General features: G+C 34.7%; 5 protein-coding genes, 1 long non-coding RNA gene and 2 pseudogenes across 6 annotated transcripts; 3 read left to right on the top strand and 5 right to left on the bottom strand.

Moving 5' to 3' along the window:
* Nucleotides 1-35,717: 35,717 nt before the first annotated feature.
* Nucleotides 35,718-38,438, top strand: LOC148205045 (uncharacterized). Its single transcript, XM_088100560.1, has one exon. It carries the CDS (start codon nt 35,718-35,720, stop codon nt 38,436-38,438), a length of 2,721 nt encoding a protein of 906 aa, XP_087956686.1.
* Nucleotides 38,439-41,739: 3,301 nt separating this feature from the next.
* LOC124838108 (uncharacterized) lies at nt 41,740-45,174 on the bottom strand. Its single transcript, XM_047313625.2, has 3 exons — nt 44,735-45,174; nt 43,475-43,566; nt 41,740-42,366 (listed from the first exon to the last, which is right to left on the bottom strand). The coding sequence occupies exons 1-3, from the start codon at nt 44,885-44,887 to the stop codon at nt 41,979-41,981; spliced, it is 633 nt and encodes a 210-aa protein (XP_047169581.1). The 5' UTR covers nt 44,888-45,174; the 3' UTR covers nt 41,740-41,978.
* A 981-nt stretch (nt 45,175-46,155) lies between these two features.
* Nucleotides 46,156-48,315, bottom strand: LOC148205044 (uncharacterized; annotated as a pseudogene).
* A 10,043-nt stretch (nt 48,316-58,358) lies between these two features.
* On the top strand, nt 58,359-62,147 carry LOC148205043 (rhomboid-like protein 11, chloroplastic). The gene is made up of 7 exons (XM_088102352.1): nt 58,359-58,645; nt 58,764-58,888; nt 59,861-59,946; nt 60,475-60,515; nt 60,610-60,776; nt 60,858-60,920; nt 61,806-62,147. The coding sequence occupies exons 1-7, from the start codon at nt 58,441-58,443 to the stop codon at nt 61,965-61,967; spliced, it is 849 nt and encodes a 282-aa protein (XP_087958478.1). The 5' UTR covers nt 58,359-58,440; the 3' UTR covers nt 61,968-62,147.
* Nucleotides 62,148-65,745: 3,598 nt separating this feature from the next.
* Nucleotides 65,746-68,950, top strand: LOC148205042 (uncharacterized). Its single transcript, XR_015784987.1, has 2 exons — nt 65,746-66,483; nt 68,466-68,950. It is a non-coding gene; the product is annotated as an uncharacterized LOC148205042 (long non-coding RNA).
* Nucleotides 68,951-74,070: 5,120 nt separating this feature from the next.
* Nucleotides 74,071-75,112, bottom strand: LOC148205041 (uncharacterized). Its single transcript, XM_088100370.1, has 3 exons — nt 74,928-75,112; nt 74,759-74,810; nt 74,071-74,619 (listed from the first exon to the last, which is right to left on the bottom strand). Exons 1-3 carry the CDS (start codon nt 75,110-75,112, stop codon nt 74,071-74,073), a joined length of 786 nt encoding a protein of 261 aa, XP_087956496.1.
* Nucleotides 75,113-82,977: 7,865 nt separating this feature from the next.
* On the bottom strand, nt 82,978-84,021 carry LOC148205040 (uncharacterized; annotated as a pseudogene).
* Nucleotides 84,022-86,277: 2,256 nt separating this feature from the next.
* Nucleotides 86,278-99,119, bottom strand: LOC124849012 (sulfite exporter TauE/SafE family protein 3-like). Its single transcript, XM_088102345.1, has 13 exons — nt 98,958-99,119; nt 98,578-98,830; nt 97,573-97,732; nt 93,505-93,705; nt 93,366-93,430; nt 92,230-92,257; nt 92,049-92,128; nt 91,882-91,968; nt 91,745-91,795; nt 91,119-91,340; nt 87,652-87,745; nt 87,385-87,525; nt 86,278-86,597 (listed from the first exon to the last, which is right to left on the bottom strand). The coding sequence occupies exons 2-13, from the start codon at nt 98,764-98,766 to the stop codon at nt 86,512-86,514; spliced, it is 1,404 nt and encodes a 467-aa protein (XP_087958471.1). The 5' UTR covers nt 98,767-98,830; nt 98,958-99,119; the 3' UTR covers nt 86,278-86,511.
* Nucleotides 99,120-144,179: the final 45,060 nt, after the last annotated feature.

Below are 144,179 nucleotides of genomic sequence, written 5' to 3'. Positions count from 1 at the left end.
TGATTCAAATAAATTTTAAAATAAAATTAAAAAGTATAACCTTTTTTTATATATTTATATTATAAATAACACATATGTCTATTAAACTGATGCTAACTACAACTTAATCAACATTAAGCCGATATTAACTTTTTGTTAGCATTGAATTAGTGCCTCTTTAACTAACACTAATACAATTCACTTAATTTTGGACATTACTAAAGTCGATTAAGTCAAAGTCAATTCTAAGTCAACAACAACTATTTTTAACTAGTAAAAGTATTTGTTTTAGTGTAAGATAACACTAGTGCATTAAGAGGATATGACACCGGTTGCTTTTGGTTATAGGCACCGGTTCTACAACCGAAGTATATACCAACGAGGTAAAAAAGGGTAAGTTTTATGCTTCGGTTGTGAACCGGGTTAAAAAAGATGGAATTTATGCCTCGGTTGTTGAATAACCGAGGCAGTACCGTGTTAGTTTTCTGATTCTACGGCCTCGGTCAGAACCTAAACCGAGGTAGTAGGATTTTTTTTTCAGTTCAAACTCCACAACCCCAAACCTAAAAACTGTTAAAAATGAAACAGAAAGCCAGAGATGAAACAGCAAATTATGAAACAGCAAATTATGAAACAGCAAATTACATACTCAGATTCAGATGAAACAGCAAATTACATACTCAGATGAAACAACAATGTTACATACTCAGATGAAACATCAATATTACAAGACAATTTCTCTCTACAGAAGCAACAAAATTACATACTCAGAAGCAATATTACAACAACAGAAGAAACTCAGAGATGAAACAGGAAAAAATTTGCTCCTCCAATCCCCAACCACCGCAGGCCCCCCATCCCTCCACCTCTGCAAACGGCTTCTGTCCCGCATGCCTCTGCAAACGCCTCGTCCTCCTCGACCCCAACAACAACAACAGCCTCGCCACTGCTCGCAAACCTCCATCCACTGCCGCCGTCGCCGCCTTTAATCGGTGGAATTGAAGGGAAATGGTGAAAAGGAGAAGAAACCCTAAAGGAGGATAGAAGAAATGGAGATGAAGGATAGATCTGTGAGTGAGAAGGCTTACCGTGACGATGAAAGGCTTGCAATGAGGAGATCCCTCTCTCGAGCACCGTGGAACGGCAGCGGCCGACGGCGTGGTTGAACGGCGGCTTGCGTCAAGGGATGAACGCGGCTTGCGACAAGGGTTGAACGGAGGCTTGCGGCGTGCCCTGATGTTGGAGGCGAGAGGGCGAGAGGGCGAGAAGGCAGAGGACGAGAGGGCAGAGGGCGAGAGGGCGAGAGGCGAGAGGGCAGAGGGCGAGAGGCGAGAGGGCGAGAGGGCGAGAGGGCGAGAGGGTGATAGGCGAGAGGCGAGAGGCGAGAGGCGAGAGGCGAGAGGCGAGAGGGCAGAGGGCGAGAGGGCAGAGGGCGAGAGGCGAGAAGCGAGAAGCCAGAGGGCGAGAGGGCGAGAGGCGAGAGGCGAGAGGCGAGAGGCGAGAGGCGAGAGGCGAGAGGCGAGAGGCGAGAGGCGAGAGGCGAGAGGCGAGAGGCGAGAGGCGAGAGGCGAGAGGCGAGAGGGCAGAGGGCAGAGGGCGAGAGGCGAGAGGCGAGAGGGCGAGAGGCGAGAGGCGAGAGGCGAGAGGCGAGAGGGCAGAGGGCGAGAGGCGAGAGGGCAGAGGGCCAGAGGGCGAGAGGGCAGAGGGCAGAGTGCGAGATGGCAGAGGGCGAGAGTAGAGGGTTTACCTATTTTGTGGTAGAGGTGGCAGTGTGTATATGCTTCGGTTCTGAGAGAGACCGAAGCAGTATACCTATTTCGTAGGGTTTATGCTTCGGTTTTTGGAGTAACCGAAACAGTAGACGTGGTTTTAGACACCGGTTTTGAGAGCAGCGAGGTGATATCACCATTATGCTTCGGGTGATCATGAAACCGAGGCATATAAATTGAACTTATTTTCAATTTTGCCATCGCGTTTTATTAGGCACCGGTTTGTTATAAACCGAAGTATAAAGTGTGATTTTAAAAGCAAATATTCTACTAGTGTAACTTTGAGCTCAGTAAATATTAACTAATTGAATATTAAAAAGAAATAAATTTTTATTATATTTTATATTTATATTTATTTAAGTTAATATTAACTAGGTTTACATTTATTTTATTATTTATTTAAATTAGTGTCGATTTGGCCACTAATATAATATATATTTAAGTTAGTATTGATTAGGCATACTAATAAATGTATATTTTATATTTATTTATGTTAGAGCATGTCAACATTAATATAATATATATTTAATATTTATTTAAGTTAGTGTAAGTTAAAGACGATGCTAATTTATAAGTTATGAATATATCTATTTTAAGAGAATAAATAGAAGTTATATATTATTTTTATCAAAAACCTGAAATTAAAGTTGACAAATTTTTTTACTCATAATTTTTGTTTTTCATTCTTCAATAAACTCCTTACACTCATTTCCTCACCCATAATTATCTTCTTCATCCATAGCCACCTCATTCATCCACACTCATCTCCTTCATCCATACTCATCATTTTTATTCACATTCATCTCTTATATTTACTGATGGAATCCTACTTGGCTTAGTCTTCCTTTTGTATTTTTACTTTTCCTAGCTTAGCTCTTAAGGAGTATGGGTTACTATAAATACCCAACTCTTCTCTTGTATTGGGACTTTTGGAGCTGAATGAGAATTATATTTCTGAAATCAGAATAATTCTCTCTTGAAAGTCATAGGCTAGAGAGTCCAAAGACTCCCTCTAGCCACCTTCCAAGCACACTCTCATTCTTCCATTTTCTCCAAAATTCCACGGTGCTTTCTCGCTCTCCTCCACGTTACATCCTTCGCTGCCACCTCTCCTCGGGCTTTTCATCTCACGCACATGCCACTTCATTTCTCATTTTCCCACTCGCGCATCCTCATACTCACATTTCCACTTCGAACGCTAGGGTTTCTCCCTTTCAAACGCATCATTATCACAGTAACCCTCTACTCCATTTCTCTCTTCACAGATTCATCTCTTCATCATCTATAAGCCTCATTCTCTTCACAGATTCCACATCATTTTCACCATTTTCTTCATTTTCTCTGAGTTTTGACCTATTAAACACCTCTCCAACCTTCGTTCTTCTCCTTTCCACCGTTTAAAACACCATTTCCACCGATTAATCGGTCAATTTAGTGATTCCTCACCGTTCTAGGGTTTCCTTCGTGTTTATAAGGATTTCCATCGATTAAATCTCGGTCTAGGGTTTTGTTGTGTTCGCTCTCGGTTTTCCTTAGATTTCGTTCGAGTCATTCTTCGATTTAGAGCTTCCTCTACTTTCCGCTGCGTCTTCACTCGTCGGAGAAGCTTCGAGGAGTCCGCGTCGCGCCTTTGGTCACTTCTCGGAGTCATTCGTCCATCAAGTGGTATTCAGAGCAAGGTCGAACACGCTTCGAAGGTAAGTATCTCTGTTTCGATTCTTGTTTCAGTTTGATTCACGTCTCTGTCTTTCTTCTAGTTTTGTGTTTTGATTCTGTCTTGATTCTGAGTTTATTCTTCCATTTTCGCGTTCTTAGTTAATTTCTTTACTGTCTTGTGTTTAACTTTTGTTCGTCATGGAATTCTCAAAGTGTTTTGCCTTGATTCAGTTTCAGAATGTGTTGTTTTTTTTCTGTATGAGATTCAAATATGTTTGTTCGTTCTTGGATCTCAATTTCTACGTTTAGGTTTTCAAGTTGAGTGTTACTTATTTGTTTAAGCTTTCTTGTTCTGTGCCTTTGAGTCATTATATTGAGTATTATTTCATTTTATTTCGGTGCAAGTCTTTGTTTGAGTATTTTAATTTCTAAATCCATTTCTGTTTTGTCTATGTCATGTTACTTTGTTTTAATTGTCAATTAAATCTGAGTTTAACTGTGATTCAATTGAGTTTTTTTTGCTTTGAGTAAGATCTGTTCATCATCATAAGCAGTGACATTCAATTGAATGAGCTTGATGCAGACTTCAACAGCAGTTTTAATGTCATTTCATTTATCTGAAGCTGTCTTGAGTTTTTGATGCTGACCATTACATGTAATTTGTATTGCACTTTTGAAATTCTGTGAGCTGAAAGTTGAATCTGCTTGTGGATAGCAAATGCACACCAATTAAGCTATGAAATGTTGCATTGAGCTTGGGTGCAAGATGCTTACAGCAACATCAGTCTTTCATTTGGCTAGCTACACCGAACTGGTTTTTCTTTGAAGTCTGTGTTAATGTTTTGAGTGTGTGTTTGTTCTACTTAGTATTAGATCATTACTAAGTTCTAACATCAGTACATCCTAGAGTCATTGTGTCTGAGTGCTTTAATTTCTTTTCTGCAGAATTAAATTTGATTTGACTTGTGTTACTGCACCTTTGTGTCAAAGTTGTTCTGGCTTAAAATTTGTAAGTGGTTGATGATTAAGTCCACAAAAATCTGCATCAAATCAGCAGTACTTGTAATCTTGTACAAAACAACCACTAAATCTGTGATTTGAATTTGAACCTAGCAGTAACACTTGTAATTGGAGTTGATTCTACTGATTTCATTGTAAAACAGTGCATAAGGCTGAAATTAAAAATGTTAAATGCTGCACTACAATTCTGAAATAAAGTGAATCAGTTTGAACATTTGTTTACAAAAATTCTGCAATTTGTTCTTGATCTTTTATTGCTTTTGAAATCTACTCTAGAACTGATCTTAGGATCCTGTTTGAGTGCTTACTGTGATCAAAAGCTTTGTTTCTTGCTTGTCATTGTTGAATGTCTTAGTTTTGTCTATATTACATGTAAAATCTGTTCAGCTGTTCTAATTTGAGCTTTGTTGTTTTCATAATCTGATCTAGAGTTGATCTTGAGTCAGTTTCATTATCTGCTGTGTTGTCATTGTCTTGTGGCTGTCCTGCTCTGATTTCTGATCTTTGACCTTAGCCTAGCCATTTCTTTATTACTTGAGAAGCTTTTTCACTCTGGATTTCTGGAATTTGAAAGGAGGTTTGTGTGCTTGGTAGCATTTTAGGTGGTGGTGGTCTGGAATACTCTCCAGCTGTGTACTGCCAAGGGAGAATCTCCCTTCCAAACCTTTCCATTTTGAGTGCTTTAAGTTTTCAAAGTGAAGCCTGAGTGTAGTGAGTTTCGTGAGGCTAATTTGGCCTAATTCCTTGGCACTTTGAAATAGAGAATTCATTGTTAATCTAACTGTTTGTAATTGTTCATTATGCAGGAAAAGAAATTGGAGTAATTAGATTGGAGCAGTTGTGATTTGTTGCAACTGCAACTGCAATCACTGTTGTTCTAATTGATTATTGATTTCCTGGAAATGCTATTTGTGCTTGTGAATCTTTAAACTGTCATTGCATTCATTTTAGTTAAAACATTGCTTGTTGAATTCATTGATGTAATCACTGTTTTGAAAATGAATTGTTGATTTCATGGTTTAATTGGGAATGTGAATGCTGATTTTGATTGGATAAGACCTATGGGAAATTGATAGATGCATCAGGAATTGCAAATGCTGCTCTGAATTAGTTTTGAGCTTCTTCATTTCTGCATCAACACTGTTTTAACTCCTAATTTCTGCATTGCATTGGATTGGTCAGGTTTGATTAGTTTCGAACATTGTTGTCACCAGTTTGGTCCATTGATTCTGACCAGTTTAACTCGTTGATTTGCTATACAGGTTATACTGGTCATTTAATTGTGAATCAACTTATTCTTCATTTTCCCTGCATTGTATCATGTGGTATATCTACTGTTTTTGGTGTAACTGTGCATATCTGATTTAATTGGTGTCATATAGCTAGTGCATCAGTTACAAGAATGCAGTGTAGGATGTCTACAAGTGAAGAATGAATCTGCTGATTAGTTGAGCACGAGGAAGAACCTAAAATCAACAACTAGAAATAGCATTAATCAGGGAAGTTGCTTAGCTATATTGTTTTTGTTTGTTTAAACTATTTGTGTTATAGCTTGCAATTTGTTGGATGTTGTGATTTGCTGAATTGGGTGTGATTTTCTTGCAGTTTATTCCTAGAGAGCAAAAGACAATTTCTTTGTAACTGCATCAAGGGCACAAGACCGAGAAAAGGGAAGTGCTTACTGCCATACACATCACCTTGTGTAATCTGTTTTGGATAAGCAAATTTTGATTGAAGATCCGTGCATTTACTTTGTAGGAAACTGATCAGGAAAGACCAAGAGAATTGATAGCCGAATCACAAAGTGGAACAACAAAGTTGAGCATGAAGTGATTAACGTTTTCACTACAAAACAGTTTCACAGATTACAATGGAGTGAAAGAATAGAATGATAAAACCTTCCTTCGACGAACGAACCGGAAGGGTGCTTCCTTCGACCAACGAACCAGAAGCATGAATCTACACTTTCCTTCAACCAACGAACCGGAACAGTGCAAATAAAATCTTCCTTCGACAAACGAACCGGAAGATGACATCCTTGCCAACTCGAAGAGAACCGCTCCGATCTTTGACCCACAAAGCGCGAGCTTCTCCTATTCACGAGACCAGGCAAAACACTTGAACTAGCTTTTTGGAACTTCCTCAGACAAACTGTATTCTCAAAAAGCTCAGAGTTGACCCTCTAAGGGTTTTGGAATAACTATATATAGGCAACTGGTCTGAGTTAGAAAAGACAGATTACAACTGCCACTGATAATCGATTATTGTTAGTGATAATCGACTATTTAAGTCCGTTACAGGGTTTTTCAATAAGTGATAATCGGTTATCCTGAGGAACAATCGATTATTCCAGAGACTTGTGCAGTTCTCATCAGGACCAGTTGATAATCGATTATTTGTAGGAATAATCGATTATTCCAGAGCGAAATGCTTTTTTCAAGAGTACTCATGATAATGGATTATAGCTTCTCATAATCGATTAAATGCGTAACTTAACTAAAGATACGAGATTTTCTAAGTATTACATATTCAAAGACTTTCCTAATACATTTATATTCTACAAAGTGCTTTTAAAACAATCTTAACAACTTCTTCAAGTCTATCTTCTTGCAGCATCATCAAAATAATTTATCTTCAAATTTGCCAATGCTCCTCATTGGTAACATGATTGAGTAATTCACTATGAAAGAATTATTTATGTTAGAGGATTAGGAATCCTATTATTGTTACTTCTATGTATGGGGTGTTTGATTATGATTGATATAATCAGAAGGTATGTATCTTATTGTGTATATGATTATGGGTGATATAATCAGAAGGTATGTATCTTGTTGCGAGTTTGATTATGGTTAATATAATCAGTATATAAGTATCTTGTTGTTATGATTATTTTATCGATAGCTTACCCCATAAATGTTTGTTGTTAGAATGGATGGACATTGTTTCTCAACACCAAGAGAGGGGGTGAATTGGTGTTTTATAAAAACTTTGATTTTTTAAATCTTTCTCGTAAACAATGATGTTCTTGAAACCTTTCTTGCGCAACAATCAAACGTGTGCAGTAAAATAATATGCGAAAATGTGAAATCAAATGCAGATGTAAAGAAATAGGGAGAAGAAAAACAAACTTAGTTTTTATACTGGTTCGACCTCAATGCTTACATCCAGTCACCCTCCCAATCAACCTTAGATTAGAGAGTAATTCACTATAATGATTAGAGTATTACAACTAAGGCTTTACAGAGCAACTCTCAAATGTAAACACCTCAAACTCTCAATCAAATATAGAACAACAAAACTTGCCAACACAGAACAACCCGTCCCTGTTGTAGCAAACCCTTTGAGATATCCCCTCTCAAAGTCAAGAGTACACCACTCTTCTTCCTGACGTCACACGTACAGGGAAACAACAAATCCAAGATTTCCCCTGAGCTCCCAAAATGCACCTCCATTTGTGCGAAAATGATCAGTCTTTGTAGTCATGTAATTTGCTTCAAGAATTCGTCAAGATTTGTCAATACTCTCACGCTCTTGATTCTTGGATCTTTTTATCAATCTGTAAAATCTCTCAAAATGAATTCAATCAGATATGAAAATGTGAGTATGATCAATCGTTACATATTTTCAAAAAATGCGTCAATATACCTGACTCAAACTAATCGATTAACTCACGTATGTAATCGATTGCGTTAGACATATGTAACAAAAATATAACCAATTCAGCTCCTAATTGAATACACAATTAATGCAATCGATTCTCATTAAATGCTGGTCAAACATATTTAAAAATATGATCGTTATTACAATTATGATAAGCATAAGTCAGTTTTCAAACATAACATTCTTAATTGAATACACAAAGCATGTAATCGATTAAGTTTTAACACTTAGAATATTTTTGAAAACTTTTCTTTCTAAAAACACATTACAGCACATTTGAAAAAGATATGTGCAAATGTTAACTCATTGGCAAGTGTACCAAATCGTATCAAGCAATATAAAATGGTAAGACTAAGTATCGTTTCCCAAGAGACTCATGACACCAAACAATCGTATAATACCTTAACTAATTAAGACTAAAGAATGATTCCATTGAATGAAATTTGAATGAAATTTGAATGCAATAAAAGTAAACATAATAACTTGAATGTAAAAATTGATCTTTTGAAGCTAAGATAAGAATGAATGAATGATATTGAGATGATATGACATGATGATGTTGTTGGGGTTAGATTTCACCTACTTCACTTTCATGCATATTAGAATTGATCTTCTTCATTAGAATGCTAATGTCACTTTCAAAACCACTTAGAACCCAATCCCTAGGCGTAAAAAGCCTAGCTTTGATTATTAGACAACAATCCCTTGAAAACCATAATAACTAATTTTGCATTAAGAAAAGAACCTTAAGACAACTAAACGTCCTACTTCTATCTCTAGATAATATTTCCTTTATGTGAAATCCTCTAGATCATGGTTCCTAAGTATTTCCCAATAACAAAGAAATCCAATCATCAAGCTATGAATGGCCAAAACATAACAAGCATTAAGAATAGGAGAAAATCACTAGCATTCAATGAAAGAAGCATAAAATATTCAAAACATGTTCAACTACGTGAAGTTCAGAGGTTACATCTTTCCCCAACAACAAATGAATTTAGCTCTCCATTGTCATGGAGAATCTTGGCTTACAATGGAAGAATGTAAATGAGATGGAAACCTAAGAAAGAGAAAAGGAAAGCTCCCGCATGCCCAATCTTCCTCCAAAGGGTCGAAAAAAAGTGTTTATGTGCTTCAACCATCAAAAGATACGAACCCTAATGAATAAAGGCCTTTAAATAGATCCAAAATTCCACCAGCGCTCAACGCCCTAACGAAGGGCAAGTCGGCGAAACTGCGCGAAGAGTGGCACTCAACGCCCTGGTTAAGGGCAACCAGGCGTCCTACGGTGTAGCTGACTGGTGCTCAGCACCCTTGAAAGGGCGCCCAGGCGTGCTTGCGAGATCCTTGGCCCTTAGCACCCCTGAAGAGGACGCCTAGGCATCCATGCGTGACAACCAGTGTTGAGGGCCCAAAAAGAAGAGGGACATTTAAAACATAAAAAAAGAAGCATAGGAGGCTACACAGGGCGCTTGGGCGCCCCATTCTAGGCGCCTAAGCGCCAGTTTGTGTAGTGTAGGGCGCCTGGGCACCCCAAGAGGGCGCTTGACCGCCAGCTTTGTACTGAAAGGCGCCTGGGCGCCCCAGAAGGGCGCTTGAGAGCTAGCTTTGACCTGTACCTCGCTTGGGCGCCCTAAGTGGGGTGCTGAGCGCCAGTTTCGTGGGCTTGGACCTGTTTTCTGTTATTTTTATGTTCTATTTAAGGACTTGGACATCCTAGGGATTTTATCTTTTGATGGCTTGATTACATAAACACACTTTTCACCCCTTGGGGGTAGATTTGGGGATGTGACAGCTCTCCTCTTCTCTTTCTAGGATTCTTCTATCTCTTTCATTCTTTCATTCCATTGTTCATCTAGTTTCACCATGTTAATGGGGAACTAAATTCTATTTGTTGTTGGGGAATGATGTAAAACTTTGTAAACTCTCATGTATTGAATTGATTCTTATTTAATTATGCTTCTTTCATTAATTGTTAGGGTAATTCTTCTTCACTCAATGATTGCTTTGTTTAACTCATTCATTAGCTTGATGTATGATTTGCATGAGTAACGGAAGGTATCTTACAATTCAGGTTCTGGAGAATTATTCCCTGAAGCAGTATTGCTCAGGAATAGGGGTATGAGTTCTGGTTGTCTTAAGCTTTTGTTCGTAAGAATTAATTATTAGGGATGATGAAAGACATTATGATCTATAATTAAGAATAGGCTTTCTTCACCGAGGAATCGAGTTTTAAGTACTTTAGATAATGACATTGACATTAATGAAGAAGACGAATTCATACATGCATGAGAGGAAACTTGGTGAAATCTAAACTCCAACAACATATTCATATCCTATTATCAACTTCATCCATCCATTCTAGTGTTTAGCCTCAATTGATCAATATGCATTCATGTTTATTTTTATTGCATATGCATTCAAAACCCCAAAAATTGTTCTTAAGTCTTAATTAGTTTAGCAATTACACAACTGTTTAGTGCCATGAGTCCTTTGGGATACGATACTTGGTCTTACCATTTTATATTACTTGATACGATTTGGTACACTTGTCGGAGTCTTAACAGCAATCATACGTGGTTGCGTGACAACCAGTGCCCAGGCCCCTAAAAAGGGCAACTAGGCGTCCTTGAGCCTTCTACAGCCTTCTATTCTGGTGCTTTTGCTGTCCTTCCTGGGTTCCAACTCTTTGATACTTTACTCCTCTTCCAAAACATACCAATAACCTACAAAATTGAGGGAATCAGTGATAAAAATCATTAAGTATAACCTCTATTCACTTATTCACCAAATTCAACTAAAACAAGAGTTTAAGCAAGTTTCAAAGTCAAAGAGAGTTGATTTAGTATCAAAATTGCATCACAGATAACGGTAAAATGAACTGTTATCAGCAAACACACAAGTTTTAATCGATTCACCAACTAATGTAATCGATTCAAAACTAGGTCTTTTGCCTCAGTTCAAAACTCAAGTTGTCTAATGACTTTAATTGATTATCACAACACTGTAATCGATTAAGTCATTCAGATATGCTTTTGTGCATGTGGTTTTCATATCACAAAAACATACATTGTGCATACACAAATATAATCACTTCACAAACACAATAGTATGCATCAATCAACACAGTATGTCCAACAAATGTGATAAACACAGTATGTGCAAATTACACAGTAAGCATGTATGCATTCAACATATAACCTAATTATAGAAACATTCTGTTGTGACATGACAACATTCATGTGTTGTTATTATTAATGTGTTATCATCATCAAAAACCAACATATAGGGATTGGGTTCAGCTAACACAGTGCTCCCCCTATCAACAATCTCCCCCTTTTTTGATGATGCACAACCATGATTAATAAAACAACCATGATGTACAATGCACAATCAAAAAATTATTTCACAGACACAGTTTCAACCATACTCAATTATCTCAATCAATGTTCAATTATTTCTCCTCCTTTGGGCATTAGCAAAAAAGGATATATAGCAAAATGTAATTGAAACATAGATATTGAATCATATAGAGATGCATGAAACATGTTATCATAAAAATAATGATGCTCCCCCTGTCAGCAATATTCACATGATTTTAATATTTTCTCCCCTTTTTAACATATGAACGAGCATATAATAACATACAATACTGCCCCTATCAATATGCATATTACATTTCAGTATTAAAATTGCATGATAGAAATATGATAGAGTATGTATCATTCAAATATGTTCAAGCAATGTACCAAAAGATATTACAAATATGGTATCAAAGCAAATTTGATACAACTTGAAGCAGACAAACTAGTTTAATCATCTATAAATCCATACCAAATTCACAGCGGATTGAACACAATAAGATTTATGATGAATAAGCATATACCAAGTCATATGGCATGGTTTAAAGTAAGATAATCAGAAGTTTAGAAACTTCAAACCAGTTGACAGATTTCAATCGATTATATCTCTCCTGTAATCGATCCAATGCATCAAAGTATTGTTGAATTTTCTTTTCAATTCAGTGTACAATTAATAGTCTAATATCACCTGCATAATTTCTTCATCTCAACTAGATCAAGCATTAGTTCACAAGCAGTTTAACTGAGAAGTAATATCATAGTATAAGTATGAATATGCAATGTGATGATGTAACATTTAAATGTTCAAATGCAATCATACAAGTGACAAAATTAGATTATAAACCAAATGATCAATTTCCATTCACAATGCATAGAGATTGATTAAATCAAAAGCATAATTTCATTTCATAATGATCAACCATTAAAACCCAAACAATAAGATATGGCTTAATAGCCACTGATTACAAAAACAGAAGAAATCAAAACACTCAATAAAAAAAACATATAATGCTTAAGACCCTAAGACTCCTATTCCAAATATGATTTAACCATTATCAATGCCTACGATCTTTTCTTATTTTTATTTTTCTTCATATCACAAATCAGCAATCCATCATCATCATCCCCACTTTCATCTTCCTCACTCTCCTCTTCACTCTCTTCATCTTCTTCATTCTCGTCATCAGGTTTATCCATTTGTAACTTTTCTTTGATAACATTTACATCTTGACTGATGGTTTGATAAAGAATGGTTAAAGAGTGCATCTGCCTCACCATATACTTCTCGAATTCAGAGCGAGGCCGGTAGGGTGTTGACGATGAGCCTACAACTTCTTCTTCTTCCTCAGCATATTCATCTTTAAACATCCAACCCTCTAGACCATGCTGGAGTCCTATGTGATGTAGTGCAGATTTATCAATCAAGTTACTTTTCCCATAGGATTCACTGGACTCATTTACACACTCTACACCAAAATGAATTAGTAGTTTAGAAATGAATACACAGTAGGGTACACTAGCAGATTCAAGCCTAATGACTTTCAACATGTTTTCAGATATAGCAACTGCCCAATCAACTTGGATATTCTCCTTGAGAGATTTCAGAAGGCACAAGTCCTCAGTTGTTGCCTGTGCATGATTGCTTCCTCTTGGCATCAGAATCCAAGATATAATGAAGGCACACAGACAGTCATCTTGCTTCATTCCTCCCATTTTGTATGGGAGTAGTCCCTCACTTCATCTGGATTTCTTAAACAATCTTGATATACAATGAACTTGTTCCATGCCCAGATGGCATTACTCACTGATAAAAGTTGATTTCATCGTTATTTGAGATTAAATTTGGATAATAAATTATCCCTTTTTGACTTAGAAGCTTGCTTGTTCTCTTATTTTTAGCTTATTTTGGTGAATAAGAGAGTTAAGGTTATACTTGAAGATTTTATCACTAAATTCCCTTGATTTTGTAGGAAACTGGGATGAATTGGAAGAGTAGTTAAATGTCATGAAGTTGGAACTCAAAACGGACAAAAAGAGCACTAGAAGAGAAGGCTACTGAAGGTCACAAGACGCTTGGGCGCCCTTTTTTGGGGCCTTCAGCGTAGGATGCCTCGCATTAACGCTTGAGCGCCCTTTCAGGGACACTAAGAGCCAATCTTAGAGTAACATTTCACACTTGGGAGCCCTTCCTAGGGCGCTGAGCGTCACTCCTCTCGCAAGCTCGCCTAGGCGCCCTAAGTTGGGGCACTGAGCGGTGTCAACATTGGCCCATGATCCAATTCAGCTGTATATAAGGACTTGGACGTCCTAGAGGGAGTATCTTTTGACAGAATTGACACAAATTCAGATTTTCCCAACTCTCTGGAGGCAGAAGTGGATGCGGAAGCTCTCCTCTTCAGTTTTTAGGGTTTATCTTTCATTCTCATTCCATTGTTCATCTAGTTTCTCCATGACAAAGGGAAACTAAATTCAATTTGTTGTTAGGGGATGATGTAACCTCGTGAACTCTCATGTATTTGAATTGATTCCAATTTATTTATGCTTCTTTCATCAATTGTTAGGGTTATTCTTCTTTGCTCTATGCTTGTTATGTTTAACTCATTCATGACATGATTATTGGTTTTCGTGATATGGACACATACGGGAAACCTAGATCTGGAGAATTTCTCCCAAAAGCAATATTGCCCAAGGATGGGGATAGGAGGTTTGGTCGTCTTAAGCTTCTAATCATAATGCAGAATTAATTATTAGGGATGCACGGGATTGTGGTCTAGTAATTAAGGATAGGCTTTCTTCGTCGAGGGATCGAGTTTTAAGTACTTTAGAAAGTGACGTTAACAATTGAATGAAGAAGATGAATTCTTATATGCATGAGAGTAAACTAGGTGACATATAAACCCCAACAACATACTCATCTCATAATTACAATATCATTCATTCACCTTTGTGTTTTTCTTCAATTGATCAAAAGTGCATTTATATTTACTTTCTTGTTTTTGCATTCAAAACTATAAATTGTTCTTAAAAGTCTTAATAAGTTAAGAAATCACATGACTTTTTAGTGTCGTGAGTCTTTTGGGAAATGATACTTGATCTCACCAATTATTATTAATACGATTTGGTACACTTGCCGAGGTCTTAACAAGTTTTTGGCGCCGTTGCCGGGGACTCGTGGTTTAAACTATACTTTTTGTGTGATTCTTAACGGATTAGACTTTATCTTTAATTTTATCTTTTTATCTTTTATTTTTATCTTTTTTATCTTTAATTTTTTTTTATCTTTAACTTTATCTTTTTTATCTATTAATTCTAATTGGGTGCTCTACTGTTTTGTTCTCTAGTGTATGCAGGATACAATTCGGACTAGAAGCACAAAAGTCTCTAAACCTCTTCTTGCAGGTGTGGACAACAATAGAAGAAAAAGGAGGAATAGAACGTCCAAAGAACTTTTCCCTTCTCTTGATACTCTTTTATAGCCTTCACCTCAAAGATTTGACCAGGGAATAAAAAATATGGCTGAAGAGCAGAATGGCAGACGTACCCTGGTAGATTATGCAACAATTATTAGCCCTCATCATTTTAATAGCATTGTAAGCCCGATGGTTAATGCTACAAATATGGAGATGAAGCCTGCTTTGGTTCAATTGGTGAAGAGAAACCAATTCAATGGATTATCACATGAAAATCCATATGAGCATCTGACCACATTCAATGAGATATGCAATACTATGAAGATCAATGGAGTGCTAGATGAAGCTATTAGATTGAGCTTGTTTCCTTTCTCTTTAGGAGGCAATGCTAAAATGTGGTTGAACTCTTTTCCAGAAAACAACTTTACAGAGTGGGAAGCAGTGATTGCAAAGTTTCTAAACAAATACTTCCCCCAACCAAAGGTGAACAAAGGAAAGCAGGAAATTTCTTCTTTCAGGCAACACATGGATGAGACATTAGGTCAAGCACTGGACCGATTTAAAGGCTTGTTGAGAAAGATGCCCACTCATGGTTTTGATGAACCTATAGTAGTCATTCTATTCCTTGGAGGTCTAAGCTCACAAACTAAATTAATGCTAGATGCCTCAGCTAGAGGTAATATCAAGTGCAAGACTCCAGAGGAAGCTTATGGTTTGATTGAAAATATGGCTACAAATGATAATGAGATGCATAGTGAAACAACTCAACTTCAACAAAAAGGAGTTCTACAACTACAATCTCAAGATGCTCTACTGGCACAAAAGAAGATTATGACTCAATAACTGGAAACTCTAATGAAGAAAATCTCTCAATTGCCAAGGGAGTTGCAGAACGTTTCTCAAGTTCAACAACAACTTTGTGAGTTGTGTGGTGGAGATCATATTAATGGTCAAACATAAGTGCTTGTGGTTTTTCATTTCCGAAACCTCATGTTATGCATACACAGATAAAGTCACATATTAAACACAGTGGTATGCTTTAATCAACAAAATATGTTCACAAACATGCTTTACAAATGCAACACATTAAGCATATAAGCATGTAACATGTAACATAGTACAACCACATGAGTTTTTATTAACTATTAGTTTTCATCATCAAAAACACAGATATCACTAAGATTGTCGGTTCAGCTAAACCTGTGCTCCCCCTATCAATAATCTCAACAGTTACAGATTTTCAAACAATGCGTCAATATATAGTTTATATTAATCCTGACGCAAACTAATTGATTAACTCACTTATGTAATCGGTTTCATTAGACAGATGTAACAAAAATACAACCAATTCAGCTCCTATTGAATACACCATTAATGCAATCGATTCTCATTAAATGTTGGTCAAACATATTTAAAATTACGACTGTTATTACAATTATGACAAGCATAAGTCAATTTTCAAACATAACAGACTTAATTGAATACACAAAGCATGTAATCGATTAAGTTTTAACACTTAGAATATTTTTGAAAACTTTTCTTTCTAAAAACACATCACAGCACATTTGAAAAAGATATGTGCAAACATACGAGTTTTAATCGATTCACCAACTAATGTAATCGATTCAAAACTAGTTGTTTTGCCTTAGTTCAAAACTCAAGTTGTCTAATGACTTTAATTGATTATCACAACACTGTAATCGATTAAATCATTCAAATATGTTTTTGTGCATGTGGTTTTCATATCATAAAAACATACATTGTGCATACACATATATAATCACTTCACAAACACAATAGTATGCATCAATCAACACAATATGTCCAACAAATGTGATAAACACAGTATGTGCATATTACATAGTAAGCATGTACACATTCAACATATAACCCAATTACAGAAACATTTTGTTGTGACATGACAACATTCATGTGTTGTTATTATCAATGTGTTGTCATCATCAAAAACCAACATATAGGGATTGGGTTCAGCTAACACAGGGCTCCCACTATCAACATTTATATTTGTGTGTTTGTGAATGAAATTATCGAAGATGATCGTATAATGTGTTATATGTGAGCAGATGATATTGCACATGTTCCAAAGGCATGATAGATTTGTGAGATGACGGGGGAAAATTTGGGTTTCTTTAAAAATTTCTTTTGGCATAGACTTTTGAAATAAAGTAATAGTAGTTGTTTATTTCCTTAGTCATTGTAATTACTTTTGGAATAATGTAATTGGTCAAGGCATTTAGAACTATTATGTTTTGAATAAATTGTGCATGTTGAAAGGTTAAGGCTTTTGAAAAATATGTTTTCGTGCTATGATAAAGTTTTAACATTTATCGATTTTTGGAAACCTGTGACATCCCAAAATTTGGTGCGTTACATACCGACCTGGTGAGCTCATTAAGAGAGTGGTGGGAGGTGACACTTAAACTTATGGGTGTATGCGAGTAATCTAGTAGTGATTCAATATATATAATGAATGATGTCAGAAAAATTGGGTTTGAGTTTGTGAATGATTGAGTGAGTTTGGGTGTGACTTGGTTACTTTGACGAAATAGTTATACGATTATATGTTGGTGACTTTGATTGTTGATGTTGTGGTTGTCAATGATTTGTTTTGAGGGGATGTATGTGATGTCATGTGAAGATATGTGTAGGTGTATGAAGATATGTATTGTTCGGAAATCTAATTCCAAGTAGATGTTTAATACATATGTATGTTTACATGACTTGTTTCTGTTAGCTCACCCTTGCATATTGTGGTTGTGGTTTCCACCTACGATGATCGTTTTTATACGGGAGCAAATGATCATGCAATTAGTTCAGATGTTGTATAGCTCGACGAGTGGATTGAGAAAGTTGCAAAGTTTTTTATTATTTGAATAAACTATTTTATTTAAAGTTTTATTTTGTGATTAAATTGGAATTTTTGTTTAAAAATTTTAAATTTCCACTCATAATCGTAACATCCCCAAATTGGGGTGTTACAAGGCACACATTCCAATATCTTAATTGATATAGAATTAACCCTTTTGCTAAGTGAAGGAAGGCTTGCGCCCAACAACCAGGAAGCTGCCTTATCCATTCAGCAACTTTCCAATATGCATCCAGTAACTTTAAGAGCTTTTCCATGTGTCTGCAATGCTTCCGGTGTAACTACCAGCTCTTATAGTTGAACAATTGAAGTTTCACGAGCAAGGAAAACTATATATACCTTGGTTCATCTTTGTATGAAACACCTTTGAGATAAATGAAGATAAACTATGTTGAATTTTCCAGAGCAATCTATCCTTCTTGAAGGTCATCGTGAGACAACTTTAAAGTTTCCTCTAGCCTCTCTCCCTAGCTAGGCATCCATTCCTAGCATCATCTTCACCATATGCTTCACAATTATTTTCAATCTTCCTTGCCTCCACTACAACTCTCAACCACCAAACACCGCTTAAGAGCTTCTTCTATTTGTCTTAGTTTCTTTCGGTTTCCATCATCAATATTCATTTCATTCCACTGCATCCAAAGTTCGTTCATCCTCTATTCCAATTTCAAATATAAAAGCAAACATTGTTGTTGTCTTGTCTAGAGAAGAAGTTTCGGTTGAATTTTTCATCCAGTAGAATAAGCCAAAACTACTACCATTAGATAGGAAGGAGGGAATCCGCCATCGATGACGAGCAAAGCACGACCAACGCCACCAAAGCACGAGATCCACCACTGACAAGCCACTAGCGACGATTGACCAGTAATGACTAAACATTCAATAGGAGCAACGAGCAGCGATGACGGGAGTAGTATGGTTGGGGAGCAACAACGACGACGAGAAGGCTTAGGAAGTAAGGAATACTGTATAGAAGGCTTGAAGAATAAGTGAACTAACCGATATAGAAAAGCTTCTTCAATATTACACTACAAAAAAGAAGGGCATTACCGAAGGCCAGAAGCCCTCGGAAACAGCCAAAAGCCGTCGGTAAAAGGCAATTACCGAAGGCTTATCGACGGCCAAAGCGCCCTCAGTAAATCTCTTGTCGCTAACATTTACCGAGGGCTTTTGGCCCTCGGTAATTACCGAAGGGCAAAAGCCCTCGGTAATTACCGAAGGCCAAAAGCCCTCGGTAATTACCGAAGGCCAAAAGCCTTCGGTAATTACCGAAGGCCAAAAGCCCTCGGTAATTACCGAAGGCTTTTGGCCTTCAGTAATTACCGAAGAGCAAAAAAAAAATATAACTACAGTACATAAGTGTGGGAGTGGATGACAGAGTAATTTGACAAAGATGGAGGCCAGAATTACATAACATAGCTTGATGCAAGCAAAGTCCAAACTAAAAATTGAATGGGAGAAGTGATAGGGGGCACACCCATCAACTGTTTCACAAATTCACTCACAGAAGAAATATAGACACATCCAAAATAGATCCCTCTGTCAACCATGATGCTTCTCTACATCACGTAAGGCTATATATGCATCAAACAGTCACTTCAAAGTTGTTATATACGCAGAAAGCTACACCAAGGTCACATATGACTCTTAGTTACATTGTTCACTGGGACTTCATTACTAAATAGAGTAGATCTTAAGTTCAACATTTGCAGTTTGAAATAAACAAATACATATATAAGAGGGCTATAATAATTCATATCATGTTAGTATTTAATGTTATGAATACACCTGCAGGATGATTCATACAGAAAAGAGAAACTTTCTATATATGCATAGATTCTTCATCCGAGAATAATAATATACACCTTAGAATGTGTGAACTCGTGATACTAAACCACACTGCACATAACAGTATATACAACCATATGTATCTTATAGGTATGCCTGAAATTTACTAGCTCACAGATTAAAGTCATTGATCTTGGTTTCAAGAAGTGTGTGGAGTCAGAAGTGAGGAAAAAGAACTTTTATTCACAAATGTTAAGTAAAGTTTGGCAGCTTATTCCTATATCACAAGATCAAGCACAATCCCCAAAGTGCTTAATTATGTCCTGTCTTTGTCTAAGTTAACAAAGTTGTTGGAAGTTAGATGAATATAGAAAACTGTCTGAGGCAGTGTAATATGACAGTTTAGGTTTGTGGTGTTTGCTTCAAGTCTTGGACCAATGGACTCACACAGAGTTTTGATTCATAATACACCTAATGTTTCTATTCAAATGGAAGAACTTGATTTTTATTATAGTTAATATGAAAGTTAACAAGAGTGTACAGTTTTCTTTTTTCCCTTTTCAATTTAGCAAATAGAGTACTAATCATTTCGTTGGACTTGACGCAACCTCATATAACATTGGATGTACAGACAACATTAATTATTCGTATTGCATGTGTCTACATCAGTTATTAAAGGCTAGAACATGATTAAAACAAAGTTTAAAACAGTGAAGAGGAAATTAAAAGTTGTACGTTTGGTTGCATGGGAGCACAGTTGGTTCCACTGTTATGTCTATGATGAGTGATATGGAAGGTATAAGAGAGATGAAAAAATGAATTAAAAGAGCTGCAAAGTGAAAAAGAGGAATGGAAATTTACGGTGTGAAGGTGGATACTAGTAGATGCACTAGTTAGAGGTAGGTGTCAATGTGCTCATCCCCATATAGGCATAGGTAGGAGCTAAAAATGAGATGGAATTAGACCTAAACCTATAATCTGTTAACTAACTACATGTCAAGAAAGTTGCTTTCCATTAAACATTAGTAGCAGTTGTGGGGCGTGTTAAAAGTTCATTCTCTCCCCCAATATCATGTTATCTTATTATTTTATTATTCATGTCCAACATAGATATGTATCTTTCAAAGGCTACCCCATTAAACCCTATATCCAGCCATTGGCATCAACCTCATTTGTTTACGTACTTACTAGGCCTTTTATTAATTACATTAAATCTATATCATCATAAGTACACAAAGGGTCCCACCCCTTATTAATTCCAATGTACCAAAATCCCTCCCCTGTCAATGTCCTATTAATCCCACCATATGGCCCACATCATCTAGGCTAATTCAAATTTTTTTTAACACCAACGACTTACTACTTTTCAAACATACCTCTAAACCTAGTATCTACCATTCAACAACTGGAATAATTTTCAATAGGTTATTAATCTTGCCCAAATTCATTTCCACTTCCAAATGAAATAACCTTCAAATTCCATGGTCAACATTATCCTATTCAGCAACAGAGTTCATGCAGTCACAATAACTGATGTGTAGCATCTAATATGAAATCCAAAGATTAACCATTCATGTCATATTATAGTACTCACAACATTTATGATTGCACCGATCACACACAACCAAAGCATCCATAGCCAACTTATATTAACTATACATATAAAGAGACACAGTACATCGATCATGCAACTTTATTCAAACTTACCTATAACTCAGTTTTATTTACCTATACTACAACATTTATCATTTGATTATCATCCATCAATTGATTTAATGCATTTAAAAGTGACAGGACAACATTCCAATAACGCAATATTGCTCACAGCACCATGCTCTCTTCACTTTCAAGCACATTATTACAATACACATGGATTAAATCTTGGCATTTATCACTTCCACATTTAAAACATCTATTTCATGACTCCAGCAACAATTTTACACGATTTAACCCAATCATTCCACATTCTATCATCATTGTACATGTAGAACATAGTACACATATTCACTTTTATATTTCTTATCTCTAAGAAACAGGAAATAAAAAACATCAGTCACCAATCAAAATTGTATCAGTCTCCAAATAAACTGCCCAAGATAGCATCTAGTTAATTTCAGTCAACTTTAATCCATAAATACATTAACTATTAACCCATAAATAACCACTAGAATAGACAGGAAGGATGCACAACAGAGACACCCTTAATAGGTTAATGAGGCACCACGACAGGTACAAAGGCACTTTGTAATATCACATACAGGCAACACTCATCAAATAACATTTACTCACTACTAAAGCATTCACACCCAAGATGAAGTATGCACCAGCCAACATCCTCACATACAACCCAAATCTAATATACAATCTACCACAAGCAATTATGCACTCAACACAGGATACAACAACATTACATTAGTACAACTAGTCAGTAAGTTGAAGACTAATCTCACATCATACAAAAACACGACCTTTTCTTGTGGCAATTGAGCACGACGAGCAGTGGCGGAATAGAGAGTAGGGAATGAAAGAGCGCCACCTACCAACGAACCTCCATCAACATCCACACCACCAAACGTGCACCGTGAAACCGCAATGTTGAATCGACTGACCGCCACCACCCCTGACGTAAACACCAACTTCCACGAGTCACCACCCTACCGCAAGCGCCACGAACCCTAGCCACCAACGAACCCACCTCCGCGTTAGGAACACAACAATGGCTTACGGTGACCAACCTCAACTTAGGGCAAAGACAGGGAAGAGGAGAGAGGGATCTCTAAAATTGGGGAGACGAGAGAAGGGGAGAGGGGGAATTCTGAAATTTGAGAATTTGGGGCAAAAAAACCCAAATTTCTGATTTAACCTATCACTGACATTACCGAAGGCCTACATGCCTTCGGTATATTATGTCCACAAAATTTTTCCGAAGGTCTAAAGGCCCTCGGTAAATAACCGTCGATAATAACGCTTTTTCCTGTAGTGTTATAAAAATGTCAATACATCACTTTCTGTACACATTCTAGGCCTGATCGATATAAAAAGTATTATATTTTACTACCATTTTACCATTGTCCAAATTTTCTATACCGGTTGGAGCTAGAACTAGTATAAAGTCTTATACTATTTATCGTTATGTAATCGTATCACTTTTTTATACCAAGTGGATTATAATCTGTATAAAAATTTGTTTTCGCATTAATGTAATTAGAAAATAAAAACTTGAAAAATATTCGTTAGAAAAATAAATATTTACATAAGTAAATATTTAGTTGTGTTGAATTAAAAAAATGTAATATTAATAGGTATTTGTTTATAAATAAAATAGAGAAATTATTTTTTAAAATTTGCATCTTTTTTCGATCACACATTGATACTAGGAGGAAGAATTAAGGTTTAGATATTATTTCTAGTGAAGTGGCGCTAGGATCCAATCCTCGTCTACCAAACACTAGTAAAAAAAAGCTTTTTAACGCGCTATATACATCTCGGTTTTACTGAAACCGAAGCATATAAAAGCGAGGTGGCATTTCCATAAATATTGAGTGGTTATATGCCTCGGTTCTACATGAACTGATGCCTATAGACATTACTGCCTCGGTTAGAAGGCCAACCAAAGCATAAAATTCTGCGTCACCTCACCAGGTTCCCAAATCCAATGGATATTGCACCGGTTGTTTGTAACTCGAGACATATAATATAAATTTTAAATTTTTTAAAATGGTTTGCTGCGTAACCGAAGCAGTTAGTTGGTTTAGGCACCAGTTTTGCGTATAACCGAGGTAGTAGCCCTTAGGTTAAAGTAGTTACTATTCCTCTTTCAATCTCGCACTCTCGCGATTTCTCTCATTTGTACCTCCCTCTGCCTCGCGATTTTTCTCCTCTATGCCTCGCGATTTCTGCAATTTCTCTTCACCGCAGACGACCCAACGTTGGAGTAGGGATGATTTGCGTCTTGAGCGGAGGCAACGACCTCACGACCACGGTGAGCAGATGGCGCAACATGCAGCGTTTGTGGTGGCTCGCAGTGACGCTCGTGGTGGCGCGATTGGTCATTCTTCTTTTTCTCTCTTCTCTTTCTGGTTTTATTTTGGTTGCAGGGAGGATAATGCGAAATCGACGGCTAAGATGCAACGTTCATTATTCGCGGCTAGTAGGCGTCTCAGTGGCGGAGGCGACGAGAGCACAACGAAAGTGAGGCGAAGGCGCGGCGGGACACGGCGATGGCGTAAGGATTGAAACGCGTTTTGGAGTTTTGTTGGGATTGAGAAAGTTAGGGTTTGAGTTTAGGGAATTTCTTTTTGAAGATCCGTTCGTCCTGTTCTGGTCCGTGAGGGTTGTTGATGGTTGCGCCGGTAGAGTAGCCATGGGGGTTTCGGTGGCTAGCATCGGAGTCCTTCGTAGGCTGCATGGGATGGATTGACAGAGGCGAGAAGAATTTGGGCCAGTTGGACACACACCCTTAGTCGGTAGTGAGGTTCCACTCTATGGGGTGGCATCAGCGTATGAGACGGTGGCGTGGTAGAGCTTTCTCGGGTCGCAGGAAACAGGTATGGGGAAATCTCGGGTCCGGGTGGTGCAAACGTTTGAGGTGCAGGGTGTAGGGGTGTAGGAGGAAGGGAGTTGTGGGTTGAAGATAGAGTTAATGTTTTGGTTTTTCTTGCAGTAAAGCCAAGAGATCAGTGGAAGGATTGGCTATCAAGTTGGCAGAATGAAGGGAACCGCTTGGAAAGAGAAGCTGAGCTGATTGTGCAAATCATAAATGTAATGGCTGGCTATTGGTCAGAAGAACTACGGCTCAATCCACAGTACCAGAGGTTGCTCCAAACCACTAATAGAGTCTGCCATGGCCTCCGTAATTATCAAATCAGCAAGGTCAGTAACAAAAGTTGGAAATCATTTTGTATATATTTGAATAATCTTATGCCTATATTAGGTTCCAGACCCTGAATTTTCTTCCATCTGTAATCATTGTCAGGCACATGATAGTGGGAGCGACAAGAGGATAACCTGTAATCATTATATTAGTACAAGTTCTTGCTTTTAACTATCACAAATTGATTTATTAATGTTGTGTATATCTTTTTGTAAGTGTAATTGAAACTACAAGTTGTAATCTATAGGCATACCTCTCTATGCCAGAGGGCACGAAATCTTGTGAGAAAAAAGGGCAATCACTTGGAGCAAAGAGAGAAGTTAGGATTGACTTCTGCCACTAAAGGTCAATTGAAGTTACGAGCAGCACCTTCTGAGTCAACAAATGCGCTTGAAAAAGTTGAAGTCATTTGAAGTGTTGAGCATGACAAAGCTTCAGTTTCGTAGTGCTTTGAAATGTGATTAATATCTGAATATGTGTTCTTGTACTATTGTTCTGCTTCTGCTTGTCCTTAATATTTGAAGCCAACCATTTTATTTAAAAAACATGACAGTTTTGCAACTATTTCAGCACATAAACCATCTTATTCTATAGTCAATATTAGTTCCAATATTTTTATAAGGTGGCATGTTACTAGCAACTTTGTAGCATGATATCTGAACAAAGAAAAAACTCTTCTACTACCTCGGTTCTACTCCAAACCGAGGCATAAGACCCCCTCTACTACCTCGGTTCACGAGCAATCGAGGCCAAAAGTTTGGCGAAACAAAAAAGTAAAAAAAGGAACACCCTCTACTCCCTCAGTTTCCCTTGAACCGAGGTAAAAGCATACACCGTTTTGCTTCGGTTATGAACCGAGGCAAAAAGTGGTAGACTTTTTGTCTCGCTTGTATATACCTCGGTTGCAGAACCGGTACGGATAAACAAAAATAATCGTTGTCGTTTTCCTTCACTGCATTGGTGAAAACTTCCACCTTGTTCTCTTGCTCCACTTGAGATACCAAAGCAACAATTGTTTCGTCGACGATCTGATCCTAACGTCATTGTTTCTCTTACCTAAGATTTGATATAGAGATGAGATGACAACATTTTTCATAATACAAAAAAGTAGTAACTATTATTAAATTTGACTTTACATATACACAAAACTATTGTTTTGAAATTTATTTTTAAACTGCATTTTTTTAAGAGGGTAGATTAACATTCTAATATTTTTATGTTATACTAATTTTATGATTGCTATTCTGATAAAAAAATATTGTCTTTCATTTTTTTCATTTGTTTTGAAACTTACACTTAGAGCTAATTTAAAATGTATATACATCATAAACTTATATAAATTTATGTATAAAATGGGTAGGAATGACCAGTTACGTGCCTATATCACCACTTCTGTCTTCCATAATTAAGTAATTGGAAAGGTATCATTCACGCACTTACATGCATTGAGTATATGTGCTCATGTTCCAGAAGACATAACCCGTCCACTTCTTATCCCAAATCTTACCTTTATTTCTCTTCCCCACCATGAACATGAGTTTTATGACAAAGGGTCATGCAATTTGGTACTGATGGGATCTTCATCTGCCAATTATATATTTACTTAAATATATTGAATTTTTTTATTATTCTTATATCTGTGTTTGACGTCACAAGGTTGGGAGATCCAAATGTTGTGGATTTTAAACATATTGCTTATTCATGCCTTTTGTATCTACAAAAAGTTAACATTAATTATTTTTGTTGGATAAGTAATTTTATCACTATGACTAGCCACTTCTAAAATGGTGAGCAATAAGGCCTTTAAGTATGATTGTCATCTTCTTAATTATATAATATATATCAATATATATCTATCTATCTATATATATATATATATATATATATATATATATATATATATATATATATATATATATATATATATATATATATATATATATATATATATATATATATATATGCATTCTTCTTAGGTCATCACAAAATGCATATCTAGGCTACGGAACCCACATGAAATCTAATGATGGTCATACAATATAATGACTTGGAAGCTTCATAAACATCCTGATTATTCAATCTAAATTGGTAATTGACATCTTCAAAGTGTCCTTGGTTAGCACTAACTTTTTCCTATTTAGTTTTGTCTTTAGTCACTTTTTCTCCTATGATATAAGTCAAAATATTATTACTTTGATAATTCCTTAGTTGAATGATGCTAATCTGACTAATAGGGCCCTTAAAGATAGTAGTGATTTAAGCACATGTAACCCTCATTATAAGCATAAGCAATAATATACAAATTACAGTCAGTTGTAACTAGCCCATGTATATAATAATTTCCATGGTAAGATCACTAATTATAAGGATTTTTCAAAGATACTCTTATACCCCACCAAAGGCAAACAATTAAACAAAAATGGCAGCCCCACCCACAAATCCTTCACTTTTCCTATCGTATGCAACTCTTAATATTATACATTATAATAAGATCATCATCATTCTTACTTGGTCATGCACGCAAATTACTTGAAAAAATATTTTGTACGAATTAGGGAATATGGAGTAGTTTCAAGCCTAATTGGTCAATTCATTTGAAAGCCTAATATCATTTTCTTTACACATTTTCAATCATATAGTTCAGGTTAGAATTGAAATCAAAGGACAATGAACAAAGCAGTACTGTGATTACACTAGCAAACCTATATATATATATATATATATATATATATATATATATATATATATATATATATATATATATATATATATATATATATATATATATATATATATATATATATATATATATATATATATATATATATATATATGAAAGAGCATGTATATATGCGTAGTCAAGTGGCGAAACTTGGACCTCAAGGGAAAGAAAGAAAAACACTTAAGTGCCTATTTAAGTGGTGAAAACATGTAATTATGTCCATAATTGTATGAATAGAAAACTGAGACTCGCGTGCGCATACCTACATTAAGATGGTTGTAAGCAATTATAAAGTGGTGTTGGGTTTGACATTCTTAAGCATTTTCTTTTATCACTTTAATTAATTAAAAGCATAAGGAAATCATCCTATAACGTTAAATCCTTAATATCTTAATAGTTTTTTCTGTACTGAGAGCATGATAGCAAAATCATTCCAATCATCATAGAATTTAAGTGGGGAACTTGAGAAAAGGGAGAGACAAAAAACAAAGGGACAAAAATATATATTAGGAACAAGTTTAAGCGCTTGGATTGTTTATTAAACGAACACAAAAATATATATTAGGAACAAGATGGTGTTTTGTGTGACAGTAAGGAAAGTAAAAATTACGAATTTCATTCAAGTATTGAAAATGTCGTGTGGTGGCGCCCACGAAAAATTGCATTCAGAACTTATATTCTCAATGTACCCACGAAGGTAGGAGCTCTGTAGCTATCAGCACTCATACTTGTTTCAAGAATACTTTAATATATATATATATATATATATATATATATATATATATATATATATATATATATGTGTGTGTGTGTGTGTGTGTAATATATTAAAAAAAAACTTTGTTTACCACAATAATTAATCCCTTTGACTCTAAATATTAAGATATCATAAAAATAAAAATGGAATTAATGTTTACTTTTGGGCTTAAAACTTGTTACTCCTTGAATGTGTTTTGTCGGAATTTAACTAAAGTCTTCCCTCACAAACTCAGAGTATGTTAACAAAGACTCAATCATATTTAACTGTTACCGTAATTCAATGATTAAATTGTTCGACACTACTCTCTTTCATTCCTAATATATAAGAAACTAAAGTATTGAAGATTATATTAATATAACTTTAAACTAATAGAATTTTATCTAATTTGATTATAAAAATAGTATTTTGACACTTAATTTTTTCCTTTATAAATACAAAAGTTTATTTATTTTTATCACCATTTATCTTTAGATAAGTGCCAAATTGTCAAATGGTATCAAATAACTTTTTTTTCTAAAAATATATCTTTAATTCGCTGAGTTTTTATTTTCCAGTGTTTTCTTTTATTCTTATGTCAAATTTTAAGAACAAATTATTTTATATGAAGTGTATATAATTAAATGACACCGACGAATTTTGATTATTAGCTTAAGTTAGTATTTTTTTTTTTATATATATTCAAGATTTAATTAGTTTTACGAAAAGAAATCCAATATATTCAATCTTCTTTATTATTACATTGGTTGATGGAAGTATCTTCAATCGAGGAAGACTTAGAAAGTTATTAATTCAGATGATTTTGCACCACACTCTACAATTCTTGAGTGGTTTTTTAATTGTTCTGCGCTCCAATTTCTACTCTTCCGTCAATTTACATTCATTTCTTTGTGTTTACTGATTCAGAGAGCTAAATCTTTGTTTTATTTTTTATGAACTGAATTCTTAAGTTTTGCATAATGTGGTTTCTGATTAGGAACCAGGGATTTCAAAGTGAGCCCTTTTTGCATGATGTTTTCTTGAGCAAAAGTAAAGCTTGATCCATTTCATAATTCCTTTACGTTACATCTATTGCTTTTATTTTTACCAATTTCTATTTTCTTTAATCCTTTGATTTGTTGTGCATTTTTTCTAATCTTTTCCAGTTTATTATGAGTTTTAGCTTAGGACTAGCATTCTTTTACTTTGTTTGAACGTTGGATTCTGATACTGCCCATGCTGTAGTTTCCTTTTGGAAACCATTTGATTGCACAGTAGGCATATATTCTGAAGATGTCTTCTTGAGTGTAGTGGAGTTTAATGTGTAATCTGCGTTACTCTGTACATGTATTGATTCTATTTTTGTTTGTTCTTTGCATTCTTTTATTGCAATTATATTTCTGCAATTTCAATTTTGCAGTTTTGAATTATATATTCTGTTATATGTTAGTTTAGATCCTTTAATTGAATCTTAGCTGATAGATTTTAATTCTACATAACACTTTTAAAATTTTTGTTAAGCATAAATCAGATTTGTGATTCCCCTTTTGCATTTAAAATAAACAAGGATAAACTATCCAAACCCCACTTAACACGTATCATTTCTTTGGTTAAATCTAGTGTGACCTGGGTTTACAGTGTGAAAATATGGCACATTAATTCATTTGTTGATCCTCTTCATAAGCTTCTGTAATGATAAAAGGTTCTTGTACCTATGTTGGGCCTCATCAAGGTGGTGCACATTAGGCTGTATAGATAATGGCCTCAAAAAAGAACCTGAAACAGCCAGATGTAATATAAGAACAAAATGCTTAAGCAAAGTATTGGGCCATGGTTGTAACATCTTGGAAGTAGATGTCATTGTATGTATGGGAATATTGTCTGTTTAAAAAATGAGATATATTTTATACAAGTACCATGTGATTTAATTGGTGAGAGCATGTTCTGGTTGATTAAAGGTCTGGTGTATAAATCTAGGGCTGGGCAAAAAAAACTAATTTGTACTGAACTATAGTTAACTGTACTTTATAATTCTAAAAAAACCTAATCCATTTTTACTAAAAAGTTAAATATACTGTTTTATAGTTTAGTTTTTAAAACTGAACTTATCACATTTTTAGTTCAGTTAACTGTAGGAGAACTGTACTGTGCTTTTCTATCCCTCTCTCATTTCCAACTATTTCTGAAATGTGACCCTCCCTTAGCTGATGCGGCGTTGCCCACCATAATTGTAACTCCAACTAGTTCATCAAGTATAGAGTCTTCTTCTCAAGAAAATAATTGTAACTCCAACAACCATGTAACTCTTACGGATATCCAAGGGAGATAACAATATAGAATCATTTTCACTGTGAAAATTGCTGCCATTCTATATGTTGATGTTTATTGAGTTATGTTTATCCACTGCCAGTCTTATTTTCTAGATAATCAAACATTCAATATAACAGTAATCCTTTAATGATGGCCTTTAATAAACTATCTGGCAGTAGTGCTTAATTATGGATAAAAGCGGATGATGAAAATTCTAGAATAAAAATCACTGTACAATAGAAGCCTTTGGAAAGAGAAAATGACAATGGATCAGATGTCAAATTGTAGAAAATAAAGTAAGTAGTCAATATTGGCGGTTCAATATAAGATGAACAGTCAGAAGCCAAAACTGCTAAACCTGTAACATATTTCCAACCTTGATTGAAATCACTGATTGATGAAAAAGGGACTGATTTGAAATATTGTAACAGTTTACTGTACTATAACTGAACTAACTGAACTAAAAATTAGTTCAGTGCAGTTTGTCCGAACTGTTTTTTGGTTCAGTTCAGTTCAGGCGAACCATTTTATAGTTAACTACAAATCTTTATAATACAATGCAGTTCAGTATACTTTTCCCACCCCTATATAAATCCTGTGAGGTGTAAAATATTGATTTGTTTGTTATATAAAAGTGATTTATTTAATATGGCAAAAAAGAAATAATTTAAATCATTATAAATTAGCAATATAAACAAAAGAAGTGAAGCCGCGTAGTAGTGAGGATATGTGTATGCTATGTGTGGTGTGTATGGTACTGGATTCGAAACTAGGGGAGACTTGAAACGTTTTTATTTCTTTTTTTGGGTTTTCGTTTTTTTTGGCCAAAAAATAAAGAGAAGTAAGAAACCTTAAGTCTCTTTCTCATTCTATATACTTTTGCGAACCTGCATTTCATCTTTCCCTTTTCTTCTAATTTTTTTATTCACTCGAACAAACCCTAGGACAAGAGGGGAGGGAGAGTTTTTACATGTGTTTCCAGAGGAGGTTTGTCACCCACTCAAGTTATTGATTTCGTTATGGACTTAGTACCAGGACTTAGTCCGATGTCTATGGCTTCATATAGAATGGCTTTCACTAAGCTAGTAGAGTTAAAGAAGCAAATCAAAGATCTCTGGAGAGAAAGTTTATTTGTTCGAGCGTATCACTATGGGAAGTTTCTATTTTCTTAGTGAAAAAGAAGGACGGAAGCTTGGGGGTCTGTGTGGATTATCGGCAATTGAACAAGGTCACGATCAAACACAAGTATATGTTGCCAAGGATAAATGACATGTTGAATCATTTGAGGGGAGCTAGAGTGTTCTTGAATATTGATTTGAGATCTGGCTATCATCAGATTCTTGTTAAGTTGGAAGATGTGCAGAAGACGACTTTTAGATCATGCTACAAACATTTTAAGTATGTAGTAATGTCGTTTGGTGTGACGAATGCTCCGACAATCTTTATGGACTATATGGTTCAAATTTTTCGATGGTTTTTAGATAAGTTTGTGGTGGCATTCATCATCGACATCCTTATCTACTCTAAGGTTCGGGAGGACCATGTAAACCACTTGAGAATGGTGTTGGGAATTCTAAGAGAATAACAACTGTATGGGAAGTTGTTGAAGTGTGAGTTTTGGACGGAGGAAGTGCAATTCCTGAGTCATGTGATTTCTACTCAAGAAATCTCAGGAGATCTAGCAAAGGTTAAAGTAGTGTTGAAGTGGTAGCAACCAACGATAATAATAAAATTGAGAAGTTTTTTAGGGCTAGTTGGTTATTACAAGAGGTTTGTTTAAGGGTTCTCCAAGACTGCGGATCCTCTGACTCAGTTCACTCGCAAGGATAAACCGTTCGTATGGATCGACAAGTGTTAAGCCATTTTCAAAGAGATGAAAAGTCGATTAACATCAGCACCAGTTTTGATCATTCCTGATACCAACAAATCTTTTGAGGTGTATTGTGATGCATCATATCAAGGGCTGGGATGCATTATGATGCAAGAGAGGATATTGATGGCTTATGCATCAAGGTAGTTAAAGGTGCATGAGAAGAACTACACAACGCATGATAGAAAGCTTGCGAAAGTCGTGTTTGCACTAAAGATCTAGAGACATTACCTCTATAGGAACATTTCCATGTTTTTAGTGACCATAAGAGTCTAAAGTACCTGTTTGACCAGAAAGAGTTGAACATGTGTCAACGAAGGTGGATGGAGTAGTTGAAGGACTATGACTTTGAGGTGTTATACAACTTGGGAAAGGCTAACATAGAGGTGGAAGTGTTGAGCATGAAGCCACTTCAAATATGATCATTAATGGTGAAAGAGTTAAAGTTGATAGAAAATTTGTGATATATGAACTTGGGTTCGCAGTTGAGCCAAGATCATATGTGGTGTAACCATCTGACGATCATTAGTGACTTCTTGGAACAAGTAAAGGTTGAGCAATTGGTGGATCAAACTTGTATTATCACACTTAAGTGAAATATGATCTAAATAAATGTCAAAATCTTCTAATTGTTGTTTCATCCACAAGATTTATGCACAACAACTTCCAGTAGCAATATATCTAGCCTCAATGGTTGAAAAGGGCACACATGCTTGTTTCTTAGAGTGTCAGGAAACTAAGGAACTTCCTAAAAGATGACATGTTCCACTAGTGCTTTTTCTAGCTATCTTACAACCTCCATAATCAACATCTAAAAAAACTACAACACTGATACCATAATCCAAAAGACACAGTTTCTTTAAGATATTTCAGTAGATGTTTAACTACGATAAGATGTGATTCTTTAGGACTAGATTGGTACTTAGCACATACAAATATAGTTTGCATGATATCAAGTATACTAGTAGTAAGATAAAATAAGGATCCTATCATGCATCTATACTTAGTTTGGTTTACTTCCTTACTAGATTCATCCTTGTTTAGATAGCAAGAAGTTTTCATTGGAATGGTTGCTTTTTTAGCTTTATCCATTTCAAACTTCTTAAGGATTTCTGTACAATATTTGGTTTGAGAAATGAAAGTTCCAACTTCCATTTGTTTGAATTGAAAACCAAGAAAGAATGTTAATTCTCCCATCATTAACATTTCAAATTCACCTTGCCTAGTTCTAGCAAATTCTTCACAAAGAGATTTATTAGTTGATCCAAAAATAATGTCATCAACATATACTTAATTACCAAGATATGTTTTCCTACTATCTTAATGAATAAGGTTGAATCAACATTTCATCTATTAAAATTATTTTCTAGAAAAAAAAAATTGCTAAGCCTTTCATATTAAGATTTAAGTGTTTATTTTAGACTAAAAGTGTTTTCTTCAACTTATAGATGTGATTAGGAAACTTAAAATCTTCAAATACCGGAGGTTATTCCACATACACATCTTCTTTAATGGATCCATTTAGAAACACACTTTTAACACCCCATTTAATATAATTTAAATTTTATAATAGATGCATAAGTAAGAAGTATGCATGGATATCAATTATTCAAGAATATGCATAAAATACACATCATATATTTTAATCTTCAAACCATATTGATTAATTCCTTAACCTGATTATATTTGCTAGATATTTTGCCGTAGTCATCTAACGAAACTTATCAAAACCTTATTGGTTGCTGGGACTCATCTAATTCAATAAAAGAAACCAAAGGAAGGACAAAACCTAGTGTAGGTTGTGAAGGAGACTAAGGGAACAAAGGAAGTTGCTACCAGTCGATAATGTGACAGAGAGTATGACTCAACAACTCGAGAATCTGAAGTAGCATGTTGAGTGGGATACTTAGCAAAAGTAGAAATGATTCTTGGAGGTAGAATGCGAGAAGATGAAGATGACAATATAGGTGTTTGAGTTTGAGTGGTGAAGGGAAAAATGTTTTCTTCAAACACATCCTTAGAAATAAATATTTTGCCATTGGAATCAAGCCACTTGTACCCTTTTACACGAGGAATATCCTAAAAAGGTGTAGGCAGTGGACCTAATTTACAATTTATTGGTGTCAGTGTGAGGATAATAAGCACAGCCAAAAATTTTGAAAAATTTGTAATTGATTTCTTTATTAAATAGAGTACAATAAGGAATGGGATGAGAAAGAACAGATGCAAGAAGCCTGTTCATATTATATATTATAGTGTGAAAGCATGGTCCCAAAATGTTATAGGCAAAGATGCTTGAGAAAGAAGAGTAAGGCCCATTTCAACATTATGCCTATGTTTGAGTTCAACAAAACCATTTTGATGATGAGTATAAGGACAGATTAAACGGTTATAAATGCCCAATGAGTTAAGATATTGAATGAAAGGTTCAAATTCACCACTTAAATCACTTTGAATTTTCTTAATCCTATGATTTAGTTGAGGTTCAGCAAAGGATTTAATTTGTTTAAAGGAATTTAAGGTGCAGATTTTTGTTTTAGAAAATAAATCCAAGTATATATCTACTATAGGAATCAATAATGATAACCCTTAGAAGATTTTTACATGGGAAGGACGACCTAAAGACCGCAAAACACAAGTTGTAAAGGTGCAATATAAGAGCTTAAGGATGTGTGAGAAGGTAATTTATGAGAATTTGCCATACAACATGCTACACAATAACAGCGTTTGAGAACATTATGGAACACAATAACTGAAGGATGACCTAGTCTATTATGCTAAAGGGAAAACATAGTAAAATTGTGTGTGGGTACGGTGGAAACAACGGGGGGTTTGTGAACAACAGACATAGTGGAAACTGGTGGAGACGCATTCTGGGAATGCAGTGGAAGGAGAGGAAATTGGGAGAGACCATCCGGGCCAAGATAGCCACACAGCAAGACAGAGTTATCAACCTGAGACTTAACAAAACAAACAGTGGAATGAAATTTAAAATATACATTATTATCTCTAGCAAACCTACTCACACTAACAAAATTTTCATTAACAGAAGGAACGTGCATGAGGTTTTTAAGGTGTAGAACCAGAATACTGAACAGACAAACCTTGTCCATTTCTAAGGAAGACACAAACATCTCTTGGAGTAGGTGTTGGATTTTCAAGATTGGTAGAATCAGTGATTTTGTGATGAGATGCACTAGAGTCAATATACCAATTCTGATATTTTTGAGCAAGCGGATAGACTGGTGTGGACTTAGCAACATAAACATGGTGATAGCAATATAGGCTCTGGCCCAAATTCTGATGTGTTGAATGGGCCTAGCAATGACAACAGAGGAAATATGAGAGAGAGGCCTAGTAGGGAGCACAATATGCCAAATTATCTCCATGACTACATCACCAAGTAGAAATGTTTCTAAGATTTCTAGTATTTTCTATTTTGTCAGTATTCACTATATTTGCTGAGTTGTACTTTCTGTTATTGATGCTTTCTGTTTCCACAATTCACGGGTAGCCAATCATTGGTAACGTGAACATTGTTAAATACCCAAACTTGAAATGAATAGAAAGAAGAATTTTCATTATCTTTCTCTGTTAATTCTAGGAGGCTCCTTGATCCTCGAAATCAAGACAACTTATACCTATCAATTTGGTGCTTTCATTGCTCCTCTTCCCATGGCTGAACACAACACACGCTCTAAAACCATTGACGATGCAATTCTCCGCCTCACCCAAAATCAGTCCGTCCTCACCACCTCCCAAAATGAACTCAACACCAAGCTCGACTCCATCATTGCTCACCTCTCCCAAACCGACATCATCAACCCTCAAACCCAATCCCCATCCTCACCATCTTCAACTTCCTTCAAACCTCACATGAAGCTCGAGGTTCCCCGGTTTGATGGTCATGATGCTACCGGTTGGATCTTCAAGATCACCCAATTCTTTGAGTATCACTCTACGCCCGAAGAGGATCGACTCAAAGTGGCTTCCTTCTACATGGACGGCGCCGCCCTCAGCTGGTTCCAGTGGGTTCATAAAAATGGCCTGATTTCGTCTTGGCATAATTTCCTTCAAGCCCTGGAAACTCGTTTTGCTCCTTCTTACTATGAGGATCCTCGTGGCCTTCTGTTCAAGCTCACACAAAGCGGTACGGTTAATGATTACCTTACTGAATTTGAACGATTGGCTAGTAGAGTTGTGGGTCTTCCCCCTTCATTTTTGTTAAGCTGTTTTATTTCGGGTCTTTCTCCTGAGATCAAACGGGAGGTTTTGGCTTTGCAACCACTAACCTTTACACATGCTGCTGCATTGGCTAAGTTGCAAGAAGATAAATTTCATGACCTGAGAAAAGGTCCCCGGAATCGCTTTTCGTTTCAGCCCTCTCCGATTTCCACTTCTTTGCCACCGCCTCAGGGGTGCTCTTCCTCCCCTCTGCTACCCACTCCTTCCAAGACCAACTACAAAAAGCTCTCTCATGAGGAAATGTTAGCTCGTCGTGAGAAAGGCTTGTGTTACAACTGCGACGAAAAGTTCCACCCTGGCCACAAATGCAAGGCACGTTTCTTTCTTTTGGTTGCAGAGGAAACAGAGGTTGATAACACTACCCTTTCTGATTCTTTGGCAGCTCCTGACCCGGATCCTCTCCTTGCCCAAGATATACACAATGAGCTCTCTTCAGCCCAAATTAGCTTCAATGCACTTTCAGGTTTAACGGCACCAGAAGCCCTTCGTCTTTTGGGCCTCATTTCAAAGAAGCAAGTAACTATTCTTGTGGATGGCGACAGCACTCACAACTTCATCCAAGACCGTGTAGCTAAGTTCCTTAACTTACCACTGCAACCCACCCCCACACTAAAGGTGATGGTTGGCAATGGTAGTGTTATTGAATGCCACCAATTTTGTTCGGCTGTTCCAATTTCCATACAGGGCCATATTTTCACTGTTGATCTTCATGTTTTACCCATCAGCGGTGCGGATGTAGTATTGGGCATCCAATGGCTTAAAACCTTGGGCCCAATAGTGACTGACTATTCTCAGTTGACCATGCGTTTCGACAGAGAAGGCCGTACAGTTGAATTAAGTGCAACCTCACCTTCTGGACCTCAACACATTTCCGCCCCTCAACTCAAACGTATTTTCGAGACCAACTCTGCAGCAGCTTATTTCCATATCCAGCTTTCACCCACATATTTTCCATCTCAACCATCTACAGTTACCCTTCCTACTCACACACATCCCCACCTCTCCTCTATACTCCATAAATACCAATCACTCTTCATTTCCCCCACCTCTTTACCCCCAACACGCCCAACCGACCATCATATACATCTTTTGCCCCACTCTTCTCCTGTCACGGTGCGCCCTTACCGCTACCCTCATTTTCAAAAGTGTGAGATTGAGAAACAAATTGAGGAACTCCTACACACAGGGCTAATACAGCCAAGTCACAGCCCTTTTTCCTCTCCGGTCTTACTTGTTAAAAAAAAGGATGGTAGTTGGAGATTTTGTGTGGACTTTCGAGCCCTAAATTCCATCTCTGTGAAGGATAAATTTCCTTTACCTACTATTGATGAACTTTTGGATGAATTAGGTGGTGCGAAGTGGTTCTCCAAGTTGGATCTTCGCCAGGGATTCCATCAAATCCGAATGCACGAGGCTGATATTCATAAAACTGCTTTTCGCACTCACATGGGCCATTACGAGTTTCGGGTCATGCCTTTCGGCCTTTGCAACGCCCCCTCTACTTTTCAAGCAACTATGAACGAATTGTTAAAGCCATTTCTTCGCAAATTCGTCATCGTTTTCTTCGATGATATCTTGGTTTATAGCACCACCTGGGAGGCCCACTTAGACCATCTGGAGCGCACGTTTCAAACCTTACTTCAGGGTCAATTTTTCCTCAAAGGTTCCAAGTGCCTTTTGGCTCAGCAGCAACTTGAATATTTGGGCCACATTGTATCGGCACAAGGGGTGGCCGCTGATCCTTCAAAAATTCAAGCCATGGTACAATGGCCCTCCCCAACAACCTTAAAGGCTTTACGTGGCTTTCTTGGTTTGACAGGATTTTATCGTCGCTTCATCAAGGGATACGCTTCTATCGCTGCTCCATTGACAACTTTATTAAAAAAAGATAGCTTCAACTGGTGCTCTGCTGCCCAATCCGCTTTTGATCAGCTCAAGAAGACAATGACCGAAGCCCCGATTCTGGCCCTTCCGAATTTCAAGCTTCCTTTTCAACTTGAGACCGATGCATCGGGTTCTGCTATGGGTGTCGTCCTGATGCAACATGATCATCCTATTGCATTCTTCAGCAAGCCCTTCTGCCCTAGACTACTTCGTTCTTCCACTTATGTCCGTGAATTACATTCCATCACCTCCGCTGTGAAGAAATGATGCCAATACTTATTAGGCCATCCCTTTGTTATTCTCATGGACCACCGTAGTCTTAAGGAGCTAATGTCTCAATTGATTCAGACTCCTAAGCAGCAAGTTTATCTTTCCAAGTTGTTGGGTTACGACTATACCATACAGTATAGAGCAGGAAAACATAATGTGGTTGCGGATGCCCTTTCTCGCCCCACTGATACTGTCCAGAGTCACTTTTTCATCCTTTCTATGCCTCGCTTCATTTTCTTGGATAGATTACGCCAATCTCTTCAAGACAGCCCTAACTTTGTTTCACTGTTGGCTAAGGTGCGACGCGACCCTGCTTCTTTCCCTCTTTACAGTATTCATAATGATCTTCTCTTGTATGATGGCAAGATATGGTTAAATCACGACAATCCTTTTATCCCTCTTCTTTTGGAAGAATACCACACTACACCCTTGGGGGGTCATATGGGCTTATCCAAAACTATGGCACGTATTCAGGGCAACTTCTTTTGGAAAGGTATGCGTTCAATTGTTCATACTTTCGTCTCTCAGTGTTCCACCTGTCAGCAGACCAAATATGAAACTCAGAAACCAGCTGGTTTATTACAGCCCCTACCACTTCCACATGACACTTGGGAGGATCTTTCTTTAGATTTCATCACTGGATTACCTCCTTCCTTGGGCCATTCTGTAATTCTTGTGCTTGTTGATCGGTTCTCTAAAGGTGCTCATTTTGGTACTCTCCCCACTCATTTCACTGCATTTAAAGTTGCCCAACTCTTCATGGACATGGTTTGCAAGCACCATGGCATCCCACGCAGTCTGGTTTCGGACCGTGATCCGATTTTTATTAGCAGATTCTGGCGTGAATTGTTTCGTTTATGTGGTACAAAGTTGCGTATGAGTACATCGTACCATCCCGAAACTGATGGGCAGACTGAAGTTCTCAATCGCATTTTGGAACAATATCTCCGCTCTTTTGTGCACGACCATCCTTCCCACAGGGGCAAATACATTTCCCTTGCTGAATGGTCTTATAATACTTCAATCCACTCTGCTACTGGGACCTCTCCTTTCCATATTACCTTTTGCAAACCTCCTCCCTCTATTCCTTTTTATTTAACAAGATCCTCTTCGGTGGAGGCAGTTGATTCCTTACTTACATCTCGCCAAGTTCTTCTTGATCAATTGCGTGCGAAGCTCGAGAAAGCACAACTGACCATGAAAGCAATAGTAGATCGTCAACGCAGAGATATCTCTTTCCAAGTCGACGATTGGGTTTATGTTCGTTTACGACCATATCGTCAACGATCTCTTCATTCCCCTACAACCCCGAAGTTAACCAAGCGCTACTACGGTCCCTTCCGCATCACTGCTCGCATCGGCCGTGTCGCCTATCAACTCGATCTTCCTCCGAGTTCAAAAATTCACCCTGTGTTTCACTGCTCTCTTTTAAAGCTGAACAAGGGCCCCCTTCCAACTACCCCTACCAGTTTGCCTCCTCTGGCACTAGATAACAAGCCTATTATCGAGCCACTTGCAATTATGGACACCAAAATGGACTCTTCTACCTCACCACCTACTAAGCTTGTTTTAGTCCAATGGAAGGGACTTGCACCTGAGGATACAACTTGGGAGCCTTGGACGGATCTCATTTCTGATTATCACCTTGAGGACAAGGTGCCTTTTGCAGTGGTGGGTATTGATAGCAATATAGGCTCTGGCCCAAATTCTGATGTGTTGAATGGGCCTAGCAATGACAACAGAGGAAATATGAGAGAGAGGCCTAGTAGGGAGCACAATATGCCAAATTATCTCCATGACTACATCACCAAGTAGAAATGTTTCTAAGATTTCTAGTATTTTCTATTTTGTCAGTATTCACTATATTTGTTGAGTTGTACTTTCTGTTATTGATGCTTTCTGTTTCCACAATTCACAGGTAGCCAATCATTGGTAACGTGAACATTGTTAAATACCCAAACTTGAAATGAATAGAAAGAAGAATTTTCATTATCTTTCTCTGTTAATTCTAGGAGGCTCCTTGATCCTCGAAATCAAGGCAACTTATACCTATCACATGGGGTCGTGAAGTCGATACTATGGAATTGTAATGGGCCTGAGAGGGAGGCAAAACAGGTGGTGAAGGCAAGAGAGGGCATGGCTGAGTGGATGATGGAAGTTGATTGTGGAAAATAAGTAGATGCAGCTGGAGGTGGGATGCCTACAAACGATGGCTGATATAAAGGAGAAATATTGTCCAGTATCATGCCAAAACTTTGCAATCCATGTTTCTTGAGCAACAAGCAAAGATTAAACTTCTTCTAACGAGAACAAATTTGGTTTACTACTGATGAGAGAAAGGAAGGACTCATACTCAATCAGAAGTCCTTCAAGGATAATATCGAGTCGTTCGCCTTCAGATACAGGATCATCGAATGAAGAAAATGCACAGAAGGAACTCATTGATTACTCGTTCACCTGTCTTCATTGTGCGGTGCGTAGCTGACGAGCCCGAGCTTCGCTCTGAGAAGCAAAATGAGCATGTATCTTCTCCCAAACTTGAAATAAGTGTTGGCATCCATTGATTCGAGCTAAGAAGGAAGTCGATTCTCAATCCGTAAAGCACGGTCCGAGAGAGAAAGAAATTGGGATGGATAATACTAACAAACTAATAGAATATCAAACAGAAAATAAATCAAAAAAATAATCTAACATTCTAACAGAATTCTATGTATACTAACACTTATTTAAACATATAACCGCTTTTTCAATTTCTTTTTTATGAATAACTTCTCTCTTAACATTTCTATAATTTATGAAAAAACTTGTCTTACTAGTCTATTTTCCAATATATTTCAATCCATTTAAGTTTCGATTATCCAAGATTTTTCGTCTAACAGTGCTCATTATTAATATTTTGAGGACAACTTTTAGTCATTATTATTTGCCAATACGGAAAACATGAAAACACTCCACTAATACATGTTTTCCTTACCCTATTATTCACTACTCTCTTTTCTGTGTCATTTTCATGGTCCATGTTAACCTTTACAATTTTCATTAAAGATATTATTGAGATAAAACATCAATTCTAAGCAGAAGATATCATAAAAGAAACACTTAAAAGAGCTAAATCTAAATTTTGTCAAAATAAAAAGACAACGATGTGAAAGTAGTCCCGATTTATGTTGTGTGCCCAGGGATTATTCTCCACCTGACAATATGAAGTGAAAGATAAGCACAGCTAATAATAGATACTGGTTGTTGAGAACATCATTGGTAAAACTAGAATATAGACGACCGAACAAAGACTAGAAAGTGATAAGCCAACATAGCTTTCAATTTATTCAATGGAAAAAAATGTGTCAACTTGTATTCAAGATGAAAATCATTAATCATGTAAATCATGTGAAAGCAATTTCATCAATTTCAGAAATTCAATTCTGAAAGTCTGGAGGGTGTTTACAAGCAATATGAATTAGTCACTTGTTTTCCAACATGAACTTCCAACATCTGGCAACTCCGAGAATAAATTGAGAGTTCTGAAAGCAAACGCTATTACTTCAAAGGTAGAAGTGATTTCAACCATTGTTTCCAAGGTGCATCTTGCTGTTGCTCAACCCAAGACAAGAAACAGCTATCCAATAGACAGAAGAAGTTGACATAAAGGAGTTGATACCTCACAGGTATAAACCGAAAATTTGCAACCTGAACAATTGGCCATATGCCCCCTTCTAAAACAAAGGCTGGGAGGAAATCTCTTTTAACATCTTCTTTTATTTGAGGAACACTCTTTCCAGAAGAAAAACCCATGTATGTAAAAAACACAAGTAAATCCAATGGTCCAAAGATAAACCCATCAACAGCAACTTTTGTGGCAACAAAACGGAAGGAATTCGGTTTAAGCATGAGTTTCAATCTTATATACCGATCCAAACCTTCGTACCTACAATGTTAATGCAAAAGAACAAGGAAAATTGATAAGTTTCTTAGAAAATAGATATCGTTTGCCAGTGCCCCTCTTCCCCATCAGAACAAACATAACACTAACAGATATACGACAGCTCACTTCTAGAAGTCTTTTCTTTTCTGATTTAACATTTTTAAGGGACCATTTGGCTTGAGTTTATTGCTTTCATTTTGTATCTGTTCTTTGTATTACAAATTATGGCATGGTTCTCATTTAGTATCCTGTTTTCAGATGTTCTGTTCGACTTTTAGTTACAAAAATGACAAGTTATTTTTACTTTGTTTCCTGCACATACTTTTAAAAGCAAAAAAGTGTGGAAACAAGGTAACATTTTCATCAGTACAAACGAAAACATAAAACGTTTTCTCACATCAAACAATATTGGATGTTCCCCATCAGCTATAAATATGATCGAAGTAGCTTTTTGCAAGACTTGGGAATGGTCCCCCTTAAGATCAAAGCCGCCTAAGCTGAGGAGGAGGTCATACCACAACAAAGTGCTACCAATAAGACAAAATGCTATTCAATAAATAGTTTGAAATCCTTCCTTTTTTTAGTCAGTAGGATAAACCATGCATCCAAAATTCAAAACAGAGCTCTTGGCCCTGTGAAGTTGAGAGGGCAATACCACTTTAATCTTAATTTATCAGGAAGTTACTATAGACCAATCAATACATCAATAACCAAATTGTCATCTACATAATTAGAATATATATGATAAAAGAAAAATGATTGCAAGGCAATAAGAATCAGTCCTTTAAATTGATTTGCAACAATAGTAACCATCATCAGCTGACATGTCAGTCAGCCACAACTGTAGCATCCAAATGCTGTCTCGTGCGAACTACATAACTTCTACTAAGAGCGAGCAAAAGCATAATAATGACTTTTTTGGACAAAATTGTGTTTAATATTAAAAGGAAAAAAATTGACATCTGTATTTTTTAAGGACGAAGAACTTTCAAATCTGTCCAGTAAACTAAGCTGATTTGAGATCTGAGAATCAGCAAACAAACCCTTGAATAATAAACAGTGTCCATAAGCAACTGGGGAATAAAATTTATAAAAAGGTCACGCTTTTTACCAGTAGTGGCCAACAGGACCAACAAATCCTAACCCAAACAAGCTGGTTGTAGACACCCGTTTCCAGTTGATCTTTAACTCTTTATTGTCATCCTGTGAAAAATTGCCAGTAAACAAGAGATATGAGCTAATTAGATGGTTACATTTACAAAGAATAAAGTGCACATCATACATACACTATGTGAACTAGACAGTTTAATAATACAACAGTAAGAAAGAAAGGGCCAAGTTACACATGGTTTATCCACAATGCTGCCCGTATAAAACCCAAAATGCATCATTTTCAGATTCACTTTATCCAGAAAACAGTGAACATGACAAGTAATTTCCCGTTTCACTATTTTAGCCAAATGAACTGAAAATTCCCATCTATAGTTACCAAACAAACCAGATGTTTCCATGTGATTTAAAATTGAAAAAATTACAACTAGCATTAACATAGTTTCCTTTTCGCTACCTCCTGCGGTTGAAGTGCAAAACTAAAGGTATGGTTTTGAATTGATGGATGGAAAATGGAAACAACGGAAAGAACAAAATGTGGGTTTGGGGGAGTTTTCCAAAAGGAATGGAATGCCACCTATCCCTGCCATTTTGCAGCCCAAATTTTGTCCATTCAACTTAGAGAGTCAAGGAAAATATTCCACGTTTTTCCGCGACAGTTCCCTCCTTACCTTCATCAAACAACCAAACCAAAAATTCAGACGTTCCATTCCATTATTATTCATTCCCGAGAGCTTCTAACTGCGCTCGCATCCACGCCACAATTTTCCATAATATCTGTAATCACAACACAACCTCAACCACAGCCACGATTTAAACCAATCTCTCAACTATTTTCGCAAAAACACCCAACCTAGGCATGATGAAATTTACAGTCATTTTGTATGCCCCCAAAACCTCATTCCAAAAAGCAACCAAAACCCAGCATCCCAACAAGACAATAACCACCAATACAAAAGCCACAAAATAAAAGCACCCATTTGCTTTAACTAGAGACCAAGATCACATGCTACACGGAAAATCCTTCCAAAAAACAACCACAAATCCCTTCCTTTCCGCATTCACCCATGCATTCCACACTTTCCATTGCCAAAAGCAAGCTCAGACAATCGCAAATCCTTATAATTATTTTGATTACAAGGCCACACTCCAAGCATGACCATTTCCCAAAAACCAAGAAAAACACACACAAACACACATGCATTTTCCCCAAAACACAAAATCGTAGAAGGAAACAATATATATTCCAATAACAAAATACCTCATCCATTGTGGCATGGGCCTTGGCAGTACAGTGCGTAACTGCCTGAGCAGCTATGTCACCAGCACCCCAAATCAAGCCAGAGCTGATGACCTGCGTCTTAACAGGGTGAACCGCCAAGCAATTCTGGTACCATTTCCACAACTTGAGCATATCCAAACAATAACGCTTCCCGACAACGATCGCTATTTATTGATCATGAAAATGATCGCAGCCCCCCTTTTTCTTTATTTGGGGATTTATCTAGATGGGTCCAGCATTTAGCGAAAAAAAAATATATTTTTGGCCGGTGGAAGAAGAGTGGCACTTCTTTGGCTTCTATGGATTTCTTTTTTTTCTCTCGAATACCCAGGACAACGGTTTTTTGAGGAATGAGAGGCACAAAGAGAAAGGAATGAACTCTGGTCTGTGATGAAGATGTAAGAATTAATTTGGAGGTTGGGTTTGACATTTCTGCATTTGTCTGTAATAAGAATTCGGTCGAAAGAAAAAGGGTAAAACTGTACTTTACTATTACTCTTTATGGGACTAGCGGGTCTGTTCTTTAAATTTCAGAACACATTTTTTTAATTGTGTTAGTAAAGGAAATATATTTCATTATATACTCTTTAAAAAAAATTAAAACCCTTAATTATTCATTAAATATATTTTACATCATAATGATGCATTGTTCACCTACGTATGTTCATTTACTTTTCTTCTAGTACTTTTATATTTTTTATCTTTTAAAGAAAATAATATTTTATCGACGTAGTATAGAAAGAGTTCACATTAGTCGTGATAATAGTGATAGCAGATATAGTGAAAATAGCCGTAACGGATCCTATTAAGGTTACCGAAGGCAATGAGTGAAAAGGAAAAGAATTGTTGATCTTCACTCTTTAAATGTCACGATATTATTATATGTGTGACAGTATCATTTAAACAAACCTTGTTTAAAAGTTTAAGAGAACTAAATAAAATAGCACCTAATCACTTGAATCATCTAGGATAAAAAGCGTTAAACGTTATAACTTAAATATCTTAAATGCTATAAGGAATTCTAATAGAGCATCTAATTTAAATAACTTCCAACAACAAAAGAATGCACTATCTCGGATAAAAGCAAAGAGCGTTAAATGCTATATATCAAAATAATCCAAAACGATGTAAATTACTTAAACAGACAGCTCCTAAACGCTTAGGATCGTCTAACATCTTAAAGCATGTACATCTAGTCAAGGTTGTCAAACTCGAGAGTTTACGTAAACTCGTGAAAGTTCAGTAAACTCGACTCGTAAACTCGTAAGAGTTTACTTTGCATGAAAAAAAAATATAAAAAACATCTTAATTCAAATAAAATAACAAAATTATATAAATTCAAAAACATAAGTTCATAGAAATATTGTAAAACATAAATTGAAATGTCAAAGTCTCTATGTCTAATCTTCTAATCCTCTAATAATGGCATCATCATCTCCATCATCATCCTCATCTAACTCTTCCCCTGATGAATGTTGTGCATCCTCATTGTCCCCAAATGTTATGTTATCAAGATCAAGAGAATGTAAAGCCGGATCTGTTGTTGTTCCATCTAACTGAACATTTTCACCATCATTTTGACCTTCAACTTGCTCAATCTCAAATACATCATTTGCCTCTTCAGTTATCCATTCACCATCTGATTCAATGTCATCAATTTGTCTACTTTTCAACTTGGAGTTATACATCACATAAACTAAATCATTCATCCTTTTTTTATGCAAACGATTCCTTTTCTTTATATGAACCTAAAATGAAATATGATATTTTTAGTGAGGATATAAACATAAGAAAGAAATTTATAAACTAAAAATAATTTAAATTACCATTTCAAATGAGCTCCAATTACGCTCACATCTAGAAGAACTACAAGTCAAGCTTAGAATTCGAATAGCAAATCTCTTCAACTCTGGAGTTCCATCACCAAACATTTCCCACCATTCCCCATGATTTAACTCTTTCCTACACTCCTGTGCATCTTCCATTCCAAAAAGTCCTCTAGCATAATGAAATTCAACAATTTGTAAATTAATTTTTTTTCTTTCTGTCATATCTGGTATCAATCTTCTCATGCAAATATACAATCCTTCTTTCACCTCTCTACCATCTTCACATCTAAAGTTAGGTTCATAGTGGAAATGGGGGTTCAGATAATAGGCAGGTGCATGCAAAGGCCTATAAAGTTGATTATCCCATCGAGCATCAATTATTCAACATATCTGAGTCCACTAATCTTAAGACAACCATAAGAGGGGCAACAACTTTCAAGCATGTGGAGACATTCTTCCAAAATCGGCTATCTAATACCACATGTTCTACTTTTCTCCCCTCTTGTGAAGTTCCAACCTTGCTTGTTTTCCATTCCTCAAAGCTAAACATGGTCAACAATGATGCCTTCAATTCATGAAGACAAGCAAGAGTTAAATAAGCTGTGGCAAATCTAGTCACACCTGGTCTTATCAAGTCTCTACCTTTAGTGAACTTTTTCAACAAGGAAATCAACATTGATCTCCCATAAATGTAAGTTGTAATCTTTCTTCCCTTCTTTATGGTCAATTCATGGACCTTCAAATTCTTTTCAAAATCTTCAAATATCAAATCAATGCAATGTGCTGCACATGGAGTCCAATACAATTTTTCCCTTTTTTGCATCAACAACTCTCTAGTTGCCTTGAAATTTGCAGCATTATCAGTGACAACTTGAACAACATTTTCTTGTCCAACAAACTCGACAACATCATCCAACATTTTGAAAACTTTATCAGCTGTTTTTGAAATGTCTGAAGTGTCAAGTGAATAAAGAAAAATCGTCCCTTTAGGACTATTCACTAAGAAGTTACAAATAGAACGTCTTTTTCTATCCGACCAACCATCAGACATAGTTGTACATCCAGTTCTCTTCCACTCCTCCTTATATTCCTTAAGATTTGCATATGTTTTCTTCACAGCTTGTTTCAAGAGCTTCTCTCTAATATCATGATAAGATGGTGGTTTGTATCCAACTCCATACTTACCAATCATTTCACACATCTTTGCAAATGCTGGATTTCTAATTACATTAAAAGGAATGACACTAGTGTAAAAGAATTCAGCCACTTGAGCATCAACCTCTTCTTTGTATCCTTTTTTCATCATTTGATTTATAGTTGCTTGGACCCCCCCTTGCTAGTAGTAGTAACTTTTTCTTTTCCTTTAAAACCGAATACCTTGTGTCCTCCTTCAAGACTCTCACTTTCTTCCTCGTCTTCACCAATATTTATCTTTCTTTTCTTTGATGAAGCATTCTTAGCTTCTGCAACTATTTTTATCATCAAATTTTTTATTTCATCCGAAACAGAAGCACAAGGTTCAGAATCTTCTCTAGTTCCAACAAGATGATGCTTAAATCTAAATATGCCTCCACTTACAATCTTTGAGCAATAGTTGCATTTTACTTTTCTTCCATTACCATTAACATCAAATCCATGTTTCCATCCAATATCATATCGACTTCCTGGAGCATTTTTACTTCTACTTTTAACGGATAAAGATGCACTTGGATTAGTTTCCATTCCAGCCATGGTGCTTTAAATTTTTTAACTAAAAAAAATATGACAGAAGCATACTCAGAGAGACATGACATGATACTTTAAATTTTTTCATTAAAACAATATGGCAGAAATAGACTCATAGAGACATGACACAATACTTCTCTCGCTTTTTAAATTTTTCAAAAAGAAATAAGAAAAAAAAAGCTAAATATTTTCAAAAAAAAAGAAAAAGAAAAGCCATGAAAGCATCGAGAATTGCATACTCAGAAATCAGAAGAAATAATATTAAAAAGCATGACAAGACAAGACCATGACAATAATAGAAATTAGTTTTTTAATAAAAGCAGGGGCTGTGACAGCGTGCCAGGGACTTAAATGTTTGAAATAAAAAACACTTTTTTAATAAAAAGCATGGCTTGAAGAGGGCTATAACAGGGGGTTGTATATTTTAAAATAAGAAACAGGCAGAGTGTGAACCGGAAGGAGCGACTGCGAAAGCAGAAGTTGCGACACTGCGACGGCGACACGACGGCGGCTGCACGGAGAGTAAACCAGGCCACCGGAGCGCGACCACAAGACCACAAATGAGAACGCTGTGAGCGACAACCAAGAACTGGAGCGGACGATTGAAGGACCAAGAACGACGGTCAGACAGAGCGCGAAAGCAAGGAGATGAAACGAAACCACAAACTGGAGTGAAGCACAATGAGAATTAAGAGGAACCTTAATAAGGTAATCAAATACTAAAATCAAAATGAAATCTTTCTCTTTCGTTTTTACCCATTTTAAACTCGGCAAAATCGCGGCAAAATCGCGATTTTATACGTTTTCACTGATTTCGTTTATGAGCCCACCGAGTTAACTCAAAAAATGAGTTTATTACCGAGTTAACTCGGCAAGCTTGACTAGGAACGTAAACTCATCCGAGTTAACGAGTTAACTTGCGAGTTTGATAACCTTGCATCTAGTAGTTCTTTGTTTATTGTCTTGTGTTCTCTTTTTTAGTGCAAATCACTACCTTTATTTAAAAGCCTATTTAGGATCAAAATAACGTTATGAGATAGAAAGATATTCAAGGAATGTTTCCTTCATGCTTTATACATTCCTTTCCATACACACAACACAGTTGCTCTATCAAGACACAACATAACTTCTGACTCAAAACCATAAAAGGTACACCTCTAGAAGACAGTCAAAGCTCAGAGTAATGGATCTTTTCCAAGAAGTCTATATAAAGAAGACTGCATAAAAAGATGGATCTTTTTCCAAGAAGTCTATATAAAGAAGACTGCATGAAGAGAAAAAAAGCAAGAAGGATTGTTATTGAATATGCCTACGTTATCTTTCTCTTTAAGCTTTGTCTCTTAGACTTGTTCTTTGAAAAGAAAAGTTCTTTATAAGCTTTTAAAATTTTATTGTATTGATTTCAAATCCTCTCTACGAAAGTTATGTATTATGTTATTGTAATTTTTACACAACACTTTGTTGTTTCTGTTCAAAAGTGAAGCAAAACACTTGTAAAGTTAACTCAGTGGAGTTAGACCGTCTAATCAATTAGACTAGTTTACCAGGAGTGGTTATACTCGTTCTAACCAATGAGGTAGTTGTAAAGCAAGAGTGATTAAACTCGTTGTAATCCTTTGTGATTAGTGGAACCCTTTTGATGGAATAAGGCCAAGCCTTAGCACAATAAAGGACATAAAACTTGAAGAAAGAAAGATAAAGAGAATCAAGGAAAGAAGCAAGAAAGCGTTAAGAATAGGGAAGTGAGCCAAGTTTTCACTTGGAATCTTTGGAAAAATGCAATCTGAAAATGACCAGCAAGTTGTTTGAGAAGTTCAACAAGAGGCATACAATTTCAGCAGCTTAATTGAAGTTAATCAAAACCAGTGCCCATCACTAACCTTTGTCGCTTAACGTGAGCGTTCAAAACGCAAGCAACTTCCACGTGCATCCAACAGATTGCAAAGGAGCATCTAGTAGCTTCAAGGACTCCTTTCTAGGTGGCTGCTCACGTTTGTCATAGCTGGCTACTATTGGCTTGATCGGGACTTAGCTTCCCTTTAAATAGCTTGCTTCTTTGATTGTAGTGGACACCTTTGAATTAAATGAAGATTATTTTTTGTTGATTTAGTCCAGAATTTTCTTGAAGGTCACCGAGAGAGAGCTTGAGAGTCTCCTCTAGCCTCTCTCCCTAGCTAGGCTTCCATTCCTAGCATCTTCTACACCATTTGTATCACTTTACAACATATTTTCCTCTACCTCCATTCCAATTTCTTCATCACCGAATCATCAATTCCACTTCAATTCCATCCATCGAACACCCCTTGATAGTGGCTTCTACATGTTTTTGCTTCCTCCGGTCATCATCATCATTCTTCAATCCATTCTGCTGCGTTGCTTAGCTTATCCAAGCAAATCTTCCATTGTTCACATGTTGCTACTTTCCAAATCAGAGAAGAAGTTTGGTTCTATCCAGCTACGTTCCTCCACCAGAATCAGCAAAATCTCGCCTCCATCATGTGGTATTCAGAGCATAGGTTCTATCCAGCTAAGTGTTTTCTCTGTTTCATTGAGTTTTCATTCATCCTCTATAAATGTCTTGATGTTTTTTTTAGTTGTTCTATTTTGTATCATTGTTGTTACTGTTTCATTAATTATGCCTTGTCATTTATGATGTACATCACTATTTCATTCATCTAGTAATGTGCTTGTGCCTTTTCATTACATTTTAATCAGTAATTTACTTGTTTGAGTCATTTTCAGCCTTAAGAATTCAATTTCAGTATGTTAAAGTCATCTGCTCAAAATTCTGATGCAGTGTTTTTAATTTGTCATTAAATTTGGTTTTCCTGCGTTGGTTTTTGGATGTGCTTGAGTTCATATTGCCATATATCAACCAAATAAGGCAATGTGATCTTATTCTATAGCCTTGGTGATATGAGCAGAATCACTAAAACTCTTGTTCAAGTTACAAATCTGATTCAAAATTCATTTTTGGTTTAGGTTTTCTTTGAATTTGTTTTAAGTCTTTTAATTATGTTCTGATGCATTGTCCACCACTGTTTGGTGTTGTCTAAGGTTGTAAAAGGTATGGCAAACCATAACAAGCAATGAAATGCATCTAGCATAGCTTGGTTGCCTCAAAAACCAAAAACACCTACTGTTTGGTCTTATTTCAAGCTTTTCACCATGCTTAAAAATCCTTGGATGTCTAATCTGAATTTACTTCATTATAGCTGATAATTTCGAGCTTTATCTAGTGTATTAAGACTTCGTTGAGTCATTTTCATTGTTTTATAGCTTTTGAATCAATCAAATTTGATGTTGGTGGTGTGATAGGGTGTTTTTCTACATAATTTAGCCATAGCAAAGTTAGATTTCGAATGCTAGCATTTTTATGCTATGTGACAATTTGATCAAGTTTAAAATGATGTTTAAAAGTTGCTAGAAGAGTTCAAATAGTGATATAAACCATCAAATTTATACTAAACCGTCAAATTTTGAATCAAATTAGGAAGTGGCAAGGTGAATTTGAGTAACAATATGTTTTTAACTCATTTCAGAGTTTGAACACGTTTAAAATCACTAAATAAAGTTGTTTGAGTGATCAGTTTTGAGTTAGAACCACTATTGTACAAAAATTGAGTTTTAAACCACCAATTTCAAGCCAATTTTTTTGTGTAGTGTTGAAAATTGATTTTGTTTTGATGATTTGATCTTCAAAATTCAATTTGGATTGTAGCAAGATCTGGTTCATTAATTGTGATTAATTAGGCAAACACTCTTTATATTAAATGCTATTTGACAGTATTAAATTGGTGATCTTGTTGCTTGTGCAAAAATTTATTTTTGAAAGCGGATACAACAAAGGTATATACAACATCAAATTTAGTTTTAGAACATGAGTTGTTGCACTTAGGCTGATTTACTCATTTTATTGAATTGAAACTTCAGTTACAAGTGTTAGCTATAGTATATCTTCTGGTTGTGATGTATAATAGTGCAGGTTTCTTTGAACCGGAAGTTTGAAGGTTCCAAATCAGTAAACAATGGTTGATCATCAATTTAAATTTTGTGGTAGACCTTTCAATCAGTTTCTTACAGCATGTCCTGTAAGACCAAAGGAGCATATTTAAAGCAAGGCAACCAAGGGAGAAACTGAACCAATTTCAAAGCAATGCACACATGGAGCAACAGAGTAATGTAGCTTGCTCTTATTTGAGTTTTGAATTTGTAATCAGTTTAAATTTTAGTTTATATTTGTTTTTCTTGTAAAAGGCCATTTAAGACCAAGTGTTTGGAAGAGTCGTTATGTACTCTCTCAACTTTTGACAATTTTCTTTGCTTGCTTTCATAGTAGACGGTGAGTGTGTCTTGATAGCCAAAGCTACAAGCCTCACCTTTGATTTGATTTTTCTATTATTTTAACTTTCATTTTTGGTTGTTTGAGTCCATTTTTAAATTCAATAGTGAATTTTCTTTTGAAATTGGTCAAGTAAGTAGCCTTAGGCATTCTGGCTAGGTAAGACTTGGTATTTAAGCGGCCTTTGGCTCACCTCTCTTAAGGGTAAACAAAAGTAAGAGTCCTCACATAAGAGAAAGGGTGAAATTGACAACCAACCCAAGAGAGATATTCCATTCTTTGATAAGGACATTAGCGCTTTAACATACTTAGTTTGGGAAAGAAAAATTAATAAAATACATCCTTTTCTTGCTAGAGATGGTGAATCCTCTACTCTTAACACATATCTTTCTATATTAGAAGAACGTGCAAGTGAGTGGTGGAATCATAGGCAATATAGTGTTAAGAAAGGTAGAAAATCCTCCATTCATGATTGGTATGAATTAAGAGCTTGCATGAGAAGAAATTTTGTTCCTCCTTCATCTATGAGAGACCTAGAATTAATGGGAAAACTCATTCAAGAGGTAAAAACATTTATGAAAGGTCTATATGGTTTACTCATTCAAGAGGGAAAAACATTTATGAAACGTCTAGATGGTTTCTCCCGTAGGGAAATTGAATTTAAAGAAAAACTTGAGAAACTATTGGATGAGAGAAGAAAGAGAGAGATTAGAAGGAGAGAAGAGGAATTGAGAGAAAAAGAGAGAAGAGAAGAACAAGAAAGAAAAGAAGAGCAAGAGAGAAGAGAAGAAGAAGAGAAGAAGAAGAGAGAAGAGAAGAAGAAAAGAAAGAAAATGAGAAATTTCTACAATGGAACTAAAAAGAGAAGGTTTCCAATCCTCTATTATTCCCCAATTATCTTTAGGTATTTAAATGATAACTTCTCTTTTAGCTCAATGACCGCTAATAAGGACTCCCAAAAAGACCTTCAAAGTTGAAGAACCTTCCGAAGAATCCAACGACAAAGAAGGATTCAAACAAAGAAGAAGAAGATGAACTATCATTCATCTCCAAGAAAATACATTCTATGTGGAAAAAGGAAAGACAAACTCTGTTTAGAAGAAGAAGCGTCAAATCTACCTCAAGAAATGAGTCAAAGGACAAACAAAATTATGTACCAATTATCTGTTATGAATGTAAGAAGCCAGGGTATTTCATATCATAATGTCCTGATTTGGAAACGTCAAAGAAAAAGGTGGTCTTTGTAAGACCTAAGAAAAAGGTGCATTGTAAATATAAGGATTTTAGGTGTTTTATGGGTTTTTAATAAAAAGAGATTAATTTTCATAAGCAATATATGGTTTAAATGGTAAGAGTTTATTGTGGTGGGTTAAAGGTCCAGTGTGTTAATCTTAAGTGGTGCTGTTTAGTTTGTATTAAAAATGATTTATTTTTGACATGTGTGTTATTTTTCGTTGTTGGTTGCTTTTGATGAAAATTATGACATTTACTTGGACTGTCATACTCTTAACTTGAATTGCTAACTATCTTCGGTGTGATTTAATATGAAGTAATTGGTGGACACATTCAAAGTTGTAATGTCATGTTGGTTGATACTGAATTGTCATATTGTTGTTGTCTCATTATCTGTCATATTTTGGAATAAGTGTAGCTTGATTCTTAGCAAAAATATGCATACTCTGTGTGTCATGATTTAACTTGCAATTGGGACTCGGACTAAGGTAAGCAGTACCTATGAATATTTTAAATTTGGTTGATTCAACTACTGTTTAGCTAGTGTAATGCTTTATGTTGATCTTATTGGGATGGCTATGTGTTGTGTGCTCTAGTTATAGGGAGTAGATAGTGTTGCAAATGTTATTGAAGTTATGTAGGAGCAATGAGAGTATGGTGAAGATCGAGAAGGGAAATTTTGTTAATCATTGTTTTTATAAGACTTTTATGGCAATGTAATATTAACTTGGAACTCAAATTCATTTTACGACTTTTTATCGTATTATTTTATTATTTGTACTACAAGTAAGAATCAATTGACTAATTAATTTCAAAACAATTGAATTTATTACGTTTTTCGTGACATTTGAAACTTGGGTGTTATAGTCTTTCCCAAAAAGGAAAAGAAGAATGTTCTTATGAGCACATAGTTAGATATTATAACCAGTATAGATTATTTTACATCTTTATTCATTCTTCCTTTCTCGCAATACTCTTTGTTTTGCTATTTCTTTCTCGTTGTCTTCATTCTCCTTTCCTTCTCCTCGTTCACTCATTCTCCTTTCCTTCATTGTCCGCTCTTGTTTGGTGTCATTGAAGTTGTCGTCTACGTGGGTGAAGCTCTCACCGTGGTCGATCCTACCGTGCTTCACTATTGTGATGGGTTTATAAGTGCTTTGTGGGGTGTTGTGGTGTGCTGGTCTGCATTTCGCCCTTATTTGTGGTGTGCCCTCGTCACGTGAATTGATAAGGGGAGCTTAGCTTCTTTACATAGTGGTTTTTGATGATGAATAGGTTAAATGATTAATAATGGTTTTAATCATTCTTGCACAACAAACTGGCATAACAAATGTTTACATCTTAAACATGTTAGTCCTAGATGTTTGAATCCATTAGTGATGAGTGAATCAAGCCTAAAACAGATTAGAAATCTAGTTTCTGGTATAGATAATTGATTACATAAGTGGTATAATCAGTTAGATTTAGCCAGAACACTTAGAAAGCTAAACAGGGGCAAATCACTATGTTATAATTGATTATATAAGTTACATAATCGATTAAAACAGAGAGGAAGCCATAATCTCTTATATAAGTAACATAATCTGTTAAGAAAGGCAAATGGATGACTAATGAAGCTAAGTGTCAATATAATCGGTTACATAAGTTTTATAATCGATTAAAACAGAAAGCATAGTTTAATCCATTACACATGAAGCCTAATTTGTTAAGACTGTTAGAAGAAGTAGTTATAGGCATAAGTGTTGAATTAATCAATTACATACATGAGATAATGTGTTAAAACAGAGGCGAAATCATAATAGATTACGTATATAATATAATCGATTAAACTGTGTCAGGATTTGAATTTTCTATATAAACCTGACTTGAGACCTCATTTAGTAACGTTCTAATTTTCATATACTAACATATTTGTTGAGTTTTGATTACAGGTGCTCTCAAGAATCGTTCTTGGAGAATTCAAGCTTTATTGGTGATTACACATCAAGAGTTCTTTTAAGACTAGTTGGACTTTACAGTTTCATTGTATTCTTGTAAACTCAAATCATTATTAGTGGATTCCCTTTAACTAAGGTTGTTGAAAGAGGATTGGATGTAGGCTTGTGATAGCCAAACCAATATAGATTGTTGTGTCTTGATCTTTCTTTTCTCCTTCTTTACTTAGTTGATTCATAGAACTCATAAAGATTCGAAAAAGATTTTGAAAAAGGGTTAATCCAATTCACCCTTCATCTTGGATTAAGTTATAACTCCTTCCTTGCCCGGTCTCGGTTGAATAACTCTTATATTTATATGTTGCCTATCTTATAAAGCCTCATATGAATAAAACTGATTTTTTTTTTCAGTATTGAACGAAAGACAACTTCTTGGCACCCATTCACCACTCACAATTAGGCAGATCTTGCATCCCACCATTTAAACATCTTTGTTTCTACTTAAGGCTAGGGGGCTATTATACCTATAATGTTAAGATGAAAATTTTCTTCGCATTTGCTCTTTGGTATGGGATGACTACTGGCTACTTATTGCTAGTATCATGTTTCATAAGTCAACTGACAACCATCTACAATTATTTTACTGAATTTAATAAATTTATTCCCATGCTCTCCAATGATGAGAAGATTGAGAGGTTGATGTATTGTACATGATCTATGCTACTCGGCCATAAATCGACATCTTCCTACTTAGCCATAAGTTGATCTCTTCCTTCTCAACCACAAGTCGACCTCTCCTACCTAGCTACAAGCCGACCTCTTCCTACCTAGCCACAAGCCGACCTTTTCATACCCAGCAACAAGCCGACCTCTTCTAACCCGACCACAAGCCAACCTCTTCCTACTTGGGCATAAGCCTACCTCTTACTAACTGACCATAAACTGGTTTATTGTACTCTATTAGCATGATATTCTTTAACATGACATTAACTAAATCAAAGGTTAATGGGCCACTAAATCTACCCTGACATGTATAGGTGAGGACCCACAAACGTCATAATTACCCTATAAATAGTTCAATCATCGAGGTAAGTGATGACGACCTCGCCATGATGACATATTGGTTTGGATCAGTGAAAGACAATGCAACGTGGATTGAGTGTGGTATGTGGATGGAATGGTCAATAAAGCATATTTCTAGAAAGGTTGGGCCAATTCTAAGGAATGGGGCTAGAGGAAGCTATCGAGAACCCCTAGCCAAGGGCCCTCAAGAAATGAAAATGTTTGGAGTAATCTCAATAGGGTTTCATAAAGCATTTAAGAGTAATTTGTACAGTAATGGAGATCTCTATAGGAAGGAGACCTCCAATTTTCGTTAACAAATTTCTAGCACATGTCCTATCTTCATGTCGTGAATCATGGATCAATGGACAAGTGGCACCTCACTCATAGTATGTTTTTACTCATGTGCAAAATGTGCTAAATGTGAGGTGTTTTGGAAGAAAGGACGCTTTCTTGTACACTGATATACAACTTGGCATTCATAATAGAGCTTGATAGCTCAGTATCTGTATGTAGCTCGACAACCCAACATCAGTGTGGAGCTTGGCCATCCAACGTTAGTATGGAGCTTGGCAGCATGATAATTAGCTCGACGTGTAACATGGAACTCGTTAGACAAAAAGAAGCTCGACAAGTCATCATGGTAGCTCAGATGCAACAAGGGAGATCGACATATTGACTTGGGCTAAGTTGAAAAAGAAAGCTAGACATGTCAGCATGGGAGCTCGGTTGGACATAAAGGAGCTTGGCTAAAAGCAGCGAAGCCTGACTGAAAGCAGGGGAGCCCAATTGAAAGTAGGGGAGCCCACCTGAAAGCATAAGAACTCGGCTACTAACATAACCAGCCTGACTTGTAGCTTGGTCCACAAATACAAGGTCCAAAAATACAAGACCTAAAGAATCTGCAAGAAAATCCTACGCCATTCTACATTATTTGTATATTTCAGAAATAAAGAAACTAAAGTTAAGTCTAGTCATGGATCCATGTTGTAAGCCCTTAGGGTGATTGTCATCAATTATCATAACATTAATTGTTATCGGACACATCAAACTAAATTGGATGTTAGAGTGCCTTTTGCAAACACACTATCATCAATCCATGAAAGACGAGTACAGAAAGAAAGAAGAGAAATATTTTATGCATGAAAGATTGACGAAGTCCATAAAACTCATCTTCTCAATATATATTCACTCCGTAATTACAAATAAATGAATTTAAAAAGTAAAACCATTAACTCGATAATCACAACTCCAACTCACAGAAGTAATAAATAAGTAGAATCTTGTTTGACTTTTGTCTTAATATCTTTTGAAATACATCTTATCCATTTATGTCATTTACTTTAAAGTTATTCATATGGGCAATTTTCAAAAATACTCTAAAATGTTGTTTTAGAGTCGCAATTCGTCAGTTTGATAGTAATTATATTTTGTGAATGCTTCCGTGAAGGCCTGTTTCTGAAATAACAAAATGTTTGGAGACCCTAACAACTCGAACGTACTGGTGTACATAAATTGAATTGAGAGCACAAATAAACCATTACTCGGGAAAACCAAAAAATGGCCCAACTTGGTGTCCCGGTAAAATCACTAGCAACGTCATGCAAACTTTCTCACATTCACATCTCCAAATCCGCTTTCTTTTCTCACTGTCTCCCTCCATTTCCCTCCTTCACCACCAAACCTTCTCTCCTTGTCCAACCTAGCCACCCGTTATCCGCGCTTCGTTACCGCACTCTCGCACCCCGCAACTGCAATAAGTCAGGTACTTTCTCCGATTAACTTGGATTCGGCGTTTTCTCAAACACCTTATCGTTTACTACGAATTCCAACTTCACGCCTTTTCAGCTGTTCTTCTCACCTCATTCAGTTCTTCTCTTTAGATATTATTTCGCAATTGGAACTCGGAAAACCTGAGGCAAAAGGGAAACCGGAGAAACGAGTTAACGGTATATTCTGGATCATTCTCCTCAACATTGGCGTTTTCATCGCTGACCACTTTTTGCATGTAATTTTCTTGCTATCTTTATTTACTACTGTATCTTCATTATTTATTTTTTATCTGTATATTTTTTTACATTAAAGAAATACAATAAATTTCATAATTTTAGTCAAATAATTGTTATATATATATTTTGTTTCGTTTTTTCTTTCAATCCCACAGATCAGAAGACATACAAGAATCCAATTAACATGTTTCTTTCAAAAATAATCCTATACTTATAAGGAAGATAAAAAAAAAACTAAAAGAATCTAGAAAGCAATTGGCTTAAATAAAATACATTTTTACTCTGTTTCCTCCCTTAAATGTAAAGAGATGTACTCTGGTGCTTTAAAGTGTTTTTATCATTCTATTATTCTTATGCACACTAATGGTGTTAATTTTAGCTGATGTAGCAGAGGCGTAGCTTATAGATTATCAAATGTCAAACAAAATTGATCAAGACAGACTGTTAAAGTGACAAAGTAGTATCTTTGTCTAACAAATGCAGTTTTATAAACCAAAGCAAAAAAGAAAACTTAAAAGACCAAACTGGGCAATAAAATATAACGAGGAATCATATTTGTGCTTTGACTTTGCCAATATGAACGTACATCACAATCTCTTGTATTTTTCCGTTTCGGTCTCATTTCTTTGATCGCATTGAAATAATGGGGGAAGGAGAAATAAAAGCAATTATGTTTCTGCACATTATTGATGGGGTGTGAAATGGATGGACATGAGAGGTAGAACAAGAGAAAAGAGAAAAGTGAGACAAGGAAGGTTAATACATGACAGATGGAAGGTACAATGGAAAAAGAAGACAGAAAAAAGACTACGAATGTTAAATGCGTCCAAGAGAAAATAGGAGTAAGAGTCAAACTCTATAAAAGGAAAATCAGGAGCTCTTTTAAAGGAGTGTGAAACAAGTGGCATTGCATAAACATGGTTGTTTCTGTGTTTGTTGGATGATGTATGGTTTTATATAATTTCTGCAAGGTTAATGGGGCAAAGGATTTGTACTTGTACCACACGTGGCCTGCTTGGTACCAGTTTGTCACAGCTACATTTTGTCATGCTAATTGGTGAGTGTCTTACTCTCTCATTTCAGTTTTTCCATGTTATTTTTCTTTTTTTTGAAGAACATATTCTAGAGTGTTTAAAGATGCTTTTAATTAGAATTGGAGTTTTACCTTAGTTTTGTAATAAAGGTTTCAATATAGTTGATATAAGAAGTTATGTGGGTAAGATTGTGAACAGCACTAAAAGAACTGAATGAACTGTATGAGTGTTTTTCCATTCGGTTGTTCCAAATAAGAAAGCGTAGACACCTGAAAATAATAATCTAGTAATGTCTAATGTGTGTCAGACACACTGAGTATTCTTGGTTGCATTTTATGAATTTATTATACTTTTATATTTTAAGCTTTGATATGAATAAAGATGAGAGTTAGATGAATAGCAGCATTTTTTTTATTTAAGCAATCATCACTTTTTTAAATTAGTTCTCATTTGATCTTTGACTGTGTTTTATATTAATTTTTATTTTATTTTTGTGAACTACTTTCTCACTATCTCATTTTACAAGATGACTAATGCATTAACTTGTTCAGGAAGCATCTTTCTAGCAACCTTTTCTTCCTTTACATTTTTGGTAAGGCTGTAACACGGTCACTTGTCTTTCTCGTAAAGTGAGTTGTTATGGGATTGATGCTTGAGAGTTTGTTATTTTGTTGTTTCCACAATAGGAAAACTTGTTGAAGAAGAGGAAGGGAACCTTGCTTTGTGGCTTTCTTATATTCTTACTGGTGTAGGAGCAAACCTGGTTTCATGGCTGGTTTTACCTAGAAATACAGTTTCTGTTGGAGCTTCTGGTGCTGTTTTTGGGTTATTTACCATCAGTGTCCTTGTAAAGGTACCTGGAATTGGATGCCAGAGTTCATCTGTTTGCGGTATTTCTTCCAAGTTTTAACAGTGAAGCTTTTAATTAATGCAGATGTCCTGGGACTGGAGGAAGATCCTTGAAGTGCTTATATTGGGTCAGTTCGTTATAGAGAAGGTGATTAGAGATATTGGAACTTAAGGTCATGTTACTTTTTCAATATGCATCCAGAATCATGTGTCATGCTTCATAAATGGTTGAGTAATGATATATCATCGCTCTCCACTATAAACACTGAACTAACATTTTTCATTTCCGTCTATTTCTTTTTTCTTATTGCATCATAATACCTGTTATAGCCACTGTACTCTTTGTCTTACTAGGTGTCAAATAGATAAAAGGTATCCAAAAATCATGTTTTTTTTATGGTTTCCTATGTATGTGATGTTTTCACGTTTTTTTATTGATCCCTGAGTAAACTATATATGATCCGTAATAATATTTGTGATTTCCTTTTGTCTCTTTTTTCGTATTACATTATATTACTTATTGATTATTTGTGTTCCAAGTGTTGAAAATATTGTACAGAATTGAACTAGTTAAGTAACATACAAGTGAAAAAAACCTACAACCTATAATTCTTTAGGTAAAAGTGATGTGTTGTTCTATGGTCTTTTGGTGAATATCACTTTGGTGTTTCTCCATTTTTGCAACGAGTTGTATCAAAGTCAGTAGTAAGTTATAGTGTTCGGCTCAGATAGTACAGTGTGGTAATTTTCTCTTTATGTTGGCTCCCGGTGTGTTGGGAAGATCTCCCTAATGTTCTGCCCTCAAATTATCCATCAATGTGATGTCTTTTCCTCACTAGGTGTCAAATAGATGAAAAGTGTCCATCAATCATATCCGTAAATGGTTTCCTATCTGTGTTGATGTTTTTTATTAACCAACTATTTATATTTTGGACAAAACGGTCAAAATTTTTATTCATTTTCTCTTTGATTTATGCCAACTATTATCTATCAGTGCTCTGTATGATTCATCTGTTCTTTATGTGTGTCCTAGGTTATGGAGGCAGCCCAAGCTTCAACATCATTATCAGGAACCTTTCACGGAGGCTACACATTGCAAAGTGTAAATCACATCGCACATCTTTCTGGTGCGCTTGTTGGTGTGCTTTTGGTTTGGCTTCTTAGCAAAGTTCCTTCTGCTCCTTTAGACCAATAACCCACGCAGTTCAACAAAAAAGGCCAAACTACTAGCGTACCTTAGCTAGACCAAAAATAACAAATGTGTCGTTTTGTTACTTCTGCTACTATTGATGCTAGGCGTTCAAATAATATCAATATCTGTTATAAGAGTAGTCTTGTTAAGAACGCTTCGCTATATACGCATTGTTGTTATAGAGACCTTGGTATTGAGAAGTGTGAGGAAATAGCTCAAATTCACCGGACAATGTACCCCACACAAATGAGTAATACACGATAATGAAGAACTTGCAAGAACAATTAAACGATTACACAAAAAATCTCTTAAAGAAATTTAACGTGATTTAATTAAAGTATTGACTAATTTCAATCTACATCTATGGTCAGAAATTTACTAAAATTTGAGATTACAACTCGGGTTTTTTTAAGATAGTTCATACTGGCTCTATTTATACAGAAAAATAAATGTCAATCTAACTTTTATAAAACGTGCCAATTTGCACTAGTTGTCAGTCAGTGCCCTGAACTGGGGTGTTTTGTAAATAAAATTCAATTGCATTAATATATTAGTTTAGGTACATAATTGTGTTAATTAAATGATTTCATCGGGCATTATTTTTTGTTTTGAATCATACATATGGGTTTTATGTTTTTCTTGTAGATAGGTGTTTCTAGATGTTAAAATCACAACTTTGGAAGAAATAATATCCAAGATGTAGAGTTGAAACTAGAGAGTTCCGCAACTTAGTTGTGAACGTTTTCACAACCTTTGAAAGTCTCTCCAAAATGTACAGTTAAAACTAGAAAGTTTTACAACTGAGTTGTGAAAGTTTCAACAACTTGCGGAACTGTCTCGAGAGAAATAGAATGCAAACCAGTTCCACAATTGAGTTGTGGCTTTTTCCACAACTTGTGGATTTACTTTAAGAGAGCGAAATTGAAACGAGAGAAGAACATAAGTAGATTGTGGATTTTTTCATGAGTAGTGAAATTGTTCATAGCAGTTATAACAGCTCATTATGTGGATTTAAAGAAATTAAAAAAATAGAGAAATGAACGTTTACTAGAAGAGGGTAACCACTCCCCTAAAAAGAGGGAATGAGAGGAAAGGTGGGGGAGATAACAATTTAAACGTAAGAATTGGAAGAAAGAAAGGAGGAGAAACGCACGTCAGAAAGCACGAAACATCTTCTACACATCTTCTTCTTCTTTTAGTGGAATTTTACATTATGCAAAACTAATTTTCTTTTTTGTAAGAGAATTGATGTAATGCTTTGGATTATAATTTCTGAACCTTTTCAATTGATGCTTTGTTAATTTTAATTAACTCAGTGTTCTATTTATGTTTTAATGTCTATTCTATGAATAGTTTCACAATTGGGAAATTGAGAATTGTTTGCGATCATAATTATAACAGATTATATATTATCACAATGGGAAAACTGGGCATAGCTAATTAGTTTGTAATTGAGATAATAATTTTCTTCATGATTTTATTGATTTTGTAATTGACCTAAGAGGTTGGGGGTTAGAATTCAATAGATAAGTTTGGCTATCTAAGGAATTAGGGGTAAACAAGCTCTTAATAAACTCAAATAGATAATTACAATTCACACATCAATTGGGAAGGAGAAGAATTTATATGAAAACATATGAAATCAATTCTCTAACATTGTTTATATTATTTGAATTCTCATCACTTGTTATGTTCATCATTTCACTTGATATATTTTGTTGCTCAAAATTACGTGAATTAGTAATCTAGTACTTAACTCATTCAATCTTAGAGGACAATATTTTGTTACTACAATAATGATTGGTACACTTGCCAAACGTTTATCATGTTTGTTGCATAGAAAATTAACATGAAAAGATATGGATAATGATAAGCTAACCCAAGTCATCTCTCAACAAATTCAACTAAAAATTTCACTTAAAGTTTGCAGAGAAGGTTAGAACATAAAAACAATTATATGGTCTGTCATAATTAAAGCAATAAAGAAATTAAAGGAATAAAAAAGCAATAAAGAAATAGAAGACACTTCTCGAGCTCTTTCATAATTGAATTCTTCATTAGTAATCATATGATTATCAATTAATTAATTTTCAAATAAACTTAAAACTGACCAAACAAACATTTAATTCATTTGTTAAGTTTTCTACTTTCTCCATGTTTATAAGTAAGATCTTGTTTAGACTTCACATGTTTCATAGTTTACATGTGAAGTTTTATTTATCTATTTTTACCTTCGTAGTTACCCATTTCATCGGCTATGGATCCAGTGCATATTAGACTTCACATGTTCCATTATATACTTGTGAAGCTCTTTCAACTAAACAAAATGTTATTAACAAAGTAATAAGAATTCTAACAAAAGACATAATATTGAATTATAAGCAATTGTTCTAAAACAATTCTAAGATCATAACTAATAACTTAAAAAAAGTTTGAAAGTAGAATATGTTTTGATAAAAGTTAAAGAACAAGATGTTTATTGCACATATCCTCAAAACTAACTATGAAATGACAAAAATAATCATTCAAGAGGGGTTAGTCTTCCAAGGGAAGAACCATCTGAAACATGAAAGAAAGTGGTGGTAGATAGTGAATGAAGTGAGATTTGTCCTAGTACTCGTTGTTGCTCCTCATTAATAGAAATTTTGGTTGGACTTCAATTACTGCTCATATTTGCACTTGCCCATGTATAATGTTGGTGGTTTCATAGCAACCATCTTCAATAGCAGGTCTTGAGAACATGCAAAAAGTTGGTTTCATTCTAGATATTTGCATAAAGATTTTATTTAGAGATTTAAGGGCTTATATATAAGATAAAGTTCGTAGAGTACTAGGTTTATTTGCTATGTTACCATGTGTCAAAGTATCGCTTGAATCTTACAAAAATTAAAACCTTAACAACAAATTTATCTACTAGAAAAATTTAGCTTAATAGATGACCCAAATAGGCTCTCAATGTGTCAAACGATATGTGTAGATGAGGTCATCTAGACGATACATACTAAATGAAACCATCAGACGAGTCTTAGTAGTCGAGCGTGTTGGATGACATCATTAAACGAGTTTATCATACGCGTGTTGGCACAAAGTGACTCTAGAAAAAGGGGTTGAATAGAGCTTATAAACATTTGATAATATTTTTGCACAAGCATATTACAATAAATATAATTAATTTAAATAGTAATGAAGAGAAGAATGTACACAAGGATTTATATTAGTTTACCTCCACTTAAGGCTTTGTCCAATCTCTTCAGCCACCTACTTAAGAAATTCATTAATCAAAGAGAAATTTTGAGTCTAGAAATTGAATTTGGAGCCAAAACTGTTAAGACAAGATCGTGTGTGAGACTGGACCATCTAACATCTTCATACTTTGAAGTTTAACAAACAACGATAACCAAATGAGCATTTGAAAAAATATTGTCTTTGTGAAACAATATCGTTAAAAGAAAAGGCTTCTTATGAAATTTTTTTGTGAAGATTGGAATGATTAAAGAAAAAGCTTTAAGTAAATGTGCTCTTGTTATACATTGTTAAACCATGTTAAATAAACTCTCACTATATCTTGCAAAATAATGTGCAAAATGATGTTTTTGGTAAACACATTCAAAGACATAATGATGGCATACTGCCTCATGAAATTACCTCATTATTCTCTTGTATTTTGTTACATTTTATTGTATATGCATTACACTTCTCTTGGAGTACGGGTTACTATAAATACTCGTCTCCACCATTGTATCATTCACTTTCGAGCATTATGAATTGTGATTTCTGTAGAAAAAATCCAGACACAATTCTCTCTTAAAAGTCAAGCTAGAGAGTCCAAAGTGAACCGCCTCTAGTCACATTCCAAGCACATTCGTCATTCTCTCATTTCTCCAAAATTCCATTGTGCTTTCCCTCTCATCCTCCACGCTGACTCTCCACTGCCACATCTCGTGCACGCATTAGCTCCTCCTTACATCACCGCTCCACGCATCAGCCACGTCTTTAGATCGTGTCTCATTCATTCTTCCCCTCGCGCATCCCTCCATATCTTAGAGCGTCTCATTCGTTCTCGAGAGCTCATTGTCGCCAACCACATATCCGCACTCCATACGTGTCTTCGAAGGTATTCTCTCTTCGTTCATCTCACTACCTCATCTTCTTCTAGGGTTTCCACTCACTTCCACCATTTTCCACCGATTGAAACTTTATCCTTCATCATTTGAACCTTTTCCACCGTTCAATCTCCATTTATCACCGTTTAATCGGTCCAAATCGAGTCTCTCCCCACTCCTAGGGTTTCATTCGTGCCTCTAGTGTTTCCCCCGATTAAACCCTAAATCCTAGGGTTCCATGTGTTCGATCTCAGTTTCCCCTTCGATCTCGAACTTCTATTCCATTCCGCTGCGTCTTCACTCGTCGGAGAAGCTTTGAGGATCCAGATCGCACTCCTCCTACCTCAGTTGGTCCGAACTCCTCAGGCTCTTGCATCATTTGGTATTCAGAGCTTAGGTTCGAGCACGCTTCAGAGGTAAGTTGTCTCGCGTTCTCTGTCTTCAATTTTTTTTTATTTTTTTCTGCGTTGTTCATCGTTTTTTTCCCTTCACTGTCTTGTTTTGATTCAGTCTTCTGTTGAATCTGTTTCGATAATGTCTTGGTGATTCATCTTGTTTTTGTCGGTTTGATTTTGATTCTTTGTGTTTTGTTTCGTCAATTTCTGAGTTGTTCATCATTTTCCTTTAATGTCTTGATTTATTTTTCTGATATGAGTTGTTGCGAATCTTGTTTGTGTTTCGTGTTTTAAATCTCTTCATATCTGTTTAGATTTCCATGTTGCATTTCCTATGCCTTGAGTCTTATGTCATTTTAATTCAGTGAGTCTTCTTATTTGAGTCTTTTAAGTTTTAAAATCTATTTCTGTTTTGTCTATGTCATGTTGTTTGATTTAGTTTTCCGTTAAATCCAAGTTTAACTGTGATTCAATTGAGTTTTTTCTTTGAGTAAGATCTGTCCATCATCATAAGCGTGACATTCAATTGAATGAGCTTGATGACAGATTTCAACAACAGGTTTAATGTCATTTCATTTATCTGAAGCTGTCTTGAGTTTTTGATGCTGACCATTACATGTAATTGTATTGCACCTTTGAAATTCTATGAGCTGAAAGTTGAAATGTTGCATTGAGCTTGGGTGCAAGATGCTTACAGCAACATCAGTCTCTCTTTTGGCCAGCTACACCGAACTGGTTTTTCTTTGCAGAGTCTGTGAGTCATTCATACTTGGTTTTAAATTCTTTGCCAAGTTCTGATTCAAAATTTTCCAGTATTGTCTTTGTTTCGTTGGCATCTATTGAGGTATATGAATCTGCAGAATGCACTAAAACTGTTTACAACAGTGATTGAACTTAGTTTGAACTTCTGAGTTTGTGATCCATAGTGTGCATTCACTGTTTTCACTTTGCTATCAATTCTTCAGTTGAGAATAAATTTGTGGTCACTCAAGGAAGCCTAAACCAGTGGTATTTGAAACTATAACTGTGGCTGAGAGTGATTAACCTCTTGTTTTCCTTTGGATATTTTTTTCTTTGAGTTGAACCATGTTCACTTTCCTTTGGCAACAATTTGATTAAGTTGAAAAAACTGATTAGGTGATCTGTTGTGAACTGTGACTGAAAATAGCAAGTTCTAAAGTGTTATCCAACTCAGATTTGGCTATCAAATTGTGATAAAAAAAGGAGCAAAGAGAACTGGTGCAATTCACAATATTGTTCACTGTTTCAGTAAATTATCTCTGCCAAAATCAAATCAGATATAACTTTCTCCAATCATATCTGGTTCAACTTAAGTCCTTTTTTTTATTGCTTTAATAATCTGTTCTAGTTCTATTCATTAGGATCCTGTTTGAGTGTCTTATGTTTTAAATAGCCTTATTTCTTGTTTGTCATTATTGGTTGTTCTGGTTTTGTCTCAATGCACGTGTAAAATCTGATCTGCTGTTCATAATTAAGCTTTTGTTGCTTTTATTAATTTGGTCGAGAGTTGATCTTGAGTCAGTTTCATTATCTGGTGATTACATTGTTGGTGGTTGTCCTGTATTGTCCATTACTTTGCTTAGCGTAGCATTTTCTGAAATGAGAAGCATTTATACTTTGGTTTATGGAATTTGAAAGAAGGTTTGTGTGTTTGGTAGCATCTTAGGTGGTGGTGGTCTGAAAGACTCTGCAGCTTTGTACTGCCAAAGGAGAATTTCCCTTCCAAACCTTTCCATTTTTTTTAGTGCTTTAAGCTTCCAGAGAAGCCTTGAGTGTTGTGAGTTTTGTGAGGCTGACTTAGCCCAATTCCTTGGCATATTTGTATATGAGACAAGTAGCATTTACATCTTGTTGTGCAGTTTTGAACTAAAGGGCCATTCTTCTATCTTAAACTGTTTCTGTTTTGATTGAACTGCTCTTGTTATAATTTGTAATTGCTTGCAATAAGTGAATTGTTAATTTAGTTGGAATTGTTTGTGCAGTATTAGTTGAGACCGTTAAATGAGCAACAGTACAATCTTAGTGGAAAGCTTGGAAAGCTTGTGCAGCCATGAGAAAGGGAAGTTCTTACTGCCCTATATCCTCTTTTGCAATCTGTTTTAACTAAGTGAATACTCATAGCAGTTTTTTGCATGTGTGATTGTAGGATTGACCAGAAGCTAGAATGACCCAAGTTATCCAACAACAACAAATTCAAGCAACAAAATTGAGCACATGAATTTTCCTGCAAAAGTGGACCAAGACTATAACAGCCCAGCATTGTTTTGATTTTCTTTTGTCAATCTGATTTGTAAGGGGTTTGTGTTAGCCCACTGTTAGCTTTAGATTTGTTTTGTAAAAGGCCTTTTATAAAGTCCAAGTTCTTTGGAAGAGTCCTTGGTGCTCTTTCAAACTCTTGGCAACTTTTCTTGATTGCTTTCTTTAAATTTAGCATAGCCAGACAGGTGAATGTGTCTTGTTAGCCAAATCTACAAGCTTCACCATAGGAGTAGACTTTAATATTGATTTGATTTGTGTATCTCGTAGGGGTCATTAGAGTCCGCTAGTTTCTTAAGTGTTTTGATTGTTTGATTTTGTGTTCATGTTTAGGGGTGACTTAGGCTAAAAGAGATTAAACTCTAAGCCTTGTCAATAAAGTCCGAAAATTAGGAGTCTTGTTTTGTTTGTTTGTGAGTTGTGTCCTTTGATTTTAAAGGTGATTTTAGTTTAAAGGGTAACTAGTAGTAACTGAAGACATTTCTGGCAAGGTAAGACTTGGTACTTAAGCAGTCTTCATGACTCGCCTCTCTTACCTGGGATTTGTCTAAGTGTGAATCTTGTATACCTTTACACTAGAAAAAACTTTTAAAAACAAAGATGTCTTGTTATTCATATAGGTCATCTAGGATTTCTAATCAGCCCATTAGTTTTAAAGAAATTAAAAGAAAACTTGATGATGCGAGAAGAAGAACAGGTTCATTTTATGAATTTGATAGGATTGAGGATGATTTGTATAAACAAGCTAGGGCAAATATTCCATTCTTTGGTGAGGATATTGGTTCATTAACATACCTAGCTTGGGAAAGGGAAATTAATGACATGCATCCATTCATTGTTAGAAGAAGTAAATCTGAAACCTATTTCTATTCTAGAGATAGTGAATCATATGTTCTTAGTCTCTGCACTTCTAGTTTTCAAAAACATGCCAGAGAGTGGTGGGATGAAAGACAATATCATGTTAGGATAGAAAGAAAGTCCCCCATTTGTGATTGGAATGAATTAAAGTCTTGCATGAGAAGAAAGTTTGTGCCTCTTTCTATCCAAAGAAACCTAGAACTAATGAGAGATAGTATTGAAAATGGGAAAATATTTCTTGAGAGATTAAATGATTATGGTTTCTTTCATAGAGAAATAGAATTTGGGGCAAAACTTCAAGAGTTAAGGGATAAGAAAAGGGAAAGAGATACTAAACGAAGAGAGCAAGAAAAAAAGAGGAAGAAGAGAAGAGAGAAAGAGAAGAAGAGCGAAGAAAAGAAGAAGAGAGACGAGAAAGAAGAGAAGTGGAAAAGAGAAGAGAAGAAGAAACGAAGCATGAAGAAAGTAGAGAAAAAGAGGAATTGCTACTGATAGCAAATTCCCCTCCAAATATCATAGAACATATAAGGGAAGGTTTCCAATTCTTTACATCTTTTCCGATAATTGTTGGGTCTTCAAATTTTAATTTCTCTTTCAAAACAATTGCCATTTCATATTATATGCAACACTTTTCAACAAATGGCAATCTTGAGTTATTGTTACCTTTATGGAGACAAATAACTCAAGACAAAAACAAAATAACTTTTTCCCTTGGACTTCTACACATGCTTTAAACGTCAAAACAAACTCTAGGAAGTCCTTATTATAAAGTTCTTATTTTAGAAATTTTTTATATTGGATTAATATTAATTGCAAATATATTTCATGTGTATTGCAGATTTATATTTGATCCAGGAGGAGGAAAAGTAGATCTCAAGGAATAAGGCCATTGCAAGATGGATCTGCTCCAGCTATGGAGCGTCTTCATAAGGCAACTGCCAAGATTTGAGGACAAATCTTTTCTTAAGAGGGAGGGAATGATGGCATACTGCCTCGTGAAATTACCTCATTGTTCTCTTGTATTTTGTTACATTTTATTGTATATGCATTACACTTCTCTTGGAGTACGGGTTACTATAAATACCCGTCTCCACCATTGTATCATTCACTTTTGAGCATAATGAATTGTGATTTCTGTAGAAAAAATCCAGACACAATTCTCTCTTAAAAATCAAGCTAGAGAGTCCAAAGTGCACCGCCTCTAGCCACCTTCCAAGCACATTCATCATTCTCTCATTTCTCCAAAATTCCATTGTGCTTTCTCTCTCATCCTCCACGCTGACTCTCCACTGTCACATCTCGTTCACGCGTCAGCTCCTCCTTACATCACCGCTCCAACGCATCAGCCACGTCTTCAGATCGTGTCTCATTCATTCTTCCCCTCGCGCATCCCTCCACATCTCAGAGGGTCTCATTCTCGTTCTCGAGAGCTCATTGTCGCCAACCACAAATCCGCACTTCATACGCGTCTTCGAAGGTATTCTCTCTTCGTTCATCTCACTACCTCATCTTCTTCTAGGGTTTCCACTCACTTCCACCATTTTCCACCAATTGAAACTTTATCCTTCACCATTTGAACCTTTTCCACCGTTCAATCTCCATTTATCACAGTTTAATCGGTCCAAATCGAGTCTCTCCCCACTCCTAGGGTTTCATTCGTGCCTCTAGGGTTTCCCCCGATTAAACCCTAGATCCTAGGGTTCCAGGTGTTCGATCTCAGTTTCCCCTTCGATCTCGAACTTCTATTCCATTCTGTTGCGTCTTCACTCGTCGGAGAAGCTTTGAGGATCCAGATCGCACTCCTGCTGCCTCAGTCGGTCCGAACTCCTCAGGCTCTTCCATCACATAAACAACGCTCCAAAAACATGTGTTAAATGACATTTTTCTAAACATGCTCTTGAACCAAACAAAGATCACCGAACAAAGAGTTAATTAGTAAACGACTTGTATAGGCTAAATGGTACCTTGTTTCAAAATGAAATCTTCATCCAACCATGAAATCCTTATAAACTACTTGGTATATCTTCATAAATGCTTAAACGATCAAATCTTGTTTGAACGATGAAAAAATTTGAAAAGCACATAGTTGTTCTGAACATGTATTAAAGAGAATTAAATGGACAACGTTTCAAAACATCAAACACTCCTGGTATCTTCCCAATACATTGTCTAATTGAGTTTCTCTCACTCCTAGTTTTCACTAGACAAACTCATCTAGTAACCGTTTAACCCTACCGAGTTAAGCATTAAGTATTTGAATTCTCTTCAGAATTTGCAATCAAACAAATCACTTATAAGTCATTAGACGATTTCTCTCGTAGAGAAGATGTGTATACAATACAATTCAATCTAACAAACTCTTAGAGCTTTCTCTCTTCTTGCAAAAGAAGTTTTTGACTCTAAATAACTCAAAGAGTATTCTCAATCTTTCCATGAGGACGATTTTTCTTTATGTTCCTTATATGCCCATCATTTTGCTCTTCTCGTTCAAAGATCTATTTATAAGCCTTTTTAGAATCTAGTCGTTAGACAATGCTTGTCGTTAATTTTTAGCTCTTCGTAGCCTTTATCATAGGCGATTCTCGTAGGTTGAGGTCTACTTGTCAAAGTAGACTTACTTTTTAAGTACTTTATCAAAATTCGATTGTGAAATTTCTTTGGTGCGACTTTTGGTGAAAAGATCATTTCGTGAATATCTTCTTTGTCTCTAACGTCCACTTTTGACTTGTATTTGATAGAGTAGGTGGATGCTTGGCTTAGGTAATCTGTACAAAGTAGAGTAGATATGCATACAAGCAAATATGTCCTTTCTTTTTTCACTTTTGTTGTTATGAGACGTTGTGCATTTAGTGACATTTAATGCGTGTTTAGAACAACTAAAAGCATTTCAAATTTATTGCTCAATCAACATTTGATCGTTTAAGCATTCTAAAGGAGATACCTGACAGTTCATGAGAGTTTCACCATTGGATGAAAACTTCGTTTAACATAGGGTATTGTTTAGCTTATGAAAGGTTTTTCCTAATAGTGTCTTGTTTAGTAAGTACTCGTTTGATTCAAGAGCGTGTTTAGTAAGATACCTTTCAACATGTGTTTCTGGACAATGTTTGTACCTTTTAGTACGTTTACCAAAAACATAATTTATAAATCATAGTGAGAGCTCATCTAGCTTTGTTTAGAAAAGTATAGCATGAGTTCATTTAGAAAGATTCACATTGACACATTTAATAGGGAAACCATTTAGCAGTGCGCTTGTTCATGTATTGGCCCATTTACTAAAGCTTTTACTTCCATCGAAAGCCTTTTTATTTAGCGATATGAGATTTGCAGACGTAATACTTTTTTAATCATTTATTTAGTTCATAGTCTTATTTATTAATCCTTAAACCATGTGATGATGTTAGACGATCTTGATATTGTCTTAGCAAATTCTTTTTTTTGTAGTAGCGATTTGTTATGCAATGCTAATCCTTTTAGAGTAAAGATGTATTCTTTTATTTTATGCATATTTTCTTTGAACAATACTCGTTGCAAGGCATGTGTTACTTGATTGATTCTTACGCTCCATGTTTTGTTAATTTTACTTTGACATTTCTTATGCTAATTGCTTTGTAATTATATATTTTTTGGCACATTATGTGAAGACTCCTTCTATGCTTTTATGATTTTTCACCTTATCTCTTTTATCGTTTAACATTTTATGTAGCTTTAGATGTAACCTTGATTAGGCTTGACGTATAGATGCTCTAATCTTAGATGTTTTTCTTTGTGACATCCTTTTCATGCTAGGTGGGTAAATGTTAAGAAAATCTCACGATACACGTACTCAGATATTTTCCTAAAATTGAGTCTTACTATTCATTGATAATTGAAGGCTTTAAATATCCGTGACACTTACAATATTATGGGAATAAAACTAAAATCTAAAAATAAAATATCAACTATCTTAAAAATAAAGTCTGCTTAATTTATCATAAAATAATATTGTACCTAGATAAACCGAAAATCATAACTATGTATCTCTATTTTATCTCTATTAAATCAAATTAAATATTATTAGACCCAAAAACTAATAAAATAAGATTTAAACAAAATTATTAATAAAACCCTAAAATTTAAGTTTATCCCAACAAACTCCACCATAAACTTAAATTCTTCCTTCCTTCATTCGGCTTTCCATGTGCATCATCCCATACCGGGTTTGCTTCTTTCAATCAGATTTAAGTTGGAGTTATCCAAGCTCTTGCTAGTCATACTTTGCTTCAAACATCTTCTCTCCAAGATTTTCAGCTCTAGTTCATACAACCGGTCCTTCTTCGCTTTTGCTTGGGTTGCTAGACGATCATGCTTATCCTTTAAATAGAGTACCAGGTCCTTCATAAAAATTGAATTACCTTTTTCAATTATCTGACCCATGCTTAAAATATTGATCTTTAGGTCCGGAACATAGTAAATATCCCTAATCTCTTCAACTCATCCATTCTTCTGTATATGTCGAATTATTCCACGCCCTTTCACGGCCACCTTGGAGTAATATCCAAAAGACACAAATTTGGCCTCCACCTTGGTGAGTTTATCAAAAAATTTCTCATTCCCACACATATGATTGCTTGCCCCAATATCTAGATACCATACTGAGTTGGTAGAAATCTCATCAGTCTTTGATTTCAAGCATGGTGCAACATCTGCCATCTTCCGCTCCTCAAGTTCAACCCTTTGTTTATTCATAATCTCATTAGCTTCATCTAGAAGCCTCCCTATCCGCTGAATCTCTTCATCTTTTTGTTTGAGTTCTTTCTCCAGGATTTCGTTCTCCACAATTGTTGCATCCTTTACCGAGATTACTTTATCCATTGTTGGGATTGGGCTCTCCATGTCCACTGCACCCGAGCTCTTTGCCATTAACAGAATTCTACACTCTTCTTCCACATCTTCAGTAACAAGATTAGTCTCCCCTTTATCTTGGTCTTGCAATACTTTGCAATATGGCCAGCCTTGCCACAGTTGTAGCACTTGCTTGATCTACACTCGTTTGCATAGTGGTCATACTTGCCACACTTAAAACACTCAACTCCTGACCGATCTCCTCGGCCTTTCCCTTATCCTTGGTCACGCCAATTCTGTTGACTGGTTTGCTCTTCTCTATCATTCTCAAAATTACCTCGGCCACATCCACCTCGCCCTCTGCCGACAGGACCTCGGCTCTGAGTAATCTGAGTTTTATTCGAGTCAAACTTTACCTGTAATGCTTGATCGTCAGGTTCAACCTGATCATCTCAACTCCTTCTCCTTTGTTCATGGGCTTCTAATGACCCAGCAAGTTCATCCACTCTGAGAACCGACAAGTCTTCGATTCTTCGATGGCGCACACAATACTTTCGAAATATTTTGTAAGAGATCTCAAAATTTTTCCCACAACCCGGCTAAGTAGCATTTGTTCTCCATTCCTGCCGAGTTGGTTGGCCACCTTCTCCACCCGAGTTATGTACTCGGTTATATGCTTTTTGGACTCCATCTTCAACTGTTCAAACTCTCCTTTGAGAGCTTGTATTCGGACTTGTCTAACGCGATTGTCACCTTTATACGCAACCTCCAATATCTCTCAGGCTTCCTTTGCTGATTTAGCATTCGCTATTTTTTCGAATCCCGACTCATCTACTGCATTATAAAGGAAATACAATGTTGACCCATCTCTTGCACGTGATTTCTTTAACGCGGTTATATGTGCCACCGTCTGATGTTCATCTTCATCAGGTTCAACGTACCCCGTCTTATCATATCCAAAATGTCTTGCGATCTCAATAACGCCTTCATCTGTAGGCACCAATTATCATAATTGGTTTTTCTCGTCAATTGTGGCACACTCATACCATTTACAACCTTTTCCATCGCTCTAAAAAAAATCAAGCACTTACTTTTTCTCTCACGGTGTTTGACTCTCTCATCTCTCTCTTTTTCTCTCTCTCGGTAGTCAGAGCATAAAACTCTGATACCACTGTTAAGAAAATCTCCGATACACACACTCAGATATTTTCCTAAAATTGAGTCTTACTATTCATTGATAATTGAAGGCTTTAAATAGCCGTGACACTTACAATATTATCGGAATAAAAATAGAATATGAAAATAAAATATCAACTATCTTAAAAATAAAATATGCTTAATCTATCATAAAATAATATTATACCTAGATAAACCGAAAATCATAACTACGTATCCCTATTTTATCTCTATCAAATCAAATTAAATATTAGGCTTAATACCTCTTTTTGTCCCTCTTTATAAGGGAAATGTTCAATTTCGTCCTACCTTTTTCAAAAAGTTCAATGTGGTCCCAAGTTGTGTAAAAAGTGTCCAATTAAATCCTTTTTGGTCACGACGTTAAATATTTAACGATCCAGTTGACAGCGTGGACTGATGTATGCAACGTGGCTATTTACCTTCGTAACGTGGCAGTGACAGTGTTTTTCATTAACTGAGAACGTGGCAGTGGCAGTGATTAAAATTTATGAGTTAGGGCTTGGGTATTCGAAATCGCGATTTGGGGATAAGCATTTTGGAGGACCTGCAAATCCAAATTGGGTGATCTTGAAGGTGAAATCTGCAGAGCAAATCCAATTCCGCAAATCAAATCAGGTTAGAGTTTACATTTGATAATTTGAAGTGTTTGAGGTTTTTCGAAATGTTTTCATTGTTGTCGCGTTTGAGGGGGTTTAACTATGGGTGAAATTGTTTTGTGTGAAAAGTTGTCTTCTTTTGATGCATGATAGTGGTCCCATAGGTCTTACTTTAACTGAAATTAGTGGTCCCCTGTTTGCATTTGCAGGGTTCGAGTAGGGATGTCCGATGACATGTTTCGGGTAGTGGTCCACCATGGTGGGACCTTGATCAAAGAAGTCCCCTTTAATTATATAGGCGAAGAGATAGTTATGTGGGACGTAGACCCCGATAAATGGTGTTATTTTGGAGTATTAGGTTCACTTAACCACATGGGTTACATGCAAGTAGAAGAATTATATTACAGTGTCCAACATGTTCTACATAAGGTTGATGATGATAAAGGAGCTATGAACATGATGAATGTAGCTAAGTATTTGGGGAAAGTGAACTTGTATGTTGTGCATGGGGTGGACGAAGCAACTATCTTAGAAAATGATGAGAATGAGATTCTTTTGCTATGTGAAGGTCATGCAGAGAGTGGTTAGGATAGTGGCGTGGGAGGAGAAGCACATGTCGAGGGTGGTGAAGAAAGAATGGAAGACGTAGTGAAGGGTGCAGTGGAGGTTGAGAATGAGTATGCAGTGGATGTTGAGAATGAGGATGCACGGGATGTTGAGAATGTAAGTGAAGGATTGGAGGTTCAGAATGAGGATTTACTGGATGTTGACAATGAGGATTGGTTGGATGTTGAGCATGACGATGCATTGGAGGTTGAGAAGGAGGATTCAGTGTATAATGAGGATGTTGAGCATGAGGATGCAGAAGATGATGAGGTTGCAGTGGAGGTTGAGAATGAGGATGAAGTTGAGGATGTAAGTGAAGAAGCATTAGAAGTGGATAATGAGGCTGAAATTGAGGTCGAAAGTGAACAAGTAGTTGACGTGGAAATTCAGGATGGAGGGAAGGTTGATAGTGAAGAAGAAGTGGAAGTGAACAGTGATGATGCAGCAGGAATGGATGATCTGAGTGGTGATGAATACGTGGATGATGAAGACAGTGAAAAAGAAACCCAACAATGTAGGGGTTTGTCAGATGATGATTGGGAGTCTGATAAGCTTTTAACTCCTGAAAATAGTGCAAGTGAGGAGGATGACATTGATGATACAATATATGTAGGTCCTTTCTCAAAATATGCAAAGCAGAAGTCCATGGCAGATTACAAGTGGGAAGTGGGCACTATTTTTACTGACAGGGAAGAGTTTAAGGATGCTATTAGAAGGTATGTTGTTCATGTTGGGAGGGATCTAAAATTTATAAAAAATGATAACCGTAGGGTGAGGGTGACATGTATGGGTGGCCAAGGTAAGTGCCCATGGCTAGCTTATTGTGGTTATTTGCCATCACGAAAAATTTGGCAATTGAGGAAGATAATTGATACTCATAGTTGTAGTAGACAACTTAATATTAAACTGATGAATGCTAAGTGGTTAAGTCAGGAAATAGATAGATCTTTAGTTGAGAATCCTAGTTTAAAGGTCAATGATATTCGTACTAAAGCATTAAGAAAATGGAATACAAATGTTTCAATATCCAAGGCAAGAAGGGCAAAGTTAATTGCCACAAGACAGGTTGAAGGAGATTTCATAGAACAATATAAAAGGGTGTACGACTATGGACATGAGCTGTTGAGGTGTAATCCAGGGTCAATAGTGCAAATTAAAGTTGACTCTCATAGTGGTGACCCAATCTTTCAAAGAATGTATGTTTGTCTCAAAGCTTGTAAAGATAGTTTCATAAGTTGTAGGCCCATTATATGTTTAGACGGATGTTTTTTGAAAGGTGTTTACAAGGGGGAGCTGCTGACTGCTGTTGGTAGGGACCCAAACGATCAAATGCTATCCCTTGCCTATGCAGTAGTAGAAGTGGAGAACAAAGACAGCTGGACATGGTTTTTGCAATTGTTAATTGAAGACCTCGGGGGCAGTGAAGTATGTGGAGGGTGCACATGGATGTCAGACCAGCATAAGGTATAATGTGCAACTTATTTTCATTTTTAGTTAATGGTTTTGTATAGGATATAGTTTTATTACTAAATTTAATTGTGTAGGGGTTAGTCTTAGCTATCCAGGAGCTTTTGCCTCGGGCAGAACAAAGATACTGTTTAAGGCACCTCTATGCAAACTTTAGGAAAAGGTTTGGTGGGCAGGTATTAAAAAATCTGATGTGGAGTGCTACAACCACCACATATCCCCAGGCTTGGGAGAGAGAAATCACTACAAAAAAGAAGGGCATTCCCGAAGGCCAGAAGCCCTCGGAAACAGCCCAAAACCGTCGGTAAAAGGTAACTACCGAAGGCTTATCGACGGCCAAAGAGCCCTCGGTAAATCCCTTGTCGCTAACATTTACCGAGGGCTTTCGCCCTTCGGTAATTACCGAGGGCCAAAAGCCTTCGGTAATTACCGAAGGCTTTTGGCCCTCGGTAATTATCGAAGGGCAAAAGCCTTCGGTAATTTCCGAAGGGCGAAAAAAAAAACAGGGCGTTGGACTGCTGCAGAATGTGATGCTAGAGTGTTAAATATATGATTGAAAATTAAGAGATATTATACAATAAAATTAAGAGATATAAACCTCAATCTGGATTATGTATTTTACTACTGCAACTTGAAGAGAACCAAAACCAACATCAACATAGGTATATTACCTTCTTACATCATGAATTGGTGCAATGAAATTGGCTGTACTTAAATGTTAAAAGGTTGGGTTGTTGTTATACCTTGTTTACATTCACGTGTTGCCTTCACTATGTCTACAGGAATGTTTGAACCAGAAGCAAAAACACCAATCATAACAAATAATTAAAATTCAACCTCAATAGTCAAGCATGATCAAGTTCAATAATGCAGAGCTGGAATGGTAGGAAATTCATTATGGATGACATGAATAAAAAAAAAAACTCACAGGTTGTATATTTTTGCACTAAAGTTAGCACTTACAGCTGCCTGAAAGTTCCCTATTCAACCAATATTCTGTTTCAGCTCCTCTTCCTAAAGATGCTACCTCAAATGAATAAGGTCTCTAAGTTGGAAACTGCACCACAACACTTAATTGAATGTTGCAAAGTTAGATTTTGAATTACATTGAATTAGTGTCCATTAGCAGCTCAAACAAGTTTGTTTTGATGTTTAAATCTTGTTGAAATGGTTAAGTTCCAAGTATAGCAACATTTGTAGAAGAATCAAAAGCTAGAGGTGCATCAGACGAAATGATTTGGTTTTACCAACTACTATAGGAAAATATCAGCAGCCTTTACCAACTACTATAGGAAAATATCTTGTATATTGTGGAAAGGAAATTGGATACTTTAAGCAACCTCAACTTAGTTTATGAACGCCTTTCTTCTTCTTTCTTTCAATTAAAACTCATAATACCTAACTAACTCTCATTTCTATTTCTCTCTTTCGTATACTCCCTCCTATCGCCACCATTCTCTACTCCCCTGTTTTTCGTCTTTTTGAACCTAACCATAAGAAATCCTTACACATGCAACAGAAATGAAATAAAATAAGAAACACATCACCCACACCTTACAGAAATAAAATAAGAAATCCTTCCACATGCATGCTCTTCCCACATGGTCAAATAGCCAAGGATTTTTATGCAGAATATACCATCAAAACAACCAGATTTTTATGCAGGTTATACAGCAAAATAGTAAGGTATTTTTCCAGAATTTTACACCAAAACAGCAAAGATTTTATGCAGAATTTACAGCAATACAGCAATGCAGCAATGCAGAATTTTATGCAGAATTTTACAGCAATGCAGAATTTTACAGCAATACAGCGATACAGCAATACAGCAATGCAGCAATGCAGAATTTTATGCAGAATTTTACAGCAATACAGCAATGTAGAATTTTATGCAGAATTTTGTAACTAAGACAGCAAATGTTTTTTGTAGAGTTTTATAATTAAAACAACATGGTTTTCTGCAGAGTTTTATAACTAAAACAATAAGGTTTTCTGCATATATTGACTCCAATTCAACAATTATGATCATACTCCCATTTAGCAAACAGATAAGTGCAGTGCAAAAATCATTTACTTCAATGTTATATCAATTTTTCATGCCTAATTAAACCATTTCTCATGCTTTTGCACATTCTTTTTATATCAATAATACTTATGCTTGCTTAACATAACACTTACTTTATCCTTTTCATTATATGTTAACTTGATTCCATACAATTAACTTAGCTTAGATATTATACGTGATCAACATAACATACCTATCTTTGCTTTGACCGAAAGTTATACTTAGTAATTCATACCAACTTAAATCCATAGAAAGTAATGAGCCACATATCAAACTCTTAAGTATGTGAAATAATCACACCCTAGACAATCAAGATTCAATCATTAACCATAAACTACCAACAAGATGTTGTAACATGATATAATTCCATTCAAATACATATATATATATATATATATATATATATATATATACATATACATGTTTATGTCTAGAATGATCCTGCTGTATAGAGTACAACAGAGTTTAGATGCAAGTAAAAAATAAAGCAATCTTTTCAATAATTATACATTCACACCAAGCAAATGAAATTTTATTAACTTCCATAGAACTTAGTCAATCAAATGTAAAATGAGTTACAGTGAACTAAAATTCGGAGTCTAACAGTAAATCAATGCTACAACTAACCTTATAAAACTAATATATGGCCATTAACAGATCCAGAGGCTTTCCAAATGAATTGGATTTAAAGTTAGAGGTTAAAAAGGGCAAACAAGTTCTGAATTCATTTATATATCCCCTTCAACTCATATAGACATGTACTAACAGTACTAATTATGCATTCAATTGAGCAAGGTGAAGATAAAAGTAGATAGATATTTTGAAAATACTATTACAACAAGCACATAGACCATATTGAAAATACTGTTTACAACTCTTTTGGCCATTTCCACAACACTTATTTTCTCACTACCGTAAATTCTTGTTCTATGATTTTGTAGATCATTGTTTTTCAAGTTAAAGTAAAAGAACTTACAGTAGAAACAATCAATTATTACATTTGATTTGGAGTTTGATGGACAAATTTATGAACACCAAAATATGATGTCACAAACTTGTTTTTCAATCGGCAAGTATGACCGAATCGTTCAAGTAATAAACTTGGTAAGACCAAGTATCGTTCTTCCCAAAGGACTCACGGCCTAGTTTAGTTATGTGGTTTCTTGATTAGCTAAGACTTAAAGAAGAAATATTTGGAGTTTAATATGCAAGACAGAAAATAAACATGTATGCATGAAGTTTTGATCAATGGCAAAAAGCAAAAGATAAACACTTTCAATGAAATTTATGTATGAATATGTTGTTGGGGGTCAATTTCATCTTATCCACTCTCATATATTTTAGGAATTCAACATTCAAATCATCATTGTTAATGCCACTCTCTAAAGTACCTTTCTAGAAGGCTTCTCCCTAATCACGAGTTCATACAATTCCTAGCATTCCTAATGATCAGTTCATAAGTGCAGGAGCTTAACGACAACCAATATCATATTGGGAGAAATTCCCTGGATCTAGACTTCCCCGTACGTGCCCGTATCGACAAAACCAATAATCATGCATCGAATGAGTTAAACAATGCAAGCATTAAGCAAAGAGGAAAAACCCTAACTAATGATGAAAGAAAGCATAAGTCTTAATTAAAAGATGTAAAAGCAGATTCCATATATGAGAGCTTCACAAGATTACATTGATTCCCCAACAAACATACAGAGTTTAGTTCACCATATTCATGGTGAACCTAGATGAATTACAATGAAAGAATGAAAGAATAAACCCTAAAAAGGTGAAGAGGAAGCCTCAGCATCCAAGATCCTCCTTCAAAGGGGTGGAAGAGAGAGTGTTTGCTTCGTTCCAGCCAAAGATACCTAACCCTAGGAAACCCTAAAGCTTAAATACCATTCGTAAATTACAAAAAATTAGGTCCAAGCCCATTAAAGTGTCGCTCAGCGGTAAAATACCGCTCAGCGGTAAGTGCGTGTCTTGTTTTCTCCCCTCAGCGGCCATTTTGCCCCTCAGCGGATCTCCCGTGAGTGCCTGAGTGCCGCTCAGCGGTAAACTGCCCCTGAGCGGTGACTTCGGCTTCTCCTTTTGCACTTTTTGATGTCTTTTCTGATTTCATCTCTCTCCTTCTTCACTTCTTTCACCAAATTCACCTTAAAACCTGCACAAAAACACTGAAATCAAGCATAAACCTGTCCAACTTTCTTATTTCTAAAAATATGAAGAAAAGCATGATTTCAAGCTAGTTTCTAAGTGTAAAGGTTGCTTTTAGTGTCAATTTTAATCATAAAAATAACAGTTTTTCAACTGTTATCAGAGTTGTGATGTAATGTGGACTTAGATATACTTGCCTGTAAAATTGAATGAACATAGAACACAATTCTATGCCTTCTTGAATTCTCCTCTTTGTTTGATAGTCTAATTGCAAGTATACCAACAGACATCAAGAACCCCATTGAAGCCCATAAGAGAAAGCCATGTAGTGTAATCTCAAACTGAAGTCTTGGACTCATCTTAACCAATCACAGAAGAAAAAGAGTTCGCTTCAGAGACAGAACTCACATTTAATAAACAAGGGATTTAACTTGCAAGATTGGAAATTAGGCAAGGGGAAACATGAACAGATTATGCTGCTAATTTTCTTGAATAAAAGTTCAGAATATGGAATTTGATGAAATACCCTATCTTAATGTGGTTATTATCTTTGGTTCGTGAAGGGCTGCTTGTAATTTTCTGGTGCTCTTGGGATGAACCAACAAGGGGAAACATGATGAATACAAGAGAAGCAAACTGACACTCAATCTCAATCTTAATCTCAGTCTCCAATTCCAGAAGATACAAGGAAGCAAAAGAACTATAACATTCTAAGAAAAAACTGAGTGTGTACCTGTGGGGAAAAGTGGAGTACTTAGTCATTGGCACCTTCACGATGTTCCTCCTGGCATTGGAGGCGGACTTTTGAACGGCGGCGACGGCGACAACTGCTTCCCTCCCTTAACAACTTTCGTCACCCTTCTCACCTGGACCACCCTATCTTCGAACCCGTCACGGACCTTCTCCTTCTTCGTGTTGGACCCGAACCCCGTGTCCTGCTTCACCAGGGCGTCCGTTTCGAAGACGTCATTCTCGAGCACGGAAACGCCGCTGAAGGTGGGGCCGTAGAGCTCCTCGTAGGCTGCAGCGATCTCGTCCTCCGTCTTGAGGGGGCCATCGTTGAAGGAGGGAGGGGCGACAAATCCCTCCGCAGGCTTCGGGGGGTTGAAGTCAATGTCTTCCAATGGGTTGACGTTGTCGGAGGTGTCGATGTCATCGGAGGGTTTGCATTTGGCGTAGAGGAGGGAGGGGTGGTGTTGGGGTTTGGCGAAGAGGAGGGAGACGGTGTGCGGCGGCGAGGCGGGAAGAAGCGAGAGGTTTTGGGAGGGAGAAGATTTCACAATACTGAATTTGGGAGAATGGGATAGCGAAATCCCAAATTCTCATTTCACTCAATTGAACCTTTTACCGAAGGGCGTATTCCTTCGCTACTGTCACTGCCTTACCGAAGGATAAAAGACCGTCGGTATTAATCCTTCGGTAATAAACATATTTCTTGTAGTGAATGCTGAAAATTAAAGAAGTCAATGTTGAAAAACACTGTAACTGCCACGTTACGAAGCTAAATAGCCACATTGCACACATCAGTCCACGTTGTCAACTGGATCGTTAAATATTTAACGTCGTGACCAAAAAGGATTTAATTGGACACTTTTTACACAACTTGGGATCACATTGAACTTTTTGAAAAAGGTAGGACGGAATTGAACATTTCCCTTATAAAGACGGACAAAAAGAGGTATTAAGCCTAAATATTATTAGACCAAAAACTAATAAAATAAGATTTAAACAAAATTATTAATAAAACCCTAAAATTTAAGTTTATCCCAACAATAACTAGATGGTTTTGTGATCTCCATTTTCTAATGTTTAGACATTTTATCTTTTATAATCATAAGAGATTGTAATTTTGTTCTTTGTTTTTATGCTCTTTTATATTTTTAGATATTTGATTACTCAAGATTATTTTGTTTAATGTTGTTTGTTAAACTTAAAAACCAGATATGTTTTAGATGATCCTAATCTCTCTCTTAGACGATCTTGTCTTAATAGCAAACATAAGATATTGAGTTTTCTATTCTTCTATAATTCATATGGAGTTTTGCATAAGATGGGTCTTATATAAACTCTATTTTGAATATAGCAAGTTGTGTTAATTGCTTCAGCCTAAATGATGGAAACCATCTTGGGAATTTAATGGAGATCCATCCAGGGAGCATCAACTTAAGCTTGGGCTTGGAGAACAGAAGAAGAAGAAGGACTTCAAGGACTTCCACTCTTGTGGAAGATGTATTTTCAAGCTTGTTCTTACTTTCTCTTAAGCCTTGTAATTATGTAATATACTAACGATCAACTTGCTGATATTTTCACAAAACCTCTAGTTGAAGAAAGATTTGAATATTTGAAAAATATTTTGGATGAAACTTATTGACGGAATGTTCTAATTCAATGTGTCTAATGCTCACATGTAGCATATAGTACAAAACATCATAAACATATATTCTAGACATGTCATAATCAATCGTATGGTCTAAGACACATCGTCTAAATAAACCTCATATTGTGTGTATAACAATGTTTAATATTGAGCTCAACTAGATGATTCATTTAGGAACCACCTAAGTTAAAGAGAAAATCCCTGCCACCTCTACCTAACCGTACAAAATGCATTAATTGTGATTTGATGCCAATTATGATCCCTTAATCATTGTTTCCTAAAAACAATCAATTCCCTCAAATAGTAACCACCCTTTTCACTATATAAAACCAAAGCCTAGGTTTCAAGTCTCTCATATTTTCCATAAAAACTTCTAATTTTCTCATAATCTCTCAAACACTATACTATCTCTCTCACTTTCAAAATAACTCACTCAAAAACCCTAAGCCTTCAAACTCTCTAAAAAAAACCTTGTATCCTTTTTCCATATATACCAAACAAGTGAACATCTATGTGAATGATGTCTATTTCACCTAAGAAAAGCTACCTTTGCTAAGTCTACCAAACACAAACCAACAAGACTCTATGTTGAAACCAATAAGACTCTATGTTGAATATTAGATTAACCTAAAGAAACTCACAAACCAATGGAACATGAAGAAAGTGATTGCTGAAAACACTGTTGAACGTTGGACTTACTTAAATCCATATGAAAAAATACACAAAGAAAACAAGAAAATATGGTTCAAAGAAAATCCTTTTAGACCAATAATATGTGTAACTAATTTAGTCACCGAAAACTATTTAAATTAAAGTAATAATCTCACACATTAGCGACAGGAAAATATGAGTTGCTATTTAGCAACTAATTATTGACTATATTTTTTTTTAATTTAATCAAATTTTGTTCCAATAACAGCCGAAGCAAAAAGTTGCTAAACTTTTTATTTTTACGGTCGAATTAGGGAATTAAATTACCTAACGTGTTTTAGTTACAAAATTGGTGACTTATATTTTGAAAAATAAAAATTTTTAGTGACCAAAATTTTAGTGATTATTTAATGTTTGAACACTAAAACTTTTCCAACTAGGATTTTTCACAATCTTATATTTTCGATCACCAAATATTTAAGCACTGTAACGATTGAAAATGGTGGTCGCTTAACTCAAATTTATTTATAGTAATAACAAATCAATTTTTTGTATAAGATATTAAAGAAAAAATAATTATTTTAAACTTTTAAAATATTTTATTGAACACAACACGTGGCAAAAAAGAAAACTTAAATTATTTCAAAATTTTGATTAGAGAACAATATTACTCGTATTACACAAGAAAGGATTCATACAACTTTTTCACAAGAAGAAAAAAACTATAAGCAAAAGCTAGAACATAAAGAATATTAAATGTGTAATTCAAATTCTCAACACAGAAAACTAGTGTTTGGAATAATACCCAACACTTACTTATTTTTCACTTTAAGAGAAACAAATAAGCAGAAGCAAATACGTTTTGCTTCCACATTGAAATGAATCAAAATATACCATAAGTCAATTTTGACGAAATAGGTTTCGTTGGCTCTTTATTAGGAACTTAAAAAGAACAACAAATATTTTAACGAAGTGGGCTATGAATTATACTTGCAGAGATCATCAAATCCCATATACTCATGATTTTCAATCTTCTTGATCATTGCTGCAATGCCAACTCCACCTATCAAATAGACCAAAAAGGTTTCATAATTGAAGTTCGTAATAAGAGTTATTTTAGTATATGTTTCATTAAAAAATCCGTGTCTTTTGATACATTAATGGAAACAAGGTGTGTAATTTTTATAACGTAAAAAGAATATTTGTTTAAGATCTGAAAAGTAAAAACTTATATTATCCTACGAACGAAATATATTTAATATATGCATAATAATATAGGTTAAATGTTTTTTAATTACTTTAGTTTGTGATATTTTTTAATTTTGTAAACCGAAAAAATAACTTATTATAGTGCGTGGTGATTACTACTTTGAAGGTGTGTTTCACAAAAAAAAAAATAAAATAAAATATATATATATATATATATATATATATATATATATATATATATATATATATATATATATATATATATATATATATATATATATATATATATATATATATATATATATATATATATATATAACCAAAGACATTCAGCAAACAAAATTAAGTTGTTTTTTAGTTGGTATGTACTAACCAAAGATATATATCAAAAGTAAGTTGTTATACGAACTACTTACGATCTATTTATCGTAAACAAAATTTGGAACGCGTTTTTTTACATAGGAATTAAAATAACCTTTTTAAAATTAGAAAAACTAAAAAGATTAATTTTAAATTTGATAAACTAATAGTAAAATTATTTTAAACTTAAATGGCTAAAACTATATTCATGTCATATATATATGTACTATAAAAATATGAATATAACCAAACAAAGTTAAGAGAAAATGACCGAGGCTTACCTAGTGAAACAGCACTAACAAATATTGTGAAGGCTAGAACAAAGATTATAAGAGAAGCTCTGCCAAGTAGATCGATCAACTTTCTTACAATATGCTGCCCTACAATGGCTGAAACAGCAGCTACTACAATAAAGTACAGGGCTGTGCAACAATCCATATAATGCATGGGTTAGAAAAATAAATTGAACCATATCAATGTAATTCAATTTATAGAAGGCACATGGGTTAAATTTATAGATATAGAGGAGGAAATTATGAAACACAAACCATAAGGAACTGGAAAACGTTTGAGCAGATAGTATTCTACAACGGACATAGATGAGGAAAAGACCATGGCAAAGGTGGCTGTGGCACTTGCAACCTGAACACATGGCATCAAACATTGAAGCCATTTAATAGAACTAGTGAAACTCATTCAGATGGCTTCATCAATTGATATATTCTATCAAAGAGGGCTATTATTGTCATATGCATGGATAAAGTTCATAACAGAAAGCACAATAATAACAAAGTGGACAACGATCAAATATGAATGGATAAATTTGGTACACTTCAAAAGATAGACAAGTGTTATGCTTGAATTAAAGTTTTCTTCAAGAAAAATTCTTTAAACAAATTCATAGTCTAGTATACAAAGTGTGGTCTTACAAACTTGAGAATAATTTTAGAGTTGAAAAAAATAATCTAATATATCATTTAAGACTATCTCCGCAAGACATGAATGAATGACAAATAGGTAAAAATGTCTTTTCAAACTAAGAACGCAATTTTTTTACAAAATTCTCTTTAGTTGATGTACATAGATTTATTTCAAGTTGTGTACTTGATGATTAGACAACGTTGACGGTATGTTTAACTTATCATTAGATAATCAAGTCGAAAGGTTAAAGCTATAAAATAGAAACACTTAAGTTGAAGAGATATCATTCTCTCTTAAGCTATCCATGGTGATCTAGTTGAGAGAGAAACAACGAGGTTAATGTTAGAGAAAAGATCAAGAAATCTAACTTTATCTTGAGTAATTTTGATTTAGTATTTTTAAAACGAATGAAAACATGAAAGTATCTTTAATATCATATTGATCTGAATAGATATACAAGTTATTTGTTTAATATCAATAGACACTTCAAGACCTTGCAATCTTATCAATAGTTCTCGATTCTTGAAAAAATTAAAACCTATCAACCTTTATGATTCGGTTTCTTAAAAACTGAAACCTAAATTTTCATTAAAAATGTCAAAATCCCCTCTCTCTTTTAATTACTTTTTTTTTTGAAAGAAGAGGTATAGGTCCCAATTGTTGAGAAAACTGCAGCAAAGACCTTCATGCTTCGATTATGAATAACTGAGACCTAAAGATTCACCAAAATTTCAAGTTTTCCACTGAGGATGGAGTTTTAGATCTCAATTGTTTTTAAAATTGACGCCTATTGTCTTTTATGCTTCAATTTTACTAATAATTGATGCCTAACATTTTGTCTATGATTAATGTTCATAAAAGTTGCATAGTGACCTTCATTTCTTCTTCTTTGCGAAAGCACTACAATTTCTTCTTCTTCTTCTGTTTTGTAATTTATTATTTTTCTTCATCCTTGACATTTCATCATCTTCATCTTCTTCTTTACCATTTCTTCTTCTTCATCGTCATCTTCGTCATCTCTTCTTCTTTTTCTTTTTTCTCTTCTTTCTTTGTGAAATCCTCCTTTGTTGCTACCCAACTTCGCACTTCCACTTTCTGTTGTCGGTTAACATCCAACTAGTGAACTGGTGAGTGCTTATTTTGATGTTTTTTTGCATTGTTTTGTGGAGTTTGTGTATTCATTCGGCCTTATGTTGGTAAAGTTTAGACTTTTATGTTGCAATTGTTGTCTAGGTATTACTACATTATGGTGAGATTGATTAGCTTTCCAAAATGTGTCCAAGATTGCATATCCATTGTTGCTCACATTTCACCGTCCCAAGTTCCTATTATTCTTGAAAATTTAGTTTTAGTATGAGCCTATAATTATTTTTTGCATGTTAGATATGTGATTAATTATATTCTTAAATATATATATATATATATATATATATATATTATTTTGTTTTATTTGATATTGTTGTTGCAACGAGTTAGTCTTACTTTTCCATTTGAGATTCAATACGAAAATTATTTACTATCTTCAAGTTTTTCCTTGAAGAAATTTTATTTTTTTAAAATTAATATAAAAGGAGAGTACTAATAATTTAAATTTATTGAATCTTGAATTTTACGGTTGGACAATTCAAGAAAATTAATCACTTTTTAGTAGTTTATTAGAATATATTTTAATACACACACACACACACACACACATATATATATATATATATATATATATATATATTAATTCGTTAATATTTTCCAATAATGTTTTGTATTGATCTTCGGGTGCATATTTAATTGTGATTTATAATCGCTTTCATTTTGTATAACATGAAGTCCAATGCAAAATATTGACAAAATTTTGTAAAATTTAAGATATGTTATTTAAAATTGATATATATACCAATAAATTAAAAAAAAGTGAATGGTTTTGAATGGGATAGGGTCTCACCTTGAATACAGAGGTGATCATTCATTTAAAGATTATTGAAATTGTTCACACAATTTCACTATATGTGTATGTGGATGAAGATTGAATTAATTCACCACGCAACAATGTTAAGTATGAGAAAGAAGTAGAAGAATTCATACATGATGCGTGTTGAGTTGAGAAAGAAGTAGAAGAATTCATACAATTTGCACATCGTAATGAGGGTAGAAGGGATGATGAAGTGAAGTTTAAATTTCCTTTTGTCAATTGCTTGAACGGGAGAAAGTTGAATGACACTGAAATTAGAGAACACCTTATTTATGATGGTTTCCTTAGAAGTTATATAGCATCGACATGACACGATGAATTAATAGATTTTCCAACTGTCTTTCAAATTGAATATATTATGAATTTTACCATGAAAGATCGACTCAAAGAAGACAAATTAGAGGGCATGATCACGATGTTGGCATAAAAGCTTTGCCCAATCACATATATGTATGAGATGATATCTACTGATGTTGAGACTTCGTTATATGTTGGTTCAACTAAGTTCACACTATCGTCAGTAGTTAGATGTAACCCAATTCAAGTCGAATCCATGTCAGGTCGAGTCGACTCAAGTCCACAGTGGTCAAGTTAGTTGGGTCCACATTAGGTCGATTTGAGTTAAGTCTAGGTTGGATAGACCTAAGTTAAAAGAGGTTGGTTTAGGCTTTGTCGAGCCTAAGTCAAACTGATTTAAGCTGAGCCTAGGCATGTTAGGCCAGGCAGGATTAGGTCAAAATAGATTGGGTTGGGCCTAGGTATTAGGTTAATATTGAATCAGGTTAATTACAAGTCAGTTTATGTTTAGTTAAATCAAGCTCATGTCACGTTGGGTTAGGCCTATCCTAGCTTAAAATGCGGTAAACCTGTTAGCAGTTTGGATCGTTTATATATATAACAAATCAAAAAATGTATTAGGATCGTTATATTTTATTAGTCAACGTTATAAAGTGATCTAATTAAGTAAATATAGTTAATAATATATATGTCAGGAAAGCTATACTGAGTTAGTTAAAATAAAAATATATTTTAGTGAATTTAGATTGGATTTTCACAAGATCAATCGTATTCTTTTCAATTGAAGTGCACATTTGTGTTTCAAAATTTGTAATAGGTCTAATTGAAGGTCACCTGAGGAGGGACTCCGAGCTCCAAAAAGAGAGGCCCCATAACGAATCCTCCACCTATTCCCAACAAGCCACCGACAATTCCAGCCGATATTCCAAAGAAAGAGTATAGAGCTAGTTGCGGAATAGTAAAACTTTTGCCCTGATCTCCCACAGAAGAAATTGCTCTCCTTCCTTTATACAAGGAAACTGCTTCATATCCAGCTACCCCGACAGAAACTGGAATCTGCATGCCATGACATGGAAACGGCATGCTTTAAACAGTTCTATAAAATTCAATCTGTATACAGATATTTTCAGAACAAGTAAGACTATTAACATCTGAGTTTTATCTAAGTGTACATTAGTTTTATTTATGATTAATATGTGTTGAAAAATATGATAGAACATGTTTAGAATATATATCCCTTTTTGTTTCTCTCGATTATTTGTTTCATCCACAACATTTCTTAAAGGGTTTAAGTTTAATTACATTGGAATGAATAATGTTGGTTCTTAGTTTTATAATTAAGCTAATTTTTGTCAAAGATGGAATATGAAAAAAGTTAATGCTAATATGTCACAAACACGCTAAATTCTGGAGAAAGCAAAAGATATTAGATGTGAAGCATGTTGTGATAAGAATTTTACCTGCAAGGTGTTGAATATCCAATATATTGTAGAACATTTGGTTGTTTGGTTCTGTTGACATTGTCAATAGAAAAGTTTAAGAGTGAAATTAGAAACAGAATACTGATGAAGAAAATGTTTACTGAAAAATAACATACCATGGCAATCTGTATTGCAAGGAACGCGACCCAAACAAAAAGGAGAAGTCCAAACTCCTTCCAGTACACATTTTCAATTATATTAACCTTCAATATTCCAATAAACGTTTGCTGTCAGATATGAAAACCACACTCCAATCATAAAGTACAAACTAGAGCGTATTTACCTCTTCTCTTTTCGTTTCTTTCGCAATGCCATTATCTGGTTCATTAGGAATTGGTCTGTATTCTACTTCAGTCCCAAAACCTGTCACAGAGAACTATATAAACACTTCCCACTGCAAAAAGCAAAATGACAATGTACTATGTTATGGAATATGCAGCAAAAGCACAAGTTTCTTAACTCACCATTTGATTCTTCTTTCCTAGCATTTTCCTACAACGAAAGAATAGGGGTCAGAAAATAAGCAATCAAAATTTATACATATTTTATCACCAGAAAATAATCAGTGTAGGACAATAAATATTAACATACGTGGTCTTTAGTGTATCAAGAAAAGAGTTATATTCTTATTATAAAAACTTTACTTTAATAAAATAATTGAATATGTCTTAGATTTTTACTAATTGTTATGTGTATTTGTTACTAAAAAATTATCATTAATATTGAAATAATCATTAAAGATTTTAAATTTATAAAATAAAATGTATAAGTTGAAGTAAAATTAATTACATATTAATATTAGTTTCTTATTTAATAAATACATATTATTATTATTAAAAATAAAAGACATATTTAATTACCTTACTTATTAATAAAATTAAAATAATTTATTTTTAATTTTATATTAAAAATAAAATGTATCGTACAATAATATATATTTATGTACGGTTTACCCTCTTATCATTAGATTTTCGAAATTTTACAATCCTTGTCGGAGACATTTTACTATCAGCATTTTCGATTTCCATACCTTTTAAAAAACTGGTAATGAGAAACAAAGGGTTCATATTTTATTAAAAAATAAGTTCGGTTTTATCATATTTTGGTAAAAGTAAATTCATTTTATTATTAACATAATGGTCTAATGTTTAAAACTTGAATAAATAGTAATAAAATATGTAAAATAAAATGAATGGTAAACTGTATTAAAATTTTAAAACCTTAATGATAAAATATAAAAAAAAATCAAAAAATAAAATTCGTAATATAATAATATAGTTGAAACGGTTTTGTGTGAAATTAAATATTACCTTATCACTGTGCTTTCAAGTAAAAATCCCATAGTTATTACTTTATGTTATTTTAACAACTTAATAACTTTTTTACAATACTTATGGTTATGTAATGGTTTGTAATTAGTCTTTTCAAATATATTTTTTTAAAATAAATTTAAATAGACTAATAAAATAATAAGTGATCAATTGTCAAAAAATTATTATAAAAATTAACATATCAGAGTCCTTACTTTACTGAGATAACCTTAATGTGTTTTTAGCAAATAGTGAAACCTTGTATGTATTTATGAATAGATATGAATCACCTCTTTGACTATGGTTTCCTTTTTCCATGTTTCAACACCCTTAGAGAATGCCTTTGCAGATGTACCTACATAGGAACCAGCAAGAAGAGTTAAATGTGAAAAATGAGTAAACAAAGTGTGGATTAAGCAAAAGCATTACCTAAAAAGAGAATTATAAGCAGCATGGTAACCATCCAATCAGCAACTACCACATTGAAGACCACTCCTATGCTGATCCCAAGCATAAGCATTGGTTGAATGAGCAGTGCCAAATCATAGTCGATTATGGGCAAATCCAATGTGGGGTGCCTTAGATTAAGATTATAATAAACAGTTGACAAAGCTGCACCCATGATCATACCTAACACAAACACAACATCTGATGATTCAACGTAGTGGGACCATCTTACTCTAAAGAAAAGAATAAAAAGTAGAAAATGGTAATTTCAAAGTATAAAATTTAGGTGAGTCAAAGAATAATTTTTCTTGAAAATAACTTTTTTTTCTCTTTCTACTAGGAATTGAATTGAAAATCTAGTTGGATTTTGTTTAAGCTTTTGTTTTTCTAAAGTTTGGATTTCAATTGAACGTAGATGGAATCGATCGAATTATCTATGATCTACAATAAGTTGGTATCGAAATCATTTATAGAAGTGAATGAACTGTATACAAATCATTATTGAACTTAAATGTGATATATTAGATTTAGTTGTTTTTATGTATGATTTATTTTTGTTATATATTTTATAACATTTTTAAGGGAAATTAAAGCGATATATTGTTATATTTTTAGAAGTTAATATTTTATTGAAACATCTCCTATTGAACCTTTAAATGTTTAACTCATATTTTCATCATAGTGTTGGATTATACAACATTGGATGGATTGAATGAATAAATACTCTATAGCCCCATGAAAAATAACCACAACTATGTCCATTTATATTATAAAAAAGAAAAAAGAGAGAGAATAATTTAGATGTTTGTAGAAAAAATTCTGCATAACTATTCATAGGAATAATAAAACGAAATAAAAATAAATATTATAGACAAAATAAAATAATTTTTCCATTCTTTATAGACTCTCGTAAGTTCATTTACATTTAAAAAAAATTAATTTTTAAATTATTCATAACCTAATTTTAGTTCAGAAACATTTATTTTTAATTTTTTCTATAAAGATCTTTGAAATGTTTTATGCTGAATACCGACAACATTTAGGACATGTCACGCACCATGTGTACACAGGAAAAAGTAATGACAGGAAAGACTATCAAAAGTCATAGAATTATTCATAATGTACAAGACAACTGGAGGGAAAGGACAAAAATGTGACTGAACAAAAATCATGTACGGCTTACTGTAATTATTTGAAACAATAATGAGCAAGCGTACAAAATAAAATAGTACACGAATGTTATTATATTTTAAATATAATTTAATAAACTAAACATATTTGAGATTATAAAAATATGCATAACTATATTTGGATGAATTAACATAAATTATAAGAAAAAAGTTTATGAGTATAGATTATAAAAATAAGTAATCTAGAAAAATAATACGAATTATAAGAAAATAATTTGGAAATATAAATAATTGAGATCTACGTTCATCGAGACTTTGAGAATGATTATTTAATTTTGGATTAAATATACTTTTTGTTTCTTAATTTAAGTAAAAATTGATTTTTTTTAAATTTTAATTTAATTTAGTCTTTTAATTTTAAAATATGTAGATTTAGCCATTTTAATTATATTAGATTTATTTAACATTTTAAACGTATTTTATTTATATTGTTTGATACATTTATGTTTTTCTACACATTTTTAAACATACAAGATTAAATTAGTTTAAAATTTTAAAGAAATTAATTTTATTTTTATTAAAAATTAAAAAATAAAAATATATTAATTTAACCATTTAATTTTTTACAACACCTTGAAATTATTGAGTATTATATTGCTTTCTTGTGTAAGTTTACATCAGTTAATTCTATTAACTTAAATCTTTTCAAAATATTTTAAAGAGTGATTTAAACTTTATTAATTTATTATGTTAGAATATAACTAATTATCTTGTTTTTGTACAATATACTTTTTCATATAATCAAGTATCATATGTTACAATTAATTATTCTATTTTATTATCGATTGTCATTACTTAGATTATTAATCATTACTAATATTAGGTAAAATACAAGTTTGACTCATAGATTATGTAATTAAATAGAGTAATGAAAGATATTTTTATATTCATTTGATAATTTTATAAAAGTAATATGATAAAAAAAAATATTTTTTTCAAGAAAAAAAAATTAATATCAAATAAATATAAAATATTTATGTCTAATAAAATATTATTTTATTAATATATGTCTGTAAATTTTTATCAATGTTTGTTTTACAAGTGAAATGTGATTGTAATATAAATTTCAAGTTAGTGAAATAAGCACTAAAGTGATAATTGAAACTAAATGTAAATCTATATTAAATATAATCACTATAAACATCTCGACGTCATTCTTTCTTATATTATCTGTCATATTTTAATATTATTTATCAAGTGGTACAAGATATTTTTTGTAGATTCTGTAATATAAAATTTTTTAAAATAAAGTTATATTTGTATGTTTTTTTTTTTAATTATTACTTATAAACTAGTATTATATATTAATCTCTTTAAATAGAAAGAAGATAAATTATGATGAGATCGTTTTCATCATGATGAGATTCTTAATATATTAGAATAATGAATCCTAAGACCTAAAGTAATCTCCTCTCGATTATGGTTGGGCCTACTCATGCTGTCTTCTTCAATTCTCTGGTTGGCAAGTAGCAAATATGGACCTCTGGGGTCTGTCCCTACCCACATTTCCACATCTCTCGTACACGTAATTGAAAACAACACAATGGGGATAGATATAGATAACAAAAAATTGGATAAATAAACCCCACTGTTTGTCTGCTTTTCTTTTTAAAGATATTTTTATTTTAATGATTGAGGTGGGATTTCTTTTACCTTTGAAATAATTAAGGTAATAAACAATTTAACTTATAAATTACAATCAATAAATTTTAATTATAATTTCATTTTTTAATAAAATATTCTGTGTGAAATGTTTACTCACTTTATCCACAACTAATTTTTCAGTTGAAAAGTGTAAAAGTTTTTTTTAGTAATTTAATTTATGTATTTAGGTTTTAATTTGTTTTTATTATATTTATTTTTTACTTAATTGAGTTTTTATTTTATAAATAAATTTAATTACTTTTTTTTGGTTAAATGAGTATTAATATGGTTTAAAGATGTTAAATTCAACATCTAATTTTTTTAGGTGTCAAAATCTGAAATATTTTTAACATTAAAATTCTTCTAATTTTCAAATGATATATTTAAGATCATCAAAATTTTGATACATAACTAATTCATATTTTATTTCGTAACATTTTTTAACTCGTTTTAATATAAGCAGTCACATTGAATATTTTTTTATAAATATTAAAATTCAATTGTGTTTTTTCTTCTTTTTTTTTTTAAAAAAAAAGATAAACTGAACACGTTATTTTTAAATTGTATTTTAATCTTCCAACAGTTCATACAAATAAATTGCATGCAATGTCATGTATTATGATGCCCAATTCCTTGGGCTACCAAGGTCGTTAACCAGAAAAACTTAGGAATTTTGATTACAGTATAAAGGTAAAATTTGGAAAAATTTAAAGATAAAAAAGTAGTAAATCCCTCGTAATAAAAAGAAAATTAATTAATATTTTATCTTCAACTATCCTTTTCAAACATTTCCTACTATATTTTTCAATCTTTTAAATTTTTACTTATTTTTAAACGTGTAATATATGGTGTACTAAACTAACACGCAACCAGTTACAAAATAAATTGACCTTTTGTCAAGTGTTTTAAAAATAATATCATTTTGACATCATTTCGTTTTATAAAAAACGGTTTTTGTGAGGCATAACAGATTGCTACACATTTAATGAATGGGTAAAAAACATAAAAAATGAAAAATTGTTATTCATTTAATGAGTCAGTAAAATACATAAAAGTTGAAAATCATGATAAAGTTAAAAAAAAAAAAGTAATAAAATCGTGGAAGATAATGATCTTGAGTGATAAAATTTGCAATTAAAACGGTGATAAAAAATAAATCATAAAGCTGTTAGTATATAATATAGTGGCAAAAATAAAACGGTGGTGGAGATCTTACACTTGGACATAGCTGTGGAGGATTTTGCATCAAAGCCAATAACAAGGCTAAGCATAGGAACGAATATGCCGCCACCACCAACACCTCCTACACTTCCAAATGCTGCTCCAAAAAATCCTATTATAGTTCCTAAAATAATTCGCCATCCAAATTCTATCTCCTGCCATAGTACCCTTTACATGTCAATTTCCAGTTATTAATTTTCCAACTAGGTATTTAAAATCAGAGTCACCTAACAATATTTGCATCTATAAAAGCAATAATTTTATGATCATTTAAAAATATCATCTCTATATACATATTTATTTCTTTAAATAGAAAATCAATAATTATGGGTTAAACTATATAAATTAAAGTTCATTAAAAATAAAATATAGTATGGGTTCCTTCTCTAAATTAAGAAACTAATTAAATTATATTTGAATAGGAGACTGATTAAATGATAGACTAACAAAATTTCTTTTGTTTATTTATAATTTTTAATAAAGTCTAAATAATAATAATAAAATGTGCCAGAACGATGGGCAGTATTTCTCTTATCATTCCTCTTTAAGTTCCAAAATAAATTCATTTTAAGATTTTCTTTAAAAATAATTTAAGAATAAAAATACATTAAGTCAGTACGTAGAAGTTTAATTTTTCAAAATATATATTATCTTCGTTTGTAATATTGATTTAAGTTTTTTAGGAGACAAAATTAAGAAAAAAAAATATTTTTTATTAAAACTTTAAAAAAATCAGTTAATTAATTTAATTTTCTTAAGAATAAAAGTACAGTGAGTAAAAAAAACAAAAGCATGACATATATCCAAACTAAAACGAAGAAAAAATCAATTCTGTAAAAACATAATTATAAGCTTGAAACCTTTAAACAACAATCTTAAAAATAATAGATTGATTTGAAGAATCAATGCTTGAAGAAAATTCAAATTGAGAATCAATGAGAAGAAAAACAGAGAGATAAGATCAGAGAAACTAAGAGAAAAGAAAGAATGAAAAGCTTACTGGCCAAACGTGTTGATAACCTGATTCCCCCGATTGCCATAAGAAGTTCATAGCTTTGCTAAGGAAACTGCCTTCATATTTCTGCGTATTTTCCCCTTTCGTAATCATTCTCTCTCCCAAAACAAACACCACAACCGATACGAATTGCAGTAATGTAAACGGCATCATCACCATGCACTTCGACCTCATTTTTTTTTTCTTCTTTTGTTCCTAAGAAAACTTCTTTCCACTCGCAAAACTTTTGGTTCTTGATCTTTTGTTAAAGCAACAGAATAGCCAAGACCGTGAAAGAAATTGATTAAAAGTTAATTAAGAAAATGGTGGTAAGTCGTTAAAAAAGGAAAAAGAAAAGAAAAATAGTAATAGGAAAGTTATAATACCAAAAAGGTAAACAACATAAAAAATGAGGAAAACACAGGAGAATATGTAAGAATCTCAATAGGAAAGGAGCAGATGCAGGTTTTGGATTCTTAACCAGACAAACACTGACAATATTAATGCATAAGAGAGTGCACGTTTCGAGGTCGGAGGGAGATAAGCTGAAAAGCAGTGGTTCCTGATTTTTAGGTTTTATAGAAAAGAGGAATTATGTTTTGTCCTTAGATTTTTCTTCCCATAACTTTATTAAGGCTTATTCATTTACAAAATACATTCCTTTGAATCTCTTAAAATTTTAAGCAAGTAATTACGCCAATAATTGTATTTACTGTTGTTTTGGGTAATATGATGTGATGTAATATAATTGTGTTTATTATCAGAATAATATTTATACATTGGATATTATTACTAGAATAATTATATTAATTTAATACTATTTTTAGTTTGGGTAAAGGGACATATATAAGTCTTCCAGTTTTATAGGACAAGCAAACAAATTTGTAAGATTAGTTTGGTAATGTGTTTATATATGTGTAAGTTTTAGTTTGATATATTGTAATTTTGTAATAAGACACTTTACATATGAGTAAATCTCTGGCTAAAGGTAGAGTTGTGTTAGAGGAGAGAATCTCTAACAAATATAACAAGGTTAAGGAATTGACCAAATATAATTTAAAGATAAAAATGTATGATATGTATTGTTGCTTGCATGTGCTTAGATGGTTAAGATTCATACATAATGTGTGTCAGTGAAAAAGTCTAATAAATACAAAGGTTAAGTCTTAGCATTAGATTAGATATGACAATTTTATCTGCGGGCATGGATACCTGCAGATAAAATCCGCGGCGGGCATTAACTATCCGTGAATATTTATTACCCACGGATAATGGATAGCGGGTATTTTAATATCCGTTTCTAAACGGGTCGGGTACGGGTAGTATATTACTCGTCCTGCGGGTATCCGTTATCCGCAAAAAATTAAAAAATAAATAATTTATATATATATTTTAATTAAATTTAATTAAAATAAAATAAAATTATATTTTATTAGTTTAAATTTAATTAAAATTAAATTTTAATTTACATTTAATTTAATTTATATTATATATATATATATATATATATATTTGTATTTTTATTTAAATTTTATTTTTAAAATGTATTAAATATTTTTTTTTAATTTTGCGGGTATCCGCGGGTTTTAAAATACCTGCGGGTATTTTTTAAACGGGTATCCGACGGGTAGCGGGTCGGGTAGCGGGTACGATTTTATCCGGTGGGTCGGATTGCGGGTAGGCACTACCCGTGCCCGACCCGACCCGTTGCCATCCCTACATTAGACAAGTATAAGGATTAGAGAAGTTAAGGCGTTAGATAAGTCTAATAGTAGCAATCATTAGGTTCAAAGAATCAGATAACCTAAGTTTCTAGACAACTGGTCACGTTGTCATTGATGCAACAAAATTAATATTACTAAACTATAACAATTTCAGTATTGTTAAGATAATAGCCAAAATCAATAGAAAGGATAAAGTCAACTCTAAGTCATCTCCCATTGAACACAAAAATTTATTCCTAACAAATTAATTCTTATAACAACTGTATAAATGGATAGGCATTATTTTCCAACCAAGAGAGGGGTGAATTGGTTTTGTATAATAATTATTCTTTCTAAAACCTTTGAAAAATCTATAACCTTTTCTTGAAACACAAGCAAATAAAGATTGTAATGCAATAAAAGATATAAGAGATAGAAAGACTAACACCAAGATTTTTATACTGGTTCGGCCTCAATGCCTACATCTAGTCTCTTTCAATCAACCTGAGATTGAAAATCACTTCACTATAAAGATTGAGTTATACAACAAGAATTACAGATAGCCTGTCTCAATGTAATCTCCTTTCCAACTCCGAGTTTAATATAGAAGAATACAACACAGAAAGACACCTCTCAAAGAAACCAGAACCTCACGATTCTCTTCCTAGCCACCGACAACAGGGAAACCACAATTCACAGATTGCAAAATCAACACTGATCTGATTCAGAACACTTAAGAGTGCGGATGATGATCAACAAACGTAAGAACACAAAAATCCTTCAAGAATCCTTTGAATCTTCCAAATTTAACGCTTCTTGATTCTTGGAGAATGGACACACTGCAATTTCTTCTCTCAACTCACTTTGTCAGATAATAAAAATGAATGTACAAAAGTTCTTTATGTAGAGCGCTATGCGTCAATATATAGTTTTCTCAAGTTTGACGCATATTAATCGATTACAATATTAATGTAATCGGTTAAGCAATTAACACTGTTATACCAGAATTACATTAAAACACATTTAACAGATTACACAATTAATGTAATTGATTACACAATTAATATAAGTCAAAACAATTCAAAATATGACCGTTATGGTAGTTAAGACTTATCATGAAAATAGTTTTCAGTGTGCACGAAATTTAACTAATTAAGAAAATCATGTAATCGGTTAAGTATAACACTTAATCAAATTTGAAAGCTTTTTCATCTGAAAACACATCACTGCACTCAGCAAGTGTAAGCAAAGACACAAGTTTTAATCAATTATACATATAAAGTAATCGGTTAAAACTTGTAGTTTTTCCATAGTTAAACATTTGCTGATATCTGATGAATCTAACTGATTACATAATCACTGCAATTGATTAATTCATACAAATATGCTTTGTGCAAGGAGTTTTATCATTCAAAGCCATGACTATGCATACTATAGATATAAACTCATGTATAACCACAGTAAGTATGAAAAACAACCAGTTCAAGCACAAACAAACATATAAACGCAACTTTGTATATTAAAACATTTCTGTTGTTGTGTAAGTAACTTATTGAAACATTTATATTGTTGTCATCATAAAAAACACACAACGGTTTGGGTTTAGCTTTCATATAGCTCCCCTTATCATCAATCTCCCCCTATTTTTAGGATACACAACCATAAACTGTTTTTCTAGTTATTTTTCCCCCTTTGGGCATTAGCATAAAAGATACCAAGTAACAGGAAAATAAATGCATAAAGAGATACATCAATATAAATGCTTACAGACCAATTGTAGAAATCGATGCTCCCCCTATCATGATGCAATAGCTCTTTTTCAAACATTTCACATAAAAGATTTATTCCAGTATCAAAGCTAAAAGGAAAAAAGTTAACACAATATATTATCATCAATGTATCAGATCATGAATGTCAGAATGTATACTGAGTTTTAAGAGAATGTATCAAGCAATAATAAATTTATTAACATGTATCAGAGTGAAAGTAGTGCTTGATGCCATTTTATTGTTATGTGCAATATTCATGATACTCCATTTTGATATATAGCGGATATGAAGTAAAAAATATTATGAATGCATGAAATCATTGTTCTTTTGGTAGGACATTGAGCATTCTCACTCTCACTGGTGGGGGATTCACTTTCACTGCTATAGATGTCACTACCTCTCAAAATGATTGTTCTTTTGGTAGGACATTGAGCAGCGATATGACCCCTACCCAAACATTTAAAACACTTGATCTCCCTAGTGCGAGTGTGTGAAGAGGATTCTTGTTTGGGTTTTTCAACTATCTTGGCTAGAGGTTTGAGGGGCTATTTGTCTTTGACAATTTTCTGTTCAAAGGGGGATTGAAACCTTTTAGCAGAAGCTTTTCTCAAAATTTGTTGTTCTACCTTTATACACATTTGAACAAGACTATCCAAATTTATATAAGATAGTAGTTCAACCCGATCTCTGATTTCAAAATTGAGCCCACTCAAAAATTTGGCCATTGTGAGTTCATTTGTTTCTTCAATTTTTGCCCTTAACATGTATAACTCCATCTTTTGTCTATATTGTTCCATAGACATAGATTTTTGTTGTAATCTTTGGAGCTTATCCATGAGTTCTCTATGGTATTAGGAGGGAATATGTCTCCTCTTAAGGGCATTTATCAGATCATTCCAATATTGTATTGGAGTATTATTGTAGTGCTGTCTCTCCTCAACTATGGCAATCCACCAATACATGGCATACCCTTGAAAGCTGAGGGTAGCCAAAGGAACTTTTCTTTCTTCACTAATTTGGTGGCAAGAAAAAAATTTCTCCACCTTCATTTCCCAATCTAGAAAGGCTTCTACATCATCTTTTCCATAAAAATGAGGCAAATTAATGTTGACTTCCCTAGGAGGAAGGGGTTCATGAGGTTCTCGCCTATGCCTTCTTGAAGAAGAATGTTCTTCATAGTAGTCTCCTACCCGAAAACCTTCTCTTTCATGGTTGGACTCCCCACTCCTACTTCCTCTAGCTCAACTTTGCTCATCTCTCATGACTCTCAACTCATCTTGAAGGATGGTAATTTGTCTTTCTCTATCTTGTTGAGCATGTTCAATTTTTCTATCAGTATCAATTCTCCACTGAGTTAGCTCTCTGAGTTGTTTTACAATGTCATTGAGAGTAGTTTGTTCCTTAGAGTCACTAATTCTTGGAGAATGACGTCTAGAAATCTTGTGATTGTAAAAGTTTTCTTGTGTTAAAAGAATCTTAGCTTTCACCAAAGAAAAATTTCCAGGTAAGAGAGGTGAACCATTAGGGTTTCTTAAACACCAAGTCTTGCCTTGCCAAAAGTGTTCTAGGTTACTTAGTTATTTTAACTCAAAATTACTTCTAAGATCACAAGAATGGGAGTTACTTAAGCAAAGAAAAGACTTTAGACTCTAAATTCGGACTCTAATGATAAGGCTTAGAGTTTAATCTCTTCTAGCCTAAATCACCCTAAAACGTGAAACAACTAGGCAAAAGAAAGACGACTCCTATAGTGAGAGCTCCTAAGTGAGGCTTGGAACTTTGGATCCAAGACATACTCATTGTCTACCAATTTTAATGAAGAATTAAAGAGCAAAGTTTGCAAGTGTTGGAAGAACACTTGTGAATTCTTCCAAGTCACTTGCTTAATGGCCAAGTACAAGTATTTTGCAATTCAAAAGAATTTGAACAACAAGAAATAAATAGTAAATGATGCTTGCAGCTCTGGTTTCTCTCAAAGGATTGAACTATAGTAGTTCACGACAATTCTCACAGCTGCTGTAGTGATGAGCTACTGCTGTTGCAGTAACCAAAACATTGTGCATACCCCAATAGAGAGTGACTCTACTGCACCAAAAATCAGCTCCAATGTTGATCTTTCCTTGCTCCAATCTACTCCCTGAGATGCTACTAGTGTTGTAGGACGTTTTGAGGTAATTCTGCACCCAACAAAGAGCTCAAACCATCCACCAAAAATCAATTTCGAGTTTAGGAAATAACACTGCTGCTACCAAAATATTGCAGAACCAGAATGCACTACTATGAATTTTTTCAAACAGCTTATGTGCAGAATTTTCAAACAATTCAAATCAAGCAATTAAAGGCTAGCAACAACGGTTGACACCAAAAGGATCTTAGGATAGGCTCTAGAGTAGATTTAAAAAGCAAGAAACAAGTAGAAGTTGCAGATATGGTCAATTCGAACTCAACTTTAAAATAGGCAAAAGTGTTTGGCTCTGAATACCACTTGATGAGTCGCTCCATGCGAGAATCCAAACCAGAGGCAGCGGAGGCAGGTGCTGGTGATTTAGAAGCAGTGGTGTAAGGGTGAAATTAATGGTGACAATGATGTTTGAAGAGCTCTAGGTGAAGGGGAAGAACTAGCTCAGACGACCTTCCACTGGAAAGGAAGCTAGATGGAGAGGGAAAGATCATTTGGGTGACTTTTGGCAGAGTTTCAGGAGCTGGAAAATGCTTTAGCAAAGTAAAACTCATTAATCATCAAAAATGATTTTTACAAGAGACCTAAGGTGAATTTATAGGATATTCACCTAGCTTTGTATGGTGATGATGAAATCAAAATATGGTGGATCACAATCCACGTGGCAAAGTAAAGAAGAAATGCTGAAATCTAGAAGCAGCACGAAATACATGTGCCAAAATAAAATCTGCCATGTTGCCGTGATTTATTTCTTCTTTTCTCGATCTCTTCTATCCTTTCCTTTGTGCTGGTTTGGCCCACTCTGGATCATCTGATTGGGCTCCTGGCTTCCACTCAAAACGGATGAATAGAGCTTGTCCTTTTATGTTTAACTCTTCCAAGTCATGTTGGAGCTTCCTAGTCATGCTTCGAGTGATGGGTCCATGACTGGTCCTGAAACCCAAGTCATCACATATGGCAAGAGATCCAACAAAATTCGCAAGCATCTCTTACAAGACTACTGGCCAAGTCACATACGGTGATAACAACAAAGGAAAAATCATCGGTATTAGTAAAATCCTAACTCCCTCTACATATGAAATTGAAAATGTGTTGCTTGTGAAGGATTAAAACACAATCTGCTTAGTATTAGTTAGTTGTGTGACAAAGGGTTAAAAATAACTTTTGAACGAAAATATTGTTTGATTAGAAATGGTTCAACTGATGAGTTATTATTAATAGGGAAAAGACACAACAATATTTACATAATTGATTTTAGAAAAACCTCTTTCAAATCTATTGTTTGCCTGATGTCTAAAGAAGATGATGCATGGTTATGGCACAAGAGACTAGCTCATATTAACATGGGTTAATTGAATAACCTAGTGTTTAAGGATCTTGTCATTGGTCTTCCTAATATACGCTATGCTTATGAAAGATTGTGTGATGCTTGTCAAAAAGGAAAACAAACAAGACAATCTTTTAAGAATAAAAGAGAAATGTCAACCACCAAACCTCTGCAACTCTTACATATGGACTTATTTGGTTCCTCAAGGGTTAGGAGTCTTGGAGGTAACTTGTATGGCTTAGTTATTGTTGATGACTATTCTCGGTTTACTTGGACTCTCTTCATTTTTGCTAGGAGTGAAACTTTCAGGGTGATCAAGAAATTTGCTGCAGCCATTCAAAATGAAAAATAGCTCAGAATAAAGTGTGTAAGAAGTGACCATGGGAAAGAGTTCCAGAATGAAGCATTTGATGAATATTGTGCAGAGATGGGAATCACTCATAACTTCTCTGCTCCAAGGGCACCTCAGTAGAATGGAGTAGTAGAAAGGAAGAATAGAGCACTAGAAGAACTTGCAAGAACCATGCTAAACGAGAGGGACTTACCGAAGTACTTCTGGGCAGATGCAATGAGCACAACATGTTATGTACTGAATAAAACAGTGATAAGATCAATGCTGAAATTGACTCCCTATGAATTGTTCAAGGGAAGAAAGCCTAACATCTCACATCTGCGAATCTTTGGATGCAAATGTTTCGTTCTAAACAATGGTAAGGAAAACCTTGGTAAGTTTGATTCCAAAGCTGATGAGGCTGTTTTTATTGGCTATTCTCTTACAAGCGAAGCTTATCATGTTTATAACAAAAGAACAATGTGTGTTGAATAATCTGTTCATGTAGCTTTTGATGAGTATATTAATGTTACCACTAATCCTATTCATTCTAGAAAGTCAATAGATGCAGATGATTCTGCTCGAGAGGAAAAAGAAAATGAAAAAATTCTAGATGAGGAAAATTCCGAGAATGAAATCGATCCCTCCAGAGATGAATCGATTAAGGATTGGAAAACACCAAGAAATGTCTCGACAAGCAACATCATTGATGATATCACAAGAGGAGTATCCATTAGGCGTCAACTTAATCAATATTGCATGAATGTAGCATATGTTTCTAAAGTTGAGCCTAAAAATGTTGAAGTTGTTGATACGGATGAAAATTGGATGATGGCCATGCAAGAGGAACTAAATCAGTTTAAGAGGAACAATGTATGGGAGCTGGTTCCAAGAACCGAAAAGTTATAGGTTATAGGCACTAAATGGTCTTCAAAAATAAGATGGATGATTCAGGGGAAATCATAAAGAACAAGGCAAGGTTGGTTGCTAAAGGTTACAGTCAAGAAGAAGGAATCGATTATGATGAGACGTATGCACCAATGGCCAAACTGAAAGCAATAAGAATTCTGCTTGTTATTGCATCTATGATGAAGTTTAAATTGTATCAAATGGATGTCAAGAGTGCGTTCTTAAATGGCTTTATTAAGGAAGAAGTCTATGTGGAACAACCACCAAGATTTCAAGACTATGAGCACCCAGATTAGGTCTTTAAACTCAAAAAGGCTCTGTATGGGTTAAAACAGGCGCCAAGGTCGTGGTACGAGCGCTTAAGTGAGTTACTAGTAAAGAAGGGATTCTCTAGGGGTAAAGTAGATTAAACTCTCTTTATTAAGAACTCAAATAAAGAAAAATTATATGTTCAAATTTATGTTGATGACATTATCTTTGGATCAACTAATCCTACACCGAGTAAAGATTTTTCTAAGACTATGCAGGAAGAGTTCAAGATGTCCATGATGGTAGAACTCTCATATTTCCTAGGACATCAAGTCAAGCAAACCAAGAATGACATCTTTATCCATCAATCCAAGTATTGCACTGATCTGTTAAAGAAATACAAAATGCTGGACTGCAAAGAGGCTGCAACTCCTATGGCAACAAACTGCTATCTTGACATTGATAAAGCAGGAAAAGAAGTTGATCAGAAAATGTACAGAGGTATGATTGAATCTCTGTTGTACTTAACTGCCAGTAAACCTGACATCATGCGTAGTGTTTGTCTCTATGCTAGGTTTTCAGTCTTTACCAAAAGAATCACACTTAACTACTGTAAAAAGAATTTTGAAATACTTAAAAGGAACCAAGAATCTTGGACTGTGGTATCCCAGTGGTTCAAATATTTTTCTTAAGGGTTACATTGATTCTGATTTTGGTGGCTGTAAGCTAGATAGAAAGAGCACTAGTGGCACATGTCATCTACTAGGATGTTCACTAGTTTCTTGGCACTCAAAGAAACAAGCTTGTGTGGCATTATCTACCACAAAAGCAGAGTACATAGCAGCTGGAAGTTGTTGTGCTCAGTCTCTTTTGATCAAGAGCCAACTAGAGGACTATGGCATATCATTAGATCATATTCATTTAAAATGTGATAACATAAGTGCAATCAATTTGACTAAAAATCCTGTTCTTCACTCTAAAACTAAGCATATTGAAATAAGGCATCATTTCATACGAGACCATATCCTCAAAGGAGAAATTAAGGTCGAATATGTAGATACCTTACATCAATGGGCAAATATTTTCACAAAACCATTGAACAAAGAAAGATTTTATACAATTTGAAATGAAATAGGAATTCTGGATGATAGTAGTATAAAATAACACTTAAATTGATTTCACTATGAGTGTATGAAAATTTGTTACATTTTACTATTACATTCATAACTTTGCATACTCACACATTATATGTGATAATTCCTATATCATATTGATTCTAAAATACTTGATCTAGAAAGACCATGAAAGGTTTTCGAGGAACATTACTTGTTGGATAGATGAAACTGGAAAATCAACAATATGCTACAACAAGAAATCGATTCTAACTGATTCAAATCGATTGAGTATGAATAGGGGTTTAAAGATTCTTGTTGAGATTGTTGATAGGGGAGCACTGGTTTAGTTGATCCCATAATCTCAGTAATATTTGAGTTTTTGATGATGACAACAAATAATGAATAACACATGTGTATTTTGTGTTACATGTTCTATGCTTACATGTTATTTGAGTATATGAGAACATGATTGTGTTGATTGCTGTGTTGTTCATTGCATTTCACTGAGTTATATATGTGATTTTATACATGAATGCATGACACATGTTTTTGGATGAAAAACCACAAGCACTAATGTTGAACTTTAAAATGTGTGGCAAAACAACAAGTACAAGGAAATAAGTCTTCAACCATTCAAGAATACATGATATTCACCTAACTAGTACAATGCAGGAAGCTACAACTTGACTTAAAGGTCACATAAGAGGTCATTCAACAATTTAATTATCATAGTCAAGACCATACTACACAGAAAACATACTAGAGTCGTGTATCTTAATTGGTGTGTTGAGATTGTTGATAGGGGGAGCAATGGTTTAGCTGAACCCACAATCTCATTAATATCCGAGTTTTCGATGATGATAACACATAATTAATAACACATGTGTATTTTGTGTTACACGTTCTATACTTACATGTTATATGTGTATATGAGAATATGATCGTGTTGTTCTTGTGTTGTTCATTACATTTCACCGTGTTATATATTGATTTTATACATGAATATGCATGACACATGTTTTTGGATGAGAAAAACCACAAGCACTAATGTTGAACTTTAATTGCGTGGCAAAACAACAGTTTGAAATCGATTACATTATAAGGTGAATCGATTAAAATTCGTATCTTTGCATAAACTTTTTCAAGTGTGCTATGAGAGTTTTTCAAAGAGAAAAATTTTCAAAATTTTGCATAACACTGGTACATAATCGATTGCATGCGATATGTATTCGATTAAGTTTGTTATTGTTTTGAAATCTGTTAATGCTTGATATAACTGTCACAACGACTATATTTTTAAATGTGTTGACCAAGAATTAAATGCTATTCGACTGCATTAATTGTGAATTCAATTAATTGCTTTGACTGCTACTATTTGTTATAACTGAATTAATATATTTAACTGCATTAGTTGCAAAGTCGATTATATTGCGTCTGATACGAGTTTATCTATATATTGACGCGAATTTGATTTCTGTAAGGACTTTTGTGATTCAAAAAAATTCATATATTTTTTTGCAGAAAAGTGTAAAGTTTACGGAAAGAGAAAAAGCTCCAAGAAAATAGTTTGACCGTGGTGATCAAGTAATTTTGATTTCTTGAAGAGCAAGATTGTCGAGTTTTCAAAGTCTGAGCTATCTGCATATTTAGGTGTCTACTGCAAGATCAGGTTCTACAATCTGCTGAAGATTGAGTTGAGTTCCTTTGTTGTGATTATAGGAAGAAGGACATGCTGCATTCTTGACTTTGAGGGTGCCTCAAAGGGGTTGGATTGCAGGAGAGGGGATTCTTGGTTCTAGTCTGTTTATGTACTGCCTATATTTTGATTAGAGGGTTAGAGAGGTGTTTTATATTTTTGACGTGAGGTCTCTATAAAAACCTTGTTGTAAAAACCATGATCATTATAGTGCATTGGCTTCCTGTGTTTGGAAGGACACTGGATGTAGGCTTTGCCGAACTAGTATAAAAACTCCGCGTTTGATCTTTCTTATCCCTAGTCTTTTACATTCAATCGATTATACTTTATATGCATTCGATTAAATTTTTGCTACATGAAAATCTTTTAACTTACGTTTCAAGAAAAGTATAAAGGGATCTCTTTTGGTGAAAAAGATTTTGAAAGTTTTAAATTTTATACTTCACCACATAAGTTAATCAACTAAGCAGAGATTAAACACCAATTAGGCAACTAAGCATATACCTAATTGCAAGCACAAAACAAATTAAATATTATACAAGACAAGAGCAACATAATAACAATTCATAGTGCCGGAATCTCATGGAAACAATTCAATCTCCCTAGTGCCCAACCCAAACAGAATCAAGCTACCATTAAGATGAAATGCAAATAACAAAACGAAGTTGAAAACATCAACACAAGGGCAATGTGGAACTGGAAATCTATATTAAAATTGGAACGAAAATGACCGTGAAACTTGTAAAACAAATTCAGAAAATGGAAACGAAACTGGACATGTAAACGAAATGCAATGGGAAAATGAAAATGCAATTGGAAAGTGAAATTGCAAGAACAGAAAACGTAATTGAAGTAAGAATATAAAATGAAAATTAAATTGCAATTAAAAACGAGATTCAATACATAAAAGGAGAATGAAAGCAAAAACCTAAGGGTGGAGGGGGCTGAAAAATCCCAAGCCTCGAAAACGAGAATTGGAAGAAGAGAAAAAGTGTCTTTTGGTCCTTTGGGGTATTAAAACCTAGGTCCCCAAATCTGCTCTACCAATGGACCTCTCCTAATTTACCAAAAATGGGCTCAAAAGGTCAAATCTGACCCAATTTACATTAAAAACAAAATAAAAATGAAATAAAAATATAATATTGACGTGAATAATGAGAAATGACGTGGCAACACTCTTGTTCCAAGATATGATTCCAAAATTTTCCTACAAATAATAATGAGAAAGATTAAACTCAGATAATCCAAATTAATTAAAATATGAATTACTGATCAAATTAAGTACAATTGAGTAATTAAATTTGGTGCAGAAAGCTAAGTGAATAGTACAAAATAATGATTCATCAGTTTTTAATTGGTATCAAAGCTAACTTCATGGGTTAGTTCTTTACCTAACTCAAACTCCCCAACAGACTGCACCCATTTTAATCCCCTATCCTTATTCAAGTTACCTTCACATTACTACACTCTCTCCTAAAGATTGTATGCTAAACTAAACATTAGTTAACTTCAAGACTAAACAATTAATCACTTAATCTACTTCATATCGCTACACCAACACCATTAGGAAACATGACTCTTAGCTTAGTAACCCTCCAACTCTAAGGTTGACCACCACTGACCTTGTGCCACTCTTTGAGATTAAAAGTAACATCACCTACTACAGCTAAGGAGTGCACTAACAACCCATACCCTTGACTTATCTACACCTAAAAAATACTACAACTAAAAAATCTCCTTCCCCGCAACTAAAGATAGTGTCATCTAACACCTTAGTCACTCATTACCTTAATTGATTAACAATGCATGGCTAGAAGAAAGAGAAACTGAACAAACAATGCAAGTATAAACAATGCAAACCTATGTCAAAGAGAACTAATGAAAACAATTGCAACTCTAAAGGTCTTTGATTTTAAAAAACGTTTGCACTGCAAGACAATAATATGAAAGCTTTACTTATAGTCCTTGTTAAAGACAAAATTGTATATACAACGAAACACTCTCATGTTTTGAAGTTTAATCAAATAACATTACAATAGAGTAATCAAATAACATTTAATCAAATAACATTAAAACATTAGGGTAAGAACACAAGACTTAGATCCTAAACCCCAAACAAACACAACCTAGAACCATAATCTTCAAATGTAGAAACACATAGGAAAACACTTAGGTCCTAGGAAATAGAAAAACATTTAGGGTAAAACATCCAGACATATGGCTAAACGATGTTTTGCCTAAAACGTCCAAGAGAGATTGTGATAAAAGCTCAATGCTTATAATACCTAGAATATGTATTTGGCTTCTCTCGAAAACAAATGAGGTCGAGAAAAAAAAGGAGTGACAATTTGCCTTTGGACTGCCTTTAACAATCCTACGGATCTTTCTGTGGTGTGTTTTTCATTTTTTACTATGTTTAGTGTTATTAAGTTTTTCCTTTGTTTCGTTTCCATTTATAACCTACGTAATAATGGATTTCTTTTCGAAATACTTGAAATAATTTTATGTCGAATACTGAAGGAAAAATGACGTCCCTATGTATTTCCCAAATAACGTGGACGTCGAGTCATGTCAATATTGAACGTGTATCTCTTCGTTTTAATGCCCTGCCAACAGTCTTTTCCCATATACTTGGACGTCGAGTGGTGTCAGTATATGATGTGGATCTCTTCGTTTCTAACACAACATTTATCAAGCCTAACCAACTGCTTTTTCCCATATAAAGTTGAACGTTCTATTTGAATTTAAAATGGATAAATAAAAAAGGGTGCGACCTTTGGCTTTGGTTAACGAATAATACGTCACATGCCCAAGAATTTGGACGTTTATTGTTGGTTTAAAGGAAAAAAAATGAAAAGGGAGTAATCTGGCTGACAATAATACGTCGAAGTCTGAAGAATGACGTTAACCTTTTCGTTTCATAACTTTTCTATTAATATTACGTCGAGTAGCTTTACTAATCGACATATTATTGGTGTTCTAAAATTTCAATGGTATATTCAATGTAATGATGTAACATTAAAAATTTGGTTTAATGTCTCCGTAGGTCCCTATTTTGGTCATGAATTTCAAATAGGTCCTCGTCATTTTCGGCGTATCAATTGAGTCCTTGTTTTTGTAAAATTGAATCAATTACAGGCCCGCCGTTAATTTGGACAAACGGCCGTTACGGTATTGGTTAGGTGGCATGGTTGAGTGCAGTAACTAATCAGACGTGGCATTTAAAACGGTTTTTGTATTAAATAATTGGTATGCACGTCTGATTATTCAGTTTTGGGTAAGGGCATACTAGGAAATTTGAAAAAATTCAAGGCCAACAGGTTTTAATTGACGAATGCACATGAGATTGGGGGAAGAAATTGAGGGTTTTTAATATTAGGGTTCGCGTGAGAGGCCAAAAATGGGATCCTAAGTTGGATCCAAAAATCAGGTGTATCTTTGTTCGATTGGAAGTGGGAGGGTGCGCGTTCTTTGTTGGATTCGAAGTGGGAGGGTGCGCGTTCTTTGTTCGATTCGAAGTTGGAGGGTGCGCGTTCTTTGTTCGATTCGAAGTGGGAGGGTGCGCGTTCTTTGTTTGATTCGAAGTACGAGGTCGAAGTTGTAGTTTTGCGACGCAGCTGGGTGTAGTACTAGTTGTTCGAAGAGAATGTCGAAGGAGCACTCTTGGTATTCATCGAGTTGCAGTGCCAGGCGGAAGGAAAATGGTACGCCTTCACCGATCTGCTACTGTGGTCAAAGTTGTGTGGTGAGAACTGCCAAAACTACGAAGAATCGGGGCAAGCAATTTTGGGGATGCTCCAAGTATAAGGTATGTTAGATTCAACTCAACCTAATCAAGTTCTGGTACTGTTTGTGAGAAGAAGGTGGTACTCCCTAATGAAGTTGAATGTTGTCTTTACAGAATGGTGGTGAAGAAAGTGGTTGCAACTTCTTCGAATGGTGCAATGATATTGGTGGTGACGAAAGGGGAAGTTTGTTCAACAGTGAAGGAAAGAAAGAAACACTAGTGAAGAGTGAAGACATGGATAGTACTAGGAAAATGATACTGAATTTACAAAAATCAGTTTTCATTGTTGAAAAGTTGATGAAGGTGGTGATGTTGTTGGTGTCTGTTTTATGTGTAATACAGATAGTTTTAGTTTCAATGTTGATGACGAAAGGATGATTCCTTGTAACTTTGTTGTAGGTTTGGTCTGTTGTAATGAAATTAATGAAATGAATGAAATGGAAGAGTTGTTATAAATTCAGTCCATATACTGTGTACAAAATTACTGCTAAATTACACAATTGTTATAATGGTAAATCATATTTATAGAATAAGCAGTTTCATTGTTGAAATGCTAAATTACAACATTGTTATCCTGATCAGACCACAATTTGATTGTTACATTGCTGAGATACTATTGAATAAGCAGTTTCATTTGATAGCTAAATTACGAGCGCCCTCTTAGCTCGCTGGACGAGCGTCCACTGCGGGTCCTCGCTGGACGAGCGTCCACTGCGCGTCTTCGCTGGACGCGCGTCCACTGAGCGTTTTTTCTACCGTGTGTATCGCTCGTCAAACTAGGTCCCTGTTCCCTAGCGTTCGGTGTAGTCGTCCTCCCTCGTGTACCGCTCGTCCACCTACGTCCGTGCTCAAGACCTTTCGGTGTGGTCGTCCTCCCTTGTCTAGCGCTCGTCCAACTACGTGCGTGCTGAAGACCGTTCGGTGTGGTCGTCCTGCCTTGTCTAGCGCTCGTCCAACTACGTCCGTGCTGAAGAGCGTTCGGTGTGGTCGTCTTCCCTTGTCTAGCGCTCGTCCAACTACGTCCGTGCTGAAGAGCGTTCGGTCTGGTGGTCCTCCCGTGTGTAGCGCTCGTCCAACTACGTCCGTGTTCAAGACCGTTCGGTCTGGTCGTCCACCCTCGTGCATCGCTCTTCCAACAACCTCCGTGCTGCAGAGCGTTCGGTCTGGTCGTCCTGTATCGTTGTATATAAGACGTCCGTCCAAGAAGGAAATTGTAATATAACCAAAACATTTTAATACATCCAAAACAGTTCCTGGTCATTGACAAAATAGTTCCTGCTCATTGTAATACATCCAAAACAGTTCCTGGTCATATCCAAAGTAGTTCCTGCTCATTGTAATACATCCAAAACAGTGTAATACATCCAAAACCATACATAGTTGGCATCATTGTAATACATCCAAAACCATACACACATCTATAGTTCAGCAAAATTACAAAGCAGTAAAACAATCAACCTTGTTCCTTAGACTATTACATAACCAAAGTTCCTTAAACTTGGCATCATTGTCATTTATACAGACATCTATAGTTCAGCTTCCTCATCATTCATACACACTTCAGATAATTGCGATGATGGCATGATTGGTTCTTGGGTTGCTTTCGGGCAACGACTCCTGTTGTGCCCAACCTCCCTACATATCCCGCATCTCTTCCGCAAACCACCCTTGCTCACTCGTGAATCATCCTTTCTGATCTCCCACTGCTCCAGTCTTCTTTTCCTTTTAGGTCTTCCAGGCATAACCTTTTTCCTAGGAGGCATGACATCCGGATATGGTGTTAGGTCCCACATGTTGTTGCCGTTGATGGGATATACGATTGATGCATAGGTTTCTTCATAGGTGGACTTTAGAAAGCAAGCCGGAATGAACTGCTGGCCATCAATATTAAGAAACTTCATTGCGGCAAGGGAGTGACAACATGGAATTCCTGTGATGCTCCATCTCCTGCACGAGCATGAGAACTCGTCTATGTTTACAACAAATTTTTCTCCACTTTGGGAGACGTGTCTTACTTCAAACAGTTTGTGTGCTGACCAGCTATAAAGAAATAAAAAATTTAAACAACACATTTAAGTGGCTGACATAAAGTTTACCAAGGAATGAATAAACATTTATGAAGTTATGAAGAAAGTTACCTAGGTATCCAATTCTTGGTTGCTTGGGATTCCTTTGTAAATCTGGCCTGGATCTTTGGACAAATTGGTCCTGAAAATGATTGTATCTTAGCCCTGTTTTTTGCCCATCTTTGCATTATGTATACCCTAATTTCTTCCAGCATTGTTATGATTGGTTTAGTCCTGGTGTGAACCAAGACACTGTTGAAAGCCTCACTGATATTGTTGACCAATGTGTCACATTTTGGTGTTGGACTGAATCTGGACCTTGACCAATATCTACAACAGATGATATATGTTAAAACTGCAACTAATATGGACAAACATAAAATAATATACAAAGGGCAAAAATAATTAATACAAATTGTCAAAAATAACACACTTCTCCACCACCAAGATCATCAATCAAAAGTTCCAAAAACCACATCCATGAATCTTTGTTTTCGACTTCTACCACCGCATATGCAATGGGCAACATTTGATCATTTCCATCCCTCCCAACAGCCGTCAATAGCTCACCACCATACTTCCCTTTCAAAAAGGCTCCATCTAATCCAATTATTGGCCTACAGCAGACAAAACTGTCTTTGCATGCCTTCAGACAACAGTAAAATCTCTTGAAAATTAACTCACCCTCATTATTCTCAACATGGACCTTAACTGTAGATCCTGGATTTCTTTCCAACAACTCATGCGCATAATCATATATCCTCTTATATTGCTCATTAAAGGACCCATCAATTTCATTAGAAGCAATAGCTTTGGCTCTATAAGCCATAGACCTTGATATACCTATGTTCCACTTCCTTTGAACTTTTTCACGAATATCAACACCCTTCATCTTAGGATTTTCCTGAACTGTTTTCACCAACTTTTTGCTCAACCACTTGGCGTCAACTAACTTCAGGTTGAACTCCCTGCTGCATGTATGAATGTCTTTTTTAGTTCTCAGCTGCCATGATTTTACAGCCTCCATATAACCAAAGTATATGGTCCATGGGCATTCTCCTTTTGCACCAAAGCACTTCATCCTCAATCTTCTCTTGTCATTTTTTACAAACTTTATATTCCTCCCATTTTCCAAGGCATACCCTTTTACAGCATCTAAAATATCTTGCTTTTCTGCAAAAAAAGTCCCAACTTCCCATGTAAAGTCTACCATACTTTTTGGCATACAAAAAATACCAAACCTCCCATAACCTTCACTGTCATTAACCTCTTCATCACTATCTGTTGCACTAAGAAATTCCTCAGATTTCCACTCAAAATCTGACAATCCTCTATCGTCATGATCATCACATTCAACACTGACATTATCACGGTCATCATCACTATCATAAAGACTTTCTACTTCTACTTCTGCTTCGACATTACAATCTACATCACCATCTATATCACATTCAACACTCACATCTACTAGGCCCTCTAAGCACTCATTAATTCCATGTACATCACCTTCTTCAGTAGATGTACTCCAACTACAAACATAAACTTCATCCTCCACGACTCCTTCACACACATTCAACTCTTGCTCTTCTTCAACCTCATGCAACTCTTCTACGTGACCATGACCTTCAACCTCTACTTCAACAGCACCACCATCTTCTTCACCCTCGTTCACCTCTTGTAACTCACCATCTACTTCAACAGCACCACCATCTTCTTCACCCTCGTTCACCTCTTGTAACTCACCATCAACTACATCATTTACTTCAACACCGTCACCATCTTCTTCACAAACATTGACCTCTTGTAAGTCACCATCAACTACACCATTTACTTCAACACCGTCACCATCTTCTTCACAAACATTGACCTCTTGTAAGTCACCATCACCTTCACCATTTACTTTAACAGAATCACCATCTTCTTCAACCTCTTTTTGTACTGTACCATTACCTTCAACTTCTCCTTCATCATTAGTAATGTCTTCAAGCATATGAATGACTTCGGGATCAGAAACTACATGGACAACGTATAAGTGAACTTCACCATTAAGCCTAGCTAAGTTAGCCATATGCATGGCACCTCTGTCATCAATCAATTGTTCCAACCTATTTTCCAACACTAAACCCCCTCCTAAACAGTACCATAAATCTTTAAAATTCTCATATCCTAAACTTTTGACTACACTGACAATCACAAAAAAACTCCACGTGTCAGGGTCAAAGGACAAAGTTGTTGTCTCCCCTTCATACTTTAGGGTACTATCATTAATGAACTTTCCTCCATGGTGGAACACACACACAATAGCGTCCTCCATTACGCACAACACAAAATAAATATATCTACAGACCTATTATGAAAACATATCACGACAAAAAAAATATATATTAAAACAGGCACAGAGATCAAATAACTTTAAACATACGCACTCAGACAAAGTCAAATAACTTTAAACATACATGGGGGACCACCAAAATGCAATCAAAACCAGAGACCAAACCATACAGCAATGGGGGACCACCACAAGTGATTGTAGTTTCGATTGAATCAAAACGAATACAATAAAGCAGAAACACTTACCTCCACTGACCACGTGCTTCAGCTTCTTGCTTCCAACAACAAAAGGACCCACAGACACCGCCCACTGCATGCACTCTGCCGCTTCAGTCTCGAACTTACGATCGCGATTTTTGGCCTCTCACGCGAACCCTAATAATAAAAAGGTTTAATTCTTTCCCCAATCTCAGTTGCCCTTTTAATTTTTTCAAATTTCCTACTTTACCCTTACCCAAAACTGAATAAACACACGTGCATACCAATTATTTTATACAATAACCGTTTTAAATGCCACGTCTGCACTCAACCATGCCACCTAACCAATACCGTAACGGCCGTTTGTCCAAATTAACGGCAGGCTTGTAATTGATTCAATTTTACAAAAACAAGGACTCAATTGATACGCCGAAAATGACGAGGACCTATTTGAAATTCATGACCAAAATAGGGACCTACGGAGACATTAAACCTAAAAATTTCAATTATAATCATACAAGTGATTTAATCAATTTAAACAATTCAATCACCATTCACTAATGTTATTGCCAAAAGAGAATTTTATTTATATTCAAAAGATGATTACAACCAGCAAAACAAAAGATGACTTAAGAAGCCACTGATTACAAAATTAAAATCAAACAACGAAAATCCATATTCTTGTGTTGCAGAATTATTGTTGATCCCTTTCTGGTTGTTCACATCACCTTCCTTTCCATTTTGTCGATGATTTTTCAATCCTTAGAGTCTTTTGTCAATGACTGTGTCAACTTTCAATTAACTTGAGCCACAAGAATCTTTTTAGCGATTCTGACATACAAAAGATGAGTACAACCAACAAAACAAAAAGATGGCTTAAGAAGCCACTGATTACAAAATTAAAATCAAACAACGAAAATCCATATTCTTCTGTTGCAGTCATATTTCAATTTACTTGAGTCCCAAGAATCTTTTTAGCGATTATGACATACAAAATATGATTACAACCAACAAAACAAAAGATGACTTAAGAAGCCACTGATTACAAAATTAAAATCAAAGAACGAAAATTCATATTCTTCTGTTGTAGTCAACTTTCAATTTACTTGAGCCCCAAGAATCTTTTTAGTGGTTCTGACATACAATCTATTTTCACCGCATACCATTTAACCCACTCATCTTCTTCAGTTTTTGTCATATCTGTTTTGTTTGCACTCCAAGATTCAAAAATGGGATAGACTTGTTGATGACCAATCCAAACCTTTATATCTACTCGCTTGACCGTGGAACAAAATGTTTCATCACTCATCTTTAAGTTGGAGTAGAACACCCTCACCAGTTTCTGATATCTGTGAGAAACCACAGTTTTAATCTTCCTTAGACTAAAAAGCTTTCGTCGAATGTCTTCATCACTAATCCAACCTGTACATTAGCATTCCTTGCAATCCGGGAAACCTTCCATTTTCTTCTTGATGATGAAGAAGCCATTTCTGATCAAATTCTGGAACGTCTTTCACATTTCTAGCGTTTGTAACTCTTGAGTTTTGAAAACACTGAGTGCGTTTAAAAATCTAGTATTTATAAAGTTGTGCATGAAATCTTATCAGTTTCAAGCCCAACTAAAATTTTCAATCTTATATATCCCAATAAAATAATTTCAGCAACGACGAATTTCTAAAGCGTTCGACGTTTAATTTTGCGGTTGAAGTTGAACTCTGACAATATAAGGATTGACATGATGCGCGACGAATTTCTAAAGGGTTCAACGTTTTATTATTAATGGGCACTGGAGTAGTTGGGCACAATAGTGGTTCCCAGCATTTTCTTTAAATACAGTTTCGGATCCTTTGGAACTACCCTTTGAAAACCTTCACTACAGAGCTTCCGTAACCAAATTCTTGTTATCTTTTTCCTTAGGGTTTCCATCAGTTCCTCTACTAAACGAACACATTTCTTTGTTAACGATGAAGGCACGGTGGAAATCCTGAGGAAAATGTTAACACTTATAAATTTCAAAACATTTTCCATTGTTTTTCTGTTTTTTTTATTTAATTCCTATGTTTTTTTATGTAGTTTCTTGTTCATGTAAAAGTCGTCATATAGTTTGAGTAAATCTATCATGTATCATTGTCAGAAACAAAATTCTTAAACCCTTCTTGTAAATGTCTAAATCCTGTTCTCAATTGACTTCTTCATCTTCACGGCGTGGAAAGAAGGATGCACACCTTGTAAGAAATGCTAGTCCAAATGGGTGGATCAGTGATGAGGAAGAACGATACAAATTTGGATGTTATAGAAAACTCTTCAAGGTGGTCCCTCAAGAGTTCTCTGATGTGGAATTATTCAGAAGGGAGGGGTTTATCTTTCAAGAATGGCTTGTAGATGTTGGTCTTCTAAAATTTGTAGAAATGAATGGTGATTGCTATCCTGACCTGGTACAGGTCTTCTACCACAATCTGAAGGTTGTCGATGGTGTTACATGATCTCGGCTAAAAGGTGTCGATATTAAAATTGCTGACGAAATATGGCTATCTTTTACTGGTCTCAAAGCAGAAGGTTTCATGTCTCATGAAAGAAATTCTGAACTCAACCAATGTACCAACAAGAAGAAAATTTGTAAGGAATATCTGAGAAGTCCAACAAGGCTAAAAGTATACAAGCCATATCTACTTGATGGTTTGAAAATGGAAGAAAAATGTGTTCTTTTCTACTTACTTGGGTAATACTACCTGGAAGATGTTTATGTGATCGTCTAACTACTACAGACTTATTTTTAGTTCATGCCATAAAAACCCAGATACCAACCAACTGGGTTGCTGTCATGAGTGAGCACATGATTGAAATTGCAAGTAGTCATGGACGTATTCTGCCATATGGTGTTTTTATCAGCCGTGTATTGAAGCATCATGAAGTTGATCTTACTGGTGAAAAACAAAATTTGGTGCACCGAATCAAATGAAATAGGAAAAGCAGCATTGAGACATAATGGTCTAAAGAAAACAAAAGATGGTTGAGTGTTCAAGGATGTTGACGAAACTCCTTCTACCTTCACTCCACAGACTTAGTTTGAAAGATTTGTTGTGGATCAATTTCGAAGGCTTTCAACAAGAATTTCAAAAGTTGAAAAATCTCTGATCATGATTCACAAGAAATTAGATGAAGACAATGCTCTCATAACTCCCTCAGCAAGTGAATATGATGATGAAGACGACACAACAGAAGATGAGTCTATGGAGACATCTGACTCAGATTAGGAACAAGAGTCCATTTTAGTTTATTTTTGTGAAATTAATGTAATATTTTAATATATTTTAGTATATTTTTGTATGTTTGAACTCTTTTTGAAATTTTAATATGTACTTTTCGTGGTTATATTGTCATATTTTTTCCTTTGTTTAATGTTATTATGGTTTTTTTTAAATCCTTGAAGTTTTATTACGTCGAATTCTTAAAAACGTTGACATTTTAAAAGTTAAAAATAGGAAAAAATGAATGTTACGTCGCATATTGTAAAAGCCGACGTTAAAGATCAAGTCCATTTCTATAAATACACTTGCGGATCCTTGATCTAGTCCTCTACTTATAAAATTTAGTCGTAACTTGTCACTCTGATATCATATTTTTTATGTTTCCTCATAGCTTTTCCAAGGTCATCACAAAAGTTAGGGTGACGCATGGAAGAACTATAGAAAACATAAGAAATAAATTAACAATTTGGATTTCGTTTCAAGTAGTACAATTTCATTCATATTCATAGTGATTACAATCAGATTAGAAGCAAATCAGACACAGAACAGAAACACAAAACCGACTCCATACTAAAATTCTAAGCCTATATTCTAATTCAGAATATTTCCATTGAATCCTCCTCACTAGACTCTTCACTTGAATCTTCAGTTGGAGAATCATTTTTATTCTTTTTCTCATGCAGAGCGTCTATCTTCTGTTCGAGTCTCCTGAGTTTTTCAACAACAAATCTTTCAAAATTGGTTTCAGGGACGAAGTTGGTGCGGTCTTCATTTAGTACAGGTGTGCTTCCAGGACTTTGAACCATATTCTGTTCATCCTTGAAGCACCATCCCTTTGTGGTCTTCACAAGGCCAGTGGAAGTCAAGGTGTTTCGATTTAGAACATTTGAGCAGTTATAAGAGCATTTCTTTTCACCACTGACATCCACACCTTGAAGGGTCAGGATTTTGCTGATAAATACAACATATGGTAGATGTCATGCATGTTTGGTTCCTGCATCAATCATATGATCTTTTATTACTTCCACTCAATTGGTAGGAACATCATTCTTGATGGCATACAACAGAAAAACATCTTTAGTTGTCATTTTGTCTTGTAATTTTCTAGCAGGTAAAATCACCCAAGCAAGAATGTGTGTTATTATCTTTTCTTCTTTATTCAGTCCCTCATGCACATATAATCTTTCAATTGTGTATCTCCCAGGAAACCTTAACCAGTTAATGTACACGTCCTTTTTCTTCAACCGTCTGTTTGTTTCTGAGTACCGTAAGTGAGAGAATAACCCTTCGGTTTTTAATCCTGCAACTTGAAACCAGACATCATTGTCAATGTGAACATTTACTCCTTTTACTCGAGAATGAAGGACACCATCTATGTTTCTAATGTTGTTGTAGAAGACCTTTACTAAGTTAGGGTACCAATCACCCTTCATCTGGACAAGTGTAAAGAGACCTTGAGTTTCAATCCATTCCTAGAAGTGAAATCCCTCTTTTTCAAATAAGTCGAGGTTCAAATATTTTTGAGGAACAATATGTTTAAACTTCGTCCACCTCATAAACTCTAGACGAGTCTCCTCATCACTGATCCACCCGGAGAGATCAACATTTCTTGCAGCCACAACAACCTTTCCTCTGTCCCTTGAAGGATGTGATGAAGAAGCCATTTGAATTTGGATACCAGATAATTTTCCTCAGTATTAGGGTTTAGTATCTTAAGTCACTCGTGCAATATAAAACAATGTACATAAGATTTTCAAATTCAGTGTGTATAAGGGTGCGCAACGTCACGCGTTCAACGTCAAATAACATAACAACCAACGTTAAGAATAACCGGTGGCATTATTATAAATAAATTCATTCAATCCATGTCGAGTGGTATCAATACTTGAAGTGGATCTCTTCGTTTCAAATATTACGTCAACTGTGTAACTAGATTCGAAATTTAAATTCTCTTGAAGTTGTTTCCACCATAAGAAATCCGATGACGTACATTAGATCGTGTAATTATGCTCAGTATCTTGTATGAACGTGGAATCCCTGCCGAGTTCGACATTCAAACATCATTCAGTGAAAAAGTAAAAAAAAACTTTGGAGCTTCTGACGAAAAAAATGTCGAAGATCTATGAGGCTTGAACCTTATAGTGAGAGTTTAAAAGGAAAAATGAAAAAATAATAAAAATTGAGCGAACTTTGGCTTTTGGATGAAGATTAAAACGTCGAATACCATCTGAATTTGACGTAACATTCTGGTCACACAATTAATCTTCGCAACCACTCAAATGCCCTTCACGTTGATAAATAAGTAGACCCATTGAAAACCTATCCTATATAACTTCGATAATCAAATTCATGTTAAATTTTATCATGTGTTTTCCTTCTTTTCCTTTACTAAACGAAGACATTTCTTTGTTAACCATGAAGGTTTGGGGGAAAACACAGGAAAAAGTTAACACTTATGAATTTCAAGTAGACCCTTTGAAAATCTATCCTACATAACTTCGATAATTAAATTCATGTTAATTTTTTTCTTGTGTTTTCCTTCTTTTCTTTTACTAAACGAAGACATTTCTTTGTTAACCATGAAGGCATGGGGGGAAAACACAGGAAAAAGTTAACACTTATGAATTTCAAGTAGACCCTTTCAAAACCTATCCTACATTACTTCCACAACCAAGTTGATGTTAACTTTTTCCTTTGTTATTTTTTTTCACTTAAATGATAAACTAAAGGTGTTAAGATAGAATATTGTGGACCAAAATGAAGATAGGTCAATTAGAAAAAAATGTTGTCAAAAAAATGTTGTCAAAGTATAATTATCCAAAAATATTTAGACACGTTAACAACAGATTGTATATTTTAAGCTTCGAAGTTGAGAAGTTAAAACTACTAGATTGTGAAAGACGTTCCAAGAATTCTATCCAGACATGATTTCTTCATCATCATCTAGAAGAAAAGAGAAGGTTGCCCGGGTTACAAGAAACGCAAACCCATCTGGATGGATAAGTGATGAAAAGATCCGAGGAAAGTTTTTATTCTGGAGAGTATCTGGACCTACAATTGTTCAAGAAAGAAGGGTTCCTTTTTCAAGAATGGATTGCATATCAAGGGCTTACTGATTTTGTCCAGATGAAAGGACATTGCTATCCAAATTTGGTAGAGGTTTTCTACACAAACCTAAGGGTTGTAAATGGGGTCATTCACTCAAGGGTAAAAGGTGTTAACATTACTATTGATTATAATGTTTGGTTAGATATTGCTGGACTGAAAGCTAAAGGTTTCGATTCTCATATCCGTGATTCTGAGTCAAACAGATGGCTAACAAAGAGAGCTATATATATAAACTGCTTAAGATATCCACGAAGGTACACGGTGGATAAGAAGTACCTACATGATGGCTTAAACAAGGAGGAGAAACTTATTGCTTATGTCCTGACTTGGTTACTGCTGCCTGGAAGATTTGTCGAGGACAAAGTGTCAATAGGAGATGTATTTCTGTTGAATGCTATCAAGACTAGAATCCCAACCAACTGGGTTGCATTACTAAAAGACCACATGATCGATGTAGGAGATAAATATGCACACAAATTGCCATATGGAGTATTTATCAGCCAGGTGCTGATACTCCAAGGAGTAGATGTATCTGAAGAAGTCAGACTTGTGTGCAACAAGTCACAAGAAATTGGTATACTAAGTTTGTTTTCTATTAGGGTGGAAAGGACTGTGAATGGATGGTTCTTTAGAGATGAGCTAACTGTTGGAAGTACACCTACTCCTGTTGCAGATCGTACTGCCTTCATTCAACAAACTGATTTTGAGAAATATGTTGTCGATCAATTTAGGAAGAAGTCTGAAAGGGATGAAAGAGTTGAAGATACTCTTTTCAGATGGGAGAAGAAGGGAAACAAGAATGACATTGGCTTCGAAACTGAAGATTCTGATGATGAGTCAACTAATGAAGATTGAATGGAATCTTCTTCGTAAGAATAGGGACTACTTTTCTATGTGGATTTTTTTTATATTTTGTAATCATGGCATTAAGTCACCTCTGGTTTTATGTACGACTTCGATTTTATTTTGAAATGAAATGATGATTTATTTTAGTAAATAATATGTGAATTGTGAATGTTGATTGCATTGTATGTGGACTAACCCTGAATCTAGTTGAGAAGAGAAGATTATGTTGTTCTGATATTGATAAAAAACTGATCACTTTAAAAGTGCAAATTTCAGTACACTCCTAACTTGAATCAGTTAAGGAAGAAGTAAAAAGAAAAAATTTCATGTCTAATTTTAAAGAAAAAAGAATCATAAGAGCACCACATTTTGCTATTGTCGGAAGAAAAAACGTCGAAGCCCCATCGAATACGACGTTCTATTAAGCACACAATTAATCGTCCCAAGTACTTCAATTGCCTTCACGTCCCAGCCCGGCAACCTACAACGTTCTATGGGAGGGCAGAAAAGAAAAAAGATCCGAAAGTATGGTGCTTTTTGGCGGAAGAACAAAACGTTGAATTCCAACAGAACTTGACGTTCTATTAATGCTCTCATGTTTAAAAGAAAAAACTAAAAAGAAATAAAAAGGTAGAAACTTTTGGCTTCCAATACTACGTCTAAGCCCCTTCAAATTCAATGTAACCTTTGCAATTTATAAGAAAAAATTCATAAAAAAGGCGCGTTGTTTTATGAGAAAACGTCGCATGGTTTGGGACTTCGACGTTGTTTTTAAAGATAACGTTAAATGTTTGTTGTATGCGACGTGAAAGTTTTTTATTGAATGTAAAAACAAAACACAGTCTCGCTGTTTGTTCGCGGTTCCATTTCTGCTTGAACTTTTTTCTTGGTGGACGAATGCGATAAAGAAAGAAGGTTATTTTTAAGTGGTTTTTGTCTTTGTATTGTCATTTGGTTCTCATTTCTAAGGTTGACCGGTTGTTTTTCGTTTATCTTTAGGCTGTTTTTTGTACGGGGTCAGCGAACTTCATCATCTTTTCTTACGTATGATGTATGTGCTCGTGTTTGTGCTGTGTTTGTTGATTCACATATGATATCTATATGTATAAGGATACTATGATAGTTTTTTTTCCTTCAACGTATGACATTTGTGTTGATTCGTTGTCAGCGAACTTCGTCATCTTCTTTAGTGACACCATTTCAAGTTTGGTTTTTTTTCCCTTCAATATCTCTTACGTATGATATATGTGTTCGTGTTTGTCGATTCTGGATGTATGATATATGTATAACGATAGATATTTGTGTTTGTGTACGTATACTATGATAGTTTATTTTTTTCCTTCAATGTATGGTAGGTATTTTTTTTTTCTCTACGTAAGTTAGTTTTTTTTCATGGATTCTTTTCGTTTAGTGTAATAGTATGGATCGAAGCAGGATTCATCAACGTCGTATTAGTGAAGAGTATGAACGAGGGGTTTCTAAGTTCATACAATATGTTAAAGAACATGCAAAACTAGGGAACAGAGCATATTTTTGCCCTTGTGTTCGTCAAGTATATGAAGACTTGGACAACATCTGTGATCATTTGTTCATATATGGAATAATGAGAAGTTATACAGTTTGGACTTGGCATGAGGAAGTATTATATAAGCCAACAACTTTAAGAGGTTCAGATTACGTCGACGAATGAATGAGTGATCATTTAGACGAAATGGTACATGACGTTGGCGAAGAAAATTTTGGAAGAGCTCCTTTATACGATGGTCTTAAGAACAATTTGGAGCAAGAGTTGTATCCAGGATGCATCAATTTTACAAGGTTATCGGCTACTTTGAAATTGTTTTGTTTGAAAGCAAGAAACGGATGGACTGATAAAATTTTCACGGAATTGTTGGAGTTGCTGAAGGAGATGCTACTAGAAAATAACACGTTACCTATCCGTAATTACGACGCGAAGAAAATTCTATGTCCAATGGGTTTGGAATACCAAAATATACATGCATCTCCCAATGACTGTGTATTGTATAGAGATCAGTATGCTTCAATGAAGGTGTGTTCGACGTGTGGTTCGTCACGATTTAAGAAGAAACTTGATGGAAATAACAATGAACACAATGAAGGTCCATCGGCTAAGGTCATGTGGTATTTACCTATAGTACCTAGGTTGAAATGATTGTTTTCTATTAAAGAAGATGCGAAGAATCTTATGTGGCACGTTGATGGAAGAAAATGTGATAATGTTCTTCGACACCCAGCTGATTCCACACAATGGAAGAACATTGATGGCACATTTCCCGAATTTAGTGCAGAGCCGAGAAATTTAAGACTTGCACTTGCTACCGATGGTATGAATTCGTATGGAAACTATCTCCTATGTTGTGCATGAAGATAAAATACATGATGTTGTCTATGATGATATTGGGTCCTAGACAACCTGGGAATGACATTGATGTTTATCTAAAACCGTTAATTGACGATTTAAAAATGTTGTGGAAGAGGGCGTCGAGGTCTTCGATTCATATTCAGAAGAAAACTTTCGTTTGCGTGCAATGTTGGTTTGCACCATAAATGATTTCCCAACATATGGGAACTTGAGTGATTATAGTGTTAAAGGTCATTTTGAATGTTCGATTTGTGAAGAAAATACTAGCTATCTTCAACTGAAGCATGGGCAGAAAACTGTGTACACAAGACACCGAAGATTCCTTCCTCGAAATCACCCTTACCGTAGATTGAAAAAAGCATTTAATGGAAGTCCTGAGGATTCGAGCCATATTACCTGCCTCTATTAGAGGTATTCTCACACGTTTGAGTTTGTTTTTCAATGCCATTTGCAAGAAAGTTGTTGATCCTCGACAGTTTGATGATTTGCAAAATGAGGCCATCAGACTATTGTGCCACTTGGAAATGTATTTCCCACCCTTATTTTTTGATATCATGGTTCATTTGATTGTCCATCTAGTGAGAGAGATTCGAATATGTGGGCCGGTTTTCTTGAGGTGGATGTACCCGGTTGAAAGATACATGAAGATCTTCAAGGGATATGTTAAGAATGAATTGAGACCGGAAGCTTCGATTATAAAGCGCTACATTACAAAGGAAGCCATTGAATTTTGCTCAAGTTATATGCCAAGTTGTGACCCAATAGGACTTCCAAAGAAAAGACATGAAAACATAAATGAAGGAAAGGGAGTTCGAGGAGTAAGGATTGAAAGTGTTAGTGGAAAAGAAGTTAATCAAGCACATTTGTACATTTTAAACAACACAAAGGATGTTATTCCTTACATTTCACAACACATTGATGAAATTAAGTCAGCACATCCACGTACGAGTGAAAAGTGGACACTTAATGAACATAACAAATCCTTTTTAGCATTGTTTAAGAAAAAGATTTATGCGACTCCAAATGTTTTTGAAAATCTATTGAGACTAGCTCGTGGACCTAACACTGATGTGATCACTTTCAGTGGCTATTACATAAACAATTACTTGTTCTATTCAAAGGAGGAAGACGATAAAAGTAGAGTTCAAAATAGTGGAGTTACCCTACAAGCTGAGGTTGTACACTTTTCCAGTTCCAAGGATAAGAATCCAATTACAACATCAATCAGTTATTTTGGAATAATATAAGAAATTTAGGATATAGATTGTGTTGCTTTTAGAGTCCCAGTTTTCAAGTGTAAATGGGTTGCCAGTAATTCTGGTGTGGTGACAGAAGACCTTAGATTCACTTTGGTGGATCTTAACAAAATGAGTTACACGGATGAACCATTTATTATGGCTAGTCAAGCAAGACAAATATTCTATGTCAGTGACCCAGTGAATCATAAATGGTCAGTGGTATTGGAAGGTAGAGCTATGCACAGAACTGATGATGAAGACTCTCTATATATACTTGAGACAAGCTCCTTCTCATCAAGAACCATTGAAAATAAGGTTGATGATGTACCCGATGAAATACATGCCACTCGATGTGATCACAACGAAGGCATATGGGATAAATAGGTGCCTTAACAATGTTTTAATTACTTGTACAATTTGATTATTTTGTCTGTTCTAACTATAATTTACTAACACTTTGTAAACAGGTATGATGAGCTCTGGATTAGGTCCGACGGGAGGAGTGGGTAGATCTGTGACTCGGATGCCTAATGTCACATCCCGTTGGGTTAATGAGAAACTAGTGATGGTGGAGTTTGATCCCCGAACATTTGTGCCTATTGGGGCACATGTAGCATCGTTCAGGAGTTACTTGGGCGTGATGGCAAAATATCTTGTCCCTATTATCGCTACCTGTTGGGATGATGTCCCACAAGTTGACAAAAATCTACTATGGTAGGATATTTTGGTATGTTTAAGATGTTTTACTTCCACCATTGACTTATTTTTGTTGATCATGCTTTAACATTAATTTTGTTTTTAAAGGAAAATTGGGATATCCCTAATGATGAGAGGATAAGGAAGAAGATTTTATCCCACATTACAGTCTGGTGGAGGGACTTCAAGACGAGAATTATGCTAACAGATTGGCAAGTGTACCAAATCGCACAAGGAATATAAAATGGTAAGACCAAGTATCGTATCCCAGAGGACTCACGGCACTAAACAGTCGTGTGATAAATTAATTAATTAAGACTTCAAATAAACGAGATCATTGGTTTGTGATGCAAAAACATAAAATAAAATATGAATGCAAATTGATCAATAGTAGAGTAACACAAAAATGAACAGATGTTGTTTAATATGAGATGAATATGTTGTTGGGGTTAGATTTCACCAGGTTTCCTCTCATGTATATAAGAATTCCTCTTTATGCATTAATGTTAGCGTCACTCACTAAAGTACTTAGAACCCAATCACTTGGTGTAATAAGCCTTTCTTAATTCCTAGTTTGTGCAATTCCTAGCGTTCCTAGAAAATTAAGTCTGAAGATCAAGAGCTTAAGACGACCAAGTACTCATATCCTCATCCCTGAGAAATATTACCCTTGGGAGAATTCAACAAGAACCTGAATTGTAAGGAACCTCCCGGCACTCATGCAATTCATAAATCATGCAACTAAATGAGCTAAATAGAGCAAGCATTAAAAGAGATGAATTCCCTAACAATTAATGAATAAAGCATATATGATTAAGAATCAATTCAAATACATGAGAGTTCACAAGGTTACATCATTCTCCAACAACAAATAGAGTTTAGTTCCCCATAGACATGGAGAAACTAGATGTACAATGGAAAAGCATGAGATAGTAAAACCTTAAGAGTACAAGAGGAAGCTTCTGCCTTCAGAGAGTGAAAGAGTGTGCTGTTGTGTTGCTCTAGCCAGAGATACAAAACCTAGAGCGCCTGGGTCCTTTAAATAAAGTTGGAAAAGAGTATAAACAAGGCCCGGTCCAAAAGAGTCAGGCACCCTATTTGGCCACCCGGGCGGTGGATGTCGATTTTCGTAAGGCTTGAGCCTTCAATTTGGTCTGGGCTTCGGGGGTCTGACGCCCGGGCGGCGGGCGTCAATCTTTCCACGCCCAAGCCTCCTGCAGGTCGCCTAGCTTTGTGCGATTCCCTCTTCTAGTGCTTTTCTAGGCCTTTCTGAGCTCTATATCCTTTGCACTTCATCTTTGCTTCCTGTATTAACTCATTTTCTATCAAAACAAAGGGAATTAGTCATAAATCATCAAATTCAACCTAAACTCTCTTATTCACACAACTTAATGAAAAGCATGAGTTCAAGCAAGTTTCTAAGTCAAAAAGGGTGTATTTAGTATCAAAATTACATCACAGATAACGGTATTTTAAACCATTATCACAAACCCAAACTTAGAACTTTGCTTGTCCTCAAGCAAAACAAAATGTAACTTAGCTCTCAACAAATATCACAGTGGTTCAGCAGTTTTTCAAAATCTTTTTCTAAGACAAGTAATCACTTAAATCAGCTCATCATAGGAATATAGTCAAGATGCACAGATGCTTTTTCTCAAGTAACTTAAAGTGATACACAAACAGTTCAACATATGCTATCCTTAAGAGGAATCAATCAACCACGCAGAGATGTAATCAGAAATTCAAAGAACTATTCCTCACCAAGGGAAGTGTTTCACTCAAGTACTCAAAAGTGTATCACTTAAGCATTCAAAAGTATCTCACTCCCTTACAGGTGTATAGCGTTGGTGCCTTTTTTCACTCTGCTATCACAATGTCACACAAATTAATTTTGCTTTTCATTTAACCACAATCAAATAGACTCACAAGCAAGTTTCATAACAAGGGCTTTTCATGGCTTGTAGCTTGGCTGGGCTAAGAAGGAAATTGGTTTTTCTGGTCAGCAAAATTCCTTGAGTTAAGAGAGACATTTATGAATTTATCAATTACTCACAGGTTCTCTTTTCAAGATCTTTTTCTTATTCCCAACCTTTTCCCTTACAGTGAGCTTTTCTTTCTTTTCTTTTCATTTTTCTTTTCTTTTGATTTTTGTCTTTCAATTGCTTTTGCTTTTCGATTGCTCACTGCCTAGAAAAGTGGGGTTGCTTACCAGCAACCCCAAACTTGAACCTTTTTCAGTACCTCGCAAATGTTCTCAACTTAACTCAAGGTAAATATTTTCACAAAGGGTTTTCAAAACACGCATAAGGCTCAAGGTTCAACGGGTAAAACAAATTTATTATATTTTCAGTTGGCAAAAATTCATGTGAAGGCTAAAAGAATAAGGGATAACAAAAGATGGCCTTGATCATATGAAACCTCCAAACAAGTAATTCAATCAAAGAAAATTTGGGCAAAGTCATTCATGCTTCCAAAGTAATAACAATTATTTACAACAACTCTAAAGCCCGATTCTCACATAGGTAAACTTTTAAGTTCCATAATTCAGAAAAACATCCTGCTTATTATCTCAATCAAGTTTTACCTCAAGCACCTGTTTCATACATTGTAAGCCATCACCTGTATATTATCACATCATGCATCATCTCAACATCAATCATACACCAGAATCTCATAAAGCAATACTCATCACAAAACAATCACAGTTGAATCAAAGCAGAATAATTCATTCAAGCAGAGTACAAAAACAAAACAAATAATCACAAGGAAAAGTTTAGAAAGCCCGGTTATCTCCCAATAAGCGCTTCTTTAACGTCACTAGCTTGACACCATCTTCATCATCATAACATCCATTAGTAGATGCTGTCAGTAACATCCATCAATAGATGTCTAATCAACGTCCTCTTCTATAACAACATCCATCAGTAGATGTTGTCATTCATCATCCTCATCATAGCAACATCCATCAGTAGATGTTGTAGAAGCATCCATCAATAGATGTTATCATTACTTCCATCAGAAGCAGCATTTGACCTAAAAAAAACTCAAACACACAAAGAGAAAAAAAATCAGAACACTAAAGAACACTGCACTAGAACACCCAATTAACATTAGAAGAAAAATAAAAAAAATAAAAAGAAAAAAAAATTAAAAAGTAAAAAGATAAATAGATAAAGAAAAAAAATAAAAAGATAAAAAAATAAAAAAGATAAAAAACTAAAAAGATAAAAAAATAAAAAGATAAAAAATTAAAAAGATCAAAAATAAAAAGATAAAAAAATAAAAAGATAAAAAAAAGATAAAGATAAAACAAATAAAAAAATAAAAAGATAAAGATAAAAAATTAAAAAAATTAAAAGATAAAAAATAAAAAGATAAAAAGATAAAAAGATAAAAAGGTAAAAAGATAAAAAGATAAAAAGATAAAAAAGATAAAAAGATAAAAAGATAAAAAGATAAAAAGATAAAAAGATAAAAAGATAAAAAGATAAAAAGATAAAAAGATAAAAAGATAAAAAGATAAAAAGATAAAAAGATAAAAAGATAAAAGATAAAAAGATAAAAGATAGAAAGATAAAAAGAGGAAAAGACAGAAAGATAAAAAACATAAAAGATAAAAAGATAACAAAAAATTGAAAAAATAAAAAGATAAAAAAAATTAAAAAGATAAAAAGATAAAAAAATATAAAAAGATAAGAAGGATAAAAAGATAAAAAGATAAAAAAAATGAAAAGATGAAAAGATAAAAATAAAAAAATAAAAAAAAAGGATAGAAAATATAAAGATAAAAAGAAATGGCTTGACCCACAACAATTGTCCTATGCCTCAATTGTTCCCTTTTCTAGATATTTGTTTCTTTTTGTTGAATTTTTTTAGGAATTTAATATAACCAGGAACCTGTTGGAGTGCCCCAATCCTAGGAATTTTAACCTCCAATTTCTTGAAGATTTCCATGAAGAGCTCAAACTGTTTTTCTTTTTCCTTCATATGATAATTCTTTGGGTGAGGAAAAGGTTTTTCATATGATTCTTTCTTTTTTCTCTCATCCTCCTTCTCTCCCTTTTTCTTTTCTTCCCTCTATTTTTCCTTTTTGGAACACTCCTTAGGGTATAGAAGATTTTTCTCAATTTTTTTCTTTTCTCTCTATTTTTCTTTCGTTCTCTTTCTTTTCTTTCCTCTCTTTTTCTTTTCTCTCACTCTCTTCTTTTTCTTTCTTTTCCTCTACATCTTTCTCTTTCTCACTCAAACTTTCTTCTTCCTTTCTCTCTATTTTTCTTTCATCTAAAACCTTGTCACTTTCAGTAACAATAGTTGTGCACTCCTCTCTAGGGTTAGCCTTCATGTTACTCCCAATATCATTCAACTTCTGGATTATGTGACTAAGATGGTTTCCTATCCTTTTGAATACTGCTTTAGTGTCATTATGATGAGACTCAGACATCTGTATGAACTGTTGAAGTGTGTCATCCATCTTAGCCCATCTTTCTGATATAGAAGGTTGTTACTGCCATTGTTGTTGTGGTTCTCTATAAAATTGTCTGGCAGCATGCTCAAATTAACTTTGATCCATGCTTGAGTGAGGTTCCCACCAGTGGTTGAAATTACCTTGGTGGAATTGAGTGTCCATATAGTTAACTTCTTGTCCGAATTGCATCTTGCAAGCACTAGACACAAAACCCTAGAAAATATTGTTAGCACAAAAATAAAAATAAAAATTAAATGACACAAAATAGAAATTAAAAATAAAAATAAAAATAAAAAAATAAAAATAAAGTCAAAATTAATTAAGAATCACACAAATAGAATAGCTTAAATCGTGAGTCCCCAGCAATGACGTCAAAAACTTGTTAACAGATTGGCAAGTGTACTAAATCGCACAAGTAATATGTTGTTGGGGTTAGATTTCACCAGGTTCCCTCTCATGTTGGATGAAGCAGCTTCACTCTTCAAGAATGAGCAGCTTCTCGGACCAGAGGTGGCAGCGGAATTGGAAAACACATATGCAGTTGGAGGCGCACGGAAGGTGTTTGATGAATTGTCTGGTGCTATTTTTGGAGTGTGTAGGCAGAGGTTCTAGCTCAGACGGCCTTCCAAGGGGGAAGGAAGCTAGAGATAAATGTGCTAAGAAGGCACAAGTCAGTGAACTTGAAGAAGTAGTGGCTGGAACCAATCCAACAACATTTCACTATATCAATTCAAGTTACCATTACAAAGGATTTGGCTTCTCTTTTATAGATGAAGAGAAACGTGCCTAGCAAGCTATTGAACATATTAGCAATGTACATGAAGCTCTATAAGAAGTGTGCAGGAGAAGCTATACAGCTGGCCACATGTTCCATATGGTAAACATTGAAAACATGCTTTAAAAGAAAGTGGAAACGCTGGTTTGCTTGGTTGGCCGTATGCTGTATATCAGCTTTGCTTTTCCAATCCAAAAAGCACTTCCTTTCTTCCTTTCTTCCTTTCTTTACCTCCTTTTCTTCCCTTAGCTCACCAAGCTTCTTTGGTTGATTGGCTATGGTTTTCCACTCTTATTAGTGACCTACAAAATAAGGTAAATGTATTTAGTTAAAGAGAACATTCTAAGACTTAGAAAGAAAAGATCAAGTCCTTATTCAACTTCCCTTTCTTAGTCTTAGTGTTAAGTTGATACTTCTTTGGATGGGAAGTCCCTAAAGGGATTGCCATCACATGTATAAAAGAATTCCTCTTTATGCATTAATGTTAACGTCACTCACTAAAGTACTTAGAACCCAATCCCTTGGCGCAATAAGCCTGCCTTTATTCCTAGTTCGTGCAATTATTAGCGTTCCTAGAAAATGCAGTCTGAAGATCAAGAGCTTAAGACGACCAAGTACTCATATCCTCATCCTTGAGAAGTATTACCCTTGGGAGAATTCAACAAGAACCTGAATTGTAAGGAACCTCCCGGCACTCATGCAATTCATAAATCATGCAACTAAATGAGTTAAAAGAGCAAGCATTAAAACAAATGAATTCCCTAACGATTAATGAATAAAGAATATATGATTAAGTATCAATTCAAATACATGAGAGTTCACAAGGTTACATCATTCCCCAACAACAAATAGAGTTTAGTTCCCCATAGACATGGAGAAACTAGATGTACAATGGAAAAGCATGAGATAGTAAAACCCTGAGAGTAGAAGAGGAAGCTTCTACCTCCAGATCCGCCTTCAGAGAGTGAAAGAGTGTGTTGTTGTGTTGCTCCAACCAGAGAAATAAAACCTAGAGCGCTTAGGTCCTTTAAATAAAGTTGGAAAAGAGTAGAAACAGGGCCCGATCGAAAAGAGTCGAAACAGAGCAAAAACTGGGCCGGATCACAATGAACGCCGCTCGGGTGCCCTATTTGGCCGCCCGGGCGGTGGACGTCGATTTCCGTAAGGCTTGAGCCTTTAATTTCGCCCGAGCTTCGGGGGTCCGACGCCCGGGCGGCCTAGACCGCCTGGGCGGCTGGCGTTGATTTTTCCACGCCCAAGCCTCTTACAAGTCGCCCAAGCTTCGTGCGCTTCCCTCTTTTGGTGCTTTTCTAGGCCTTTCTGAGCTCTATATCCTTAGCACTTCATCTTTGCTTCATGTATTAACTCATTTTCTATCAAAACAAAGGGAATTAGTCATAAAATCATCAAATTCAACCTCAACTCTCTTATTCACACAACTTAATGAAAAAGCATAGGTCCAAGCAAGTTTCTAAGTCAAAAAGGGTGTATTTAGTATCAAAATTACATCACAGATAACGGTATTTTAAACCGTTATCAAATTACTGTTCAATACGTCTTTGTCTCTAAACAGAACGACACTCCTTGTACAAAATATAAAATAACTGAGAAGGAGTTGTAGTTTAAAGAATCTAGACTTACTCTTGAGTGGCAGGTATGTTTTTTAATATTTTGGTCTAGTCACACAAGATGTTAATTTGTGATTTATGCTTAATGATTTTCCTTTTTTCATAGGTGAAAAGGATAGCCGCCCAGCAAAGGCAGAAGCTTAACGATACACCACATGTACTGTCACGTAAGGGTTATGCGTTATTAGAGAAAAAGATGAGAAAATGTTGCGCTAAGGAGTTAGGTCTTGAGTCACCTGATCTAGCACCTCCACCAGCCAGACATGAATTGTGGAAGGCTGCACGGACAAAGTCCAATGGCCAGTTTACATCCCAGTCTACTCAAGAGATATCCTAGAGAATTGTAAGTGGAAACTTTTAACTGATTACCATAGTTCATAAAACAATTATGTAACAAACTTTTTAATGAGTCTAACTTCATTATGATATGCAGGATGACTTGGTTGATCAATAGAGTCAAGGCACAATTATGGCACAAGGTAGGGAGGACCTCCTAGTAGCAACAACATGTCGGCTAGACCGTCTAGGTCGTGTGTGTGTTGTTGGAGGAGCTATTGGATTGAGGGACTACTTTGGCCCTAAACCATGAAGCACAGAAGTCGTGACTCAGAAAATCATTAGTAGCATCAGACAACAGGTGTAAGTTGAATTAGAGGAAAGCATGGGTGAACGCTTAAGAATGCTCGAAGAAAAACTTGCGATGATCACCCAACAACAACAACAACAAGAACAACAACACCAACAGTCACAGCAGGAGGATGCCCCTACAGATGATGCTACTGCACCTCGTGTGAGCACCAAAGGCTCATGCTCTACTGCAGATCGTACTGATTACAATATTCAGTATGAGTTTTTGGTTTATGAGGATCCTCCGCGCGTAGTGGCCGTGGGACGACAGATTGCAGGAGGCCAGACCATTCATGGTGCTCCTTTATTGCCCACTCACGCGCGGGTAATGATTGATGATCCAAGAGACCCCTAGGCTCGAGTGCCAGTGCCTACATCTGAAATCCAATTCGTGGGGGAGGCCTTAGACAAATTTATAGCTTGGCCTAAGGCTATGATCATGCCATATTTTGGCCTACCAACGGTATTATATTCTTCTTTTTATTATCTTAAATCTTCAAGTTATAATTAAACGATTCCTAACTTTTATAAATGTGAGTTGCAGGTCTACCGTCTTGAGAAACAACCAATTGCTCAACTTGTAAATTTGTTTAGAGTTGTGACTAGGACCAGAGGACAACAACTTGAAATTATATATCCGAAGGTTGGAATTTGTTGATCTTTAACCTTTAATTTTCGTAGTGAAATTTAAACCATTACATTTGAGTAAGTTCTTTCACATGTTTAGTGTAATAAGCAGAATGATTCCTGGGCATGTGGCTACTACATCATGTCATGGATGAAGGCAATCATCCGAGTAGAAATTAGAGGGGAATGAATTGAGGTAGAAATTTACATTTGAAAATCTTACAAATATCAATAAACTTTTGACATTAAAATGAATATAATAGTAAAGTTTCCTTGATTATGCAGCGGTTCAACACTACCTCTCCATTGTCCACTTCAGTAATAAAGACGATAAGAGAGGATTGGTCACAATATTTGAATGAACATTTTAAATAGCTATAGCTTTAGGTTTTTCCTTTCATGATACTAGCATTTGCTTACTTGTGCAGCTTTTAAACTGTTAATAGATTATTGTGAATAGATGAATACTGTGAATAGATGAATATTGTAAATAGATGAATGAAAAACTGGGTTCTTTTAAGTTTTGATGATAGCTTAGCGTCCCTTAGTTTTACTATTTAATTGGAATTGATGAATTGATGATAGCATAGTTTAAATTAATTAATTATGCGAATATATATGAATTGGAAAACTGTTTTCTGTATTTCAGGTTTGGTTAAATGAGCTAAACCGAATCAAATCTAAAAAAACACACTGAAGGTAACGTCGAAGTATACAACATTCGACGTTCAAACATTGACAATAACGTCCAATATCGACAAGTTTGACGTTAACCTTACGTCCATCCCCTTATGCTTGACGTCAAATATTCCTTTAAATATAAATATTTATTCAAATATTACTCAAAAATTGACGTCCTCTTTGAACTTCGACGTGAACATTACGTCCGTTATCTTCTGTAACAACGTTAACTTTACGTCACTTCCCTCATACATAAGACGACAAATCTTACTATAAATATAAATATTTATTCAAATATTGGACGTCATTATCTTTACTAATAGACGTAACCTTACGTCGTTGCACAAAATTGATGTTAGGTTTACGTCAATTCTCGATCGACTCGACATCAAATTGTCCTATTAACGTCGCCTAGTGATATTCGACGTAAAATTTACGTCACCCGCTATGACATTGATCGCGAATTCGTCGTTAAAAGCAAAAAATAACCGACAAAATATGCTGTTTTTGTACTAGTGAACTGTTGAATACAGATGGTTGGTGCTATAATAAGATGGTAGTAAGTTGTCCATGTTCCACATAGTAATCATTTCCTTTTTCCATCAACGACGTCAACCCAACATTGTGTTCTAATGATGTCATCATCATTAGGATTTGCTTGTGGTGCATCATGAGGACATGATCCTACCTCTTATATGCCTATGAGAGTCTAGTTGAAAATTCTTCCTATTAACTAATATACAAAGAATTAGTACAAAAGGAGGAAATTTGAAAGGAAAAAAATACTACAAGTTTAAAGTTTGTAAAATAGCTCGCTTACATGTGTTCTTCGAGACCTCTCATCAACAAATAGGCCAAATCCAATTCAAAGATGAGTTTGTTCAAACACCTCGTTAATAGTTCGTCCTTGCTCCGCTGCTTATAAAATTATAGTAGTTATATATATATATATATATATATATATATATATATATATATATATATATATATATATATATATATATATATATATATATATATATATATATATATATATATATATATATATCAAAGTACATAAGTTATATCATAATTGATAAGAAATGATTGAAGATTTGTACCATACAAATTGCATGCTGATGGTGGTGATTGAACCACCTGTGTGCAAAACACCACCCTTTTTTGAAGCCCTACTTCTTTGGGTAGTTGCACATTTGTTGCGGTATCTTGGGGAATTTCAATGTGCCAACAATGAGTTTCGTATCTATTCCCCCACCCCATAAGGGCATTCTCCTGTAATGTGTGCATCTTTAAACAGATCTGACTGCTTGTGATATGCTTTCCTGTGAAATTTTTTGTTAATTTGAGCATTATGCTCAAGTCTTCACTAAATCTTTTGTTGGTGCAATTGATCATGTTAAAATAAAGGAGATGGATTTAGTAAGTCAAATGAATAGAATATAAGTTTAACTAATATGATGTTTTACCTTAAATTTATGCCAGAAGGGTTCCTTGTATTCTTGAGGAATTGCTTCCCATGATGACCAAGGCTGAAGAAATTGTTGCTTAATTGACCCGATGATGGCTTGTGAGAAAACATTAGAAGCAATAAACCTGAATATGAATACAAAAAGTTATGATATATAGGCAAAGTAAAACAAATAATGTAATGGAAATTAGTTAAAAAAAGAAGATTTAGTATCGCCCTTGACCATAAGGTTCAATGATCAGTCAATCATGCGGAGCACGGTCAAGTTCATCAACAGGGTGATCTGCTAGATGGTATACATCTAGAGACAAATGTTATACATCTAGAGACAAAACTAGAGATGACATTATAAAGGAGTGTGATAAGAAGATGGTGTCGGATCCACAGGAGGATTTGGTGTCGGCTGTAAAATAAGGGGTGTTGCACGTGATAACCTAGTCAGCTAGAGTGGAGGCTATTAAGACAAAATCATCTATACATCTAAACACTCTATATATTTCGACTGTGTATAACCCTTATGCAAAATATAAAAATAAAATAGGAAAATAAAACACTTAAAACACACAAAGATCCATTGGAAAAACAATGTAGGTTGCTGATGTGAAATAGGAAGAAAGGAGGATGCTAGGAAAGAGGAAGAAAGGAAAAAGGGAAGAGCTCATGTAACTCAATTTAGGGAGAAAAATCCAAATGTTAACCTAAAATCATCAAAGCACATATCAGCGAGCATACTGACAAAAATATCAGGCGGTAAATACAATGGTGGGATCCGCGATAAGTTTGCCGATAATTGACATTTACATACGGATTAAAAATTATAGACGGATTTGAGATTGTCTGTAAAATGTGTTTTTCCTATAGTGAAAAGAGTAAGGATAAAATGCAAAGAATAGACAATACACACCTGATTTATATCCGTTCATCTTCAATGTAGTGATTACGTCGAGTCTCTTAAACACCTAGTTTATGAAGTTGTACTAATCAAATAATCCTATTTGATTACAGGTAAATATATCTAGTTATCATGATTAGATTTACCTATAATCTTTCTATATAACAATTATTGCTTAAGCGATAACCTTCTTAATGAGAGAATACTCTGACAATAAGATAATACAACCAAAATGTGAACTTCACATAATACTATACTGGCTAAGTTCACAAACCAATGTGTTTACATTAATATATTTTTTAAATTTAAAAGGTGAGTGTCAACTAGAGTCAAGAATCAAACAACCAAGGCGAACTTTTCACGTAGTGATTCAAATAAAACCACATTATCAAACCATGTTAAATTACACTATGTTAAATTACACTGTAATGTAAATAATGAGACGAATCAAGTACGACATACATAAAAAAGAGGCATGTGAGACAGGTGTTCACCAACCCTTGCAAGGGTGGTATATCAACAAATTCAACTTGACAAGGATACTGTAATTAGTTCTATCTAAACTCAAACCAGATATCAATCCAATGAATATCTTATATAGAGACACATGTTCATCTCATCCTATTCCCTCTTCACCTAACGCTAATGGAAGAAATCCATTGATTCAGCCTAAACTCAATTTGATGACAGAGTACGAGACCCCACTTTGAAAAATTCATGTCTAACCTCTACCTTATTCTCAAAATCCACCACCTCAAAATAATTTTATAAGCATAAATTTAAGCCTAACGAAGACTTAAAGAACAATTAAAATATGTGAAAATGTGTTAGTAAACACGATTGTTAAGAAAAAGAATTTACAAAAAAGAATTAAAAACCTATTTACCAGTATGACTATAAAAATATTGAAAAATATATAAAATTTCCATGAAGTCGTGTTTCATAATATAACTTTAGATGAAAAAAAAAACTAAAATCGTAGAGCACAATTTCTTCATTTTGAAAGCGTAAGATGTTTATATCCTAACTATTTAAAATCTATCCAAATTTTATATAAAATTATGTCCACTTTTTGTAGCTTGATTACCTAATTGATATTAAAAACCTATAAACAAAATGAACTCATAATAATAGTTATTTTTTTTTAAGTTGGAATAATTTTACATAATTAGATTTCAGTGGAAAAAGAGTGTTATTAGTACATCATAAGAGGCAAATATAAATTTTTAATATTTAATATTTAATGTTCATTATTTTTTAAAATAATTAATAATGAATTTAAAAAGTATTTTTTTCCCTGAAAACTTAATATATTAAGAATAATTTTTGTAGACCTTTACAGGTAAAATAAAATATAATTATCTTATTTTAAAAATGCGTTGTAAAAAGATAATCAATACAAACATACTTTAAAAAATCAAAATTCTTTCTTGTACCTCCGAACATTTATTCCTGCGATTTTGTTTCCTCAATAATTTCAAAACATCTTCAGATTCCATCTCACATGACCACAACCCTACCTCCACGTGAAGAACCTATCGCCCGGTTGAATGAGTTTTGTTTTTGACTAAGCTGGCACGTGGCACGTGGATATTAGGACAGGAATCATAGAGCTATTGTCGTTGTTAACATGGCCCTCATCGAGTCAAGTGAGGAAGTAAAACCTAGAAAGTTCTTGGAACAACCTAAGTTGATAATCATATAAACAAGGATACAGTGGGTAACTGATTAAATATATTTCTCTATAAACAATTGAGAAAGGAAAAAAAGGAGACCTTTTCCATAGTTAAAAAAAGCCAAATATATTTTAAGTTAGTATACAAAATAGTTTGTGCAAATTAAGTTCAGTTTATAAAATAATATTTTATAACTTTTAAAAATATTTGAAACTATAAGTCCAAAACAAATTCAAAATCACTTTTCAAACCTGAATTTTCCTCGCAATATGTCGTTTTGAAAATACTACACCAATACCATTTTAATTTCCTAAATGGACCCATCCACTCGTTGAGAATAGGAAGCCGGAACTCAGAGCTTCTTCTTTTTATCTAAATTAGAATAATCAATTTGGCCAACCGATAAAATTTGATCCATGTTGAAAAAAATATATATATAAGATTAAAAATTCAAAAATCGGAAAAATTTATAAGTTGATAAATATCACGATCTGATTTATTTATTTATTTTTCTCTTTTCATAAATTTTGTTATCAATAAAGCATTATCAGCCTTCAAATAACCACTACACTAACCAATAATCTATTTTCAAGGAAGGAAGAAACTCATGCTAACAAAGTTTAGATCTTTATACTCGACAAAAAACAAAGAGAGGTGAATTAGTTTCTTATAAAAAAAATTTGTATCTTTAATAATTTTCTTTTATTTTTAATTTTCTTAGCAATTAATTAAAAAAATTAAGAGAGTAAAGAAGAGAGAAAATTGCACAAATAATTTATATATTGGTTCAAATCACAAGATCCTATGTCCAGTTGTTAATCCCACCAGAGATTAACTTTTCACTAACATAAAACCAATAAATTGTTGCAATCACAAAGAAAAACATGTTTAAGGTTTAGAAACCACCTCCTCCGAATGCTTCACGAAGGATGAACACTTCCTTTGAATCTTCACAAAGGATGACAGGCCACTTAGCAACAACATCAACAACACTCAATCATTGTCCCATTGAAAGTTATTGTTTTATGCCAACACCAAGTTCTCAAAGTCACAACACAAGGGTTACACAAACCCTATAACACACTTTTCACCAAACAAAATACTTAGATATGTTTTCGTGTATTAGAATGAGAGAGTCTTAAACAAATATATAAAGATCTCACTCAAGGATAGCTCTAAAATTCCGTTGTCAGATATTTGACGCGTGATAATCGATTATCAACTTATGGTAATCGATTATGCATTTAATGAATGCACAAGGGCCAAAAACATGTCTAAAAACTCCAACGGCTAGTCATGATAATCGATTATTGTAAGTCATAATCGATTATGGATAATTGATTATCCTAAGCTGGTAATCGATTATTCCAAAGACAAAATGATTTTTTAGCAAACTTTGAAAACCTCTCTATAATAATCGATTATCTTAAGACCTAATAGTTTGTTGCAGAGTTTTTGTGACTTCAAAACGAATTTTAAAGCATACAATACAAGAAATCAACCACAAATAGAGCTTGTTAAATTGTCTTTTAGTCGCTTAAAACAAAACAAACTTGGTTACCACTATTGTAGCATAGGGGCAACCAAGAT

This window comes from Vigna umbellata, chromosome 1 (assembly GCF_029865625.1).
Source record: "Vigna umbellata cultivar VRB3 chromosome 1, Vumbellata_1.0, whole genome shotgun sequence".
Lineage (NCBI taxonomy): Eukaryota > Viridiplantae > Streptophyta > Magnoliopsida > Fabales > Fabaceae > Vigna > Vigna umbellata.
The sequence above is the reverse complement of the archived record's forward strand: the minus strand, read 5'-3'. Positions and strand labels throughout refer to the sequence as shown.

What these genes read in the sequence shown, in the direction of transcription:
- LOC148205045 (XM_088100560.1), top strand. Translation starts at nt 35,718, where the DNA reads ATGGCTGAACACAACACACGCTCTAAAACCATTGACGATGCAATTCTC.
- LOC148205041 (XM_088100370.1), bottom strand. Translation starts at nt 75,112, where the DNA reads ATGGAGTCCAAAAAGCATATAACCGAGTACATAACTCGGGTGGAGAAG. An exon ending in AAGACTTGTCGGTTCTCAGA is followed by an intron (nt 74,811 to 74,927) that starts GTGGATGAACTT and finishes AATAAAACTCAG; the next exon opens with ATTACTCAGAGCCGAGGTCC. An exon ending in GCGAGGTGGATGTGGCCGAG is followed by an intron (nt 74,620 to 74,758) that starts GTAATTTTGAGA and finishes AAACGAGTGTAG; the next exon opens with ATCAAGCAAGTGCTACAACT.
- LOC124838108 (XM_047313625.2), bottom strand. Translation starts at nt 44,887, where the DNA reads ATGCTCAAGTTGTGGAAATGGTACCAGAATTGCTTGGCGGTTCACCCT. An exon ending in CCCATGCCACAATGGATGAG is followed by an intron (nt 43,567 to 44,734) that starts GTATTTTGTTAT and finishes AATTTTTCACAG; the next exon opens with GATGACAATAAAGAGTTAAA. An exon ending in GGTCCTGTTGGCCACTACTG is followed by an intron (nt 42,367 to 43,474) that starts GTAAAAAGCGTG and finishes TTAACATTGTAG; the next exon opens with GTACGAAGGTTTGGATCGGT.
- LOC148205043 (XM_088102352.1), top strand. Translation starts at nt 58,441, where the DNA reads ATGGCCCAACTTGGTGTCCCGGTAAAATCACTAGCAACGTCATGCAAA. An exon ending in TCGCTGACCACTTTTTGCAT is followed by an intron (nt 58,889 to 59,860) that starts GTAATTTTCTTG and finishes AATTTCTGCAAG; the next exon opens with GTTAATGGGGCAAAGGATTT. An exon ending in CCATCAGTGTCCTTGTAAAG is followed by an intron (nt 60,777 to 60,857) that starts GTACCTGGAATT and finishes TAATTAATGCAG; the next exon opens with ATGTCCTGGGACTGGAGGAA.
- LOC124849012 (XM_088102345.1), bottom strand. Translation starts at nt 98,766, where the DNA reads ATGAGGTCGAAGTGCATGGTGATGATGCCGTTTACATTACTGCAATTC. An exon ending in AGGAAACCATAGTCAAAGAG is followed by an intron (nt 92,258 to 93,365) that starts GTGATTCATATC and finishes CTTTCGTTGTAG; the next exon opens with GAAAATGCTAGGAAAGAAGA. An exon ending in GGATATTCAACACCTTGCAG is followed by an intron (nt 91,341 to 91,744) that starts GTAAAATTCTTA and finishes CATGGCATGCAG; the next exon opens with ATTCCAGTTTCTGTCGGGGT.